Source organism: Genypterus blacodes, unplaced genomic scaffold (assembly GCF_046128005.1).
Source record: "Genypterus blacodes isolate CSIRO-AG114 ecotype Tasmania unplaced genomic scaffold, CSIRO-AGI_Gbla_v1 ptg000021l_1, whole genome shotgun sequence".
In the NCBI taxonomy this organism is placed as follows: domain Eukaryota; kingdom Metazoa; phylum Chordata; class Actinopteri; order Ophidiiformes; family Ophidiidae; genus Genypterus; species Genypterus blacodes.
In genome coordinates, this window is record NW_027466834.1 from 3,750,553 (window position 1) to 3,893,932 (window position 143,380).

The following is a 143,380-nucleotide window of genomic DNA, read 5'->3' on the forward strand; positions in this document are numbered from 1 at the left end:
AATAATGCAACAGAAGTGACTGCACAGTAAATCAGCTGCACTGGATGAAAGTAGGGATGATAAGTGGGATTAATTGATCTTGACAGAACCTCTCCTCTAAGAGTAAGCAACTACAAAGTGCAAGAGATCACAGAATTTCTTCTGTCACTAAATTCCCAGGTATGACGTCCACCCTACCTAAAGGGAGCCAGGGAGCATAAGGAAACAGATGCTGTGCAGAGAGCTCACCACACTTGCCAAACTTTGCATCATCCCTCTCTGTAAATGGGCTGTATGTACATTACAGCTCAACTCAGCCCCTAGTGGCTGCATAATATATTGCACTTCCTACTTTATATCTCAGTTTGAGATCCTAAAATATCCTGAGATCCACGCAGTCACAGGGCTTTGCTGTAAAATATGATTCTATCTAATTTTTCCTCAAAAATTTCCTCATTATCTGGCCATTTTGTGCTATTTACCTTTTTGATTTTGTTTTAACAATGGCAATATTTGACTCCCTTGTAGACAGTAAACAAACAGCGGCTCTTAGATGCTGGATTAGTCACTAAAGCCCTAGATTAAAGACATAAAGCAGCACAGAGGGGCTGTCCGTGTTAATGGTTTTGAAGGATTATGTTTCTTAGAAGTTAAGTGCACTGAAATGGGTTTGTCTCCTCTTCTCTGTCAGCCCTTTACCAACCCACTGAAAATATCGCAAACACCAATCCCAGGCTTGGGCTTTCACAACCTACAATGAAAGCCGCCCATAGCCTTAAATACTGTTTTGTGGACCAGTTTAAATTTGACACCATTATGACACAGGGAGGGTTCTGTGTAGGTGTTAATGTTCATGTGGGACGGACCCCAGAGATCTGCATAATTCCTGTTTTCCTCATCACTTTCTTGAAAAATGTGCTTTTCATTACTAACCCTTTTTTCCAGATGATAAAGAGTGACAAGAATTTTCTCCTTACGGTTTTCTTTTGCAGATTTGTTGCTATTTCTTTGCGATGTTATAAAATATTCACAGTTTCCTCACTGTTGTCGAACTTAAGCCGAGCAGTCAAGAAAGTACCAAGGCTGTCTTTCTCTGTGGACGCTTTTAAATAGTGACACGCTGTGGTGGTGCCTCTTTCTAATTTCCAGCAGGATCAAGGACTGACTGTCACTCTGTGAACTGGAGCCTGACCTGCTGCTTTTTTACCAGCGTAGAACCAACAGACAGCAAGCGGACTCTCAGATTCTTGGGAAATCACGGCTGTTTCACATCAAGAAATAACCTTTTCACCTCAAAGGACCCCCAAAAAAGTCCTTGAAAATCTATTGTTTGTCTTTGTCTGACATTGAGTGAATCCTAAATGAATCCTGAATATCTTCTGTCTTATTTTATTTTACAAGGCTTTTGTCTGTGCCACAGCCTGCTTTAGCTGACAGTTTTGGTAGAAATAGGTATGTGTGTGGTGGCACTGGGGGCAGGGTGCAGAGCTTGAGTGTACCCAGCCCCTCATAATTACAGACAGTAAACAGCTCGAGCTCTTAGGCCTATTTTCCCCCGTCTGATGGGCACAGTTCACTTTGGCTTCAGAGGAAATGGCAGGATGAGGAGGAATGGAAAGGCACGAGTCTGACTGAAGATGGACAAAAACTGTCATCTTTATTTTGGATGTTGACTGTGGAAGCAGTTTGTAAAGTGTGGGTGAGATTTACGGGCAGGTTTATAGACACACAAACTCAAAGACACTCTCCCCACCCCCCAAAACCCAGTGCACACACACACACACACACATGCAAACACATGCACACCGGCTCCTGTCTTGTCTTTGAGCCACTGTCTTTTGATGTGATCTTTATTATGGTTAGTCTTAATTAGAACCTCCAACAACCCCTGCTCAAATTATATTTCTTCTCTTTCACTTTTCTCTCTAAAACTGTCAAAGCGATCATCCTGCTTTCTCTGTATTTCACTTGTGAGAGTGTCTGTGTTTTTCTTTCTGTCTGCCTGCTAGTCTGCGTCTTTCCATCTGTCTCTCTCTTCCTCTCTCATGTGGATCTCTACCGCTCACTCTACTCATTTGGTCTTCCCCCTGCTTCTTCCTCCGTACTCATTTTGACACAGCGCCACCATTGCATTTTCTGGTGCTTTATTGGCATTACTATTAACTTGACTTGGATGACTTTGTATGCTCTTTGGAGAGCACTGGTCATTCATGAACTTCCTCCAGCTGGTTTGGTGTCGGGCGATCTTCTCCTCTTCCGTAACTAGTACACAGAAACAACAAGCAGTACACAAAACCATGTGCTATATGTCACTTCTGTCTCTTTTCTCTCTCCAGCTTCTTCCTCCTCTCTTTCTCTCTCTCTCTCTCCCTCTCTCTCTCCTTGTGTGCACTGCACACCGCTGGCAAGCAGTGGGATGAGATGGGAGGTTTTCTTTGGCAGTCTGCTCCCTCTCTCTTGGCTAGGACAGGCCCTGGAGCGTGCTACTGACTGGGAGGGAAGTGGGGAGGTAGGGAAGGAGGAGGGGAGGAAGAGAAGCACAGGGAGGGGGAGACTGAAGGGGTGGAGGCGTGGTCTGCAGCTGGTAATGAAGACTTCTCTTTTCATCCTCGGCAGAATCTGTGTGGACGGGGCCTGCGTGGCTCCACAGCTTTCTCTGCCTGTAAAGTGTGCCGAGCACGGCTCCGGTCTGCGCTGAGCTGCCTGTGAGTCTGAGCGCCCCTCTCCACTGCTGAGCGATACAAAGCAACCAGGACAGAGACAGCTAAAGTCATGAGGCTTTCTCTTATGTCAGCTCAACAGCATTACTCTTGAGGTAAGACTAAAGACTGTTGCTGTCTCCCCCTCATGGCTGTCTCCCTTTCACTGATCTCCTTTACTGCCTGCCTGCCTGCCTGCCTGTCTGTCTGTCTGTCTGTCTGTCTGTCTGTCTGTCTGTCTGTCTGTCTGTCTGTCTGTCTGTCTGTCTGTCTGTCTGTCTGCCTGTCTGTCTGTCTGTTTGTCGGGTGATTGTTGTGGTGGGGGGTGGGGGTGTTATGGGGGTGCTGTCTATTTGACTCCTCCCACTTTAAATGTGCGCGCACGTGTGTGTATGTATGTGTGATGATAGGTGAGTGGGTGGGTTTGTGTGTGTGCGCACATGTGTGCCTGTGTATTTGCACGTTTCTTCACTGTTTATGTATGAATGCTGACTGAGTCAGCGCTCAGTGAAAGGTTTATGCAAAGGCTGATGGATGTCTCCTACTGGTCAGAAGAGGAAGAGGGTCAGAGGGGGGTTGATATGGTGTGGAAAAAGGACGAAGTGGAAAACTTGAACTAGATTTGTAATGATTTTTTTGTTTTTTGTGTGAGATACCCAACATTGGTAATTTAATGTTACTCCTTCATGTAAACTTAATGACCACATTATTGCACGTGTGCAACACGTGCTTATATTTTATGCTATAAGTTATACGCTGTGTGCATGTGTGCATGTGTGTGTGTCTGTGTCTGTGTGTGTGTGTGTGTGTGTGTATGCCTTGTGTGTAGATGTTTATTTGCATTGCTGATTGCTGTTTAAGGCAGAATGATGGAGGGGGTTATTGGAGCTCATCACTGTAAATAAAAGGACAGGAGATGGTCTGTGCTCATCCGCAGTTCAGTGACAGAAGCTTTGATGTGATTCAGTGGATGTGTCCTCCTCCCTGCTGGGCAGTTTAGATCCGGCCTGTGACTCTTCTCTCTTTCATCCACACTTCCACTGAAATCTATCCCTTATTCTTTCACTCACCTCTTCCTGCTCCCATTCACTCTCCGGGCTCTGGCACCCTGACACCCCACAGTGAGGCGTTTACCTGCTATCAACAACTCTCCCACTCACACATGGACATTATACCAAGGCTTTATTCTCCATCTGCACTACTCCGACACACTTCGAGGGAATGGATCTTTCCGATACCTCTTCTGGAAAAAAATAAGCGACTTTCCATTAGTTTCTGCTGGGCCATGAGAATTATGGTTTCCCAAATGAATAGTGTACAGGAGCCCGGCTTAATTGAAAAAACACAAGCGTGGTCTGCCATGGAGGAGACGGTCCTTGTGTCACTGTGCGAATGTACTTTCCAGAGCCGGCGAGGGGGGGAGAGAGAGAGAGGGAGAGAGAAAGAAAGAAAGGAAAATACAAAAACAGTGTGCGATAGAAGACAGGAGAATAAATACATGAAACGAAAGCGTAGAAAATCAAAAGGACTGACTAAATACTTTGTGGTTACTATACAATGTAGGTTAGTCAGTCAATGGGAAAAAAATCAGCAGGAGACAAAAATAAAATGATGGAAATTCTTCTCAAGGAATCCGGTGAGGAAAAAAAAAGACAGTCCTCCCATTTCATTCTTCTAGTTTGTCATGGTGTGCCGCTGCAGCCGGGACAGTGTGCATAAAAGGGAGTTTTAATGGCATAGAATGGCAGAAGGGGGGACGCTGTGAGACCTGCGGCTGGTCATGAAGCCCCAAAGGGCGACAGTAAAACTTGCCTGATTGCAGCCCAACCTCTGCTGTCACTTTCTCCACCAGTTAGCGAGTGAAAGTATGTTAACAGATCAACATTACGCCCACGTTTCCCATGTGAACCACACTTGTTGCTTAATGGCTTCTTTCCTCCATATCTGTCACTATCGTTATCTTTTATTGTCTCTGCCATCTCTTCTCTTCTTTCTTCCTGGATGTTTGCCTCCCACCCTCTCCTCAGTCTCTCCTTTCTGTTGTGTTTGTGTGACATGTTTGTGCGGCAACCCCATATGGTGATGATTGAGGCCCTGTCACTGGTTCAGATGGCACATTTGTCACACACATGCTGCCGCCGTTGCTAAGTATTGTGGGTCTGTGTGAGGGAAAGCATCTCTTGTTGACTTCCCCCGCTGGGTGGCTCATTTGTTTGTCAGGGCACCACGACCCCTGACCCATGCTACCACCTCCCAGTGTCCTCCCTGCGCCAGTTAATGTAACACTAGACACCCCCTGCAGCCCCAACCCTCAACCTGCCACCTACACACAAAGCCAGAAATATGGAAAGATCAACATTTGCAACAATTAAAGGCCGTTTAAAGTAATTCTTCTGAGAAGCATCCACAGGGGATTCTGTGCTGTGAGTGTGTGAGGCAGGATGACATCACTGCAACCTTGGAGAGTGTGTAGATTTCAGCATCAGGAGAAAGTTAACCCCAGGGAGTGCGATTTAACACTCCAAAGAGAGGCACTTAGCTTCTCTCTATGATCACATGTGGGCTTTTCCATGTCACACACTAACCAAAGAGCATTACTGATAATGTCACAGGTCATCATGAACTAACTAGGGTCTAATTACTAAATCTCGGTGTGATAAAGACTGTGGCACTGGTTTATTTAGCAAAAGCAGCTTAGCGGGTACTGTCCAGTCCTGTTGGGTCTGGCCTAAGGTTACATAACATGGTGGAGGTATTTCACCCATTTAATTCTCACGTTGAGTGATAGGGTCGTGACCTCTGACCTCGCAGCCTTACTGGTGACAGGGTGGAGCTGATTTTCATTAGTAGAGAGAGCTGAAAGTGGCCCTAATCTGAAACAATGTGAATGGAATTGTTGACAAAACCCGGTTGACGGTTAGTTTACACCACAGGAGATGATTATTGTGAGTATTAGTTGGTGCACAATTTCTTTTATGGCCAGCACGGCTTTGTTTTCATTTATGTAGTTACTCAGGTATGTTTAAGAGGCTGCAACTTCAGCCTTTATTGAAATGAATAAAGGAATGATCAAATAGTTTATTTATATGATGAATAATATAGCAGTTATACTATAAGTGGCTCCTGGTGAACTTTTGTTAATATGTTAGTTTGATTATGTTGGTGTCCCACCTGGAATGTATTGCAGCCGGTATATAAGTAGACATTCTTCTGGGAACACACATTATTCTCTATCTGAAGTTACTGAGCACTGTGCCTCTGGGAATCAAAAACCACTCTGTCTTTTTGAATAGCAGAAGAAGAGATTTTTCGAACTTCCCTTTCTCTCTGTCTTTCTGGATTTGTCTTAAGTGTTGCTGCTGTTATTAAAGGTTGAGCGCTGCTGCCAAAGGATTTCTAAAGCAATGAAGCATATTTCAACATGTTATACCTAGAAGGCAGGGGTTCAGAGTGTAGAACTGATAGTAAGTAATAAATCTCACATCACCTTCTATCTATTGGTTAAACCAAATTTTTCAATAAATATATTTGCTATCAGTGAGATATATAGATCGGCTCTAGATTTACATGATCTACATTTCACGATCTGCAGTAGCTTGCCAACCTCTCCACAGTTTCACTTTAAGTGTCACATGTAAAAGACAAATGATGTGTTCACTCAGTCTGCTGTCGAGATGTAGAAAATAAAACATAATACTGGAAAAAATGTGCAATAGACATGATACCTCTCTCTTTTATGTAGCTGTATCTGTTTTACAGAATTTGTGTCTCACAGATTTGAACTGTGTTTGACCTGCACTCTTCGCCTCAGTAAACCTGTGATGTGTGTAAATATAGCGCTGGTGTCGTTATGAGTCTTACAGTGACAGCATTCAAACGTTGTGTTTTCTGTCCTTTCTGTCATTCCCACCAGTCGGCGAGGTGCTTAGATTGCCCATTCTCAGACTTAGACATTCTTAGAGTGCCGATGAGGTGATGCCTTTTTGTTTGCTAGTCAGGAAGTCCAATTGGTTTCTCACAGATTTCCTTTTCTCACAGACCTTTCTCCTTTCTGCTGGAAATAAGCTGTGTAACTGCTTTCAATACTTTCCACGTATAAATATCTCAAATATTCATGATCTCTGTGACTTTTCCTGCTAAAATCGACTGTGCAATAAATACAAACCAGAAATCCGACAAGGGAATCAATCGCTTGCTCTTTCCAGATTGCAGGACTGCAGAACTGGCACTCTGTGAGTCCTGTAAATAGAATTTGGATGCTGAGGCTTCAGAAGGTGAACAGGCTGAATGCAGTGCTGATTTAAAGCACATGACAGATGGGAAGAGAGTCCCTCAGGTTCCATCATTTCAGCTCTTTCCCCACCTCCCTCCTCTCCTCCTCTTCCTCCATATCTTTCTCCTTCTCTTCAAACGGGACACATTCGGCATATTTTCCATCCTACCGTATGTCTCTGTTTGTCAGGTCACACCTTCCATCTGAAGGGCCTCCCGAGCTCCCCCACAGATCCACTCTGTGCAGCCCGCCGTGCGCGTGTGTGTGTTAATGTGTGCGTGCTTTAGTATTTGTGCATTCATTTAATCCATACCTGGCGATTCATCCAAATGTGCACAGGGTGTACGTGTTTGCTGACAAATAACTGTTAGCACAGCAGTCATGCATTTACTCGACACTTTATCCAACAGACAGAACGTTGGCCTGAATTTTCGCCTTGCTTCTGCTGTGTAAATGTAGACCCAACAGATCTGATTGCTTCTGACAGTGACAACAAGAACAGGCTGCCTGAGAAGACCCTGTGAAAAGTCCTTTTTCTGTAACCGTAGAGAAAAGACAAAAGAATGAGCCAGACAAAACAAAAAGGGCGTCTCTCTCTGTAGCTATTTTGAATGTCTCTAAAACCGGCTTAAACTGCTTAAAATCTTTGCAGAAGTTTGCCACCACAGAAGTGTGCTGGTGCCTTTCTGCAGGGCTCTTTTGGATAAATAGTCTACACAACATACAAGAAAAGATTGCAGTCCTTTGCACCAGACAGAAAGTAGAGCTTCAAGTCTCTCTCCCGTCTCTCTGATGTTTGGATTAGTGACATCAGTTCTCTTGGGGAGGGCAACATGGGGAATCTCCAGTAATTTATAGCTCAGGCACATCCCCAGACACCTTGGCCGGGGTCCTGGAGCTAAACAGCTGGCAGCTTTCTCTTTTTCAACCCCTTTTCCGCCACATTCCTGCCCTTCCCCTCGCACTCGGCGTTCCGCTCCAGATGTGGCATTGTTTGGACACATTTGTTTTTCGGTTCTGGCCGCTAGACCTGCGTAGAGACTGATGTCATGCTCTATTTAAAGGGAAAGCCATGAGAACTGGGCGTAAAAGCGCGTGCTGTGGTCTCACTTCAAAGCTCGGATCGAGGACTACTGATGACTGTCAATTACGGCACGGCGTCATGGATAGATGGCCACATTCATTTAAAGTGCTGACAGACGTGTCATTTCGTAAAAGGTTCACAAAGAAGGTACGGCGTCTCGGCAGAGGCAGATATAGTTTTTGATTTTATCTCACATTCCGACTGACATGACTGAAATGATCTCAGTATGTCAGTTATTTGCAATAATTCACCACTGATATTTACAAATGAAACGTCATGACAACCTCAGCTGAAACGACACATATGAACACTTTTGTTGCGGCTCAATGAGCAGTCACGTGCCGCATGAACTTCCTTGCCTCTCTAATCGGCTCTCACAAACCTGACACCCCATGCCAGTGAAAAATGGGATGATTAATCTTTCCCTCACTGTGCAGGGTGTGTGTATATGTGTGTGTATGTGTGTTTGTGTGTGTATGGGGGTGTTCTTCACTGCTGCAAATATGAAAGAGTGGAGAAAGGTCCCTTTACTTTATAAAGGCAGAGGGAGGCGGGTTTTCCTCGATCACTGAGCTTATTGTGCCTTCTTCCTAAAGTGTCAGCCTGGTGGGGAGGTAGAAGCATCCGCATCAGGCACTACTGTCAGATTCCCCATGGGAGCTCTGCCTTCAGCACTGTTTGGCCTTCAAACACACATGTATTTGCCAGGTCCTCTGTAGCGTCCCTGGTTCAAACAGCTATGAGCCCTAACCTCCTGGCGAATATTTCCGGTTCAAACGGGCATGTTTGCTGGATCTTCATCTCTCACTCGTCCCTCTCCTTGCTCTGGAGTGTTTGCTCAAGGAGTTCACAGTGGCTTCTTTGGCCCTTTTGGGAGTTGAAAGCCGGGAATGACATGAACCACCAGGAGACTTTAGGTATATTTCCAAGCACTCACACTCACACCTGTATATGGTAGAGGAAGGACCAGGACGTTGGCGCCTTTCATAATGTCGTCACCAGCCGGTTTGCTTTCCCCCAACCTCCCCGTGACACTGCATCCTCGCCGTGCTTAACATGTGAAGCGTTTGTTTTTCAAAAGCTTTGTTGCTCTAAGATGCTCAGTCAAGAGTGTGTTAGAGGCGTGGATCCCTTGGGTTTTCAATGCAAACTGTCATCCTATGAAAACAGGCTCTCGACTGTTTTAAAAAGCCTTTGCTTGCCTCACCTGTGTGGAATGATGGCCTTCAGTCGCCAGGTAAGGTCTTCGCCTGCTTCTCTTGTGTTCACACTGGAGTTGTTGAGGTTATGTATAGTATTTTTCAACTAGCCTTCTCCAGACGAGCTGGGAAAAAATGTTTGTAGCACACATGCAGTATAATAATGTTTTTTTATTGTAGTCATACATGAAAGCAGATGTTTTTGATAGAAAACATGGACACGGGTGTCTGATCTGATCACTGCAGTCAACATCAAAGACTTGGACACTTTGATGTGAACAGACAAACACACAAACAGATTTTTGGATCATTTATAACTACATCAATACCAGAACGCTAAAACATAAACAATGGCAGTGAAATGAGGAAAACTCTCCAGCATTTGTGTCTTTCCTCACACACAAACATTCTGGCTGCAGTCCAGTGCAGCGCCCAGTCACTCCTCCCCTGGTATGGACCCAGCATTACGAGCAGTGCAAGCATAACAGTTCAGCCTGGGGGGGGTCACAAGGTCAAGCACATCTAGGTGATCAGCACTTCCGCTCCAGATTCTGTTTATGAGCATGTGTATACACACCGCGCAGCCTGTCACACAAATGTATACACCACACGCCCAGCCTCAAGCTCACACAGCTGGCACAGGCAAACATTCACAGAGTCACAGAGTCTGTTTTAGGGAAAGGGGAGGGAGAGTGTTTCTATCTGTGTGTGTTTGTGTGTGCGCGCGTGTAAATCTGAACCCAGGGGATCCCCACTTGCCACCCACATACAAAGCTAATGCACGCAATTGCACTTACTCCTAGCTCTGTTTTTCTTGGGCTGACGCTGCATTTTATCTTATTCTGGAAACAACAAATTCTTTGAATATCTGTCAATCTGTGTGTTGACATACTTTTGCATTATTTGACAGACGTAGGAGAAGTGCTGCAGCTTTGAGGGGAAATGGGGGAGGCCTAGATGTGGCGTGTTCACACACACTCTTCAAACCCAAGCTAAAGCTCAAGCTAAAACAGGTGGCTGGGCTGTAGGCTGAAGGGGTGGAGTAATGGTGAACTTCAGGATAAATTAAAGTTAAATATTGTAATTTGAGGGGAGTGTCAGACTGGTTGCAATGTGCCTTTAATTTGCCTCTTTCTTTATTTCGTTTAGTTTCGCCGTTATATTCTGACAGAAATGAAAAATGGAAATTCAAAAAATGTTAACTCGTGAAAGTTAACCTCTCCTTGTCACTGTATGTGTGCGTGTGTGTGTGTGGGTGTGTGTGGGTGTGGGTGTGTGTGTGACCCCATGTCTATACCTGGTTCGCTCCTGTCGCATTGTGCCTCTGCACAGTAGTGTATATCCCATTTCCGTGTTTGCATGGAGCCCTAAACTGCCAAGAAGAAGAAAGGGAGTTGTTATGTGAACCATGTGTGAGCGCTGACGCAGATGGGAGAGGTTAGAGCAGCAGGGAGCTCAAAGAGTATGGCAGCATCTCCGCTCTATATTTGATCTCAGACTGAGATTAACAGGCGAGGAGATCTTATCTGCTCCCACACAGTCAGTGAGGCCTGAAACAAGTGCTGATACTATAGATAAGTTTGTGTTTAATCTATACTTGCCCTGTACATCTAATGTATTTAGTTTGAAACAGATAGTAAGATCCAAACCAGCTGTCCTGCTTTCCAAACTACACCAATTACGTACATCATTTCATACTGCACAGTTCCACTTTTCTGATGCAAACGTGACTTTGAGTTCTGACTTTGAGAGGTTAGATCTTGTGAGTGGGCTTTTGCAGCTGGACTAAACTAACAGAGTGTCTCCCTGTGAGCCGTAGCAATATTAGAGGTAAATACAAAAGATACAGATAGTGTGCTGTGGAGGCGGATGTGTTCACAGATGATGGGAGTGCTCTGCTCACAGTGGGCTCATAGTGGCCTCATCAGAGTGAGCTGCAGTGGGCTGTTGCTGCTTTGGGCTGAGGTGTGTTTTTGTAGCCCTGGGAAATGTTGTAGCGCTACATGTTAACACAGTATGAAATCATCTCGTACAGTCAGCATTATCATAAGGATGTTGACTCTGGAATTCCGTGGCTCACATTCTTCCAGAAGAGTCGACGTGATGTAGCTGTGTGTGTCAAATATATTATGCATTTCAATAACAAGGCAGCTGAGACTGTTTAAAGGTTTATTCTGAGATCCTTTTAACGGTGATGTTAATGTCATGGACTCTGCCAGCCCTGCCTCCTACGTGCCACTGTCACACAAAGCCTGGTGAAAAATAATGCCACCTTTCCCAGAGAGCCCTGCCTGAATAAGAGCTCAGGAGGCGGCACAGTTCCAGGTATGCTAACAACATAAATACTCTGTAACCCCCGCAGCATAAAGGATTTCCTTGCAACCGCTCTGAAAAGAGAGACCCAGGGCTTTCAGATGTCCAACAATCGGAAGCCTCATAGACCTCCACTGTAAATGTTTCTCCATGTATGGCACTTTAGTTTGAGCAGCTTAAAAATGTCGAAGGAGTTCAGTTGTTATGTACACAAAAGTGTGCACCTACAGGATCCTGCTCACACACAGCACAGAGCACTGATACAATTGTTCTTTCCACCTCCTGCATTCTTTCTCCTCTCATCCCAGGACTTAAACACAGATGCCCAGTCTTTGATAAGCCCCCCCCCCCCCCCCCCTTTCAGACCCTCTTCTTGGCTCTGTGACATGCTAGACTAGACCATCACTACAGTCGGGGAATCTCCATCAGCTCCAATGACACACTCGGGCAGAGCAGAGGTATTAATATCAGGTTTCCCTCTAACGAGAGCAAAAGACTGCATGGGAGCCAAAGCTGCCATCGGGCTCCTCGTACTCACGGAGGCACTCGCTCACATTCTGGTTATGATGTGATTCGCTCAGCTATTCTATTACACAGAAGATATTCACCATTACTGCTGACATTTTGTTTCCACTATTTTTCCAGTGCGATGGGGTGCTGGGGTGCCATATGTTTTGGATAACATAACATATCCCGCATATATTTTTACATGTGCTTGACAATTAGTCCAAATGTGTTTCTTATTTTCCAATAGTCAAAGTCCCAAGTCAAAGCATCTATAAAATACGCTTGAAAAGAAGCAATTTGAAGCCGCCTGATGTGCCGTAACTCACAGTGCGCTCTGTGATTAGACTTCATTGGTTTGTCTTCATCACTTTCCCTCCCCATTTATCTCTCTTTTTTTTTTTTACAACGGCTAACACACTGCCTTCCCCACTCTGCTTTTGCTCATTTGTAGGGAATTGCAAAGGTTCACGGGCAAAAAGCACAATTCCGGCTTCAGATGCATGAAGTCATCGATCTAGCACACGCAGGCCTGCATTGAACTTTAAACACATCTCTCAATCGGAACCTAAAAATTTCACTGCCTCCTCTATCATTTATAGGCCGGGCGGTTTGTCAGGCAGTGATGGAGTCTACAGAACTGCTCCCTGTCACTTATAATTCAATATCTTAACAGGAAGCATCAAGCCTTGATGGCCCTTGAGTGAGATTTAATGAAAGATTTCCTGCTGATTTTCTGCCAGGCTCTTTCCCATGCAGTATCACACACTCTTCAAGAGTTTATTCCTTCAAATTAAGCCTGAGGAGAAGAGCTGCAATGCTAAAAACAGAACCGGGCCAAAGTCAGGGAATGTTTCAGGAGCTGCATTCAAACTTTAGACGCAGGCACAGTTCAGGAAAAGGTGGGCTCGCTGAAACCAGAGGGGCCGCAGCTTACTCTCTCACTTAACCAGCACAGGCCAGAGAGGAGGTGAGCCGGGGTAGTGGGGAAAGTGTGTGTGTGTGTGTGTGTGTGTGTGTGTGTGTGTGATAGTGTGTGTGTGTGTGTGTGTGTAATTGGGAGTGGGAGTGAGGTATTGCAGAGAAAGGAAGAAAAAGTCAGACCTTGGATTTCGGCCAAGACAGGAAAACCCTGAAGTAAGATCAGCCGTCAGTACTTTGACTCCTGCATAAAGCGGGGGCCTAATTACATGATTTATTCTTTTAATGCCCCTTTAGCAATGTGTGTGGGTATGGGTGGGTGTGTGTCTATCAATGCTGCTACATAGTGGTGTGATGTCGGGGCGGAGAGTGTGTCACTTAAGAAAAGGTCATGTGAGGAGAACTAAACTAAGGATTCAATTGTATCCCGCTTGTTTCTCGGCAACACATGTATTTTCTGATCGCTTGTCTCTTTACTCCCAAGTCTGATTTTCGTGTCAGTCTGGCTCGTCTTAGATGAGCCCCCACACAGGAAGGAGCTGAGTCTGTCCGATGATGTCAATGTTTGGAGAGGATGAGTGTGTTGGTGGCAGGGGGTTAGACGAGTCTGGCGGAATGGAAGAGATGGGTATGTGAGGGGGAGGTTTACGAGAGAACCCCCACAGAGATGCTGAACTTCATTACTGACTGAAAGAAAGGGAAAAGGGCTCTTTACAAGGATGAAGAAAAACGTTCCACTTTTAATCTGTGCACAATCTAAAAATAACCTCCCTACTGTCTACTGCCCACTGGGGCAGGCTTGTTAAAGAGTATGTCTTAAAAGAGAGAGGGAGCGAGTCAGAGAGTGTTTGAGAGGAGCAAACAAAAGGAGAGAGGAGACATAAATAGAGGGAGGGATTAGGATGGAAAATGGAGCACAAGTGGGAGGGCAGAGACAGTAAGGGCAAAAAAGGCAACGAAGGAAGAGTGCCTGGAAAGACGTGGGAGAGAAGATCCTTCAAGAGAGCGAGAGTGAGAGTCAGTTCATGAGGCTTAAAAGGCTGCTGGGTGGATGAGACTCCTGTGTTGTCAACTGTTCCCTTTCACCACGCCAGTCAGCCACTGGAGCTTACACACCTATTTGGCCCCGAGGCTCATGTGAGTCTTGGTGCAGCAATAAAAACACCTAGTGCTTGGAAATGTGGAATAACAGACGAGCTTTTACAGGGCCTGGTGGCAGGGCCCTTGTTGGAGAGGCTCGCCACACAAGCTGTGAATCAAACAAACTACATACTCACCCATTCTTCAAATGCTTCTCTGTTTCCCCCGTCCTCTCCAGTGTGACTCACAGCTTCTGCTACTGTACCAGCTTCTCTAACCACCGAGCCTCATGTGTCATCCCCCGTCTGATGTTGTTCTTTTCCCCTGACTTCCAGGAAACTGAATGGAACAGGACAGTGTTGGTTTGTCTTGAGTGGGGAATGGGATTTGGAGATTTGTGCCAGCGTCTTATGAAAAGGATTTAACAAAAGAAGGAACGGAATCTAAAAATAGTACACAGTGTCTCCGGGACGTTGAGATCCTCCCTTGGAAACTAAAACAATCTTTGGTCTTATTCGTTAACATGCCCAAGGGTAGGAGACTTCACAGCACCCTTGAATGAAAGGTCACGCCCATGGTTATGTATTTCTGAGCGATTTGGAGCAGACCTGGCCCGGCATCTATTAGGTCCATTCAGTGCGTTCGTCACACAGTGAGCCTACCTAGCCGATTCCTCCCGTCGACCTGCGGTTAATCTCTGTTTGCTTGCTTGATTTCGGCATTCCAGCTTAAACAGGGGCTAGTAAAGGCATCCCATCCTCCTCACCACAACCTCGGCTCCCCAGCTTCTACACACACACTCAGTTTGCCAGCAATTACATTTTGTTCAGACGTTTGCTCAGACATAAAAAGTAAAGGATCGGCTGCCAAAGACACAGTCAAAGTGGTGCAATTATCCAACAAAGCTGATGAATGAACTTGCCCTGAACTTTAAATTTAGAGCAAGATCTCACAAATATGCTGGCTGACCCCAGCTGGGTCGTAACAAATGTGGATTTTTTTTTACTACTTTGATGTCATTTTTCCCACTCAAAGCAGAGAGGGTTTTTTTTTAACTATGGAACATCAGCTGAGCGTCTGTGGAGAGATTTCATCACTGATCCGCTGAGGTTATGCAAGACTGACGCAATAGCAGCACCAGCAGCAGACCAATAGCACAGAACTCACCGAGCCCCTGACCAGCCAGACACCATTCATAAATTCCCCCCTAACTTGAGGCCAAGCATTTGTAAGGCTTGGCGATGCGTGTGGAGGGTTCCATTATACACACACACACACACTGCTGATACACACAGTGATGATACACACACACTCTTTCTTTAGGCAGTCTCAAACTCTTTGCTGGAGGAATGGTGATGCGTAGAGAGGAAGGTATTTCTGAAGTCAGATCACATCTTTGAGGTCAGACGCTCTGTTTCTGACCCACTGTTTCTGTTCAGATTTGGGTTTTCACTCTGAGGTTGGTTTCAAAATCCTCTCAAAACTTTATGACCTTATATTTCATTTTAAGAACCCTCCGCTCGTCTGACTGCCTGCATAATTAGTAAGAGATGCTCCCTCTCAAAAAATCTAACTCTCTAAAGGGAATATGTTTTCTATTCCATTTTCTGGAAATGCTGCATACACATCCTCCCTCACATACCTTTTACTGTACGAATTGTGAATGTATTTCTGTGAAACACAGAGATGTTTCATGTGTATAGATTGCTTCATATGAATATGAAGCCATATGAATCCACGTATGCCCATCTCAGGTTGTGCAGTGTCTGCATGCCCAGGCTGTTTCTGCAGCTTCTCAACAGGGAAATATGAACAATGGATTCTTTGACATTTTACATGTGAATTTGAATGTTTATACATGTTTTTTGAATTACGGCTCCTATTTCTGACTGCATCTGTGACCGTAATCTGGTAGTGTTTTGGTGACTGATGGCCCTCTCTCCCTGTGAAAGGCCCCTAAACACCCACTAGACCTAGATTAATGGCTTTCCTGCTGTTCGATGGATACAGGCATTGCCAACACAAATGGTTGGGCACGCGATGCTGGCATGACAAATTGAAGTCGGGGCAAGAGGGCAAAAGGCCGTTTTCTGTAGCGGTGCTGCATGAATGCAGCCTTAGGCTAACAATGCTGAGCAGAGAGAGGTCAAAGGCTCCCGGTTACAGACCTCAGCTTGTTGTCTCTGTGTCTCAGCCTTTTAATGGGCTGTGACAGGCCTTCCGATCCCAACAGCTTCACCAAATGGTTTATTCATCAGCTGCTCGTGGGTGCAACACCAGCACATTTCATGCATACAGAGGTTGACACATAAATTGCAGTTTGCTGTCCTAAACTTCCTTTTCAGCTTATGTAAATAGAAATGAATTATTCTGATTGATTTGGGCTCCTTTGAAGCAAAAAGTTGTCTAGCAGTGAGCATTACAGACATGTCTTACTTGAATTGAGGTTGGAAATGTCAGAAACATCATGGCAACATTATAATAATGTCAAATATATATAAATCCAAACCATCCTTCACTTTTACAGTAAACACACTATGTCTTCATCTTTGGTGACTCATGTGATGTCCCTGGCTTCAGTCGAGAATTTAGGCATTGTCAATATAATGGTTCAGTGTAAATTTAGATCTTTCTACTGTACGTGAGGATTGGTGTCTTATTCTCCTAGTTTCACCTCCCATGGCTGAAAGTCAATCGGCTAAATCGAAGTAGAAAAGCAGAGACTGTGAATCATTACTCTTTCAGATAAGACTTTTCTTCTGCGCGTGTGTCTTTCCGCACAAACACACATACACACATTTGCAGGCATGAATGCTTGAGGGTCAAGAGGGGATTGTTGGTGGTTGTTTATGCAGAGAGTGTGAGGAAGCAGTATGTCTGTGAGAAACTGAGTCCCAAACACTCCGGGTTCCATGTCTTTCTCAGTCACCGAGGAGGAAAGCGTTTGACCAGATCGAGTTATGGAGCAGCTGTAAAAATAGGAAGGAGAGGGAAAGAATGATTCATGTGATGGAGGACAGGATTGCTCCAACTTGCGTACATACAGTGTCTTGCTGTAGCATAAAAGGGGATCTGCGGTATGTGATGACCCGCCAGGACTTATCAGCCAGCCTCAACACAGACTCAGACAGTTGGATGGGTTTGTGGAGGGGTCGGCTGTGACAAAACAAGAACAACTGATAGCAAAAATTCAGAGGCTGCTGCAAGCTGGTTGGTCTGTGACCTCGTCAGACAGCTGGGATAAATCTGATTTTCATTCCGTATGCTCCCAAATTATTAACATCTCATAGCAGGATGGCAGTGTTATCTTAGTCAGTTTAGCTTAAGTACTTTATTAAGTGCTCTTCAACAGGTATATTTTACTTAAAGGAAGGGTTTGTAAACGTCTTCCAAGCACACAACATTTTCTCCGGGTCGCTCTTTGGCTTGGCCCAGCCGCCCACCTCACATGCAGGGAGGGGAGGCCAGAGAGGTTGGCCACTTTCTCTATCCGGGGTTGGTCTCTAGTGATCCCAACTATTTCTGAGGGGAACAACGTGAGCTCTGCCAGGGGGTTTGGTTGGTTCGACAGCTTCCAGTCAGCCAGTGACCTATCACAAGGCCTCCTGTTCAGCATAGGGAGAACTGCAATCAGGAGAGTTGGGAAAGGATTCACAGTAGTCCAGGTTGACTGAGTTTGTTGATCAGCCAGAAATTAGTCCAGAAAGCACAGATTTGGTTCCGTTTGGCTCATTGCAACGCCTTAATAGTCCCAACAGTCAACAGCAGGTTGTTTCTGTAGCCATACAGTCATGGAGCGAGCTGAGTGGTGTGTCTTCATGTGCCTCCTCATCAGTGCAGGTGCCGACTGAGCCCAGCAAGCAAAATCCTGCGATAGTCTGTCCTGGCTGAATCAGAGGCCCTGTTGTCTAAGCCGGAGAGACTCTGGTGATTCTACTGAATCAGTGGCCAAGTTGTCTCGGTGGTGCTGCGCTGTCCAACATGGATTAGATCAATACTGGTGTTGTGCAGTGTTGGAACAGCGGGGACTGGATCAGTACTGGTTCTGTTCTAGCCACCGTGGGCCAGTGCTGCACACTCTCTGTGGCTGAGCTGTGGCTGTATGAATGGCTTCTTGCTGTGGCCGTACAGAGCGTCATTCTTCTCACCCTCATCTGAGGCTGACATCCGAGGGGGAAGCCCTGGGAGCCAGCAGGCTAAATGTTTTTCTATCCCCCTGGTAGGAATGGACGTATCGGGTGCTGTTTTAATGCGTTTAAAGTAGAAAAACAAGACAGTGTCCAGTGACCGAAGGCAAAAACGACAAGGACAGTAGTGAAAACAGACTGTGGCACATTGCACGGGGGAAAACCAAAAACATCCAGGCCAACGACAGACTCATCATTAATTCGCTAGGTTTGTTTGTTTTAAGAGGTATTTGCCCACTTCACCATTTCCCCAAGAATCTTAAATACCCCCTCGGCCCTTACAGCGACTCTACCTAAATAGCCCAACTGAGTGGGAGCCTGCCATCGCCAACATCCTACTGTATCTTCCTCACTGTTCACGGGTCTAGATGAGACAAAGTGGGCATTCCAAGAATAGCAACATCATCATCATCACCCCCCAGGCAGTGTTCCCCTCTACTTCTCCCTCTGTGGTTGCATCCATGCAGAGCTTTCCACAGGAAACTACAAAACTCATTTACCCATGGAGTGTCTATAACTCTTCAACTCTCGCTCTGAGTTGTCCTTTTATCAGTGACCCTTGCTCCTCTCTTTAGCCTCTTATGTAACAACACAGATGCCAGGGGCGTAGCTGTCCTAAACAGACACACAGACAACGCAGAAACACTTGACACCGCCACGCTTCACGTCCCCACTCTGGTGGCAGCTCTGACACAGTATGTCTCCCTCAGCACCAATGGAAAGAGGGAATGAGCGGACAGTTGACTCTAGAGCCACGGCGATGGGAATATTTGTGATTTTTTAAATAAAGCCATGCGAAGGCTGGTGGGGGAGAAGAAGGGAGGAGCACTGGAGAGAGGATGAATAGGGTCCTGTGCTCAGCCGTTGGGTGGACTGAACCCCTCTGTTATTGCACTTTTTTCGTCCTTGGCACACTGGGCTGCCTGTGAGGAGTGGGTCGGAAGCAGGAAGTGGTCGTGTAAGGCGATCTGCAGATGCAGCACAGAGCCCCTTTCTAACAGCAGACCCCTTGGTCTCCTTTTTGCACAGCGACACATCAGGTAGTCCTCCTGATGCAGCCACAGCGAGACGCAGGCCACGCCCGCAGGGGACGGACAGGGAGAGATGAGAGGAAGACCCAGCGGGAGAGAGAAAGAGGGGGGACAATGACAGGGAAAGGAGGTTGAGAGGGGACAGAGTGCAAGGAAAGTCTAGTCACTTATCAGAGAGGGAAAGCTGTTTACCATGTGGCAAAGTCAATGCCAAGAATTTGACTTCAGGATCGGCAAAATGATCTTCTTGTGTTTAATGCAAAGTGAGGAGGATGAACACTATAGTGCTGAAATTGGAGACGGGCGAGATCGAGTTACAGGTGGACAGCAGGTTAATTTTATCCGTGGCACATTAGAAAAGTACCTGTTGAACTGTTTATCTATCTGTTGCGGAAAAGCTGCTGCTGCTTTATCCCATCCAGGATCTGAGGCACATTGGCAGTCAACACTCGCAGCCCCAGGAGCTGGAATCTGGCTTCTCTCTGCTTGACTTCCTTTCCTCTTCCTTCTATCTCCCCTCCCTCCCTCCCTCCTTCCCTCCATCCTGACTCGTGGATTTCCCAGGCGGCGCGGTTGTTGTAGGTAAATTGCTGAACTCTATCTGATTTCAGATCCTTTAACGGCCCAAGGTCATCACCGCTCCCTCCCCCTCCACCTCCCCTTCCCTCCCTTCTGCCGCTTGGTATTTATAGATAGTTTTTTCAGCTGCAAATAAAAAGGGCCCCTGCTCACAAAGGTGGCCCATTGACAAAGCACTTAGTTTAAGCACTGAAGAGGAATGTGGGGCACTCCAACCAGTCCATCACTTTCCCCTTCATTTTGCTTTAATTGTCTCTGCTATTTCCAAATCATTACCATAAAGTGGTTTTCAGAAGGATGCATGCCACCTCGCCTCCCACAACACTAAATAAACAAACACAATAAAGGGATATAGTTAGAATCCTTGTGAAAAGTCACTAGATGACAGTTCGCCTGAGCTTTACTTGTATGAATGAGGCTTTTGTTTGAAGGGGATTCAACGTTATTGTTTCCGAGCTCTACTCAAGGTTCAGCTCGCCTGCCGGGGTGCACCAAAAGTGTCAAGGCCCTTAAAATAGAAACAATTTGTTAATGGTGTTTGTTTGGGCAGGGCGGCCTTTCTGTTGTGTGCAAGAGTGTGTGTGTGTGTGTGTGTGTGTGTGTGTGTGTGTGTGTGTGTGTGTGTGTGTGTGTGTGTGTGTGTGTGTGTGTGCCCATCCCTGCGAGGGTGTGGGAACTTCAGCAGCAGCTTGAATGTCAGTCGGTAAGAGAGACACATTTGGATAAGTACGGCGGATTACTCTCACAGAGCTTGCGGTTTGTGTTATTGTGACCATAGATAAAAGCGCGATGAAGCGGTCGGGTCAAATCTGCGGATCTGGCGGAGCGATTAGCGTCAAGTGAGCCTTTGAAGGTCTGCCCAGGTCCAGCGTAGCCGGACTGAGACGCAACAGCGAGAGAGGGAGAGAAACCCAGAGACACAGACAGAATCCAGCTCTCGGCCCTCAGTAACACTAATGAAAACCAACAGAAGAAATTGCACCTCAGTGCCACCAAAGTATACGGCTGTTTTCGTGACTGTATTTCTGAAGTGCATGTCATGAGTTGACACGGCCTACTTTAAAAGTCTGAGTCGTAATTAGGCCGTTTGGGCATTTCCTCTGACTATTTAAAGACAGACAGGCAGGGTGCATTTGGAAAATACTGGTAGTAAATGACTCACACACACACAATGTGTCTGGAATTCCCTCTTTGCTGTTGGACAGAGGAAGACTGATTTTGGCATCGGCACAATTGGATTGAACAATAAAAAAATGGTGGGAATATTATTTTCTTGGCTACCTCCTTCACCGTTGCATCTCTTGCTACACACTGGAGGAACGGTGCTGCCATCGCTGCTTTTTAAACTCTAAATAACCTCGGCTCACCCTATTCTTTGGGTTAGCTTTGTTGCTTCTAGCATTAAGCCACGGCTGTTGATCATGCGATTGCGCCACTAACATTCACGGTAACTCTTTTACAAATGTTTTTGTTTCCTCCCAACGCCAAACCCCCATCTGCCTGTCCTATGACCTAATGTGAAACTGAAGAGATTTGATGAGGTTTGTGGGACAGGTGACGATGGAAAGAAGAAGAGAGAGAGAGAGAGAGAACAAAAGAAACATACTTTTCTTCTTTTATAACATATAACTCAGATCTTTTTCCTAAGTGAAACACTTCATAAACATTCTTCTTATACACACTCGTGAATAAACTGTATGATCACACTCACGTGGCTGCAGTGCGTACACAAGCTCTACATGAAAGCACTGCTTACTGCATACATACATGAATACTATACAGTCACAGATGCACCTGGTTGAGTGTGCAAATGTGCTCACACACAGTCTGAAACAACCTGAAACAGACATTCTCACATGAGGCATAATTGCATATATAAACTTGCATCAAACACTCATTCAGAAATATGCAAGTTTATATATCCGCCAGCCATGCAAAGTCTCACAGGGACACAGTATTTCATGAGAATTAGCTTGTTTCATTTGGCATTGATGTGTGGTACTTTTATGTAGTCTACTTTCCCTGGCTTTGAGGAAAACCCCTTTCACTGTCACATGTTGGAGCTTGACTTAGCTGTCCTCTTGCTGCAAAGATGTACACAAATAAGAAGGTCTCCGTCTATGCGTTACAAGCAAAGGTCTTACCTTGACCTTACGGGTGGTTGTTTGTGGCCTGCAGCTACTCTGGGGTTGAGACCCATAGTCATCATTTTTGTGAGACCTACAGGATAATTGCTTGTCGGTACAGGAGTGCACAAACCAAGCCAGAATGTCATGTGACTTTTTACAAGACTACAAGGGAGCAGCCAACTTTAGACTTGTAACTTGTTTATTTTACATTGATTCCAGATGCTTTGCTTTCAGTCCTTTTGTGGAAGGAATATAGAACTTGCTGATTTGGTGAAAGACGACACTACACTATAAGGCACCGACCAGACGTACGTCAGCTGTGAAAGTCATTACAGACTTGAGGTTTGCTTTCATACATGTGTAGGCAGACTGGACCAGTAGGAGTGTGTAATTTGCTGTGTTTTTATTCATTACATCATTGAGTGATGAGGAGCTACGGTCAATACTTGCTGTTAGTGACAGGAGGACACAGCCCTACCTGCCAGTGCATACTTGTCTTGGAGAGTTTGTTCACACTGAATAATGAGGGGGGGGCACAGGTCACTTAGAAATAACTCTGTGTGTCCCCCGAGGCCGCTGACACTCAGGCTAGGACTCTGTCTCAACAGCCCCTCGTCTCCGCTCTGCACGTCTCTTATGTGCTTGTGAGCCTGAATTCTTCTCAACACCTCCAGTGTCCCCGTGGTAGCAGAATATGTGAATGTCGATGAAGCAATATGTTGAGTTACTTCATAAATAAAAACTTTCCTGCTTTGATAAATGAGTGCAGATCAATGGGGAGAATGAGCTAATACTCTTAGGATCTGCTGAGTGGTTGAAATGATGGTGTGTTTTGACCAGACAATGCAAAATGTCTAGATTCTAATCTGTGGTTGCACCCGTCTGAGTCCTATGCACAACTGACAGATGAGGGAACAATTTACAATAACGTCTGTCATCTTCACAGAGAAACACACTCAGACCTGTCTGCCTGTGGAATAGCTGAGGAAGGTTTTTGTCTACTTTTTTGAGTTTTGACGTCCCTCTTTTGTAATCTTATTTAAGCACAATTCAGCCTGAACATTTATGATATCCTTGGCATGTGTGTCAGAAATGGTCTCCATGTTTATGTGTGTGTGCATCCGTCTACCTCATCCAAATTCAATATTGTTTCATTCAGCGAGGACCCTTAAGTGGCTCTCCCCTTCATTACCTTTCAACCAGTTTAATAACAGTTCAGGTGTGTGACTAAGTAATGAAAATGTTGATTGAGTGTCCTTTTCCTTTTTAATATGTAAATATTTGTCAGTCAGCAGTTAGCTTTTCAAGTGGTAAAGTTGTTAGTATTTACTGTATATACCGTGTATACATTCAGCCATTCAAATGCAAGATATTATTACTAGAAATAAGTGATAATTAAGGTTAAGTGTTCATTTGTGCCATTTCAGGTTTCTTTTAATTTAATGAATCTCTGTTGATTTTGAGCAGGAACCAAATACTTTGGCTCAGACAGAAGGGACAAGCAAATATTGATACACTGAGAGAAGGAATGCAGGAGGAACAAAACCCGAATGATTTAGTTAATTAAAGGTTATCAAGAATAGAAGTGGGACTTTACTAATATCCTGTTCTACTCAGTCATGTTTTACACTATAAATAATACTATTATCATTATATTGCTAAGTCATATTCCATAGCCATGTGGAAAGAAAGGCAATTTTGTAAAAAAAAAAGAGGAAAAAATAACCTTAAACACCCTAAAACAAAGATTCCATCATGTTTGTGGAATGCTGTGGTTTGCAATATGGAAACAGACGGAGTCCAGAATCCAGCGGTTAGAAAAAAAAATAAATAAAAAAAACTAGTCTGAGAAAGAGGAAAAACTTGGGAACGGGTAAGGGGAGCCTCTGGAATTACACACCATAACCCCCTCAGACATATACACACGCATGTGCACAGACACATACTGAGACACTGAGACACACACAAACACACATACAGTACACCACACAAACACACACACACGCACACACACTCCTTCCATCCTCCCCACTGTGTAGCTAACCACACTGGGTGAAGGGAGGGGTTGGGGCGGTGGAGATGGGGAGACAGGAGTGTAACAAGCCTCCTTCAGTACTTTGCTCACTGTTTCACTTGGAGCGCCCACGTGTTGGTTTCTCTGGCATCTTTCAAATATTCTGAAGGTTTCTGACAAAACGTCACCGGGCACCGAGGAAGACGGATGACTTAGAAGCTAAAGTGAATCACAAATTGAGAGAAATTTAATTATTAACCTATTCACCGACCACAAGCGTGCACACATTCGCATCCAGAAGGGCGTCACACTGATGAATGTGCTGGTATGTTACGGTTTGCGAATATATCATAAAACATTCATATTTAGTTACGCACAGGCTCTCCTCTCCTCACATCACATCACGTGACAGTCCTCTTTCCTCCTCAGTCTGCCTTTGAATGGACCTAAACGCAGCGATCTTAAAGGCAAATTGCCTGGATAATGGATGTTTCCAAAAATAAAGACGACCAGGCAGGCACGCTGACCGAGGTTTTGGCGGCGCGCCCTCGTATGGGACGTGAGCCAGCTGTTCTCGCTGCACATTCTCTTCCCCTGGACCAGTCATGCTGTGCGAGGTGTGAGGAGGCCTGTCAGACAGCCTCGAGTCTAACACCTGATCCTCCTACTGCATCGCCACCATTATTACACAGACTACTGAGGAGTGGGCTACACGCTGAACAAACCTTCTCTTCTCTCCTCGTAATGCTTCACGCAGCCGTCCCTACTATCCTGTCATGTTTCCTCCTCCCCTCCCCTCCTCCTCATTCACCATTGTTCTGATTTAATTACCCCTCATCTTCATCTATCTTTCCAGTCTCGGCGGTCTCTTGGACTACCGTGTGGCGATATTTCATTGCGCGTGCATCTGGAAAAACTGAATAAGTTGGGAAATTCCTCTTAATACCAGTTATTGATTTACATTATTATAAAAGGAGCTATTGTTTGTAGCAGTGGATTGCTTGGCCTGCTGCTGGCTTTCTCTTGGCTTTAATAACGTTTTGTGTCTCTAGAGGAGCTCTGTCTTCAAGATCTATGTGTGTGTGTGTGTGTGTGTGTGTGTGTGTGTGTGTGTGTGTGTGTGTACATGTGATGGCTTGAAAAGACTAAACTTTTGGGACACATATGACTTATTGCCCCATTCAGTGACAACAGTCAGAGTAGCTCAGCTGTTAGAGAATGCACGGTGACAGAAAGTACGGAGTAGCTTACTGAAACTTACTCAGTTTGAGAGATATGGAGCTTATTAGGGGCTTTGGCTGCTTGGAAAATTGAAATTGCAAAAGCAATTATGGGTTTAAGGTACCAATGTGATGAGTCGACAGAGAGTTCCACAGTGCTACCAGCATATTTTCACTCAAACCAACACCACATACATCCTGCACCAAAATGACAGGGGAAAGACTTTCAGGAAATTGAGTTTTCATTTAAGCACCTTTTACCCACTCAGTCATTTGTGTGAGACGGCAATACAGGCCCTCGTTGAATAATGAAAAAAAACCCGGCTTTCTTACTCTCCCACACATGCATATATACTCACACACACATGCATATACACCTACACCACAAGCACAGCAGTTCCTCAACACTCAGCATTCTCAGGCATCAGGGTGGTGTTGTGGTGTAGCCATATGGGGCGCCACTGCTGGTGAGGCTTGGTGATTTGACACTAGGCCTGGAGCACACACAAATACACACATGCACACATGCACACATTGCCTTAATTGACTTGTAAAATCCCACTAAAACACAGTTTTATAGAACAAATTTTAGACCAGTCACACAGGATCAACTTGTGCCCAAGTTACAATTCCGTCACCACCACACTCTCTTTATACATAATCCAAGAGCAATTTATACTTTTCAAGATAAAACAAAATACGTTGCACCAAAGACGCCACTAAATTGGTGGATTGATATGCGTAAGTCTGTGAGTACAGTAATTCTGGCTTGTGAGGAGAGGGCTGGAATAAAAGAGGAGTTGGTGAGCTGTGTAGGGCTTTAGGGGAAGTGAATCAACCATTTGTATGGATATAAATGACCCCATCCTCTTTGCACACTGACAGCTCAGGCTTTGGTGCTACTTCTATAAGGCTCCTGTGATCCTCGTATTGCTCTTTTTGTTGTTGGAGACATTCATCTTCATCCGCCAAACCTCAACGGCTGGCCTGGGAAAATACAATTGGGGCTAAGATGTATGATTCTGACTGTTGACTCTGCAGAGCCAGATCAAGCGCTGCCTGGTGGAGATGCTGGCAGGGAACGTTTACGCACACACCAGTTTCCCCCTCAGCCGGTGGCATGGAGATAGCAGCAGACACTTTGGCTTTCAGAGTCTGTGGAGCTGTTGAGGGGATGTGATTTTTCACAACCAGGCCTAAACCGAGCCAGGGTCTCGGCCTCAGTCCTCCGTCCCAACCTGCTAAATACCTCTGGGACGTTAACCAGAGGCTGATGAGACAGACTGAGACAAGGAAACACTGATCTATGCGACTGATACCGCTATTTAACTTATTAGGCGCGTTCTAGATAAAAACCTTTTATCTGATAGCTGCGTCTCCAGGCCTTGTCCTCTATTTAAAGGGTCATTCGTGAAAGGGTGTTGACATAAGCTTTTTGAATAAATGTACCCTCCGGGATCACAGGTTGACAGCATTTGGCCCCTTGAGCCTTTCCAATTCACTTCTTAGGCCCTGCATATCAACAAAGTAATCAACACACCATGCAGCTTGTACTCATATCAACACCACAAAGTTCTCGGCTGTATTTCATCTCGACTGTTGGTTTTCTTTAGCAGGTTGTGTTGTTTTGGCAGGATTCACAGAGGATTCCTGTGTGTGCTATAATTACAGCTTGTGTCAAACAATCTTATCATAACCGCAATGCACAGATGATTTGATAAGATCCTCTGGTAAGGAATCTAACAATGCTTCAGAAGTAATAAAACACCGCCCAAGCTGTCGGATTAATTGCGCCCATTGATTATTGCTATAAACTTCAAAGTGATATATTTGGAATCTTACCTGTATCATGGAGGGAGTTAATGGGTCAGACCTTGAGGATTTAGATACACACGAGTATATGTCTAGTATAAACTATCACTTTAAAGAGAAGCTTTGTTGCAGGTGCTTCCTCTCATATTCTCTACATCTACCTGCAAGTACACGTTTTGTTTGACTTTGTGCCTGCTCAAGTCCAACTGTTGGTACGGTGATAATCAAACTATAAGCTGCAGTCTGTCTGCTTGATGATCTGTGCAAATGAAGAAATGAATTTGCCTGCACAACAGGAAAAACTAAAAAAGTGAGCGCAGAGTCATTTACAGAAATACATTTAGTTTAGATCAGCTAACAAATCCTTTTGTTTTATGAAGAAACATTTTTGCTTTTTAATGTGCTCAGATCTGCATATGCATTGCATTCTGAAGGTCATAATAAGTGTAGATGTTTATTTTTGGGATTTGTCCCCACGCATCTGCACGGTTCTCTTATTGTGTAGATTTGACTTCCCTCTACCATGTTGTATCATCTTAGGAGGTGCAGCCACAGATCAAAACCACATAATCTGGTGGGGATTTAGTGTCTTGCTCAAGGGCATTTCAGCAAAGTGGAATAGCAGCCAGGGTGTGGGCTTGAACCCCTGTCCTCGCTCTACCCAGGAAGCCCACCCCCCCCTCCCCAATGCCGGCTTTGGCAACAGCCGGGGTGAAAGAAGGTGGGATGGGACTTTGGCTCAGCTGCGCAGAAATTACATTTCAATGCTAAGTCTAAGTTGCATCTGGTCCGACCTCAAAAGAAGCAGCAGCAGCGGAGGGGCCAAAGTAAACTGGGACCTGAGAAGCACTGTCTGGGATGCCTGAGGAAAGGCAACAAACGTCAGTGTGCCCGCAGTTCTCACTGTCTAATGCTTGACTGACTAATCCCTGATATTCCTCCATGATCTAAACCTGCAGAACTCCACAGCAATTGAACACTGTGGCATTGTGTCCCTGTTTTAAGGAGTCTGTGATTCATTTACTGGCAGCGCTTTTTGGATCCTTGCGCTGTGTGGCTTTTTCATACTGTAGCGCGCTTCATCGTTTCAAGACTAAACTGCTTTTCTTTCTGATTGTTTATATTGAGGATTTTATCTGTGATACTTGTGCAGCCATCCGTTCACTCTAAGACAAGGATTAAATCAACCCTGTGATGTAATTGTGTTTGTTTGTTGGTTTGCAACGTTGTGCTGGCAGGAATGCTGGATTTTAGCGTAGTTTGTCGTATCTCTGAGTACTGGGGAAAGTTCGTAGCATTGTTTTGAAGTTCACTATTGATGACACTGACTCTGTGCTGTGTGAGTGTCACTGTCACGTTGCAATAGTGCCCTCTACTGACAGGAACTGGGAAGACGTTTCTGAGCTCAGTCATATCATACTGTACTGCATGTGTGTATGTTGGAATTGTTTGTTTAAACTAATTGTGGGAGAGTACATTATATATTTATGAAGTATAAACCCTTCATGTGCCTCACCTACAAAATCATCCTATTTCCTGCACGGATACCTTCGGAAATGCATTTTCTATTCCCTCTTCTTTGCTTCTTTGTTCCAGTAGTACTGTCTCATCAAATTTTAAAAGCTGCATAATTTATTTTTAAACACTGTGGCCATAATTAATGGAAAAAAATCATGTTAACTACCTACGGCCGGACTAAATATGTGCCACGATAATCGTACTTTCCAGTACATTAATGAGCTCACCAGTGTAACACTGCTGACATGTTGTTTTAAGGAGTGTTCCAGGTAAAAGCCAATGAAACTCAATGTGTTAATGAGCTGCTACATATTTGAGTCATGTCTGCTGCCTCTAGTGTCAAAGCAGAATGGACAGCAAAGGAAAACTCAATTCTCTGCAGTATTCCTCTTAGAGAGGAAGTAGCCTGCAGAAAGCAGCAGAAACTCCCAGTGCACGAGCAGTGTGTGCGTTTGTCAGAAAGAGAGAGAAAAGCGGACCGAGTTGACATGTGAAGAAGAGGCATGGGAATGTGTACGAGATCAGATCGAGTAATCAATGGATTGGGCCTATAAATTATATTTGATCCAAATGCAGTTAAAAGCATCACTCAGAATCCATGCCACCATAATTTACCTTCAGACTGAAACAGGTCTTATTCATTGGTTGATGGTGTGCTTTGTAAACAGCTTTCCTGTTGTGCAAATGAGCAGATAGCATGGTAAAGTCACTTTCAAATGAAAACGGTTGTGTGATGGTAAATGACCTGGTCAAGATATTAACTCCTTTATCGACAAAAGCATTTAATATTATTCTCTCTCTGTTTCTTTCAGGTCTGCTTTGTGCTGGTGTCGGATCGGTGGTTCACAATGAAAGTCAAGAGATGAGCCTGCAGCAAGCAGCCTGTCCCTGCAGTTCCTGCCACTGGACGTTTACTGATTGATACTGCCCAAATGATGATGCCCCTGTCTCCCAGATAGCACTTCTGAGGACCAGGCCTTCACAACACGCAGTGTGCACCATGGCAGGAGAGACTCAGCGAAGGTACGCTGTCAAAGAGCTGGACACTGAGTCCAAACTGCAGAATGAGGGGACAGCACTGGAACAAAAGAGTGAGAAAACCACAAAGGAGTCTTCAGAGCACTTTTCAAGCACAGGCACTGAGGCCAGAGCCAGCAGCAGAGGGGCCAAGATTGAAAAACTAGAGAAGGAAAGGGACTGTACTCAACAGCGTGAGGCTGTAATACGGCCACAGCAGGCAGGAAAGATTGACTTCAGATCACTGCAGAACAGATCAAAATTTGCCACTGACAGGACTTGGCCCAGTGGCAAAGGCAGCCCCCAGTCCCCGAACGGAAAGGGCCGTAGCCGAGAGAAGGGTAAGCGGTCAGGCAAGACAGAGCGAGGCAACACACAGCAGCTGTACAGACTTAGTATCACAAATCCACGCTCCAACCCTAACATCGGCATTGCCTACCCACAGCAGAAGGTTTCGCAACCCAAGAAGCTTGAGACCAGTCGAGGCCCAGTCAACTACAGGTCCCACGTTCCCAGTATACCAGAGAGAGGAGCTGAGCTACAGCAAGAAGACCTCAGCTATAGCCGCTGCTTCCAGGAGCCCTCCTCTAACCTCACCTCTCTAAGCTATACCTCACAGGCACTGGGTTCCTCAAGTGGAAACTCCTCCCACCCACATCCACCCCTGTCTCAGCAGCAGCCTGCCTCAATGGAGCCCAGCAATGCACAGGCTGGCGGTCAGCTGGTCCTTGAAGACTTTCATCTGGGTGGCTCTACTACATGGCAGTCTCCTGAAAGGACTTTTAATGGTGCTAACTATGGAGTTTCATCACAAAAACCCACTGGCCTTGCAGATTCCAATAAGGCCAGTGCCTTTGTACCTGCTCCATTTCAATATGGATATCAGTTTCTGGAAGAAACAACCTCTGACTCTTTTCCCTGTGAACAGAACCCTCCGACCAAAGACTTTACAGACTCCTCTCTGGGTTCTGTTCATGTGACCCACAACTCTTTTTCCTTTACACCCGGAGAAGGACAAAACATTGCTCAAAATAGCTCTCAGTTCAGTAATGACCAGCAACTAGAGGAAAGAAACTCTTATCCCCACCCCCCACAATCGCAGTTCATCCAAGGGACAGCATCCTCCATCCACTGTTCTCGGAGTCTGAGCGAGGACTCAGCCAGTAATGACAGCTCTGGCTCTGGCTCACAACATTCAGACCAGGGAGGGAAGTCTGCCCTGTCAGAGAGCGCAGAGTCTTTTGGACAGACTGACAGTAGGGACCCAGCAGTCACCTCTGGGAAGAGGAATTGTCATCCCAAAGACACGGCTGGCAACCAAAGAACACTCATTCAAGGAAGTGTGCACCACGCAAGAAACATTTCACAAGGTTCCAACTCCCAAATGCACTTTCAGAGTAAAACATTCACTAGCGCTCCAGCTGGTAGCATTCACACAGGCTCGGGGCCTTTTGATAAAAACATGAACAATAAAGTTCTAAACAGGTTACCACACTCCTGGGAGGGGCAGAACAAGGCTTATACAACAGCTGATCAAAACACAATTCCATACACTGACATGAATGATAAGTTTCAGTTTCAGAACCAACCAGCACTCGACCAAAGGTCCAATTCATCTAAAAATAATAGAGTGCCCTGGCAGCAGATACGCCCAACCTCTGCCATGCCCAGCCAAAACAGGGTTGAATTATCGAGGAAAATAAGCAACCAGAAAATGGCATACATGGTCTCCCCCTCTGAGTGGCAGGATGATAGCAAATCACATAAACACAGTTCCCTGAAAAGCCCTGGACCTTTTCAAACCAGCAGAACCAGCGAAGGTTTTTCTAACCAAAGGCAAGAAAGTATCAAACATGGCAGCAACACAGTCTCATCTTTTAAAGTGGAGATCAGCCATGCCAAAAATAAGACGGCATACTTTGGACTGAACCAGTCTCTTCCTGTTGCAACATCTCGGAGCTATAACTATCCACCATTACAGGTCCCATCCATGGGACTTATGATGGTGGCGCCCTATGAATCCCCTTTGCCTTCGCCTGTCCACAACCCCACATCAAGCAGTACGTGCTCCTCCCTCTCTCCAGCATCCACCAGCCCAGTTAACCTCAGTTCAGATGACAGTCAGCTGTCAAAGGCAGCTCCCCCTCACCCATTTTATCACCCACACCAAACCAAAACTCAGTTACCCTCCGACCACTTAAACACTCAAGCTCATCAGTTTCACTCTGATGCTCCACGAAACCTTCCCTATGGGCCAGACAAAGACGACATGATGAGCTTCCTGCAAAATGGTGCACATCCAAAGACAAATATGGATGGAAACAAAGGTTATATGGAGAATTTTGGAGTGGATCATCACCAGCCGCCACCACCGTACTCTGCACATCAGCTGTTAGCCACAGCAACTCTCGATCAGTTGGATGTACTTCTGACATGCAAGCAGTGTGATCAGAATTTTAACAATTTAGCTTCATTTCTAGGCCATAAACAGTACTGTGCTCAGCACACATTTGCACAAAATGAACTCAAAGACATGCATACAAACATATCAAAGATGGAGGATAGAAAGTTCCATACAGAACCAGCAAAAGCAGTGTCATGTGGGTCAAGTGTTTCTATGTCAAGGTGCCCGTCTGAACTCCACTTGTCTCTGTTGGGGCTCAATAAAAATGGAGAACTAATATCTGACAACGAAACAAAGGGAGACAACAAAGACGATCCAATGAAACTCAGCTTATTCTCTGGACCTGGCAACCTTCCTGTCCCTCTTCCTGATTTGGAAATGGAGGATGCCAAATTAGACAGCCTGATTACAGAGGCATTGAATGGACTCGGATATCAGTCAGACAATGCAGAGATAGACAGCAGCTTTATAGACGCTTTTGCCGACGATGACCTCACGACCATCAAAGCCGCGTCAAACAAACAGTCTTTGAAAGCCAAAGAACCCTTAGTCTTCGATAGCAATAATAAACAAGAAATAGACGATGACCGGTCTTTGACACAGGGAAAGTACTTTTATGACTCTGATGTGGAGAGCCCCAAAGCAGATAAACAGTACACAGAATGCAAACTTGAGAAAATGTCTCTGAATTTAGAGCAAGACATGAAAATTAACAGTAAAAAGGAAGTCACGCATAAAAATTCAAGGATTGCCTCCAGGGAGAAGTCAGGGGAACGAGACAACAAAGTGAAAGAGGCGAGGAAGCTGTGCAAGAGGGAGGATGAGAACACAAACACGCCCAGGTTTCTCTTATCCAGCAAGTTCTCTGAGCGCTGTGGTGTAAAGAGCTTTCAGGACAGCTCTGCATTTAGAGGGTCGACTGTCTCGCAGGCGTCCACATCCCCGCCCTCAAGAACTGCAGTGAATGAGAGTAAAAGGAAAAGAAACGGAGGTGGCACCTGGAGCAAAGAACTGATTCATAAGATTGTTCAACAGAAAAATAAGCTCCATAAGCTCCATGTTAAAGGTACAAAGAACCTCCAGTTTTCCTTGGTGATGGAGAGACTGACTCCCACCATCCAGAATCCTGCGTTTGGAGAATACGACTATGTCTCCGACTCGGACGACGAGTGCGGACCTGTGAAGATTGCGAGCCAAGGCCTTCTGAACCAAAGCAGTCGATGTAAATACACGTACACCAAAGAGTGCAAATGGAGAGCGCGGAGCGAGAGGGACCAGGCAGCATGGAGACACGACTCAAAGGAATGTTTTGAGGTGAAAAAGAGCGAGGAAGTCTCTCTCTCCCCCGACAAACACACTTCTCACCAAAGACATAGGAGGAGGGGCAGCAGGTCGTCCACGAGCAGTGAACTCAGCACGTCTGTGAGCGTCTCCAGCGACAGCATCAACAGCCCCAAAAGCATGGACCGCACCGACTCAGACTGTGAGAAGAAGATGGATGTAAAGAAAAAAGAAACCCGGTCCTCTCCGCAGAAGCTGTGTAAAGAGTCAGGCGCATTATCGCTGACGTTCAGTAAATCAGTCAAGAAATCTAATGCTGATGAACTGAGTCTATCTGGCAACAAAGACAGCACAGAGACTTTAAAAGACTGTCACTCGAATTTTGGAGTTGCCGATCTGGTGGCTCCTTTGCAAGAAGCAAAGGACGCAGGGAAAAGCGGCGAAAAATGCCAAAGCTCACATGCTAAATCAAGGGAGAGGCTGATGTCATTTAGCAAAGAAAACGGCTTCACGGGCAGTTCTGATCGAAACACAGAGGAATCACCGCAACGTAGCAGCTCAAATGTCAACTCTCTGTTGTTTGATCCTCGCTGTCCCATCATCAATAAAGACGGCGATTGCAACAGTGACAGAAACACAAAGGGCACGGGAGGAGACGACACAGAGCCGCAAGAAACACAGCCGGAGCTGTCAAACGGCACAGCATTTGAGAAACAGGGCAACGGTGTCTGCATTGTGAAAGAGGCAATTACTTTAGTCGGTGACCTGGACCCCAAGTCTGCATCTCTTTGCGCCTCCTTGATGGATGAGGTGTGCTTATCTCCGGGTGAAAGCCAAGGTCCGCTGATACAGAAAGAGCCGCCCCACCTCATGCCCTACCCATTGGATCAGGAACCGGGCCTCATGAAATCCCCGCTCTCATTTGACACCTCCTCAATGTTCGGGGACCTCGCAGGATTTGACAGCGGCCTTTACGCAGATATGCCAATGCAGAAGGAGAGTTTCAGCTCAATCGAGAGTACAGTAGATAAAAAGGAGGAGTTTGTGTCGTCCTTCTCTCCCTTTCTGGAACAAAGAGACTGGGGCCTTATGGTGGATGTCAGCCCAGTGCTCCCAGATGAGATATCTCAATACAAAAGCAATTCGGTGAAAGCTAATGAAAAGAAAGCAGATTATAATCACGTCCCTTTGTCTCTGCCAGAGAAAATAATTGACTACAGTGCAAATCTCAACAGCTGTGCATCAGAGGACGAGCTGGAAATCAAAAGAATTGTGAATGAGCTTGAAAACCAGCTTCAAACGACAAAGCTGGAGAGCCCGCAGCTACTATCTCACGACATTCCTAAGCAGTTGCAGATGAGCAAGTTTTCACCTTTACGCCTGGGCGATGAGTCGGAGAGTGAAGGTGCCGCTCTGGGTATCTCGTGCCCGGTGCCAACCATGGACTTGCCAGTGAGCAATATGCCCACGGAACATTTCACTGAGCCAAGCCTCCCGTGGTCCAGTCCTTTTCAATTTGAGTTGATGAGCGGACACCACAGCTCCCACACCCCCAACGAACCCGGGGCCCTCGAACATTTTACCGAGAAAGAGAGCGACGCCCCAAACTTGATGAGCGCCGCCTCGCATATCGAATACTCACAGCTCCACAACGACCAAATATCTGAGGACAGAAATGCGGAAGAGGGAAATCACATCGAAACAAAGGAGGATATTTTAGAGCAGAAGAGATATGCTGAAAACCTGATGAAAAGCCTGGAGGTGATTTCAGATTCCATATTCAAAAAAGAAACAATAATGTCAGAGCACAGTGGGCAGGGTGTCGCATCTCTGGAGGGTCAACATCATCAAAAAATGGAATGTCCTGTAAGTGAGGCAGTGGAGAGAGGACATCTTGGTGAAAAGGAAGCAATTACCACAAAGGAGGATTTATTATCACCTCCAAATATCAATGAGCAGAAGGATGATATTAAATTCATATTAAATGAATCTCAGTTGTGTCTCTCTAACAGCACTGACCCCACAGCCAGAACAACCCGGCCAATTTTATTGCAGCCAAGTGAGCTTGTGAAAAGTAATGACAGCAAAGAGGAGACTAAAGTCCTATCAGCCAAAAAGGATATTACAGAGAATAGTCCTTTGATTGAATTTGTTCGCTGCTCAAATATGGTAATGCGTGACCCACATATGGTTGAGGAGACCTGTGAGGAGGGAAATGCAGGAGGCGATGTGAATCAATTGCTTAGAAGCAATACTCAAGGTCCGGAACATTTTATCACAAATGGCCACGGGGAAGTAGAGGCAGCAGAGGCAATCAATGATCGGCCTGGCAGCGACACTTCTTTGCCAACATTACCTGAAGCCAGTCTGGGCACTGGCGAGGAAATGGAGGAAGTGATGAAAACAGCGCTGGAGCAACAATCCACAGAAATCAGTTTGATTTCCGAGAGCCTTTCTTCATTACGGTGTGGAGAATTGAAACTGGAGCACTCTGACAGCGGGGAGGAGGAAGGTGAAACAGCAAAACAAGACAGTTTGATTGGACTTGGTCTTTCCCAGAATTGTAGTCCAAGTGCAGCAACTAATATGACATTGGAGATTGTCACTACCGATAAGCCTTGCAGTCCAATACTAGTGGAAAACAATACACAGCACTCCAGTCAGCTCATAGAGGAACAAAGCAATCTGTTGCTCCTTTCACACTCTAGTGTCGCTCCTGAGAGTGACACCTGCACAGCTATTCCACTTAATCACAACTTAAAAACTGGACCAAGTCTCACTTTTGACACTATTCAGAAAGAAGAGATTATGAATGTTAAGGACATCAAAGAACACCTTCCTATTCATTTCATGGCAAGTCACCATAATTCACCGTGTAGAGAAGAAGAGGAGGAGGAGGAGGAGGAGGAGGAGGAGGGAGAGAGTCACAGGCTTTTTCTAAACACATCTCCACCAGCGAGTCCCGTTTTTTCAGCTTCTTATCAAACACCCATAGAGAAGTTGGAAGTTCAAGAGGATCCATGTCAGTCACAAGGCAAATGCAAGAATGTGTCTGCTGACAAAGGATCAATTCAAAGTCAAATATCCCCTAGTACCCACACCGATAACTGTAACATCAAAGAGGCCTCCAGCGGCGATGAACACCTCAACACAGCCGCCGTGATGGAGTTTTCTCTGCTCAGCCCTCCTCACCTGGACCTCGGAATCACAAACTTCAATTGTAAACTTCCCGACACTGAGGCCACCATTCCCTCGCCACTTCCCTCGAGCAGCACAGCAGAATCGCTGGCAGTGTCACAGGGCCTCGACGAGAAAGAATCGCAGTACGATTTCAAACTCAGTCCTCTGACCTACAGCGCTGTCTCGGATGAACCTCCGCCGCTGAATCAGTATGACTACATCCCCATTTCTCCAGCCAGCAAATCTGAAGAGAAGTTGCACATCAAGAAGAGCCCCAGAGATCTCTTTGAGCCGTGTGACGACAATGTGGACCCCTCAAACATCTTTAAGGAAACTGAACCAGTTATTGACACATCATCACTGAATTCGGACCCCGCAGCTAAACTAAGTGTGGACAGTAACAGCATCCAGAACGGTATCAAATTCACCTGCTTTGCATTGGGTTTGCAAACTGAAATCAAAAGCACAGATTCCTCATCTGGCATTGAAGGGAAAGATTTGGAGATTTGCCGTAATTCAGCTGCATCTATTGATCATTTGCATATTCAGGCCGATTTACTGAAAAATCTTGAGTCAGAAAATTTTAATTCCCATCAGTCTCCCTGTGAGAATGACAAATCGCTTCTCAGAAAAGACTTTTCAGATGCTGCGCCCCCTCCTAAGCCACTCATCATCTGTGAAAAGGAACAAACACTGCTTCCGCCAGAACCGTCAGAAAAGCAACCACCAACAGAGAGTGGCCAGCGTCCAGCAATCCACCCAGTCCACAAAGAAATGTCACCAAAAAAGACAAACACCCAGAATAAACCTCAACAGGGGAAGGTACTCTGTGAAATCTGCTCCATGTGTTTCAGGACTGTGCCAGGGCTGAAGAGACACAAAGCCATGAAACATTTAGTCAAAGCAGAAAAACACATTGTCCCGGAAAATACAACATCGCGCCATCAAGGGAGGCTGATTATTTATGAGACATCACAAACTACAGACAAAGAGCATAAAGATGATTCACAGACTTCAAGCAGCATTCTCGTATCCAAAGCAGCAGAATGCGAGTCGGCCCCGGACGAATCAGAGACAAGTGCGGCGGTGGTGGACGGGATCAGCCATCACAATCCTGTGTTGCCACCAAAGGCAAAGAAGACCAACAAACACCGGAAGAGCAAAAGTAATGAGGCGAATGTGAACTCCGACCCTTTCTCTGATGAGCTTTTGAATATATTAAAGACAGACATACTGCAAGCTATCACTCCTGCATTTATTAACCACGGACATCAAGAGAGATGCAGATCTCCTGCTGACCAGGTGAAAGTCAACACACACCTTGAAAAAACTGTAGTAGAGGAAATTCCTCAGCCTGGCTTTGAAGATGCATCCCGACCTGCGGAAAAAGAGGCAAACCCCCTTAATGAAACTGTAGAATTCAATCAAATCACTGATACAGAGGAGATGAAATGTCCAAGCATCGCAGAGATGACAAATGGAGACGTATGTACAAATAATAACGCAGAATGTGTCACGGCTGAAAACAACATGATCAGAGAATGTAATGAGCCCAGAGACGATATGTTTGCTGAGACAGAGACATGTGGACGAAACGGACCGGAGGAGAATCTTACTGAAGAGATTCTTAGAAAAGTGTCAGATGAGATCAAATGTGAAAACGGCGTCCCTTCAGATGAGGTGCTTCCTCTCGCCTCTTCCCCCCTCAGTCCTCCCGGCATAAGTCCTGACCTGAAGGCCTTGCTGGACAATGACACCACGTTCTCACAGCTCTTCCCCAGAGACGAGGAGGCCAAAAGGAAGAAGTGTCCAAGAGTTTACAGCAAAAGAAATAAAAGACAGAAGCTGATTCAATCACCAGATGCAAGTTTGACTCAGGGTTTCCCTCCTGCAGAAACATTTGTGCACAATAAAGATCAGTACCTGGAAAACCATGCAGGGCAAACACTCATCAACAATCAACCAAACAACCAATGTGAATACGAAACGATTTCAATTGACGATGCTATCATGTTAAACATGTGCCATAACAGCGCTTTAAAGGCCGACGCCAAGCCGTTATCAGATATAAACCAAAGTGTTAACGATCATGAAGATGGTGCTGCAAAGACTTCAGAGCAAAGCAACAGCCTTTTGACCCCACCTGAGACTACCATTGATAAAAGCTCAATCGAATGGAGCGGCTCCAGTCAATTCAGTAGTTTCAACACAGACCCCATCATGACCTCTAACCCGAGCACCTGCAAAGCAGAAGTGCCAGCAGGTCCTTGCCCTCTGCCCTCTGCTCCCTACTCTGTGGAGCCTTGCGGCCCAGACAGAGTGTCAGACTTCCACAGCATTGACATTCAGAACATCAACACCACCTTTCAACTTCCTGAGATTCAGTTCTTTGACTCAAATAAAGATATTGCAGTGGCTCCTCCTGCAGCAGCTGTTGACATGGAAAAGAGAGATGAAGAAAAGTCCAAGAAAGTAGCAGAACGGCGCGGCAGGAAAAGGCAAGATGCTAGTATAAAGGTCAAGGATAAGCAGTACAAGTGCAAGGTGTGTTTCACTTGGTTCCTCACCCTCGGAGAGCTCAATTTTCACAAGTTGTCACACAATCCCTCTCCGCCCCCAACCTGCTATATGTGCGTCCAACGCAAGTTCAGCTCCAGGGAGCAACTTAGAGACCATCTGAGGGAGAAACACGCCAAAAACAAGACGGGCATCTGGACCTGTGGGATGTGTCTGAAGGAGATATCAGACGTGTGGATGTATAATGAACACTTACGAGAACACGCCACTCAGTTTGCACGAAAGGGCCAGACGCAAGGATCCATGCTGGGTATTCCTGGCTGCTTTATGCAAGAGACGGCTGTGAAGAACTTCATCACCTCAATCATGCAGCACCGCCCCAACAAAGCCAATAGAGATTCCAGCAAAGCCACTAAAGACCAAGTAAAAGCTGCTGCTACAGACGTGGTTATGGGGGAGGGGAAACCCTCAGAAGGGCCGGAGCCAAAAGTTCACAAAACTAAAAGCAGCAACGGAGCAACTGTGAAACAAAGCACCTTAACACCACTTGAGGTCCTCCACAAAACGGAGACACCGAAAAGTGTAGAGATGCATCCCAACTGCAAAGACCCCTCAAGAGACTGCCACCACTGTGGGAAACAGTTCCCCAAACCGTTCAAACTGCAGAGACATTTGGTAGTTCACAATTTGGAAAAGATCTTCCTGTGTCACAAGTGTCCAGTCTCTTATCAAGAGTCTCAGGAGCTAAAAGAGCACCTGAAGAGAGAACACGAAGAGCTGGACGAGCTGGATTCAAAGCACACCACCCTCTACACCTGTGAGCTCTGCGCTGATGTCATGCACGTGATTAAGAAATCCTTCATCTGCAGCACCTGTAACTACACATTCTCCAAGAAAGAACAGTTTGATCGCCACATGGAGAAACACCTGTCAGGGGGGAACAAGATTTTCAAATTCAGAGGAGTTCTGAGGCCCATCAGAGCATCTTTGTCCAGCGAAGATGATTGTGATTTGCCTGCAAGCAAGAGGAGGAAAATTCTCAGCGACAGTCAAGAGAATAGCTCAGACAGCGGTATCGCCAGCGTGAGCTCACTGCACCAAAATCAAACCTCTGAAACGCACTCTTCAAAGTCCTTTGTGTCCATGGCAGACGACTCCACGCAGACCACTGCTGACGAATATCACAGCGGTACGAACAACGCCAATGTGAAGACAGAGGACGTCGCTGAAGACTACTCTGTGCTCTTTGTGGAGCTGGAGCAGTGTGCATTCCACATGGGCACCTCTGACTCTGCTACGCCAAAGAAAGAGGACATTGACACGATGCCATCAGCCAATCCCGGAAAACAGGACAACAGGAAATCAGCTGCTGAACCATGTGACGTGAAGGAGGAGGATGAGTCTGTCAGCATCAGAGCAGAGACGATCCAGTGGTCGCCTTCCAAAGAGAGTGGCAAACTGGTGGTGGAGAGGGTTAAAGCTAAGGAAGGATCTGCTGACCGTAACTCAGTGGAGGCTGTGGAGAAATGCAGCGTACTTACTCACAGTGAGGATTCTTTTGTCGGTTTAATAGAAAATCAAACAATTTCAAAGTCACCTGAGTCAGCGAAGCAAGATTTAGCTACCAGCTCCACGGAGCAGCAGCAGAGGAACCATGAGCCGGGAGAAATCCCACCGAAAGCTTCCATTAATGACAGCAAACAGCAAACTCACTCTCACAGCGTCGAGCAGGAAGGTAGCAGTCAGGTGAAAGACAAAGCTGTGCCTACCAAAGCAACTGATCATGCTAAGAGTAGCGTGACATCTCACAGCTCAAGGACTCCAGAACTAACACCAGTCCTCCACTCCAAGGTGTCTCTCCACGCCTCTGTCTCAAACGACGGCAGAGAATCTCCGAGACCACAGAAGAAGAGGAAGGAAACGAAAACGCCATACAGCCTGCAAAGGGTTTCCCCTCCTGCCACGCAAGAGAACTTTGGCGTGGACGCGAGGGCTAAGAAAAAGTTTCGCCCCAGCAAGTGTACAAATCCCTCTCTGCAACGCAAGTCAGACGGACCCAATGACTATCCTGTGCTCTCCTCAGTGCGGGATGACGTCGTTAGCAACAAAATCATTTCCAAGTGCAAGACTGCAAACTTGGGTTTGCAAACGAAGAGAACTTTGCTTGACAACTGCACGCCAAAGAAAGCCGAGTTTGTGACCCATCTGAACGGGGATTACAAAGCCAAAAAAGGAGCCCCGGGGCGTCCGCTGCATTCCCCGGTTTCTAAAGTGTCAGCAGTTCCCATGAACAATCCCTTGAACAAAACAAGGCCAAAGATGGGGGTCAGATCGATGGAGAGCCATTCGTATCGGACAGCAGAGTCCCAGAACCACCTCCTAAGCCAGCTGTTTGGCCAAAAACTCACTAGCTTTAAGATTCCTCTAAGGAAGGACACGTCCGAATCGATTAACTGAGAGGTGTGTGAGGGTTCTGTGAACAAGAGACTGTAAATGTTTATAAATGATTAAGACAATTCATTATGGTGAATGAGATTGCACAGCTATTTTCCGTGAAATGCTATCTTAAATAATTGCGTAGTCACTTTATGTCTTCTTTATATATGTGTTTTATTACACAAATGTGAGGACGAATGGCAGATATGAATTTTTGGGTCAACAATGTATCTGCTCATTGGGGCAAATCATTGAGGATTTTTCTGTTTTTCCTTTTTGGATATTTTCAGAGATTATATTTCATTCACATAAAGAAAAGAAAAAAGAATACTTGAAATACAGTAAATATATTTTTTACCAAGAAATGCATGTTCATGTTACAAACATAACATGATCTTTATAGCAGTTCTCAAGTTTCTGCAATAGGACCAACGTATGTCGTACCTGACGTGGACTGTCATGCACCTTTCATACATGTCTGCAACATATTCATTCTGCATTAATTTTACTTTACTGTACTGCATTGACATTCATTATATTAGCCTTTTGTATAAACATTACCTGGTGCTACGTTGTGTTTTATACTAATGTGAATGCCAATGTCCTCAGAAAGGAACATGAGATCTGTAGCAGCAACAGTACATCCAATTCATTCAACTGTTTTTACTGGTTCTCTGTAGTTTCTTCAATGGTAACAATACTGTGTAAACCATCAAAGTGTTTGATATGTAGACTGATTGAACAACAATATAAGGAAAGTTTCCATTGTATAAACTCAGGTGCATATAAGGACATCACAGTCCCAAGACCTGTATTCGGATTTCCTCCCATGCACTGATTTTACCACACACAAATCACAAACTCATCATCTGTCTGAAACTCCAACTGTTTAATAATGAATAGTATTTACTGGGACAAAAAAGGTGCTTTATCTTGTTTATATTGTATGTATCTTATATTGTATAATATTGTAGGTAGAATATTGTCCGGTGTAATGCTTAATGTCAAAGTTTTATTTTAATAATGTGCAAAAGATTCAGAAGAAAGGGAAATGCAGTGTTTCTTGCAAGTTGTAAAGTGGTTCACTAAGTGCCTCCTTTATAGTTATTAAAGATCTATATTGGTCTCTACGTATTTGTTCTTGACATTTTCTTCCTTTGTTCATGACATCTTTTACAAATATTCCAACTTCCATCCCTGCACACTGCGCACTGCATCTGTCACCACACACATCAAATGGTGGAAGCTGCTTGTGCCCGCAGGCAGAAACAGGTGCACACAAAACGAAGTCTGACTCATTTTAGTCTCATATCAGCACTTCAGTGAGCTAACTCATCATCTGAAGGATGTGCATAAATGGATCTTTGCTACAGGAAATAAGACAGTTACATTTACCCAACCAGATGTTAGTCTTCAAAAACATTGTGGAGCTTGCAGTGAGGAAGTCCCTCTCCTGTGATTCTTCTGTCATGTTGCTCTCTCGACACTTGTAAAATGGCTTCTATTCCTACACGAACATTTTTCATCATCACATAGGAATAAAAAGCCATAGGACATAGTGGCGTGTGTATGGAAACACTACGTGGTGAGTATGAGTAGAAGCAGCGTTTGCACATCATCTACAGAAATCGCAAGTCCTGTGAAAGGGTCAAATAAAAAGGGGGTAGAAAGAAAGGGAAAGAAGAAGAGATATCATGTTTATCATTGACTCAAGCATATAATAAAGATGACTATTTATTTCAGACACACACTACTAACATTGTACAGAAAAGTCATTCTGAAAGACAAACGTTTCCTGATTAATAATCTAGTAAGCAGATCAGCCTGCAGTAGATCCTCGTCAGCTAGAGAGAAACACGTAACTGCATATAGAATTCTGTTTAATTTTGTTCTTTGAAGTCCATGTCTATAATGCATCACATATATAGGGCCTATATGAGACACACACATGCATAAAATGCATGAGCAGAGATATAAGCCCTCATTATGGCAGGACTGTACTTCTAAGGTGTTACATACTGCATGGCTGTAATACTTAACTTAACTTAACAATATCTAGTATCACGATTGCTCATCATCACTGTATCAACTTGCTATGAGCAGTTATGAGGTGAGAGTGTGAGCAGTTAGAGGATGAGAGGATGTGCTGATATGATGCAAATGCGCTGTAGGTCACAGGCAAGACAGAATCCAGCTAAAACATGACGAGAGCACTCCGATATCTCTAATTACTGAACGGGAAAACTGGCTTCACAATACCCTGGGAACTCACATTCGCAAAGACCTGATAAGTGTTAACATAGAAGTGAGAGTGTCGATTACAATTCAATTACAGACCCGAGATGCTGTTAATTCAGTCATCAAAGGTTCAACTGTATAAATGATTGTGCTTATTTTTGTAATCCCTCTTGATTGTTGTTGTAGAATGCCATATTGCATAATGAAGGCTTATAGTAACTCCTCCGGGTACTGATTTAGACTTTGTTGCCAAAATTGTTTGATTCCTCACTGTGACTTCACTGTAAGTAATTTTATATAAGTAAAAGTTACTCAAAGTTACCAAAAAGTCTAAAAATATGAGATATGAATGCAACAACCAACACACCGATAGAAGGCTTATGTATGAATAACAAATGTTTAAAATCTATACTTGCAAATGAGATGAAATTGCGTTTATTGGAAATGACCTAGAATCCCTGATACTGAAGACTTCAAAGTGAACACAACCTGCCATATATTTACATTTGCAGTTGATGTTACTTCATGATTTTAATGCCTAATTATCAGAATGTAGGCAAATTATCAACCTACGATTCTTACTTATACTTTTGAACTGCTAACGGTTATTATAATTAACATCTACATAGACTTCTCGAGATTTATTAAAAAGGCTTAAATATGCTTATTGGCTTGTTGCTGTCTTCCTGTTGTAAATGGTATAAATGGATCATTGACCGTTCGCCATTGATCCAACAGCCAAATTCACTATTCAAATTCTCTTTGACCTTATAATGATATAATAATAGCTTGTGGTGTCGTTGCTTCAGTGCAGTAATGATGAGAGTTTCTGCATTAACACTGCAAAATTAAAGATTTAATTACAAGAGGCTGCAGCTCATTCTCCAAGGTAAGATTAAATGTGTTACACAGCTGCAGTCCGGGATTCTGTGATGAATGTTGTACTGGCTGCAGGCTGCGTGATTGATGACTTCAGTGACGCCTGAGACATCACGTCATTTAATACGTTTCCTGTGATAAACATGATATGAAGTGAGTCTGGTGATCTCTGTTTCTCTCATTTAATTTCACCATTCAAATAGTTTTTCTACTGAGCTGATGATTCCACGTTATTCGGGCAATTCATTACAGCAGTCGTGACTATTTTATTGTTAAATTTACCTTGATTTTACCTGATTCGTGCATCACGCCAAACCATCCGTCTCGCGCAGGTCCTCAGGTCAGCAGCTGTGTGTTGATCAAGAAAAAAAATCAAGAGGACTGTCACAGTTTAGCTCAGTATCTGTCAAATAGAGTGAATAGGATCTCCGCACACGCTCCTGTCAGACTTCCTTTTATCATCTGATCTATGAGGAAATTCTCCAGAGGCGCAGTCACGCCGGAGCATGACAGCCACGCTTTGCACTTTGAAGTAGGGTGACATTATCAGTGAGTATGGTCTTGAAATAGCATCCCTCTCTCCTCTCTCACGCTCCCATTCTGACTCTCCCTCCCTTTTTTTATTTGATCTCCTCCTTTCTTACCTCTACTCTCCTCCACTGCCACCCTTCATGCTCATACTTTCTTTTGCGGTTCCATCAATTCCACTCTCGGATCACGGCCTCTTCCCGTTTTTTGCTTCCGTATTTCCTCATCTCTTTCTTTTACCCTTAATTTAACTCCTCAGTCTTTCACCTGGTTGTTGCTTTGTTCACCTCATCTCATTTCTCTTCTCTCCCTGCTTTTCTTGTTTCATCCCGCACCTTTCATGCCCTCCCTGTCCTTCCCTCCCACTCATCTCGCCGTTCCCCCTTTTCTATCTGCCTCCCCCTCTCTAACCTCGCCTCACCCTTCGCCCCCCGCCCCCTGTGTTGGCTGCCTCTGAGGGAGGTCGCCAGATCGGGGGCAGATAGAAATGCGCGACTGGTCAGCAGTAATGACATCGAGGCTGAGGGGCACTCGGGTCGCCTCTGTGGAGGATCTGGGGTTTCAGGCATCACAAAGAGTGATAAATGGACAGATGGATGGGGAGGGATTTGAAGCACCACCATGTCCTCTTTCTGTGCACTGAGGGAGGGAGGGGGGATTGTGATGAATTTCCACTGGAATTATATCTGAAATCATTTGTGTTCCACGGTGAGATTATGTATGAATAATTCATAATAAAGTACTTCCCGTGGAATGAACAAAGAGGACGAGAAATCTTTGAAATCAAGACATCAAAAAGTGGAGCTTGCCTGACAACCATCAAAACGCTCCTCCAACGGGAGCACTCACAGTGAGAGACTACACAGGAAACCTGCAATCCCTCCAGACCAGCACCTGAAATAGGAGTCAAAGGAAGTAGGGCAAAAGTGACTTCAAAATGAATTACTAAGCAAATGAACACGTGAAAAATAAGATCGGGTGAGAGGAAGGTATTTTCTTCGAATGCAAACATGAAAGTGAAGCCGTGCACACGTTGGATTCCCTAATTAATGGCCTCTCAGCAGGATGCAGTGGTTCCTTATAACCAATGGAGCCTTTATCTTCTCAACCATTTGTCATTCCAGTCAGCGACGGCGGGGGAACAGGCTGTGCACAATCGCTAAAAGTACCTGTTTGATGTTCCAGATTTACAGAAATAAATGGTTTTGCACTGCAGGGGCTATGCAAACAAATGAAAGCCAGTTGGTCTGCAGTGACTGGAACGCTGCACCTGTCAGCAGGTGCCGTCTGATCCGCCCGTGTTAACAGATTTAACACACATATGATTTTTAAAGGAGGTGCGTTAGTCCTTCAAACCGCACATCGCTTACGAATGCTTAATGCTTAACATGCACGTACAACTTCATTTACTTAATTTGCATTCATATAGATTCTGTCCAGCTGCTGGTGCGACACGAATGAAAAGCTTTTGTTCATTCCTCTGATAGACTGCAGAGCGCCTCAGCAGGTTACTGGTGAGGTAACCAGGTAGGTGAAAGTAAAAACTTGTATTGATTGATAGCATGTTGAGACTCCTGGCATGACATTTAGTTAAAGGGGGCAAAATGTGCATTCAAAGATTAGAAAACCATTTTGTACAAAGATCAATATGCAGAAGGGACTGAGGCTTTAAAAGCAAAGCCGGTGGTCAGACGGCTTCTCCCATCAGCAACCTTAGCACTCTTATCACTTCCTACTACTCCACTAACCCTGCATCCACCCTTCCCCCCTCCGTCCACACCTCCACCACGCTCCCCCAGACTCTCTGTGAGTCTGAGGGATCTGCCCTGACATTTGATGTGCCACAAAATTGGATTTCCAGCGTGATTCTCTCCTCCAGCCCCACATGGAGCGTAATCCATGCTGTGACTAATTGAGTGGCATGCCAACAGCCCCAGTCTGTAAATGGATGGCTGCTGGTGAAATGTGTGTGTGTGACCTGCTCTTTTGTCTGATGGCCTGTGAGTTCATTAGACAGAAAAAGAAAGGGACACACACACACACACACACACACACACACACACGTCCTGGTCTGTGCAGGATTGTCCAATACAAAGACTCATTTTATCCTTTGTCAATGTCGTCCCTCGGTGCCTATTGAATGTGACCCAGTACTGTCTGGCTGCCGGTGACACTGACATCACTAAGCCCACCAACACAAATGACTTTTACTTGTATGTGCTGGAAATGTTGTAAAGGAGGCACATTAATTACCGCTGTGCTTTAAGGTGTGAAGCAGTCAATGTCAGACGTGGCAGGATGACTCACCGCCGCCCTGTCACCTGTCTAACCACCAGGATTCCTAAAGGTATCGATTTTACCGAGCGCGTCTCTCACACACGCTGAGGGCTGAGCTCTGTGACAATGATGCAACACATGGGAAAGCACTTTTCCATGTCAATAAGCTACATCGCAAAATCCATCCAGCATCTCACGTCCCAGTCGTGCCCTCTGCTCCACGGCCCGCCGTCTGATTCTTATTTGAATAATTAAAGCTGTTTTCCTCCCAGAGGACGAGATACAGCAGTTTCCTCTTCATTAAATAACTTTCCACCAAGGCGTGTATGTGTGTGTGTATGTGTGCCCTCTCATTTACTTCCTTCTACACACACACACCCCCAAAAATATACACACAAATCCATCCAGACAGACAGACTGGAATTCATAGCACTCACATGTCTGAACACACACACACACACACTCCTGCTGTGACACAAGAATTTGAAATCAGCATAATTACTTTGTTATAATGAGCCCCAACATCTAAAGCGGCACAACAGTGAGCACATTACAAAAGGCTTGAATGAATGAACTCACAGATAAATGACAACATGGCATACATACCTGCAGGATTTCATTCACCAGATCCTCTCTCTCTCTCTCTTTCTCTCTCTCTCTCGCTCTCCCTCTCTCTCTCTCTCTCTCTTCATGGCTCAGAGACGTGCTGCCTTGCCGTGTGTTTCTGGAGGAGAGAGTCTTCACCCTATCGAGTCGGGGACCAGAGCTCAGCTGCAGAGACTGACATCATCTTTTTCAGAGAGGAGGTTTTCCCCTCCCGCTATCTGCACCCTCTCTCTCTCTCTCTCTCTCTCTCTCTCTCTCTCTCTCTCTCTCTCTCTCTCTCCCTCTCTCCCTCTCTCTCTCTCTCTCTCTCTCTCTTTCTCTCTCTCTCTGTCTAGCTCTCCCTATCTCTCTCACTAACTCAGCCACTCACTCACTCTGTACAGTAGTATACTCCCCCTTTCTCTCTGTCTCGCTCCCATCCCCTCTCTCTTTCTCTCTCTCTCTATATATATATATATTCTCAATTAAATTTGCTTTCACATATTGCTACTATTTTTCAAATGTGTCACATGTAAGAGACATTAGCACTGAAACTGTGAAATGTGCACAGTAACAAGTGCTAAGCTGAGGCATGTGGCTCATCATGTGTGTATGTTACTCCACCATGAACATCACAGGAACATATCCAGCAGGAGTTTCCCATCAGAGGTTTTACTAATAGATGCATCTGCCATCTCCCTTCCCTCTTCCTCCTTCTCTCTGCACCTCCTCTCTATCAGTGTTAAAGACCAAGGACTTCATGGAGGATGAAGCCCTAATAGGCAGCAAAGCTTTCGCCCATCCAATTCTTTTAGATCACAGGGAATGAAAGGGAAAAGCAGGGGAGAGAGAGAGAGAGAGGAAGCCTGTGTGTGTGTGTATTGAGATGGATGCCCGTTGTGGTGCCTGCGGTGATGGCGATCGGTGTTGCTGTCCGTGGTGCTGATTATAGCTGAAGGAGACGTCACTGAGGACAGCAGTGACCCTGCAGACCCTCAGAAAATTGCCTTGAACAGAGCAGGAAGGGGGAAAAAAACGGCTCAGGCTGCTGCACAAAGCCTAATAAAATACACTCATACACACACGCAGACACACGCACGTGCGCGGGGTTGTGAGTGTACACCCTGACAAACACAAACACGCGCACACACACACGTCTATATAGAGACCTAGATCTATCTCCAAGCATCCTCCTGTGTCTCCCGTGGGGCATTTCTCTGCGTCTCAACTCATTTAAGCTTACATTCATCACTGTAAGGTAACAGTGGCAGGTGGGATTAAAATGGATTAGCCCTATTAAAGAAATGTGTGGTGCATATTACACCCAGACACACACACACACACACACACACACACACACACACACACACACACACACACACACACACACAGTTGATCACAGGTTGGGTCATTCAGAGGCGCGTAAGCTAAAATAGCTGCATGTACACACACACAGCAGGTGACAGCACAAAGGTGAAGGGTCTGACGGCGACGTGACATGGAGGGAAAGTGTGTGTGTGTGTCGGTGTGTGTGTGTGTCAGTGTGCCGGTGTGCGGGTGTGTGTCGGTGTGTGTCAGTGTGTGTGTCCTCTCTCCTGCTGCCACTCATGCTTCGGACTCCTTTTTGTTGTCTTTAACTCTCTCCTCCAGAGGTAGCTTTTAGCATCTCTCCTCCTTGTTTCCATAGTGACACTTCTTTTCCTCCTTTGTGCAAAGAAGCAGTATGTGTGTATTTCAGAGACACGCAGAGTAGAAGGAAAACGGGTGCAGAGGGAGGCGGGGAGGGGGGGGGGGGGGGATGAGAGCAAAATAACTTAGTTCACTTACATTTTATTCACTAAAGAAAAGAAGGAGAGAGAGAAAATCTACACCACCAGTTCTCCACACATCAGGGAAAGCCGTCTCTCTCTCTCTCTCTCTCTCTCACTCTCTTTTCACTGCTCATTGGTTGGCAGCAATGACTTGTTTAACTCTTGAATAAAGGCTCTGCAGCAGGATGCTAAAAATAAAACTTATATCTTAAACTGCAGCAACAGAAACTGCACTTTCTCACTCCTTTGCCACTGCTGGTGTCACTCACTCACTTCATGATAATGTGTGGCTTAATGAATTGTATGCTTGTGAATGCTGTGTTGGGCTTTTTTCTGGAAATGTACCTAACAGGTTTTGCACAAATCCTCTTTTTTTTTCTTCTTGAAAAAAACAACCAAACAGACAAAAGCGCACGACTGAATTAAGCTGCTAATTTAAGTATGGATCTTACATCAAAGTGAGTGACTCTGTGGGGCTCGTGCATGCACTGCAGAGCATATGGCAACGTTCACTCACAACAAACTACAACAATAAAAACAAACAACTCTTAACACTGGGATTACTCCCTGCATGTTCCAATTTGTTCCACATTCCCCTTCTTCTTTTATATAGTTATTAAATTTGAAAATTGGAGCATGGACGTGGGCAAAATGTCCTTCAAGGTTGCATCTATCACCTAGATAAAATACCTCCTAATCCAAATCTGCGGTGGAGCTGTGTGTAATGAATTATTAATTATGGATATTAAATGGCTGAATTTATCACTTTCAAAATACCTGCGTGCATTTGGGAGATTGATGGCAGGAAAATAGAGCTAGTTAGTGTTGGCATAGAAACGCTGCTTGTGTGTGTGTGTGTGTGTGTGTGTGTGTGTGTGTGTGTGTGTGTGTGTGTGTGTGTGTGTGTGTCTGTGTCTGTGTCTGTGTCTGTCTGTTTGTGTGTGTGTGTGTGTGTGTGTGTGTGTGTGTGTGTGTGTGTGTGTGCGTGCGTGCCTGCCTGCCTGCCTGCATGTGAGTGTGAGTGAGTGTGTGGGTGAGCGGATTTGTGAGTGTATTTGTGTGTGTGTGTGTGTGTGTGTGTGTGTGTGTGTGTGTGTGTGTGGTTGTGTGTGTGTGTGTGTGTGTGTGTGTGTGTATTTGAGAGTTGAAATCTCCTCTTGCGGCCCCGATAGGAATCAGCTCAGAGAAAAGACTTAGCTGAGGAGCAAATCCCTTCTCCCCGATGCCCTCCAGCGTGTCAGCCAACTGCGTTCCACATCGGTGAATCAGCATCAGGAGCATCCGGAGCATCCGGAGCATCCGGAGCATCAGGAGAGAGGACGTGGAGGCTCCGTGAAGAGGTGGGGGGGTTTGACTATACGTAAGGGGCCTTGACTAAACTGCGATGTCTGCCATCTTGAGCTGTCACAACTGCCGTGCATAAACAAGGATGCACCTGACAGCCTTAAATAAAGTGACAGATGAAGGCAATGGAGCCTCTGAGCAAGGCAGAAATGTTGTTTGCCAGTCATTTATGATACGAATGACGAACGTGACAGAAAGGGGATCTGAGTGCCGTCTGGGGGTTGATAAAAATGGCACCATTCCCCCGTGAGTGGTTGAAGGTGAGATACGTTTGGTGATGCTTTCAGAGAGAGAGAGAGAGGGAGAGCGCGAGAGTGAGAGCGAGAGCAAAAGCGAGAGCGAGAGCGAGAGGGGGGGAGTCAAAAAAGCAGAAATATCAATGCAGAAAAGTGAGAAACGGGCCTATTCGTGTCAGTTGCGTTGGGCGATGCTCTAGGGAGTCGTTCCTCTGTTCCTCAGCTCTATATACATAGAGGGAACCTGAAGAAGATGTTCCCGGGCTCTGTACTTGCTTAATATGACACTGGCTGCTGTGGGAGCTTGTCAAAGGGGTTTTCCTTTCCCCCGGTGCCTCTGTATAATTCTGAATCCCCTGTGGAATGTAGCCTTTGACTCGAATGTGTGTCAGCATGGGAAACTGCAATAATTAGAACCAAATTATGCACAAACACAGATTTACAGATATGACTTGACTAGCACGCAAGTATAAAGGTCCAAGCACCCTGACGCAAACCACAAACCATGTCACCAACCATGTGTGAGAGAAGAACAGATAAACAGGAGAATCAGAGACGTGTTTTCCAAAATGGCAGGTTTGTCCAGCATAACATATTTGTCAGCCTAATTCTTGTTTATATTTGGTCTTTTTTAGATATATATCAAACACAACTGTAAATTAAACCTGTTTTGCACTGAGCTTATACTGTGCGTCATGTACTATGATTCTTGTTCTACCTATTGTGTTGCTGTGCCTCATCTGCTGTGACTCTGTCTGTCTCTTAGACCCCACCAACAACAGGGATAGGACCTTGGAAACATGGGACCCAGAGTCGCTCACCTGCTCCATCACAGGATCAGGTTACCTCCAAATACACCCTGAAACCTGCCAGACGCTTCTCCGCGCAAGCTCTTCTCTCCTTTCTGAGGATATGTAATGGCGGACATATTGGAAGTCGCTCGCCCGTGTGATTTCAAATCTGCGCGCGTGAGTGAACGCCTGTGACCAAAGACAGAGCGTGTGGTCTACTTCCATTCGCTCTTCTATTTATGTCTCAAATCAATCCCCCCGGAGTGTAACAATACCTATTTCTCTCTGTATAATTGGACTTGGATGACAGGCACATCTGAAGTTGGCGGATGAAAGCCCCCTTCTGACAATGGCGTGTCTGGCCTGTGACATGACTTGAATGAGGAAGAGATAACAGCTGCCATATACTGTCGCGAGCGTGCGTGTGCAAACTCGCACGCATAGAGGTGCCCAAAGACTGAGATAAGCAAAAAAGGCAGCAGAGCTGATGGGCGTAACACTACTCACACTCTCTCTCTCTCTCTCTCTCTCTCTCTCTCTCTCTCTCTCTCTCACATTGTTCAGAGTAGATAGTGGGCAGAGAGAAATGATGTAATTTGTATAATGATCTGAAGTCTGCACTTAAAACACTTGGTCTGCGCAATCAGAAATAAGCTTAAAATTGATTGTGCTGCAGCGAAGGCAAATATTTGTTATTCTGCTTGCTGTGCAGAACAGCAGCGTGACAGACTGTACGTTTGAATAGCTGCCAGTGGAACAAATTATTATTCAATTTCCCAGTATTCTGGTTCGCCTATTTATATCTGCGTGTGAGGGTGTGAATGTAATATCCTTTGTACCGATGCATCTAAACCCACACACGGTGATTAGATCACACATACACACGCGCACACATACACATATGCTAACAGACCGCGAATAAAGACCTGTGAACGCATCTCCAAATAGCACTGACAAGGATATATACAGTAGATATAGATGTGTATGTATGTATGTATGTATGTATGTTTGTATGTATGTATGTATGTGTATGTATGTGAAGCCAGATTGTCAAGTTGACCCAAAGACACAGAGTGTATTTGCAGTTCGCGTGGTCACCTGGGAAACCATAATTACCAAAACCAAGAGTCCCTTCCACTCTTCCTAAGCTCCTTTCTTCCTTCTCTCACCGCCGTCTCTCTCTCTCCCCCTTGTTCTCTGTTTTTATTCTCTTTCCTCTCCTGTCATCGCTCTCCGTTGTGCGGTCAGCCAAGTAAACATTTCGGAGAAACTGTCAGTGATTTCCATCCTCACCCCGGTGTCACACCAGCCTAAAAGTTTAATATTCTTTTAAAATACGTCAGAGCCAGTGGTGGAACACGACGTGGTGCCGAATCAATAATAGCACAAGGCCCAGACTGTCGTGTTTTTCTGACCAAAATATTGATTTATCTCCCTGCGTTAGCTTTATTCATACACCCTAATGACACCCTCTGTGTCACATCACATACGACAACAACGGCCTGTGTACGTAGAAGTGCAAAGAAGGCAGGGAAGTCGTATAATAGCGTCCATTTATCAATATGACACAATGTCTAAAAGTGATTGGTTTTCATTTTGTCCTTTAAATCCCCTTCACATGCTGAACGTGTTCTTGTGGAATATTTATTTCTCACTGTATAACGTGACAACCATCATTTAGAACAATGATTTATTCTACTGAAATAGTTCCCGCAGCCTGTGAGCAAAGATGCAGACCGTGAAAAAGCAGGTGAACAAATATATTAAGAGCAAAACATTAATCATGCCCCAATTTAATTTTGAGGACACGGAACAAATGAGATATTTCAGGAATAATTCCCTGCTTTCTTCAAAAAAAAAAGAGAAAAAAAAGAAAAATCCCATTTCAGGTACCCAGAGTTCTCACTCTGTTCACAAAGAGGTGGACAGAGATTCAACAACAATTCCGAACAACACTCACAACCATAAATAACACTTATTTGCAACTTATATTGTTGGATTTATGGCATCGCTGTCAGAGGGTTGATTCCTCCTTGTGAAGTTCAGAGGCTGTAGTTTGCGACGTTGCATTGGATTGCATCCGACTGTGACAGATCCATGTGACATTTGTGATGTTTTGCCTCATTTCCCCCGTTTGTCAATGCAGCCGCAACATACCATGAACACTTTGTCATATGATGTCATTCAATGCAACACCGCAACAGCGACTACAGCCTGAAGAACTACCATAAAGTTGAATCAGCACATACTAGTACAGGTGGTACTAGTACTAATAGTATTGGATTAATGGGATCATGCGGTTACTGGTGATATTGTCTCCATCTGTTTCACACATTAGAGAGAAGCACGTCATTTATTATGGATGGTATGGTCGAGTGTGTGTGAGGCTGTATGACGTGACGACCAGAGGAAATGATTTAATGTTTTCTTCCACAGCCGAGTGTATCCATCATATTGTGCTTCCCTGACACGTTGGTCAGCAGCAGTAGGTGGTATGATGAGGCTGAAGTGTAAGTGGCTTTTAGAATGCTGGATAGCCTGTCAGGGAGAGGCCCTTAGGGGAACGTCTTCACACCATGTCTGGTTGCAGAATGGCCTTTACACAGTCTCTCTCTTTCAATCTCAGTCTGGGCCCGCATGTGTGTGAGAGTGTGTGTGTGTGTGTATAGCGGCTCATCTCTCTTGTTTCCTATGTGTGTAAAAGTGCGCGCGCGAGAGAGAGAGAGAGAGAGAGAGTTAGTGGGTGGGTGGGTGTAAATCTCTGTCCGGCAGGATGCTGGGATGGGTGTTTGGGGACTGGTTGGAGATCTGGCTCACAGGAGCTCAGATTGATGAAGTGATGGTGATGGATGGAGGTAATAAAGGCCTGGATGTCCTGTCTGTTGCCAGTGATGAGGCCGCTATGAATCACCCGTCTGGGGCCGCTGAACATGACGCTGCTCAATCCTCAGGCTCTTCCGCGCTACCACCACCACCAACATCACCACCCCCCTTCCGCCCATCCTCCTTTCACCTCCTCCCCCGTGTGACTCGCCATCACCGAGAGGAGATTGCTGCCTGAATGGAACAAAGTGCAAACATTCAGCCAACAACGACAACAACAACATGCCATTACTGTATCAATCTGTGCTGATGCATCCTTTGAAAGACGTAATGCCGCTTGTTTATCCGCTCCCTTTAACACAGACGCACACAGTTCAAAGCGCTGCACACTGCTCATTAATTTCGTGTCTAAACAACACTTGTTGAGTGATTGCAAATGCAAATGCAAATGCGAATCATGCGGAGAAAAAAAATCCAATCAACTCAGTCAGACACTTCTCCTGAATAGGGTCATTTGAATAAAGAAGGGCATTTGAAATTGCAGTGTTTGTGTCAACATAATAAGATAATGATCTGAGATAATAATTGGTAGTTGGATGCTGGGGTGCTGTGTTGTGGCCCGTGAGGTTTGGTGGCAAGGACCTCCCGTGATAGAAGAAGCAGCATGAGGGCTTTGGAAGAGGCACCATGCTGTTGGCTGCACAATTCTTCACCGCGCCATGAATATTCATCCGGCTCTCTCTATTTCCTTCAGGGTTTGTGAAAACATGTCTGCATTAAGCCTCTTCTGTGCACTGCTGTTTGAAGACACCTGAACCTTCTGGCCTCTCATTACCAGACTGCAAGCTTGCTGCCCTGCACTCAGCTACCTGCCAGGGAGGAAAAGCCACACTTCATTAAAATAGAAAGGAGACGCTCTGGCTCTATGCACTAACAAGCCACGGGTCAGACAGTCAGATGATTGTGAATTTGCCCCTTCGCACGAGTCCGTAGAGGTCAAGCTTGGTGTTTGCAGATGGGGATTTGCTCTCTAACGTGGGCACGTGGCGAGGGGACACAGGTATTTGCCAGCCTAGGTCGGGTGTGTGTGGAACCGGTCTGGAGCCTGTTGTTAGCAATTTAAGAGCATTTGCTGTGTCTTTTCCTCCCCCGCTCTTCTCCTTGACAGGAGCCCAGAGTGCCATGGATTGCTTTCTGGGGAATCTTTTCAGTGCTTTATCAGACCTGCAGGCTTCTCTGTGCTGTCCCCAGATTACAGTTTAGGGAGGGGGAGCATTTGACTGACAGGCCTTGGCCTCAGCGGTCCCTGGGGGGAGGGGGGATGGGGGGGTTTGTGATGGCTGCACTGACTCGCACTTCTCTTACAATTTTCTCCAGGCTAGTTTCAGACTGTCAGGCTGACAGAGCTCTTTCTGCATAATTCATTAGATCTCCGCTCTTTTTCACTATTGGCTGCTATGTGGTAGGCACCATCGCGCCTTTGTTTAAGACGAAAGAGTAATGGAGCTTGTCACAATATGTTAACAGAGTTAATTGTTCACAGCAACAGTTTGGAAACAACTTCATTTCAAATTGGCCATTCCACAAGTCCATTGAAAGCATAGTTAATAAGGAAGCTTACAAAAACCAAACATGTAGTAACATTTGGCTTATAGCATTAATGGGTTTATTGGCGAGCGACATCAGAGCAATCCAATAAACAGCTTCGGCAATAAGACCGAGTATACAAACTAGATACTAACTGAAGCCAAACATGTTGCTACTAGACTGATGAATATTGTGGATCTGACTGCTCTGCATGTATGTGACACATACACAGCATTGCAATGTCTGTAAATTTATACATTGTAATTTCTGGCATATATTCAATAAAGAATACATAATTATCAGTAACCCTCTAAGGATGAATATAACTTGAACCTCGACTCTTCATGCCAATAGAATGCAATAATGATTGAAGGCGTGATTGCCAGATATTTCTACCTGTGTGCTAAGAATATTAGGTTATGTAAGCTAAAAGATTGCATTACATTCAATCATTTCTTTCTAAGACATAACCACTGGTTAGCACTTAGAGGTCCTTCACAGTGACCAGCTGATGTACAGCAGTTCGTTTCAGTTTGCCGTCAGTGATTGTTTGTGGTTTTGATCTACAATATGGTCAACTGATGGCAAAAGTGCCTTTGAGCAAACCAATTTGCAACTCGTGTATGTTTATGGGGGAGCAGACTTGCAGTTTTTGTTTGATGGTGTGTGTGCATCCTTGCATACAGCTCATGTGCATTTATGTTGTCAACTTTAAGTGCATTTCATATACAGGAAATACAATTTTAAGTGCAATTACTTGACTAATTCCGTTCGGTTGAAGAGGCTTCACTGTTCATCTAAAAGGCTTCTTCCTATCAGTTCAGTGTGGGAAACAATGCATTTATAATACATTTAAGACTCATTTCTGAATTTAATTAAAACTTGTTTGTACAACACTATCATAAGGGACTTTACCATGTGTATGAATGGTGCACTAGTTAGCACATCGTTTGAGTCTTTTAGCTACTTAAAGAACATATTTTGCTTGTTGTTGGAAAAGTCCTTGCAGACGCCAAACCCAGGTTTACTCTGAGGAATACGTGCAGGTGAAGAATAACACTTTCATAGAATGAGATCTGTAGGAAGCAGACATCCCTAAGTGAGAGAACAGTGCCCCCTGCTGGGTAGTATGTTCCCTTCAGCCAGATGACCAAAGGATGTGCAACATGCTTTCACAATCATACTATAAATCTATGCATGTCATGTATAGATGTAGTTTGTTTACATTACCATATTCCCCAGCACCATGTGTGGTTTGTGAGGGTGCAGCCTGCAAGGAAAACCCAGACAATTAAAAAGAGCAATCACTTTTAACAGATCAACCAAACAAAGTTCCGTTCCTCTTTAGTTTGTTCTTTATTACACATTAAATAGGAGTGGTGAGATTCATGGCAAAAAATAGACTCATTTGAGATCAGATCACCACTCAACACTGCCCACAACAGGTGTGTAAAGTGGTCATTCATTCACTTCCCGAGACCTGGACCCAGTCACACTCCCTAGTCACATACACAGAGTGGAGCCAAACTCCATTAAAGCAACATTCATTTAGACACACCAACGAAATGAAGCACAATTTACAAAATATGCACCTTTCAGTATCACAACTATACAAAGGTTGTTAAAATACGATCCAGGTATAAATGATACATTTCAGATATCAGCTGTTGGCACGCAATAAAGGAAGAGGAACATTTCAACCATTTCGGTACAACTACTTTTGAAACAGTATTGTTAAGAGGGTTCCATAATTAAAATTGCATTAACAGTTATCTTCTACTTCATGGAAAGAAAAAGAAAGGGGTAATAAACTGGGTCAAGATTCATTAATCCTGAAAGCAAAATGCATCATGTCTGGGTTCTCTGTGTCAATAACTTTGCTCCCACAGAACAGCATTTTGTGTATTTCTTGAGGAGGCCCAAGACAAAGGAAGTGTTGTCTCGGTTTTCTTACCTAAATGTAGCACCTAATGCAAACATGAGGCAAAACAGGGGGGAACAAATAAGCTGGTGTGGGTGAAATATGTGTTGATCTGGGAAGGAAACTAGGACTTTTTATATATTCAAACCATTTTCTCAACAACAAAAAAAAAAAACAATTTTATGGCAATAATTGCCTCATTTACAAGAATTGGTTCCAGTTACATTGCTTCAATACACCTGTTTTGGGAGAGAATTGTGTAGCTGGACAATCATTTCCATTGCATTTCCTTGTCAAATTCGTTGAGCCTCGGTGACGCCATCTATGGGAAACATCCCTGAAAGCTGTTGAGAGGATGCTTTGGGCTTATATAGCTCCATCATATGTGATCAAGCCAGCAGCTTAGGGAAACTTTCAAGGCCTGTTTAGTCCATCTGGGTCACTTATGGTCAGCTAATGGAGAATCAGGATTTAACCAAATACCAATGTGTAAAAATCCGCTGATAAGGGCCACATACTGTTCAAACAAAGTACTGGAGCTGGAGGATGGATACAGGTTCTGCTTTTCATTGCCTTGTAACAAATATCAATACAATGAGTGCTGTCAGTATGAATAAAAACAATCTTGCTGCAGTCGATCTTAAGGGTAAAGAAAGCAGGAAAGATGCGATCGGTGAAGTCAAACAAGCTGTAAGACACAAGCTTGTGATGAGGTGTGAACCTTTGCGACATAACATGACGACATACTGCAATACGGAGCTGCTAGTCCAACTTTAATGTCCCAAAATGTCCAATCTGAAGTAGAGTTTAGTAATCCGTTAGGCACATCCCGCCTTTCCTTTCTATTAATTTGTCACGCGTCAAATCAAAATTCCAATCGTTTCACTGCCAAAAAATACTGATCACTGTATAAACTGAGACTGTGATGTCCGATTGGGGTCAGAGTTCCTTATTGCTCTGTTAAATGTATCATACAGAGGCCGTTTGCAGTCCCCGTGTCATCTGGGACACAGCGCATGCAAAGAAACTAAAAGTCCCACGTAGGCAAGAAATCACTCCCCACACGATACAAAGCAAAGGAATCAATAGCTAATTAGGGTGTTAAAACATTTGGAGAAGAGTTTCACATGCATACTGTTATCAGTGACAAAACTAAGTCATAGCGAGAGCTCTGAAGCAGGAGGGAGGGCGGGGCGGGGCGGGGGAGGGGCATTACACAGTGGCAGGGACATTTGGATTTCGTACAGCTGAACGTTGGATCCTTTTCCTCCCGTCTACTTTGTCTCACTGAACTGGGAGGGGAACGTTTAACTCTTTGGCATCCTGTACTTGAAAGGACATCACAAGCCTTTTTACAGCTCGTGGAACTTTCAGAGTAAAGGAAACAAAAACAAAAATAGGTTTTTCACCAAATTGTTCCCAAAAAAATTGAGTAGTGAAACCGTTTGCGTCACACAACTCCTCAGTTATAAAATGATACCCAATTTAACAACCGACCTAGAAAATCAAAACCGTTTTAACACATGTGGGCAACTGGCACTTTAACAGTAAATAAAGCTTATTGGTGTCCAAGTAGCAAATAAAAAGGCAAAAACAAAAATCGGGTCATTTTAGTATTCAGGATGGTGGGTACTGAGAAAGAGGCTAATAATTTAGTGTAATGTACAAAATGTATTATTTTAACTGTTCAACATAGTTTGTTTAGTCTGTCTTGAAAAGGGCTGATTATTCACATAAGTGTGCACTTGGACTTGTTCTTCTTTTTCTTCTTTTTGCCCTCCTTGCTCATCTTCTCCTTATGCTTCCGGATTTCTCGCACTAATGTGTAAAAGGCATCATCGACGCCCTGGAAAGAAAGAATGAAAACAAGGCACGGTTACAACAGAATAAACAAGATGTGGAATGACTTAATACAGTGTGACGGCAATAAATGATTTAAGTGAATGTGTTCGTCCCGCCTTTATTCTGGAGTTGAGTTTCAATCGCTGCATAATTTAAATGGTTATCCCACTCAGATGAAGAATAATTTGGACGGACTGAACATTAGCCGACTTGTTAAACATTTAGACATCCCAAAGCAGATTCATTTGCCAGGGTTCCCCCCCTTAAATGTTTGAGACACGCAGCGAACAAACATGTCTGTAACTAAGTCGAGCAGTTAAAACTCTGTGCTCCCCGCTGACAACAGAGCGTCTGCTGATGTCACACTAAGGCAAGAGTCTGCTCGATGGAGCAATAAGTGTGATGTGGGATCAGTACAAAGAGCAAAGAGCCCGAGGTCACGTCAGGCTGGGACAAAGACGGCGAGAAAGGAAAGAATCAAAGAAAATCAGATTTGTGTTTGAAAACAACAATAACTTCAAAAACATCCGCATTCACAAATACAAACACAGACACACACAGAGCACTTTTGTTCGTAAACACATCTACCAACTCCTTATCACACATCATCCTTAGAAACATTGCAGCACATGATTCGGTCCCAGATTCACCACAAGTTTCAATTAATCAACGAGACGGCTGGCCAGCCCCCCAAAGCCCCTTTCTGCACCTTGATTTCAGCAGATTAGATCATGAATCAGCAATTGATAAACAAACAAAGAGAGGAAGTGATCAGCTGTTGCCAAGCTGCCCGTTAAGAGCCTCACCACGACCCCCAAGGAGAAACCATCAGGTTAGCTGGAAGAGTCCCATGAAGCAGCAGTTCTCGCTGTGCGCCAGTGTGACCCCCCCGCCCATTTCCAACAAACCCCACTAACGACAAAACACACACACACACACAGACACACACAGACACACAGAGCTAGTGGGGGCGCGGCTGCATACACTTACCCCTTTCACATCACAACACACTTTTTAAGCTTGACACAGCGCGGAGTCTTTTCTTCCTTGCTGAGCTTATTGAGCCGGTACAGCCTGATCTCCCGTACCAGAGTGTAAAAGGCATCTTCCACTCTCTGCAGTATGAGACAATTCTGCTCAATGTTGGAGGCATATACAGGAGGACACACACTGCATTGGGTTACTGTTACAGCCTGCCGATACACTGCGGAGGTGCGCCGCCGGGATGTTGGGGGGGGGCTTCCACTTCTACTTACATCCAAACTTCAAAGTGCGTTTATTTAAGTACATGTGCTGTTTGGGGTCGTCTCAATTTGGAAGAAAAATACAAAAAAAATCCCTGGGGAAGTTTGATGTGTGATTGCACTGAGATTTAAGAAAACACCAAGTGGCTTTGAGTGTTAGTGGCATCATGTGGAGAGTCAATTATTTGTACATTCAGCTGAAGAAAAAGGGAAGGAATGAATCATGGTGTGGACAGGACCCGCCCCCAACCCCTCCACCCCCTCACCAGGAGCTGTGATTGACCCCCCGATCACCAGGAAAGGATACACAGAGTTGCACTGATCTGGCGGCGCAGATATAAGCGACTATGCCACAGCTAAGATTCCAACACCAAGTCACGTTTACAGCAACCAGTAAGGAGAATCACACACCAACCCTCAGACTCATTACTGACCATTTTCCCTTTCATGCAGATTCCACGCCACGTATTTACTGATTATTTTTTTTACAATGTGGGATCCCTTACAGATTGAACTGACTTTGTGTGTCTGTTGCAGAGTAGCATGCAATCATTACATTATCACCCACAAATTCAAATTTCAATCAACCAAAGAGGATTTAGCGATTCAGAGCAACTGCCCAAAACATTTCCAAGCAAAATTATGTTTAAGAATAAAAAAAAAAAAGACCCTTAGAGCCACTGAATGTAACAAATCAACAGCACCACATGAGACTTTAGCAGCCTGATGGAAGGACACCTGCCACAGTTACTAAGAGCTTATCCCTCTTTAATAATTTAAACAGATTCTGCAGAGAAAATGACAGGACTGCTGTATCTATTAAACCATATTAACCCCAAAGACCGCATGCTACGTCTCACCAATTCAACTCTGCAGAACTGCGGTGGGAGCGCTTACGACAGTTTTGTGACTTAACACCAACAAAATGTTTCAGGTTAAAAAGTGTCTGTCGCCCGTCTCTTCTCCCTTTCTGGCTCGACTCTCACCTGTCTGGTTTTGGCTGAGGTCTCAATAAAGGGAATGCCATAGCTGCGTGCTAAGTCCTGAGCCTGCTTGGTGTCCACTGTCCGGGATGGGAGGTCACACTTGTTCCCCACCAAGACCATGGGAACGTCCTCGGAGTCCTTCACCCGCTTGATCTGTTCTCTGGATCGAAATGAAGGTGAAAAGGGGGGAGAAACGGGTGTCACAATTTGACAGCGTCTTTTTGAGAGACACTAACTTGAGCGACCCCAACTAAGACCAATATGTCACGTAAACAACAATACATTATCAGAGACGAGAGGACACTGTATATTTCTGCAGTCTTCTGGTTGAGTCCCTCATGGACTTGATGAGGTCTACTGACTGGGTCTTAGCTCACCTATAGTGGTGAATGTCCTCAAAGGATTTGGTGTTGTTGATGGCAAAGACACAAAGGAAGCCCTCCCCTGTCCTCATGTACTGGTCCCTCATGGCGCTGTACTCCTCCTGACCTGCAGTGTCCAGGATGTCAAGCAGACACGTCTCGCCGTCGATCACGACCTGCTTTCTGTACGAGTCCTGAAAAAAAGGAACGGGGCGGGGGGTTGGAGATTAAGTCCAATCCCACAAAAGCAATAAATGTGAGGATAATGATGATGTGTATAAAACATGCATTAAACGGTAACGATGACAGGATGCATCTATAACAATTCTCAGAGATTTAGATCTTAGCCGCACAAGTGCCATTAAATAATCAAGCTGGTGTTCATCTCAGTGACACTTGTGGCAGGATAATGTGTTTTGCAATTATTATTTTATTACCAATTTAAACGGACATTGTTGTCGTAATGTTAAGATGCAGAATGGCTCAGTAGGCGGCAGCATCATTTCACACCAAGGTCCCGGGTTTAAACTGTAAATGTGCCCTGCACCCTCACCCAGTGCATGCTGGGACTTTTGTCAATACTCCATCTCCCTCAATACAAATTTGATTATTTTCTGATGCGATTATTCACTTTTGTTCATCATTGTTTTGATAGATTCAATTTTCTAAGAGCCAAGCTGCATCTCCTTACAGTGACGGAAAAATAAGAAAAGATTAAAAATCGTTCAGATATTATTTGGGAGTGAATTGTTCTGTAGTGGAGCTCAAACTAACAATAGTACAGAAATAAGGATGGATAATTATAGTGTGAGTGCACACAGCAGCAGAGGAAAGTAGGCCAGCAGACACACACACACACACAGTCATCAAAAACCTGTTTGGCATCTTTCAAGACTTAACCCAGAAAAACGTGTTGTACCTGATTTCTTCATCTTTTGGTGGAGTTTCACACTGCTCATAACAACACACACACACACAACACACAGCATTGACGCGCACACGCATGCGCATTCACACGCATGCAAATGTTCTTTACCTCAATTGTGGGATCATATTCGTCGACAAAATGGTTCTGGATGAGTTGGATGGTAAGTGCACTCTTGCCCACGCCTCCAGCTCCCACCACAACAAGTTTATATTCTGTCATGATTCACCTGGAAAACAAACAACAACATCAAATCTGTTTCAATTCCACATTATTTTTAGACATTTTCACAGCTGCCTAATAATTTGGCACAGTCTTAACTTCAAATCAAGATTTTTGGATGGGGTGTGGCTTGTACTGTCCACTTAAGAATGACATCTTTGCTTACTTCCATTTGGTAAAATCTCCCCTTCTCTAAAAACATTAAATTCTTTGCTACTCTTCATTTCTGTCCAACAAGCTGTTGGCTTGCTGTTAAATCTCTGTTTTCCGTATCCATAGACTGAGCAAATGTTTGTGTACTGACATCACCCGTGAGTGTAACTCATACAGCCTTTGGTTTAAAAAAAAGTAGTACTATGCATTTAATAACACTCCTGGTTCATTGGGAATCAATTTCATACCCATCATGTTTGTTTTTTTTACTATTCATTCTACCTTTTTTTTTACATCCCAGGTGAAACTTCAATCACCACAAGCAGAATCTGGTGACATTGCACCTGCATTAGACTGAACTGAACTCTTTCAAACACTGTAAACCTGCTACGGGATTGAGAAAAATGAAATGGAAAACGAAAAGGAATTCTAACCAGTGACATAATGCCATCTGTGACATAAAAATAACGATCACATCGCTATCAGTCTTGTACTTCAACGAGTGTATGGACATGCATTCAACGGTCAAATGTCTCTGTTTAACAACACGTTTGAGTGGCACTTTCTGAATAACAGCAACACAACAAAAGCTAACCCCAGACAGAAATCCATAACAGTACATTAAGGCTCCAGAATTGACAAGCAACTGGCAGGCTCTCTGCTGTCAAACTGCTTTGTAGAGCAGAAGCCATCGATAATGGCAGTGGCAGTGCTTTTTCAGAAGTTACCATACAGCACACAGCTCTGCACAGCCTGCAGTCAGGGAGGGGTAACCAACTAAAATAGAAATTGTGCCACAATAGTAAGTGTTACAGAGACTTTAAATGTTCAATTATATGCACAAAATTCTACACCATAATACAGTGCAGTGATTGGGCAGTTGCTTTTACTGCAGGTTGTGCATTATACAAACCTGCAGTAAAAGATATTGTCATAAACACTCTTATCTTTAGTAGGTAATGCCAGCAAAGTCACAGACATTCCAAGGAACACTTTGACGTTGTCTTCCACATGCTTGTCCGAGTAAATACTGCCACCAAGTAATACATTGAATTAAAAATTACAACTTATTACTTGGTCGGAAAGTGTTACAGGTGGTCAGTCAGTAGTCAAACCCAGTCACAGCATACAGAGATGAAGTAAGGAAGGAGTCAGAAACTCATTTGCACCATAGCCAGGATATTAAATTGCTTGTAGATTTTCACTTGCTACCATTTTGTGCAATAATTACAGTTCTTTTCTTGTTAGAACAACAAAATGTGTGATGTAAACAAACATTTAACATTGTATATCCTAGTGTCCAACCAATGCGAGTTGTGTCCTGGTTAAATGTGTCTTTTAACGTGTTTGACTGCGTGTCATGGTTGCTGTGGCCTTACGCACACACCTTTTATTTACCACTCAGAACAGCTAAGTCAGATCCAACCAAATGCTGCGTTTATCAGATATTCATCAAGATTCAAGCGGTGATGACTAATTGTGCTATATGTTATTTTTCACGGATGACACTAAGGATACTTTGAAACAGTTACTCTACAATGTAACTATGTAGGGTGAAGCCTCAGCATGTACTGTTAAACTGGGCAACAGCAGTTAAATCGTGCTTTTAAGTCGAAAGGAATTTGGTTTAAATCCACCTTCGTAACCCCACGGGGTTGCCAGATTGGGTTGGTAGTCAGCGTCCTGAGACCTAAGAGGGCTGTGGACACTGTTTAAACTGGTTGGCTAACTTAGCATTGACTCGTCCACAGCCTCAAAACTAAGCTAACAAACGCCCTTTTAGCTATTATCGCGCGAGTTACTCAAGTTGTGCATCAAAATGCAACAAAACCGCATAGACAGTGACGGTTTATCGAACAAAATCCAGTACGAATCAGTGAGAGGGGTCGGGCAGCTTTTAAGCCGCCACAGAGAGGCTAGCTCAAAGGTCTGCATTGCAGGGCCAGACATTAGGTTAACAATTGGGCGTAGTTTGCAGTGACACCGATAAGTAATAATACCTAAATAAGACTGTCGTTCGGCGGTCCTAATGCTTATAATTTACCCATATTCTAAGTTGTGAGTAAAATGTTGCAACAGTCAAACACTAAACTGACATACACGTATAAATCTTACCCGTTTTACCTTTTAGCGTGTGGAGTTCCGCGTCCGAAGTAGCGACCAAAGAAGTCAAGCTGATAATCCTCCTTTGTCACTCGATCTCTGCATTTCCTATTTCACACCGAAACGCCTGCATTTAACTCGGTTTCCGTTGTTTCAGAAGCAAGCGGTACCATGTAAAAGTGAGCAAATTATTCGATTGAACTTTCCATTTGATCCAGCGTCCGGCCTAGCTGCTCAGGTTGGCCTCCTTTACGCGAATATGGGCGGATACCGGGGCGCACTTTACCCAGAAAGCATAGCTGGGGGTTTCAACCGGTTCTGGGCATATCGCTTGACTCTTCACGCACCAGTGTGAAATGTCTTATTGTCCCTCTTTGTTATTTAAATGATCACGCATGAGTTTGTCTTGTTGATTTTTGAGCGGGCTAACATGAGCCCCGGCTATCTTAAATTATAATGTTTAAATTAGCTACGTGTCTACTGTTTAGACCATGACAAAATCTACTTGAAAATCACGTTATAATTCATTTACAAGCAAAACTAAATGTGGTAATTATTTCAACTATTTAGGTCACATGGTGTCAATTTCAGGACATCTCCTTTCTGGAGTACGGCTCCCTGCTGCAGAGTCAACAAAGCCTAGGGGGCGACTCCACTATATATAGGCTCTAAATATAACTAGAATGAGCTGGACCGACGTCATTCCCAGGCAAGGAAATGATTTGGCAATCCCATGTCAGTTTCCCGAAAGCGTTTCCTCGGCTCCTGAGTGCGCAGTGTTTGTGCATAAAGACTTTCTGCGTGAACACACTGCTGAAACCTAATTCAATTTCAAAGAAGACAAGGGGAAGTTTTAAATTATCAACGCTTTACGATACATTTTGTAAATATTTTAAAGCGAAGCTGCGTTTGAGGGACTGTACACCACAATCAAAACCACAAAAAAATCCTAACGTTTACCAAATAAAAACTTTTTATATTTTTGTTTTAGCCTAAACATTTGGCAAAAACGATATTGAGATTTAATTTGGGAATTGGATAGAAATAGTAAAGGGACTAATATATATAGGTACAATAGATATTTTTAACGAGCGTAAAACATTTGCAAGACACAAATAACGCAGACACGCTAGGGGTCGCTATTCACGTTTTAGCTACAGCTCTGCACACCAAGGCTTTGTGGTTAAATAAGAAACACTTAAAGCAAAGTTTAAAATAGGATTATTTTCCTCATTTTTTAAAATCTGGATAATATTTTAGGTATCTTGCATTACATACGATACTAAGAACAATAATAATCATTATTATTAGCTGTAGTAGTAGTAGTGTTTGTAGTAGTAGTAGTAGTAGTAGTAGTAGTAGTTGTAGTTGTAGTTGTAGTTGTTTGAGACAAGAAATGCAGCCCAACATAATTTGCATTTAACAATTTAAAATACCTCAAAGGAGAAGCAGAACATTTCAACAAAACATTCACCTACACGTTAAAAAGAAAGAGGGTTAAATAAGTTAAATAAGTTTTTCAATTTATGTCATTATAAATGATAAATATATATAATAATATATAATAAATGATATATGGTTGAAAAACAATCTTAGAAATTACTAAACTAAACAGTAGACTCTACAACAGATTTAGCAGACTAAGGGCCCCATGAAATGATAACAGTTTGGACAGACCCGATTTAGTTTGATGGGTCACAGGCCTCTCACAGTCATCCAGACTTCAGAGTACATTATTATATTCCTGAATTAATGTATTCATCAATAATATGATTGATTCACAATGACCCTCCCAACACCACCACCTCACACATACACTCACAGGCTCACAAGACATAGAACGAACTACCTCCATACCTGCCACAAGGGGGCTGTAAACCTCTATTTATATGAGTACCGTTGCCAAAGCTGCAGTTCAAAAGCAGCTGTGTAATAATAACTTCTAATCTCGGCAATTTAACGTGCAAGTATACGTCATCATCTCTGATCTGTAACTGTGTCTAATGTGGTGAGGGTGGGGAAGGATATATTCAATAATTGAATGGTGGCACCACATATGATGAAAGAAAAATTAACGATTGCAACTATTTGTATGCTTTTTATCTTTAAATTAGACCCTTCAAACAAGTCTACAAGCTTAGAGGTCAGATTTGAGGGATTTTGGACTGATGACCCTAGCATTTCATGACAGTTATAATCAAAAATAAGTGTGTAAATATAATTTTTCCTAATAATGTGTCACAAAAAGCACCAACGCGTTGCTGCAATGTTCACTCCAGCAAATAATCATGTAAAGCTACAACCATCCAACATTAGACTAAATGGAACATAACTGCATAACGTAATCGTATAATTGGTCGATCCATGATCTCGTCTATTTAAACATCCATCCATTGTTCAAATTCTGGAAGTGAGAAAGTTTGGGATGCAGAGCTCTGCACCTCCTCCACCTCCTACTCTTGCTCCTCTGCCTCCCGTCAGAGTGTATTGCAGCTTTAAACAGTCCACAATGCCTTGCGGTGTCCCAGTTCCAATGTATTTACCAGCAGGAGTAAAGAAACGGGGAGAGGGGCTTTTTCCGCAGCTCACTGGTGAGACTGCAAAGACTAGCGCACACTGAGCACACACAAACTTTTCGACTGCGGATCCAAAGGCAAATGTTCTTCTTTCAAACGCGATCGTTGCCTTCTGCGCTCTTTTGTGTGCAACATCCAGAGGTTACTTTGTCGCAATTCCACTGGAAGTGATTTACTGGGCGACGGTGAAGACATCAGGGTAGGTTTTGCGGAATTGACGCCTTTACCTGCTTTTCCCTTTAAACTTCACTTCGGATAGCGAAGCACCGAGTATCCCGCCTCGTAACATAAAGGTAAGAAATGTTACCTTCTAAACATACACGCCTGATTCTGTCAGGATTTGCTGCGGCTCAGCCCGTTATAGTTGGGAAGCTGGAATAACGGAAACATTTCCAGTGGAAGAGTAGTTAGGCGACTCCGAAGCACCACCTCAGCCTGTTATCGCCATTTCTCCAGCCTCGTCCCCCCCTGAAAACAACAATAAAAGGCTGGATGTCAAAGGTATTTTAAAGCCAAAAGATATGTTCTGTTTCTCGGGTCAGCTCTGCTTTCACGCCGAACACGCAGTTTTTGTTTAGTTTGTGAAATAACCTTTTCTAAACATTCAAGTTGGTCTCAGTTGATTCAGAGCTCAATGGAAAACATTTTGTTGCAGTTACTCACCAGATTCAAAGTCGATAACAACACTGTTTAGCACACAATATACATATAAAATCACTTACAGTTCATTTCATTTGAGAGGTCTTCTTAGAAATACTCGCAAAAGCAACCTGTGGAGACACGCAGGAGGCAGGTCAACAGTCATGTGTTACACTTTACATCGCTGCTTTTAATTCAGAAATACAATTGTGGGATTTACAGGCCTTTGTCAATCTTTATTTGTGTCTTTATTGGCATTTGCAAATTAAAATGTTAAAAGTTTGGGCAATTTTTCTCTCTTGAGTGATTGCCACCTGCCATAATAAAACACGTTCAGCTCTGTAAATCTCTGTAAATGTCCTGTGTGGTCCTTTCTGGATAGTTGATACTGTGGAGACTCTGGTGTCAGGCCTGCGTGGTGCTCTTACTCTGTCCTGGTGCAGGATCTTGCTGCTGGCCCCCGCTGGCTTCTTCCAAGCCAGCCCCTGAGCAGTCAGTGAATATGGCAAAGGAACAAAGGCGGCATTATGGCTGGCTGAGCGTGCTGTCCAGATGTTCCAGATCCTGCCAGTGCTGACCTCCCTAAATGGTGGAAGCTGCTCCAGTGTCTAATAGTTCAATATCAGCCAGGCAGAGAGAAAGAGAGAGGGAGAGAGAGAGACTTGCTCCGGGGCAGGGGCCACTAGAAAGCTTACAGCATCAGAGTGTGTTGTCTGCAGCAGGACTGGTTTAATCCCAAAACAGCTCAGATTCCTGGCTGCAAGAAATCTGTTGGATAAAACTTCCTTGTTCTTATGTTGTTTTCTAGTGAATTATTGCGTTGTTGTTGTTTTGTTAGCAGATTTGGTCTCTTGTAGTGTCTCTTGTAATGGGCAATATGTGATCTACACTGGAGGCAGTATGTGTCATTATGTGGAAACTAACTAAACAAAGTCAGTAATTACTAAGAGGAAGGCACTGTGAATGCCAGACCTTATTGTTTTTTAGAAATGTGTGGAATGTGGAGAGTGTGTTTGCTAATCTAAAAGAAATCTCAGCTGTAAACAGACTTTATGGCGGATGCTGTGTCATGAAGTGTCTTTGCATAGCTGTGGTGGAACGATCCTGATAATACTGTGAGCAGGAATGATTGTGTGAGTCAAGATCACAGGGAAGCGGAACCCATGGCGTCCTTATCTCTCCGTCATAGCCTTTCTGCTTTCTCACTGGCTGGGAATGCATTCTGTGGATGTTATCAGTTTCCAGGCTACAGGATCAAGGCCCATCTCTGGCTATTGTCTTTGCCACGGTGTGTAATGTTTACACCTGTCAGGAGGTGTTACATGCAGGCAAGGCTGGCATATTGATGAAGTGTACCGTGTTCACCGTGTGTCTGATTCCCACTGGAAATGCTTTAACTTGTAACCAGGGGCTACAGGACTGTCTTATATTATGCTTCAATGTTCTAGCCCTAAGTGTGTGTGTGTGTGTGTGTGTGTGTGTGTGTGTGTGTGTGTGTGTGTGTGTGTGTGTGTGTGTGTGTGTGTGTGTGTGTGTGTGTGTGTGTGTGTGTGTGTGTGTGTGTGTGTGTGTGTGTGTGTGTGTGTGTGTGAGAGAAACAGCTTTGCTCCAACAGCGTCGCCGCTAGTGCCACCACAATAAAAAACGACATCTGTGTTTGACTGCTCACAGAGATCTCTTTCACGAGAGATCTGTAACCAATTACAGCCGAGTATAAATTGTTAGTAATTACATGTTGTGCTACAGGGAGAGCAGCTTAAATGAAAGTTTGGTTAGAAAATAAACAAGGAGTTTTAAGCTCTGGAACAGGACTGTCTGTAAGCCGCATTTCCTTCAATTTAGAGCAGCTTGGGATGGTTGTGTATGTCAGCAGAATCTGTATTGAATTAGCTACTCGTTTTAATGAGCTACGTGCTACGTGCTACGTGTTATAAACACCAGAAATACAACAAATGTTCATTGTTAAATGGCTGTTTTGTTCTGCACCTTAGTGAACAATAGCCTGCAAATCTAAAGAGGAGTGTGTAATGGCGTCTGCTCGTGATTGCAGCTAGTGCTTGTAGGACATTAGTGTTTTCCTGTGAGATCACGTTTCTTGACTTGCTTCAGTAAGTCACTTCCCTCTGGGGGAGTTTCCTGAGCTCGGTTTTGCCTTTGTTTTAATGTAATGAATGCCCAGTTTGTTTCCTTTAAATACCTCCTTTGTATTAGACTGCAAAACTGCACTGAAGTTAGTTTCTTTACAATGATAAACTGTAAATTCAGAGAAGAAGCAGTGCATCATCCTACAGTACTTAGCAGTGGAGATGTATGTTACAGGAGCGTGTGGTGTGTGTAGGAGTACCCACAGGAACATATGGTGTGTTGTTTACACCAGCAGCCAGTTGAGGTTTTTCCAGCCAACTCAGTGGGCTCCTGTAGGCCGAGGAAACAGGCTGTCATCAGCAGTGGGACAGACCGGCCGCTCAGGGCTGGTCACACACACACACACACACACACTTCAAGGCAAGGAATGCATCCTGAAACACGAAGCAGTAAATACTCCTCAACCGACATCAGATGAAATGAACACTGCTCGGGCTTTGATCTCATCTGGGTTTGAGGTTTTTTCTGCGTTTGACCGTCGCTGAAATGAAACACTCAGGAATTCTGCGTGTCACTAAAGGCTTCTTTGGCCCGAGACAGGCTGCATCAGATCAGGGAGCAAGCATCTCCCCAGGCTCACGCTGACAGGCCAGAGGAATGGACTTTGCAGCGCTCAGGTTGGCACGGCGCCAGACATCACTGTGCCTGTAGCAGGAGATGGAGAGGGCTCATCTTGTATTGTTGTATTGCTGTATTAATGTTAATAATTAGGAATGTTATTTTATAGATTTTGCTGTAGTAAATTGCAATAACAAGTAGTAAACACTAGCAATAGCTTACATTTGGCGATTGAGGTTGTCCGAAAGTTCCATTCCAATCTCAATAGTACAGGCGAAACAGTGCAATCTTGTGTAAGTCATAAAGTCTATATTCTGCAAGCTGTGAAATGGACAAACCGGAAAGCTTTCTTCAATATTCGCGACAAACCCTGGCAGGTAGTGTCTTTCAGGTGCTCTCCTCTTCCTCGTGCGACTCTCTGTCCGTCCCCCTCCGTCCCTCAGTCCTTAATGCCATTTAAGGACAACCTGAATGAAGGACAAAACCGCATTCCAGCAGTCTGCAAATATGCCAAGAATAGAGCAATCAGCAGCCAGGCAAGAAACAAAGGTGACACTTTACTCGTGCAGAGACTGAACACACACACACACACACACACATTGCGTTTATACACACACTTGAACCCTTTGAATAGTTACTGTAACTACCGTGTGTTGTTGTGTTGCAACACTGTTTCCTATTTATAACCTATTTGAGAAGGGACAAGCCTGTGCACATGAATGAGTTGAGTTTGTGAACAGAGGACGCACGTTGGTGCATTTGGAGGACAAAAGCACCTTTTGGCTCAGCAGTGTTGGTGCAGTGAAGGTTAAATGTGTACAGATCTGATTAGATGCCACTCAGACTCCACACATATCAGCCTTGAACTAAACAGAAGGATCCCTGGGTGAGCGTTCTTTGTATGTCAGTAGTCACGTATGTAAATCTGATAATGTGAATAACAAGATCACTTATGTGTGTTTCTTTAAAAGCTTTTGTAAGTCTTTGAACTCTAACTGCATGCTTAATTTAGTCTGTGGCCAATATGTCTTCAGTTGTTCGTGCCAGCAAAAGCAAGCGTGGGGATGATGCTCTGTAATGTCTTTTATTTAGTTGTGTTTGTGTTCACGTTCTCGCTTTGACTGCGTTCTCATAGTGCAATACGTCAGCCATAAATGTGTCACATGTATTACAAAACGGAGCGAGTAATTGCCGCATCAAAAGCACGGCCCGCTCTCTCTCTCTCTCTCTGCTGTCGTTATGATCCCATCTGGTTCTCCTTGTTCTTTTTGGTTTTGTTGCACTCGCTGACTCGGTTTTCCGTCAGTCTGCTTTGCTGTTTCCTCGTAATTCCGGCGTATACAAAAGCAGGAACTGGGATCGGGGATGTTCGCTGGCAGACTCTTCCTTTGACCCCTGACAGACATCTTACCTGTTCATGCAGAGGAACAACACAGCAGTGTGAAGGCCGAGTGGGACCAATTTTGGGGAGTGTCACTTTTTCGGGTTAGTTTTGAAAGACAATAAATAATAAATAGAAAAAAGTAATCTTAACGCGAACGAATGACAAGATACAATTACAAGAAATCCTTTATCAATTAACATGAACATTAACATCACTAAGACAGCAAGTTTAACCTATTTAGATATACTTTTCAATCACAAGGCAAGGCATGTGATTGATTGATTCGAAAGCAAACCTGGGCTCAACCAATTTTGGGATCTGGGAGGGGGGGGAGTTGCTCTTATCCCCCTATTATCAGCTGTGTTTTGGTTTGGGCTGCAGCTGCTTTTGGGTGCTTGTGCCAATGAGGTGCAGATAGAGAGAGAGAGAGGGCCGGTGAGAAATCATGCGGCCCACTGCTGCAGCAGCCCACCGGGATTCCTCCCGCCTCTCCTGATTAGCCGCTCCGGCTCCGGTTGAGGCCAGCTGGTCCTGGCATAACTGGGACATCCTTTTACCTAAAGCAGCTGCTGAAATATTCTGTCTGTACTTTACATAAGTTCCTGCTTAACTAGTTGCTGGTGTAAGTAAGTAGAACTGTTCCAAATCTTTTTGTATAAAAAAGAAAAAAAAGACCTTATCCACACATCATCCTTGAAGGTAACAGGATCCTATGAGCCTTATGTCCTGCACATCCTGATCGCTTCCTGTTTTCCCCCACAGTTTTCCTCCTCAGGGAAGTAGCCGGAGGGTCGGGAGGGCAGCTGGAGCCTTCAAGAATGACGGGGCCGACACACCACAACTGGCCCCCTTGCTTTTGACCTAACATGGAGCTCAAGGTCTGGGTGGATGGAGTCCAGCGGGTCGTCTGCGGGGTCACCGAGGCAACCACCTGCCAGGAAGTGGTGATCGCCCTTGCCCAGGCCATAGGTAGATCATTTCCTTACAACCACGACAGATCTAGCTTGTGTTTATAAGACTCACAGAATCTGTGCCCGCTACACACAATAACCACCAACTTGATCTTTGTTTAGTCTTAAGCAGCCTTGACTGTGTCTCACATTTCAATCAGCAGAGTGTTTAAAACAGGAAATGAGTTGAAGTCCCATGTTTCTTGTTGTTGGGAAACGCCATGGTAACAATAAGAGCCTGATGATAGCACGCTTTACTGCTTAATTTACACCACCACTAATGGCAAAATTAGTCTCTCCACATAATGAGCCATCAGGGCGCTCGTATTTTGTTAAACATTGTGTCTAATTTGATCTTTTATATGGAATAATTAAGGAGTGACGCATCAGTTCAGTTCTTGCCTGGTGGATGTTTGGACAGATTCCAGTCCCATGAATCTGGAAATGGATGAACATGAACAAAAAAACACAGCTATGGTTTATGTATTTTGAACTTGGAGCCCTTTGAATAGCTGCATATATTCTTCTTGTATTCTCCATAGTCTGTCATGTTGGCACTAGTTTATTATATTGGAAACCAGAGTTGTATTCTTAGACTATGGTGCTGTGTTGCTGTTGGTTGTCAGTGTGCCATAATGTGTGTGGGCGAATAGTGAGCTTACAAAAAGAGCAGCATTCATCTGCCTGTAATGTCCTGGAAATTCCTTGTGTTCACTCGTGTACCTTCTTGATAATTAATTAACCTGATCTGAAGGTGATGCACAGACTCACACTTCTTATGTCTTTCTTTGTTATTTATGAAATACCTACTCCGTTTTCCAATCTTTCAGTGCATTTCTAATTATTGACAGTTCAGGTAAATGAAATACAGTAAAACCGTGCATCAAGTCATTTTTAAAAGGATATTAACCTCATGCTCTTTTATTATAACTATATGGACGTGTTGCGTTTTGAACTGTTGTAATCAGATGGTGAAAACAGTCGGCAGAGTGTGAAACAGTAGATTTGAGCCGTTTCATAAAGCATGTTGTTATGTCATCATCAACCCACAACTCTAATCTCAGATTAGGTTTCTCTAAAATGCCAGACTGGTAGGTGGTAACTCAAAATAAGTCCTCTGAGATTCTCCTGCCTACATGTAAGCTGTTGAAATCAATGTCAGACGCAGCATTATGCTTTCTTGGGATCTACATCCCGCCTGTTCCCATATGTCTTCTTCAGGAAAGGGCTCAGTTGAGCAGAATGTATTGACATCACTTCCCACAAAGCGTGAGGAGGGAAAGTGTGACTCATCGTTCAGTCTCCAGCCAAGCTTAGAAAGCAGCGCCTCAGAGCCCCTTCCTCCTCTGGCTTCTTTCTAATACACACAGTGTAAAGCAAAACACCCTTCAGCACAAAGCAGAACAGCACCACTAACTTATTCATCTATCAGAATAAATCATTTTGTTGTTTGTTGGCAGGTCGCACAGGGAGATACACTCTGGTGGAAAAGTGGCGGGACACAGAGCGTCATCTGGCCCCTCACGAAAGCCCTGTGGCTTCTCTTAACACCTGGGGCCAGTATGCCGGCGACGTCCAGCTGATCCTGCACCGCACAGGCCCCTCTTTGACTGAACGACCCCCCTCTGAAGGACCACCTCTTCGGGGGCCGGAACGTGGCTTTCATCGGCAGAGCCTTCCACCCCTGGCAAAGCTTCGGAATGCCAACGATCGCTCCCTCCGCCGCCGCGAACCACGACGCAAGTCTCTCACGTTCACTGGTGCACCCCGAGGCCTCAGGGAGATACTGATTGGAGGGCGGACTGGGGACGCTGACCCCAAACAGAGGCTCTTCCTAGGGAACAGTGAGAATCGACACCATGGAGCAGCAGCTGTTGGGCCTGCATCTCCCAGCATGTGGGCCTGTCGCATGGAAGATCTTGTCAGACTGGTCAGTCTGCAGAGGGAGACTCTCTGTATGCTGGAGAAGAAGATTGAGACGTATGAGACAGAACTACATACCTGGGCGGAGGGGCGAGGGGGGCGAGGCGGAAGGGGTGTCGGGGATCCAGATGCGGGGGCCAGCCTGATGGAGGAGATCCTGAGGCTGGAGAAACGTCTAAGGAAGAACGAGGTGGAGATGGAGGAAGAGGAGTTCTGGGCCACTGAACTACAAATTGAGCTGGAGAGTGAAAGACAGTTGGAGGAGAGACTGCTGGAGCTACGAGGACGTCTTCAGGGCTGCGAGCTGGAGATTGATGAGAAGATTGCAATGGTTGAGGTGTGATATCTGCTGGAGGCTTTTAGGGACATGACATAAGAACAATCAGACAAAATAGTTATTTGGTTGTGGATTTTAGTTGGTCTAGCAGTTACAAGGCTGTAATCACCTTCTATCTCTTTTTGTCTGTTTGTCCTTTCAGGGCGTAGAGGCGGGCCTGGAAGAGGAGAGGTTGCAGAGGGAGCGGCAGGAGACCCAGTGGGTGAGTGAGGCCGAGGCCCGGGCTCAGGTCCTCAGGGTCAGAGTGGAGCTGAAATCACAGGAGAGACAGGCGGTCCAGCTGGAGAGCAGCTGCCGAGCCGTGGACAGATCGCTGGGACAAAGCGGCAAGAAACTGCAGGTGAGACACACGTGTTCAATTTCTTCTTTGAAGTCTGAAAACATCAAAAAGATCCTGTTTTTTTTTCTTACGTTGGACAGAGAAACATAACAACTTAATGCCACAGAGTGATATTGTGATAAGGGAGCGTACACGTGAAGCTGCTGAATCGTCCCCGACCCACATGGGAAATCCTCAAAATCTGGCATAGTGCTGTGAGGCTTTGACCTTATTGAGAAGGAGGCTGTTGAATAAATAAATGTGTACTCTTTGGCATCCATAGAAAATAACAAAATGAGAAAATGACTAAACTAGCCAATAAAATGTTGTGAATTCTGTTTTCATTGAAGGTTTTTTTTGGACATAAAGCTTTGTAATTGGTTCAAATGTGTTAACTTTGTGAAAAATAGGGTGGAAAGTCCAGTACTACCATTTAATATTTCATTATATTTGTCAGTCACTCTCAAGTACCTGAATCTTCTGCACACTTAGTATGACTTGGAGAAATGAGAACAAATGAGTGTTTTAGAACTGATTGAGAGTGAGTCATTATGTGTTTTGACAAGTATTTTTAATATTGCAAGTGCTTTAATACAACACACATACTGCACACGTGCACTGTGTCCTGAAGGGCTGTTTGTTGTCTCCATGCAGGACATGCAGCATGAGCTGGAGCAGCTGACTAAAGAACTGAGGCAAGTTAACCTGCAGCAGTTCATCAAGCAGACTGGAACCAAGGTCACAGTGCTGCCGGCTGAGCCCACCGACGACGAAGGGACCCACAGCAGTCACGGCATAGGTAAAGTCCATCTAATAGTGATATTCACCTGCTGTGGACATTAATGACAAGCAGCGACCTTGCAGACACAGTATATTGTTTATAATGTAAGAGTCAGTGAGGTTGAAGTGACAGACTAAAGGTGTGAGCCCTGCACATCAGTGTATTGTCCAGATGTACATTTTGCCTTTGGTTGCCATTCACAAAGGCTTTGACTTGTCTTTTTTCCACTGAAGTGCAGTTATCTGCAAGTCTGCATGTGCATTTGTAAAGACATTCTGTTCCACCAAGGCTTTTATTGTTATTTTTGTACTTCATGTCTTGACAGCCTGCTGAGAGAAAATGACTCAGCTCAGTGTGTCTGTGTGAGTGAGTGAGTGAGTGTGTGTGTGTGTGTGTGTGTGTGTGTGTGTGTGCCAGAGAGTGATTATGACAGAGAGGGGGAGGGGCTGGGGAAAGCGAGGGAAAAGAGAGCAAAGTATTGTATTAGTTTTTACCCCTTCAAGTGGCACTTACGTCGCTATGCCAACCGCTGCCTGGATACCAGCAGGCCCAGCGTCATTAAGTCACGCATCTGTGTCCATCACACCGGGCAGTGATGAGCCCAGTAGACCAAAGCTCTGTCATTTCCAGAGGAGACTGGCACACATATCAAGTATTAAACCATGTGGGTGAAATCAGAATGTCAGAAGAGGCTCCACATCTGGCTGCTCCACATGTGGATTTAAAATCTTCAAAGTTTTTAAGGCTAAAACGCTAAACAAACTCAATGCATCTAATTAAGTTGCAGCCTAAATGGCATGATGCATATTGATTCAGGAACATAACCATGGACTTAATAGCACAGTGATCAAGAGTGAGGGTGAGGCTTTCATGAAAGGTATCATGAAAAGTGGGAAAAGACATAAAAATGGCGATGACATAATGTCAGTGAACTCTGAGACGTCCTCCAGTAACAAACACATTCCTGAAATCTCTTAAACCAACACTTTTGTAAACACATTACACTTCTCTAAAGCACAGATATGTTTGTGACTCTATGGGCTCCCGTCTCTGCATCATTTAGAACTTAACAGTAATGATTTTCCATCATGAAACGTAATTGATTTAGCGTTGATGTCCTTCTAATAACCTTCCTGTACTTGTATGAGGAATCAGCCAGAGCTTGGAATTTCTGTGCTTGCTAGTTCCCTGAACAGCTCAGCGTTGCCTCCTGGTGGCATCAAGTCGCATAGCAGGGCTCTATTGGGCCAATTTCAGTGTGTATGTTTCTCAATCGTTTTACCCAATTTTCCATCCTGTCAACCAAATTATTGCTTTCACTAAGCTTCCCAGGTATAAATCAGTTCCTAATTGTATAATAGAAATGAAAACAAACACTGTAACTGTATCTGTGGTACAATGATTGAGACACGCTGACATACAAATCATCAAGAAATGTTAATCCAGGGTCCAGGGCTTAAATAAGTAACAAATACTCAACAAAAGGTCGCCTAAAACAAAAGTAAAACCTGATTCTGGCATTCTTTATTACTCAAAATGTGAAATCAAGACAATGTAATTATTATTTGAACTTTTATTTTAAATGCCCCATATCTAATGTTAGTGTCTCAGTCCAGTCTCTTAAATTTCATGCTCTTAAAAATAAATCACATTTTTGCTTATCTCCTTTGTGTTTTTATGGTCTTTATTTCTCTCCACAGAATTGATTCCGATGACCGGCTCACTGAAGCGTCCCGTGTCCTCCCACCCGGCGTCCAGTCATCTCCGTGTCCTCCACAGCGCCCTGAGCTCCGGCCTGAACCCAGAGGGCATCTATGTTTGAGGGTCGGCCACCAAAAAAGCTGCACCATCGGGGGGAGCACAGCCTGTCTTACTTCAATGTCAGTTCCTTAATTCAACACCAGAACCTGTGTGGAGGTAGACTTCACAGTACGGGATACCTCAGTAGCACACACACACACACACTCCTATGCACTGTTTTCACACTCGAGTGGATCTGCCGCAGAGATTCAATTGGTGGCCCTCATGGAGGTGAACCTAAGTGTTAAGTTTGCAAAGATGGAAGGAACACTGAAGGCCACTTGGGACATGATTGAGCACTTGGGGGAGAAATGAAGGATAGTAAGAGGTGATGGCATGAAGATAAACAAGCCAGCAGTGTGTCATGGCGTATATGGACTTGCTACAAAGCATGCTGGGTAATGTGGACAACCTTTTTAAACATATCCACATTATGGACTTTTACTCTCACTCCAATACCTGCTGAATGATTTGTATTGTCTTATCACTAGCATCATGAATCAAACGTTTGCCTTTTTAAAACAGTATTCTCGAGAATGTCGGTATGTGAATCTATGAACTTCGTCTCTGACTGCATATAAGTATAGACCTGCAGTGAATAGACCTACTTTTTATCCAGTGTAACAGCTGGTACATACAGTATATCCCTAATGAAGGATCCACGTGTCTATGATAAATATATTTCTAGAGTTTTGCATATCAGAAGCTGTAGTTCTGACTTTCTGTACGCGTTAAGACTATGCACAAATGGTTAATAGTTTTGTTACTGAAGAATGTTACTGTCTGTGCACGCCCGAACGGTGGCATATTGTAAATATATTTTCTTACTTTTCAATTTTATTTAGTGAATTATATTTTATTACAAAGCAGTGCATTCAAAGCTACAAACATGTAACGTCCTCACTCCTGCAGTATTACCTGCATAATCAATGTGTTATTTTCCTTTTCTTCTTTTCTTCTTTTCAGGCCTACATAGTATATTTTTTTTGCCGTGCTTGTTGTTCTGTAAGGATCGGTGGCCAAAGATTTGCGGGGCTTATTGCATGTTTGTGTTAATATAGCCATATCTGGATATGCAAGAGCATCCATAGTACAGTCAATCTGACATCTGTTAGATCTGGAGAGGGCCGCATGTAATCATATCTTCGATAGCAACAGATGCAGAGCGCGCGTGTGTGTGTGTGTGTGTGTGTGTGTGTGTGTGTGTGTGTGTGTGTGTGTGTGTGTGTGTGTGTGTGTGTGTGTGTGTGTGTGTGTGTGTGTGTGTGTGTGTGTGTGTGTGTGTGTGTGTGTGTGTGTGTGTGTGTGTGTGTGTGTGTGTGTGTGTGTGTGTGTGTGTGTGTGTGTGTGTGTGTGTGTGTGTGTGTGTGTGTGTGTGTGTGAACTTCACGTGAGCTTTCCGGTTACGAGTGACTGATTTAAAGGGAGTCCGGATAGACTAGTGCGAAGTGAAAGTATGAAATCGCTCCGTTGTTGTAGTTCTGCTGCTAATCACATCAAAGTGCCTTACAGTCATTCAGCAGCTTGCGTAGCTCCTAAATAACAAGCAGTGAAGCTTTAGTAGAGTCATGAAGGAATGAATGATCATCACCATGCACAAATGTCAATAGCACAGCATCAATTATGTGTCTAAATGATAGCACTCTCCACTCTGTGGCTGTGTTATTGCGAACACGACATGTGCTGTAAAACGTTCTCCAGCATTTACTCTGATTAATGTCACACAGCACATCGACTATAGTTGCCAGTTTAGGTCACTTCTGTTGATGGGGGTCGGAACAGAAGGGAAAATCCAGCCCGGTAGCCGCATTTACACAGTTTAGCAGTTGTATTTCAGGGGGAACAGAACATCACTGATCCACTCGAATGGCACAATGTCTTCCTAGACTAAACAGCACATCAAGTTGCCCTCAAGTTCAACTGCAAGATACCAGTGATCAGATGGATGATTGAGAGCATTTACTCTGACATTAATTTTGAACAATAACAGCAGCATTTACTAAACACACACATCTATTATCACTGTTGTCTGCTGTTGAGTTTGAGACCGGTTGGAAGGTCACAAATTCAATATAAGGGTGGATTTTCCCTTTTTAAGAAACCACTTGTGTGTGTTATTACCATGCTGGGATGATGCATAGCTGTGGTCAGTGTTTACAACTGTATACATTTTAGAGAATTGTAAGATGTCGACTGTACATACCTGTTTTCCTGCCTTAACATACTGCGAAGTGTTGACTGATGTATGGCTGTAAGTGGCTGCAGATATGACGTGGATTGCATGATTAAATAAACCAAGTGACAAAGCTGGATGTGTCATAGATTGATGATGCATGTGGTGACTTGAGGTTGTCTGATCACGTAAAGGGGCATGTCGCGCTTTTACCACTAGATGGAGACATTTGTCCACTAACCTAAAAGGCTGCAACTCTGTGGCTGCAACATGGAAGGTTTACAAAAAAGTTAGAATATGTCAGCTAAACTATATCAGCTCAGACTTTATCAATCTACTCTCACCTGGTGCCTCATTCCACCGCCTAACTAAGGATTTACAATAAACGGCACCTTTAAAGTCACAAGTTTGCTCTAATTGGACCTGAGATCCTTGGAAAGCTCACAATCTCACACTGAGCTGTACTAACATGGCAGTAATACCTGTCAATGGCAACAACAAAGACCTGTTTGATCCTGCTTAAAGCCTTTGACAGGTTGAGAGGAGGGCCCCTTGTTTTTCATCAGCATGTACAGTGTGGGTAATCTCACTCCACCATCTTTTTATCACATGACGTTTGTGTAAAGCCTTGACTTACTGTACATTCCTCTGCTGTGACCTGTCAGCTGATTGGAGCATTGTAACAATGTATTTCATCAAGGGATCCTTTGGTTTTGCTCATTCAGGAAAGCTCTTCAAAATGTATTCTTTAAGTCTCTTGATGCATATAGGTTCTCATATGTAGGTGATTTGAAACCGAACCCCACGCACGCTGTAGTGTGATTGATTGTGAACACGTATAGGATGTGGGTGGAATAAAAAGTCTGAATAATTTTGTTTTCATGTTTATTTTACAACTCATCAGCAATAATTTAGAACAGCATATGTGTAAAGCATTAAAGAAATGTGCAACAGTTGCTCAGTTAAATCTTTAAAAAGATCCATAGATTTCTACAACATTGACATAGACATGTATACTTTATGGTATATTCACAAAAACTATTTACAGACACACATGCCACTTTACAGAACAATTGAGAACATGTCAGATTTGAGGCAAAAAACTGCTGAAGAAAAGCTACAAAAGCGATGTCATGTCTGCAAAATACAATAAAAATGATGTGTGTACTCAGACGCACATGGAACTTTAAAAAGCTAAACAACACTACACTTGCATGGAACTTGGAATTAATCTCTTAGAAAACAGGTTCTGACTTCATCAAATGGCAAGTGGTCACAACTGTCAGTCACTTGCCCACAGTTTCTTCCCCACCTTTGTAATTGCAAATTACCTTAAAGATGACTCATCTATAGAAAGGAACAGTGTTTACTGCTTGAAATCACCACAAAGCATCTCTGCTCTCTATTTTGAAATGATGTCATGTTTTTTTTTCTCTTTCTTTTTTTTTCCATCCTCCCCCCCTACAACTCAGCAACACAATAAAAGGGTTCAAAGGGAACTATACAGTGATTGACTTTCAAAACTGTAAAGTGACTGTTGGGGCAGAGAAAAGTGCACTTCACTTCCCAAAGAGTAAAGGTCATTCTACATACAAACTTTAACAGCTGGGAAAATACAGGTACATTCAATATCAAAGATCTATAAGGTGCTATCCTACAATGTTTCCAGGAGGTATAAATCGCTGCCTCTCTATGCAGAAATGATTCATTGAGGGGACCTACAATATGCTGGTCAAGCATATGAATGAAGGGCTTCTTTTCTTTCACCATTAAAACCGTTCAGCACGTTTGCAGTTGTTTGTCTTTACTTCTTTGTCAGAGGAACAAAGACGCATGAATGAACCTCAGATCTGTACAAATAACTCAGCAAGAAGAGGCAGAACAAAAACATCTGCTCCTAAATGTCATTTAAACAATGTCTTCACTGTTTTTGTTGTTTGTGGTGATCATTCCTGCCCAGGAGAGACACTAATGTGCCTCCCAACTCGACTTCCCCAAAGCTAAATGAGGGGACGAGGTGCTTTAGGCGTTATACTTCCTTAGAGCACTTATTTTATAGGCCCGTTTAGTGCACATTTACATGTTAATTAATGAATCAGACTGTCTTCCGGGCCATTATATTTACAGTCATAGTCAGCCAAGCTGTTAATATCCTTGGCAGAGGTCAGTTGCAACTTCATATATCCTAAGAGACCCGCTGGTTGGGATATTGCGCACTGCTGTGGTACTCAAAGTTTTGGCACCAACACTGCCATTTGAAAACATGTTATCAAAGAGGATACAAAACTATCTCCAGCACAACACAGACGTGTATTATTGTCAATCATTGTCGTCGATCATTCAAATTGATTAATCTAGCATAAGTGCAAAAGGCACAGCCGTCCCGTTTCGCCATGATATATAATATATGAGAAATGAATCTGTGAAACCTCGCTTAAAAAACCAAACCGAACCAAAGCAGAGAGTATAAAACTCCTCAACACAATGCACGGAAAAGTGACACAAACAAAAAACGAGCTTTGTCGATATGGAGCCAGCTGAGCCTCCTGATTATGTTGTCTTGCTTTCCTGGAACGTATCAATTACGTCATCGTCATCGTCGTCGCTCCCCGGATTTTCTTCCCCGTCCTCAGGTGAGCCGGCCTCAGCCCGAGGTGACCCGTCGCTGTCTGGCGTGTGGGAGTCATTTGACAGACAAGAGGCTCCGACGTGAGCGGACAGACCGGGGAAAGCCGCGGCTGCTGCCGCGGCTGCGGCAGCCGACGCGTGTGCGGGGTAGAGCCACGGGAAAGGGGAAGCCAGAGCGGCGGCGGCGGCTGCTGGGTACATGTATTTTTCAATGTTACTTTTATCGAAAAAAGGCATATATGACGCAGCCGCCGACGGGTTAATGAAGTAAAAAGGCATGCAAATAGGCGTCTGCTGTCCCACGGTGGTTATTCCCATCAGAGAGTTCATAAATGCCAGATCGGGTCTGGTCGGGTCTGCGCCGGCGAACCCGCTTCCACCCCAGTTCATCTTTGGTTTTTTGGCCGCACGATCATCTCCGAACTCTTGTTTTATCTTCACCGCCTTGGGCCCCTGCAGCGCCTTATTGCGCTCACATTCTTTCTCTTTGCCGTCATTCTTCTCCGCCTCGCCCCCGTATCCACTGTCCGTGTCTGTGTCGTTCTCGTTAAGCTCCCCGGGTTGGGTCCTCTGGATGACAGGGACGCAGTTGGCTTGGCTGTCAGCTTTGTGTCCTTCCTGTGCGTCCTGATGTGCGGCTGCTGCGGCGGCGGCGGTGGCGGCGGTAGGTAGCTGGTGCTGGAGCGGCGGCGCGCCAGGCTGGAACTGCGCTAACACCTTGTGGAGGTGGTTGATGAGCTGCACACACCTCTGCTCTCGGGTCGTCCAGTTCTCAAACTGGTTCAGGTACTGCAGGACCTCTTTGGCACAGGCCTGGAACCCGGTGTGGAACGCATCCAAATCCGCATGAATAGAAGATTTCATCGACCGGTCCCCTGTGGAGCAGATTGACAAATATAACGTTACTTTGCAGCTTTGGAACACATCATGAACCACACAATCCCCATATTCAGGGTAAAGCAAACTAGCCTAATCTTATTGAATATTAATGTGGAAACATGAGTTCTTGCAGGCTGCTTGTCACTTGGGCATCTTACCATTCTGCAAAGCGATAATCTTCTGGTGCTGCTGCTCGGTGACAGCGGTCAGTGCGTTCAAATGTTTCAATGTTAACTCCAGGACCACCGCTTTCTCCAAATGCCCGAGCGTCTACAGAGAAGAGGAGGAGGGGGAGGGAGACAATAGATCAGTTGTTTATATGAGAGCCCACGATCACGTAAAAACAAATTCGGCCAAGCATCTAAAAACTTTTTTTTAATAATGTCCTGTCCTCACCGACAGCTTGAGATGTTCGGGTAACAAGTCCTTCAGCTGCCCGATGCATTCGTTAATCCTATCCCTCCTCTTCTTCTCTATCAACCGGTGTGGCAACTTGTATGCGTCCTGTATAAACGAGAATATAAGTGGTTATCAGAGAGGGAGATATTCAAGAAAAAAGTTATATTAAGTGTGTACATCAAACACACTTGACGGACGAGATCATGCTTACCTTCCCGCCATCCTCCCGTTTTATTCCTCTTTTGGATTTGCACATGTAGAGTGAGGGGTAATCCACCCTAAAGTAGAGAGAGAGAGAGATGACCGGTTTAATCCCCTCAACTGTCACGGCACTTTATTAAATACACTTTACACACTTCCCCAAAAAAGCGACACTCACCCTAAGAAATCGGCGTGCTCCATAAATTGCCTGTCCTGTAAATGCGGTATCCTCTCATCCATAACTTCTCCCTCCGCGACTGCTTCTGCTTCTGCTTCTCCTTCGAGCTTCTCTTTGTGGAACGTTTCTTTAAATTCACCTGCGTTATCCACGCAACCGAGGGAGTCCGAAAGAGGTAGAGAGAGAGAGAGTGAGACGGTGCGGTACGTGTGTGTGTGCGTCCTATCTGCTGGAGCTGGAGCCTCAGACTGGCGCCTCTGACTTCCCTGAGCTTTGGACTGAGCTGAGCTGAGCTGAGCTGCCACTTTGCAAAAGCGCGTCGGTGCCGCGGTCAGAGCGCAGGCGCGTCTCCGAGAGCGGAACAGCTTCCGCCTCACGTGTAGCTGCACCAGCGCAAAGTCCGGTCATTACACCTCCTACGTGTTGGGCTGTTATGTTGCCTTGTTGCTGTAGCGATGGAGTCAAAACGGTTTCGACCCGATTGCCCGAAACGTGATTGTTGCTTAAAACGCGAGAGAGTGAGGGGCACGATGTGTCTGTGTTTGTGTATTTATGCGTGTGTCTGCCAGCGATCCTGCAAACGTCATTAAAGCAGCCAAACTTCCCAGCTGCATTGTGTGTCACAGTGCGACTGATGGGATAAACAGAAGTTGCTAAAGTATTTCGCGGTCACGTTCTGTCTGTTCGACGTGTCGCTGCTGTAACATGACGAGGCTGAATCCGGATCTGGAGCTAAGACCTAAAATCCTGTACGTGTTCATCCAAAGTGGCCACACGGAAGTAAATGCGAAGTAATAAAAAAAAAGGGGCGATCGCGTTGAAATAGCTCAAGTGTTTTGCTTATGTGGAGGGAAGGATAGGGCAAACGCACGCGCGCACGCACACACACACGCACACACGTCTCTGCGCCCAAAGCTGCGTTGTCTGTAACCATGGCACTGGCCCAGCAGTGTGCTCAGACACGTGCGTAAAGGCGCCTTATTAATCTCAGCGTGGTGCTCCGCTCTCCCGCCTTCACCCCACTGGCTTTGTGCAGTAATGAAGAGGAGAGATGTCAGGACGGGACGGGTCAAGCTGGCTCACACTAACAAATACATCTGTGACTTGTGTGATCTCATCTCGTCTGGCAGCCGTAATATGAGTCAGCGTGACTATATGAATCTATGGATAAATGCTTCAAACACAAACACGTGCTATGATCCAGATGTTTAAGTCATGTGTAAATGCACCTTTAATGATCTTTGTTGTCGTTTTATTATTAATATTATGATTACATCTATCTCATATTATTAGTTACTGCTTATTACAGTCAAAAACATTCTCAGCTTATCTATTTTGGAAGTTTTTGGAAAAGCATAATACTTCAATTTGTAATGTTTAATGTTTCATTTTACTTGCAGTGTTCATTTCAACAAGTACTGAGATTTATCACACGTTTTTTATTTTCATTCCTTTTCCTAGCGGATCTGCACTGCACTCAAATGCCCTGTGATCACATTACTTCCTCCTGTCAATCATGTGACTGTAGTGTTTTTGTGTAACTGTGCTGACAAAAGCCGGATCCAGTCCCTCCCACTCTCAGATGAAGTATGACCTCGTCCATGTCCAGGTTTCTCATTAACTCATACCTGCTGATCAGCCTCTGACTTTCCATTTTCCTGCGTGACAACAACCCGGCTTCATTTTGCAGTCAACACAGAGTTGTACGTTGGAATCCCCCTTCGTCGTTTCCTGACCCCCCCCCCCCCTTTCCTCCTCTTCCTTTCCTCCACAGTATGCCGCCGCTCTATATGTGGCACTGGAGCCGCTCAAGGAATCCAGTCCAAATGTTTTCCATATTAGTTCAGAGCCTTCTCTGTTTTCAAATAGCAGCCCAGCCTGGCTTATGGTGAGGAGGAGGAGGCCCGGACAGGGAGGGGAAGGGAAGGCTACAGAGGCAGGCAGACAGGCAGGCAGGCAGGCAGGCAGGCAGGCAGGCAGGCAGGCTCGTCCACCCCAAAACAGCACAACACTAAAAGTCAAGAGGACAGAGAGGGTAAGAGAGAAGGGAACTAGCCACCTTGCAAGGCCAAAGAGATCTTTAGAGTGAGAAGAAATGGGACAGGGGCAGAAAGGTTCCTCAGACCAGGAGAAGAAGGCCATGAAGAAGAGGAGCGGCGAAGGCCCGGCGCCGGAGGACGGCCAAAAGTGCAGGGTCTGTCGCTTCCCTCTGCTCGTCGCCCTGCTCCAGCTGCTGCTGGGGGTGGCCGTGGCAGCCGTGGCCTTCCTCATGTTGGCCATCAGCCCCTCGCTCCTGGCCAGGGAGACGCCACACTGGGCTGGGATCATTGTAAGCTCCGTCCTCATGCTCCAACACATTCCGATTGCATATTTGCATGGAACCCAAGTCGTTTCCCTCCAGTTTCTGATACATCTGCTGCATGCGTGACCATCCCTTGGCTTAGCGTCCAACATGTACCCTTCCTCACCCTCACCACACTGCATGTTGTGCATTCGCCCGTACACAGCTCTCTCTACATGGAGCCTGGAGCTATACAGTCACTGCGGCTATGGATAATCACTGGTATTGTCATGTTCTAATAAATCTCCATCTGTTATCTTCACCTGACTGAGCACATCTGAGTCTCCGAGCCATCTCAGCCGCTCCTCCGTCGTGCCTGCACCGGCTGTTGTTTTTGTTGCATGTCCAACACATCATGAACATCTGGGTGGATGAGACGAAGCAGCCACAGGTTTACTCCCAGGCCTCTCATTCTCTCTCTCTCTCTCTCTCCCTCTCTCTCCTTTCAATCTCAGCACAACAGCTTGACCTTTACACACCTAAATAACATCAAAATACCGCATTCATTAGAAACAAAGGGTGCGCTCGCCATCTGTCTTAACAACCCCAGTAAACTCACTCATTTCATTTATTCAGTCAAATTAAACTAGCTGTTAAACAGAAGCTGGAGATGATGAAGATGAAGATAAAGATGATAATTAAGGTTGGAACAAGTAAAACACCTCAGATTTGTGGTTGTATAACTTCAGATTAAATCAGTTTAAGCTTTAGTGTCATATTTTGGTTCAGGAAAAATATTATTTGTACGCTCCGTGGAATATTTTTGCCTGCCCGAAAAACATTCCTAGACACTAACATCCCGAGTTACCTCCTCACGAGATTCAGCCGAGTGAAAAACACTGAGGTCATCAAGAACTTTCCAGAGAGACCTGACTCCCTAAGAACCTGGGATAAACATTTAAATAAGATGCTGCACGTTAGTCACAAGACTCCAGTTGGACTGAGGAGTGTGAGTGTGTCTCTGTGTGTGTGTGTGTGTGTGTGAGAGAGAGAGAGAGCGAGGGAGAGAGACTAATGTAATCAGATGACAACTTACTGCTGAATCATTCAAGATTATGAGACACTAGTGCAAGGCCAGGAACAAAAGATTCTTTAGAACCAGATTTGTTGAAACGGTAAACATGTCCAGGATGTTACAATAACATGACGGCTACTTAAATCAAAATGACATCAACATATATTTGGGTATATTTGAGTTTTGTGTACAAGAGGGTGTTGATTCTTTCTAATAGTGAAAAGGGAGTAAAGTGGCTGCTCTGTAGTTCCATTTAAGCTTCTGATATCAGTGGATCTAACTCAACTTTTCTGCTGTGTTACTGTAGCTGTGTTTAGTCTCCATCCTGGGCTTCATCCTGTACTGTATCACTTCCGTTCCTGATGAAAGGAATTCCGTGCAGTTCGTTGTCAAGGTGAGTCTACGGGCACAAACCAGCGGGCTTGGATCTTTATTGGACATTAGGATCCAATCGAAGAAAGTGATTTATTAAGCGGATATAGCTTTAATGTTGCGGAATGCACATGTATGACAGAGTGATACGACTGAAACGTCCCATCATCATGCATGCCGGGGATGTTTCAGTGAGTTTTACCAGAGAGGAAAGGAGAGAGGTTCTGTATTGGCAGGTGGGACCACAGGGGGCTGCTTGGTTCCTCTGAGGATGAGAAAGCACATCTGGCAACAGTACGAAGGGAGAAGCAGAAAAAACTGCAATCCTCCTTTAAGACATTTCTGCAGGATTCCCACAAGCGGAGATGTGTGTGTGTGTGTCTGCGTGTGTTAATGTGGCTCGATCGTTGCGGCTTAATTAGCCATACAATGTGCAGTAAGCAGTCGGAATGTCAGGGTAATTAAAATCTCTCCGCCATTATTTGCTAAATGAGAAGCAAAGTCCTTGAGAGGTGAATCCGGTGTGTTTCCCATCAAGACAGACACGCCAGATTAACAGCTTGAAGAGAGAAACACCACAATATACATTTACGAGAGTTCGGAATAAGATAATTGTTTAATGTGAGATGATGTTTCGCATCTATTTTCATGTTTATATCCCACTGATCAGAATTCTATTTGCAATTACTATTTTATGTCTCTGTTTGTTTGGCCCTTAAGATAAATGTGTTTGAAGTCATTAAAGTCATTAATTCCCCCACACCAGTGAACTTGCGGCTTTACAATATAAAGTTTGTCAGTTCATTTATTTGTCTGAGTTTAGCCTTTTGGGTGAGTCATACTGTAAATCATACTGGTAACTTGCAATATTTTAAAAGAGATTTGACTTTTTTTTGTCCTTAAATCATCCTTTACGGGCTTTGAATAATGTATTAAAAGTGTTCCAGCACACTGATGTGAGCGGGAGGGTTTGGGATCATTTCATCTTAGTGATGCTTGTAATGCTTGAGACATACAGTACTTACAGATGCAGTACGACTCCACATTAGTTCATATTTCACAGCTGCTCCAATGAACATAAACTTCTGTAATCAGCATGTAACTGAGAGTCAGAGTCAGTGAATTAGGGATCCTGTGGACTATGATGAAGTGTCATTTTATTGTTATTAAGATTGTGTAAATGCATAAACAAAATTTATGTTTATATGCATTATTCAGCATTTACTCGCATGCTGTAGCTGTAGGTGCAGGAGAGTTTTAAACACAGCGTCTCTGCCATGTGCTTGGCTCCGTTTCACAGGGTCAGGCTGTACCCCGTGGCATTGTGGGTAACTTCTTTGAGTGTAGTTTGACACAGGCACTGAGCCAGGACGTCTTTTTACAAGCTCAAAATGTGGCACGCTGCATTCATCATGAGATAACATGATAAGCCAGCAGCCTAGCATAGCTTCTCAGAGTGAAGCAGACGAGGACACGAGACTTCATAATGGAACCTGGTTTGTCTCCTTGTCTCTCTCCAATGTTACAGCTCCTGTACTTTGTCCTGTGCTCCATCGGCCTGGTCATCTCTGTGCTGGCTATGGCGTTCGCTGGACACCACTACACGCAGACGGGTAACCTGAGTTGTAAGTCGGCGGGCGAGGACTGTGTGTGCAAACTTGACCCCAGCGACCCCGTAGCTCGCATTTTCACCTACCGCCTGGTCAGTGACTGCGAGGAGATCACCGGGACCCTCACCATGTACTTCCTAATCCAGATCATACTCAACCTGGCTCAAGCCCTCGTCTGCGTCGTGGGTGCCTTCATCATGTGGAAGCACCGTTACCAGGTCTTCTTCGCCGGCCTGCAGATCTGCTCTCCATCCTCCCGGCAGTGGGAGAAGGTTTAACACACAGATCGGTCAACTCTCATTGACCTATGGAAGTGTGTGTTTTCTTTGATCTCAATTCATATTTACTCCCTTTTGATAGTTGTACTATAATGGCATTTTGCACAAGTTTTGTATACCATGTACGTACTGTAGCTTTGTACCTCCAGTTGCCGCTGTTATGAAAATATCTTTGAATTTTAGGAAGAATAATGATGGATAGTCCATTTTTGGAAAGTAGACGATTTGTATTTAAAGGTCATGTTTACACACAGTGCGGGCGATGTATTTGAACCTATTTACAAGTGAAAGACTACAGCCTTCCTTTGGTTTAACAACTGCTCAGATTTAATGACGGTGATGTGTAGTTGATTGTAGTTAAAGTAGCTCTGCCACAAGCTTTGGGAGGATGATATTTGGTAAAAATGGCCCTATTTAGTTCATCAAATGACTTATCCATTTGAGAATTTACAGGCAGAAGAAGAAAATCCCACTTAGTTTTCATGCCTGAAACAAACAAACCCTTTAATAGTTTGACACTCACTTCGAACAGCAGTAACCAAACCTGGGTAGGCGATGGTTTACGAGGCCAGACCCAGACTGGGGCCCAGGAGATGGGCTGGGCCGGGCTGTGGCATGTGAGGGTGGATCCCAGGCCCCCAGCCAGCAGTGGGCTGCGACTCAAAATCGTCTGTAGGAGTCAAACTACTGCAGCCACAAAGGGAGACAGGAGGGACGGGGCCAGGAAAGGGGGACTCAGACAGGCAGCTGGACTGTTGGATCTAAATCAACGCAAGGATGTTTACAACATTTCGATTGTCTCTCCGTTTAAGAAACTGACACATTCATTTAGGTTTGAGTGTAAGAATATGCTTGGTGTGCTTCACCTTATGCAGAAAATTTGCTTTATTCAATTTCTTCTCTTTCATCTCATCCTGATAGCTTTTACCCCCCCCGCCACACACACACACACACACACACACACACACACACACACACACACACACACACACACACACAGAAACAGGAAATGGTAAATGAGGAGTCTGAGCTCTGTGGCAAATTAGATGGAACATGTGGCCAGAGGGAAGAGTGTAATTAGTGTGCAACGTTACATCTATTTGGTCAATGATTGAAACGGTGCTTGATTATATATCTATTTCTAACAGAGGCCTTAAGTCGGATGGTGCAGAAAGCTGTGTGTCATCTTGCCAGAAATGTGTGCATCTCCTCTTTTGAAACTGTTTGAAACTGTCATGCTTGTGGTTGCAAATACAAGTGTTTTATCACGATTACCATTCTCCACTCCATACCTACATATGAACAAAAGTCATGGGGTAACACAGTACATATATATATAAGTTAAATTTCTAATGCATATTTACAGCATTACCATTCTCAAGTCACGCCAGAATGCAAACACATGACAAGACTATGACATAACCAAAAGACAGTCTCATCTTTGTTTCCAGCCCAGTTGTGATCATACAGTGATCATAAATATTACTGCATAATTTACATTAACATGCGATACCTGCACGTGGCAATTCACTGCACATGGCAACGACTTTCTGAACATTCAAACTCTATGATTTCAACTTCTAAACATCTGAACAATCACGATAACTCATTCAGTGATAATAGAAAACTGTTAGAGAACAATTAGATAATAGCTTCGACGTCAACAAATGTCACAAGTGGTGTACGTGCCAACATCTCAGCCTCCAACGCTTCTATAGTCTTTCTCAATTTGTAGCTCGATGTGACCCTGAGTGTCACCAGCATATTAACGGAGCATTGTGTAATATTACGGGATTGTTTCATGATGCTATTCACGCGTGAGCTCACCCCCCCCACACACACACACACACACACACACTGCAGCTATGTGTGACGGAGGGTGTACTTGCTTTCCGTGAGCTTGTTGAAGATATTGATGTTGAGGCGTCTTGTGATAATGCAATCTCCCAGCAAGACACAGGAAGTCACATGTCAGTCATCACGAGGCCGTGCCTGTTTATTTATTAAAAAAAATGACAGTTTAAGAGAGGCCTTCCTCCCTCAGGACGACTCTGACTGCTCAGACTGACACAGCACGCAATAATATTTAGAAGATTTATATTTAATACTACTACTACTTACTGATATCTAACAGGAATCTTGCAAATGAGTGATACAGCCTGGCAGAGGTGTACTGTGTGTGCCTTTATTATCCGTTTCTGACCAGTTTCCGACTGTTACAACCGAATAGATACAATCATGTGACTTTTGGATGTAGATTGCAATGAGATTTTTTTTAAATATTGCTGTGAACCAAACTGTGTTCAATAATACACCGCTCACCAGCCATCTAAAAAATGTTCAGCACCATCTTCTTTATCTTCTGAGTGAAGACAGCTGATTTGTTCTCTGCCAGATCTTTGTGTGGTTCAAGAAATAAGTTTGGTTTGTAGTCGTAAAACGCAGATCATAGTGCCTGAATTACAAATGGTAGTGACCAAAACAGTGGATTTGTTTGGTGGTGTCGCCCTGTGGCACTAAGACTTTGGCAGACAGTAACAATGGCCCCTACATTATCTTCTCCCCTCCCTTTCCTCTCTGATACATTCCAGTAATGCTGCACTTTAGCCTTCTTGTCTACGCTGTGACAGCTGCTCACCATTATGGCACTGTGTGAGCTAATTTTAATGGCTGTCACAGGCAGCAGGAGCGAACGCAGGCCTGCCAGCGTAAACAACGAGCCGCAGCCAAGAGGGACGGGTGTCTCAGTGGAGGGTAAATGACGGGACTGTATGAGGGACCCGTTGAGGCCCTTCAGTGACTCATTTATCAGCTCAAATATGTTAAACGAGTGAAAATGTACAATCTAACAACCACAGCTTTGATTTCTCTACATCCACAAACAACACAATAAGCAACCATGTATGTGAATGATAGGCTGCAATACACAGGATTTGATATTTTATACAGGAATTTTGTCATGTTGTGTAAAAGAGGCATGCGCACGGTGATAATATTTAACAACATGTGTGATTATACACATGTTGTTAAATATTATCACCGTGCGCATGCCTCTTTAAAGGTGAGGCACAATGACATTAATGAGCTTTGTGTGTGTGTGTGTGTGTGTGTGTGTGTGTGTGTGTGTGTGTGTGTGTGTGTGTGTGTGTGTGTGTGTGTGTGTGTAGTCTGTAGGGTGAGCCATAGGTGAGCAGGTGCGTGTCTAAGACAAACACTATGCGGGTTCTTTGCATGTTGATCACCTCCAATATTTTCGGCCCTTAACTTTAAAATAGTAAAGATCAGTATTCTTAGATCAGGTGGTGCTGAATGTTGGTGTTGATTATGAAGTGGATGAGATAGAGAGAAAGGTGTGTGTGTGTGTGTGTAACAATGACATGTGTGCTTACTGCTCAGACGTTCCATTATTGAACTGCTCGTAAAAAAATAACAAAACGAAACTATCAGACTATATTTAAGTCCAATAGGCTTGATTTTCCTCTCAGCAGAGACATTTGTTTGACCAATTATGACCTGTGACAGACAAATAATGGATGCCTGTCTGCAACATATTCACACCCACAATAAGAGGAACACACACACACAATAGGAGAAACACACACACACACACACACACACACACACACACACACACACACACACACACACACACACACACACACACACACACACACACACACACACACACACACACACACACACACACACACACACACACACACCAGCAGCAGCAGCAGCAGCAGCCTTACTAAGATAGCACAAATGTGCACACAAACCACCGTCGTGATACTTTGAAAATACAAAATAAAAACTTCCAAATCTCATGCACGGGGGAAAAACGTGAGCAAAGTCTAGAGAGTGTCGCAATCACCTGCGTCTGTGTATCATATAGGCTATTAAGAGTCATGGAACCAGATAAGCGTAACAATAGCGATGTCGTTTGTATACTTTGCTTGCAATATTGGAGAACACGTGACTGCTGAGATATGAAAGGCGACTTTTTGCCCTGGAAGTATAAACAGTGTGTGTAAAAGGTTAGAGGGTGACTCCAGGTTGCTAAGGTGGCATGTGTGGCACGTGCAAGTAAGAAGCTGAGTCAAATCATGACCGTGAGCCTTATCTGGTTATAAATTTATTACAACATCTGACCACATAAAATACGCTATACACTTTGTTTTAATAGAGTGTCAAAGGACAATTTCCCCATGAAGTGAATGCATTCAAAGTCTACCATTCAAGTTGTGCAAGTTTAAAAATGAATTTTCAGGCCGTCGATCACCGTCCAAGAGGAAGCAACCTAGAATGATTTACACTAAAACAAATGACATGGAGCAGTAGAGGGTGAAGATGATATGAGCAGGTGCAGCAGAATGCACAGTACTTGCTGATATTGTGACAAAGAACTGCAAAATTAACCATAACATCTCCACTCAGTACTACTTTATTTACCAATTAAGATTTAGACATAAAAAGGCCTTTCAAGTAAGTTCTGCGTAGGTCACTGGATCGTTATTTATTTACATTTCTGTTCTTTTCTGTATGTGTTCTAATCTATTAAGAAGAGGAAACTGAATGCAACAATAAAGTCCCACACTAACAAATATCTCCAGTTACAAGCTTATTGGCCCGCCCTTTTTAAAAGTGCACCGTCAGCAATTGCAACATATGGTAAGTGGAATTTAATGAATAAGGCAGCGTGATTAATCTTACACCATGAAAAAATAATACTCCAGTTATGATCTCTCTCTGTTATACATAAATACTAAAACTAAAAGGCAGGGGGAGCGTTCTTTATTTGATTTGAAGGCTGAAGAGGTGAAGTGGAGAAACAGCGGCTGACCTCTGTGGGGTCTGCAGCCCGTGACACCGTGCAGAGCTCCAACACTCGGCCATCCACAGAAGCCATTAACCTCTACTTCACACCTCCCTCCACCTCTGTCTGGCACACTTTAACACTACACTGGCAAATGTGTACCATGTCTTGCTAATCATTGACTGAGATGAGTACCTCTATTTTTATATAATATTTATATATATATAAGTATGAAAGTATGTACACAATGCTCCTAAAGCCTGGCTGAGACCTGTTAAAAAACATACAGTAAGGCACAATTTGCATCTAAAAAAGCTGTCGTTTGTGTCATAAAAAAGGCAGTGTCCAAAATTCCGTGGCACTTTCTGGCCTTTTTCAATCTGACATTAGTAACAGTTTTATGTGTGTGTGTGTGTGTGTGTACGGGCATTGCTCTTGAGGTTGGCATATGTGTATGTTTGTCACCACGAGCCTGCGGGACGTGAGGCGAGTGGCTGTGTCCCGTCTGTGCCTCTGGAGCTCCTCAGTGTGACGGGATGTGATGGTTGGATTGAGAAGGTCCCAGGAATCCAAGCCTCTGTTTGTTTTTCCTCTGCTCTGTCATCTGTGGAGCAGAGGGAGGATTTAAAGTCAGTGTTTCATAAAGCATAAACAGGATGTATATGAAATGCAAATTGCCCCCCCTTATTCACTGCTCTGGTGAGCACTTAATGAAGCAGAACTCAATGTTCCTAATATATTACACGATAGTCTACATTTTAAAATAAAAGTGTCAAAATTCTATTCATTTAAATGATGCGGCATGGAAGTAATGTTAATTTGTGACATGAATCTGGATTGTTGGTTGTGACAAAAGAATGACTATTCTATTTGAAATGATTTCACTTAAAATGTATTAACACTATGCAGACAGGCGTCATCAGCACCACTGATATGACTGGAAGCCAAAATGCAACTTGAAAAGCTCCACTTTTGACACGTTCGGCTGTGGGTGGTTCATTGTTCCAAAGTGTGGCCTGCTCATTTAGTGTTGTGTGTATGTGGGGAAGTTTCATGAATCACTGAAGCGTGGCTCCACACAACCAGCTCATGTGCAGCTGTTTTCTGTGCCGATGTTACAACTGGAGGTCACTGGCCCTGTAAACCAGCAACTGTACATGCAGATTTAGGGGGGAAATCTTGCATACTCTGCAGAACCTGAAACCTAAAGCACTATTTCCCCTTTAATGCATGTACACACACTCTACGCTGTGTTACTGTAGATCAGATACAATGCTGTGAGGCAAGAACTGCAATCAAACTGAAGTGAAACAGGTTGGGGTCAGACCTGGTGTGAGACTGTGGGCAGTTCTGCATGAAATACGCCATTACTTCGGTTTAGAGTAAAAGCAAAGCCACGTCCTGGGTAACTCCCTCATTAGTCAGTGTGAACTATTGCAAACTGTCTTGCTCATGGATACTTCAACAACAGTGGTTGTTACGGGGGCGGGGAGATGTCAGGGATTGAGAGAGGTTTGTTGTTTTGTTTGTCTGATGCTGCTGCGGTAGGAGTTGTTTTCACCGATCGGGGCAGAAGAGGAACAAGGACATGCCTGTGACTGGAATCACATGCAGGCGAGGCAGGTGATGAGAGTGATCGGTCACACAGCAGCCGCACGCCGAGTCATCCAAAAAGCCGGGAGGCTCACCCTGTTGTGTAAATAAGCCACGCCATAGTAACCTGTCGTGTTGCATTCAGGAGCAATAAAGGCCCGGTTGATGCTTTGTTGACCCAGACTAATGACCTCTGTAGAGAGTGTTTGTTGAATTCCAACGCCTCTGAAACAAAATCTTGTGTAATTGAAAGAAGCTGCTAATGTTTGTTCCTCCATGTGACTTCGAGTCCCGAGTGTGTTTTTAGGTGAAAGGAGTCGTGTGGTCAGGCAGAACAACTGTTACTATGTGGCCTGCACAGCTGAGGGTTTTCCTGCATTTAAGTTCAGGCTGCAGCATAAAGCTTAGGGTTACACAGCTCAGGTCACCGAAGCTGCCTATCACTTTATTAAAAGGGAGGGCTGAAGTGGCACCATACCTGCTCCTTAAGCTCACCCAGCTGGCCACAGAGCTGAGTCACCAGAGTCACAGTGCTGTCCAGCTTCTCCTGCAGGGAGCGCATCTCATTCTGCTCGCCGTCTGCCTCGCTGCTCACTAAAGACATGGCCCTCATGCGGGGGAACCACTCCAAGTTCTTCTCCTGCAAGCAGAGGAGCGACAGGGTCCAAAGGTAAAGGTGGAGAAAGGCGGAGAGGACATGAATGAAGCTGAATTAGACAAACTGACAAACTGTTTACATAGGCACTGATTTGATTTGCATAGACAGACAGACAGACAGACAGACAGACAGACAGACAGACAGACAGACAGACAGACAGACAGTGTTACTATTACAGGCCACAGGAAAACATTCAACAGGTCACCGACGACAGGTATCCAGGTTTAATATGAATCATTCCTTCAAAAGGAAGCTGGTTTATATTATGGGCTTGGCCGTGTAAAATGTTTAACCAGGGCTGCCGTCTCCTGGATAGCAATCACACACTAATATGAACAGCAACTGCAATTTCAATTCTCACCCACTCCATAAACACATTGTTGATGTAGGGATGAGTCACGGTTGTCTGTTGGGAACACAATCGCGAGAGCTGTGTGTGTGTGTGTGTGTGTGTGTGTGTGTGTGTGTGTGTGTGTGTGTGTGTGTGTGCACTAGCGTCTGCCTGATTACATACAAAAATGACACATTTATTCTGTTATCATTTAACACTGCGTTGGCCGGAGGAAGACATCTGCAGTAATCGCCTGAGAGAACACAAGTGAACCTATAGCATTATGTAACGGACTTGAGTGCATCTGTGTCTGCACATGTGTGGGTGTGTGTATTGTTGTCCATCTGCCTGGACATATAGAGCAAAATGTGAATGTGTGTGTGTGTGTGTGTGTTTGAGACAGACATGGGCTGATCTTATGTAATATTCTTTTGCAAGTCCTGCTGATAAAATCATTTTAAAGTTGTGGGATGTGACTGGCAGCAGGTTACATGCGGCGACTGAGGTATTCTCCCACCTGTTCTTACGTAAGACTGGAAGAGAGTGGATGAGCGAGCGAGACACCCAGGACGGGGAGGAGGACCGCGAGACTGGGGAGAGATGTGCTGTGTGTGGCTCATTTGTTTTGTCTCTTTAATTAACAAGCTTTTCACACTCGAGTGGAGCTGGGTGGAGACGTTTATGTCCATGACATCATGAGAGTCCCCTCTTCAAATTCACACCATCTGTAAAATCTCAGCCCACAGCAACTATGTTCAACAGTAAACGCTTTCTAAATGTGTCCTTCTTATAAAACAAACTAGTACATTAATCATTATATTTTATGATTTATATGATGTGTACAAAGGGAGCAATAACATAAAACATTTCCATTTTGAATATGAATATCAAAATATGTTCAGAAAAGGAAATGAAGCAACACAGACTGAAGTGTTTATGTATTTGAACGTTTTGAACTAAACTGATCAATTTTACTGAACCAATGTGGATTTTTGTTGAAGTGCCATGGGCAGACACACCCACAGCTATTACGCCTAGTGTCCACCCACACCCACACACACACAGACACACACACACACACACACACACACACACACACACACACACACACACACACAAGGTATTTGGAACACAATATTACTTGAGTAATAATTTAACACAAGATTCCAATATTAAGGTTGGCTAAAAATACTTTGAGCAGGATGTTCCAGCAGGGATATAAGGGAAATAACAAGACTGATTAAGTGTGATACTGAGCTACACTGTATGAATCAAGTCTTTCTGCAAGAGCTCGCCTGAAATTCATGGGCTAATTTGAGCCTCTGGCACCAAATTGAAAAAAAAAATCTTAAACAGAATAGCTTCCTTTCTCAGAGCATCACACACACAGTGCGGCTCTGTGAGTGCCAAGACAAAGGTGTGACTGAGGACCATTTGATGTCTGGTTTATCAAATCGTCCATAACTGATGGCTTAAATAACCTCAACTTTTCATTAAAGAGGCATTATTAAGATAGAATATATGATCCTGTTTGAACACGCAGTCACTCGTGCATAGTGAAGTGAATCAGGCCCAGATGATTGTGACCATAGAGAATCAGACTGTACAGCGCTGTGTTTAATGAACATTTTGAACGGAGTTTCACTGCTCCTTCTGAACACCGCAGGAAGCATGACTTACATCCACGTGCCTCACACTCTGCTGCCTGGGTCACACTGTTCCACACTGGGCCTTCCATCACATACAAACCTCAACTCAAAACTGATGCAGTCAAAAGGAAAAGTGAACAAACTCAGAGGTCACTGGTGTCTGACACTGCAGGCGGATGGCACTGAGGCAAACTTTCAGCCTTCTTTGTTTTAAGTAGAATATTTTTCTTATTTTTTAAGTGCTACAGTAACTCTGAGTGCACCAAAGTATCCACCAAACAAAAACCTGATACGAGCTGGAATCTAACTAAGAAGTTTGCAAGTTTATTTTCAACCATAAAAATCTAACACTTTATCTAAAGTTTCTACTAAAGATTAAACCTTACCTTTTTTAAGGAAACAGTTTATTTGTATCATTGTCATACTTTCTAAATGTTCAACATGCAGCACCTTGAATAGAATCTTATGAAATGTTTTTGTAGATCTGAAAGAAAATCCACTGATCAATTTGATTTACAGTTCTACTCTAAGAAATAAAAACTACAAACGTCTCAGGCTGTAAAAAGCTTTCAATCAACAACCAGAAAGATAAACGGAGAATTCACACAATCACACACAACGCACAGTGTACTAGGCAATAATGCAGATAGAGTTGCCATGCACACACACACACACACACAGAAACTCTCTCTCTCTCACACAAACGCACACACACAGACACACCTGGCAAGCATTCACGGAGCGGCTCTGACCTCTGCCCTCTCTTTACATGACAATTCCCGTGGCTTCTTCCCTAATCAGCCATTTCTGCTACTGATTTTGTTACCAACGTGTCACATCTGTGTTGCTAAGGAAATGGAGGGCTCATGATGCGATGGTAACTGTCTGTGTGTGTGTGTGTGTGTATGTGTGTGTGTGTGTGAGAGGGAAAACGAGAGATGGGGGGGGGGGGGGCAGGAGTGCACGTGCCAGGCAGGGCTGAGCTATTAGCAGGCCACTTGAGATGGGTTATGTAACAGCGTTGTGGCTGCTGCAGTACCTGCTCGGCCTGTAGTCACTGTCATAATATTCCACACACACACACACACACACACACACACACACACACACACACACACACACACACACACACACACACAAGCACAGCGCACAAACAGACACAGTGTAACGCGATCCCACTGTTTAGCTCAGTATCACATCATTCTATCCTACCTAACCAGATGCAGTGATTGTATTTGTGTGTGTGTGTGTGTGTGTGTGTGTGTGTGTGTGTGTGTGTGTGTGTGTGGTGTGTGTGTCTGAGGTCATCAGGTTGCAGGTGCAGACAGGGACAGGGTAAGAAAGAGTCTTAATTATTCCTGCAGCTTCATGTTGAGTTGTTGCCTCGAAACTGTGACTCAGGAAATTTATAAATGAAGAAAGACACAGTTTTACAAGTTAGACCCTGACATACACACACACACACACACACACAGACATCTGCAGACCAATGTTTTTTTTCGAGTGTGCAGGGAGGGATTTGATCAGGGTACATTGCTGCACCGTTTACGAGAGCTGTATATCATAAAACAATACGGACCTTATAAAGCACCTGGATCCAAAACGTGCTCTTCTTCCCCCGCGAGTTTCCCTGCTTCACCGCACATTAGAAGGTGTCAACACAAACTCCTGACTCATCATTACCTCATCACACACAGATACCTTGGACCGGAGTCAGAGCAGGCGACCTGTTGGCGGACGCGCTGATGCATATTATTTCCATGTCTGTCACCCGTTTGTTATGCAAATTGTTAATTATAATGCGAGCGTTCTCATGCCCATCACGGCTGAATGTTAATCACAAAATGTGCCATTGTGCTCCCAGGCTTCATTTGAAACCATTAACCTAATGGCAACACCTTTCGCCGGCCTTACATCCCTTCAACTTCTCGCCTGTGTGTCTGTTGCAGCGAGTTGCCGCGCTGACGATAATGGAGCCGGACGGTGGTTTAATTACTATTTAACCACGCTGTGTCCCAGCAGGTTTAGAGTTTGGCATTAGCGGAGACTACCTGAGCGCAGAGAGCCGTCTCTACCCAGCAGTGAGGTGGGGTGGGAGGGGAGGGGGGGGGGGGGGAGGGGAGGGTTAAATTGGGATGCTCGGCACAGGCCTGGAGGCTCGGTCTCGTTTTATCGCTCGTCTGCTGGCGAGGCTCAGGGTTTTCTACGACAGCGAGGACACAGATGAAGGCGGCGCAAGTTTAAGTCTCTGCGACAACTATACGCTTATATGCTAATTGGTACAACCCCCCCCATATACTTTAATTAGCATTCTTCTTCTATGTGTGCCTGGAATAATAAGCAAATTCTTAGATGTATTTGAATATCTGCATTATATTATTGTATGTAGAGTATATATGTATGTAGTCTGCTGACCTTGATCTTCAGGGCCACGTAGCTCTCAGGGCCGGTGTACTCGGTCGGATCCTTCACCATCATCAGAACCCGGAAGTAAAGGTAGTGCCACATGTTGTGTTCAGACTTGATGTGCTCCTCGAAGGACACCGTCTTGTTGTCAAATTTGTCTCTTTCCAACCCTATAAGACAGTCAAGTCGTTAAGTTGTAATCCTACCATCATATCACTCGCCATCATTGGTGATAGGCGAAGCCCTTTAACGCACCACAGATGAAGCAGGTGGTTTTCAGGATCTCGTCCTTCTTCTGCTTCTCACTCCTCAGGTCTGCGAAAGTGTCGATGATGACACCGAAGATGAGATTGAGAACGATGATGATGACGATGAAGAAGAACAGGAGGTCGTAAACTACGCGGGCCGCGAACAAAGGCTCCTGGGCGCCGCCGTGACAGATGACACACAGTATTACACATTAGTAGTGCACATTATTCTGAATTGATGCGTAAATTGAGGTGTTACAAACATTGAGCGAGTAAAGAGCAGCAGATAGATGTGTTCATGTGTGCTGACCTCTTTGGAGCGTCTCCTCAGAATGTCTCCAACCCCTCCGCCGTTACGCAGGCCCTGGTTCAACACCGTGATGATGCACATGAGCAGAGTGTCGCAAACCCTCTCCACCCTGTCGTCCTTGTCTACAATCAAGACGTACAGAACAATGTGTGAGACAGAATGAGACTCGCAGAAGTTAAGCTGAGCATCATTTTGGAGGAAAAGATTAAATGTCCAGAGTTGGCGGCCAAATGTGACAATAGGGACGATTTAAGATCCAGTAAAACAGAAAATTGACCTGACACGCATAAAATTCTATCTACTGCCACATCTGGATACATGTTTTATTCAATTACCTTCTAATGATGTCATCACTATTATGCTTTGGGATATCGAGCACACGGCACTGCAACAAATTCACCTCAAAATATGAATGAGACTTTTTTTGTGTCATTCATCTGTGTGTACTTGTGTGTCAGATCCCCTCACAAATGAGCACCAGCACATTTGTTATTGGAAATGCGTAATAACCTTATTGTGGCGCGTATCGCCCAACTGCCTTTCATTACTGAGAACAGCTGATAATAGCATCATTAAAGATCAAGTGGACTTCACCCTGTGACAAAAACTGACCAAAAAAATGAAAAGACGACTCCCAGACTACTAAATACGGGGGGGGGAAGTGAATAGCAGCACCGGCGGAGCCAAAGAGGTGCTGAAGGAGACTGATGAGGTCACGTGTATGCCCCCATGGTGCAGGTGATCCGTGGAGACGCACGGAGCAGGAGAACAAACAGGAGTGTGAGTCACCCCCTCTGCCTCATCATGCTTCTTTGTGTGTGAGCTGGTGTGTGCATGTGCGTACGTACGTGTGAGTAACCTTTCAGGAACTGACTACTGCTGGAAAGGTCACACACCCACCCACACCCCAGTGCAACCATACAATCACAACGCTCGTCTACCCATGGTTAAGCTGGATTCAACTAAGAAACTATCTGGCTGACAAACTAAATAAAGCAACAGAAAAGTGTGACTTCAGGGGATTTTATACCGAAGTAAAACTTACCAGGAAGCGGTTTGGGTGAGAAATCAGTGCAGCTCTCCTTCATACATGAGTCAGCAACTCCACTGCTACTGAAAAACTCCAATTTTGCTGTAAAATGAAACCATCACATGTGACAATTAACAATATTAGAAGAGAGAACGTAAAAGTGATAAAGTGCTCACTGAGGATCAAACTGTTATCAGGCATTAAACCCTGATCCACTAATTTAATCATCCCCGATAAAATCAGTAAGAAAGACATATACAGAGATTATGTAAACGCAGGCAGCAGCTGCTGGGTGGGCGGTTAAGTGTTGTAGAAAAAAAACCTGAACAAATCATTAGCAAATCAACAAAGCTGGTAACAGCAGAGGAGCTGTACTCCAGCCTGAGCCGCTCCAGCAGACAGGCAGGAGGTGAGCGTGCACCTGAGCTACGACGTTACCAAAGGGCCTTCCTGCCCCCACAGACAAGAGGCGGCAGGAGTCTGTGCCGAGGGGACAGGAGGGGTCGAAGCCTTGAGGCTTTGATGGAGCTCCATGTGCCCACAGGCAGCTCAGCCTACAGCTGACGGGCAGAGCCTGAGCCCCGGCTGGTTACATAACCCGCCGCTGGTGCCTGCTGTGCTAAAAACACAGAGTGCTGCGACCACCATGTTATGCAACAGGTGTACATGTGGAAGCAGGTTGTGTCACCACCACGAGAGCTCATTAACACACACACACATGTGCACAAGCATGAGAACAATGTCTCCATCAAACAAAACAAGCTTATAAAGCTGGCCACATTAGGCAGTGAGGGGGGCCTGACCTGGCACAGGGAGGGGGTCCACCTCCATGCGGAAATCATCCTTCAGGAAGAGGAAGCCAATGATGGAGAAGAAGTAGACGAGAAAGATCGCTAACACGGCTGTGAGAATGATGGAGCGGCCGTTCCGCGTCACGCTCTTGATCACGTTGAGCAGCGTCTCCTCGCGGATCACCAGGTCAAAGAGCTGAGGTGGGGGGCGGGCAGAGTACAGTTACAGTAGAGCAACACCATTAACATCTGAAACAGTGGCAAGAGGCAGCAAAAGTAAGAGCTCTTACCAAAAAGCTGTAGAAGAACTCGTGCACGAAGAGGCCCAGGACGCAGATGATGGCATAACCCAAATGGTAGATGAACAGCATGTCCATCACCACTGCTTTGTAGCCACGGATGAACGTTCCCTGGTTGCCCACAAAGCTCACCAGAAAGACCAACTTGTTAAACAGCTGCAAAAGAAGGAGATGATTGGCTAACGTGTGACAGAATTAACTCATCATCCAACAACAGGGTGGTCAAATCCTCCTTTACTTACATTGAAGGTGCCCAGTAACAACAGAGCAGGAGCTAAGCCCATGGTGTAGATGGCTCGCAGTATGAGGGAGACCAGGAAGAGCAGGATGACCCACGGCGTAGGCAAGAGGGGAAGTAAGATGGTGAACACCGCCAGTGCCACCCACAGGAGAATATTCCAGAAAGGAGGCAAAGTGCCTGATCAGGAGGACACGGCAAAGGTCAGTGGAGGTGCAGCACTTTGCCACATTTCTCTGCTGAATTATGCAACTGAGCTTTAAAAAAGGGAGTCAGCAGGTCACAAAATGAGGTTTCAATGTAGCGACTGCACAAAATTGGTAAAATTGTGTCAGCATTAAACACGTTAGCGGTCTTTGCTCATTGGACCCCTCAAAAAGGAAACCAATGGCTCCTACTGTTTGTATTCTGTTTGTAAGTCAGATAAAACTCATGAGAACGGCAATAAGGAGGAGAACAAGGAAGTGAACTCTAGCCACTGAAAATACATCATTACACATTCTGGCCTGGAGTTGATTAATACTTCAATGTACTTTTGAATTATTTATAACCGTAAACTGTTCACCTGACAAGTAAACACATGTGGGTGTGAGACAGCAACTTTAGAGTTAGCAGAAGAGAGACAAGCTTTAAACTCGCCAAGTGGTCCGACTGAGCTTGCAGACGAGTTTCAAAGTCGACTCATAACTCACAGTAATCTCAATTTGTTGTCGGTGTTGGTAGTCATTAAAAAATTCTCACCCTCGTCTCCGTCATCACCGAAAGGGTAGAACACGGCCACGGCGATGTTGAGCATGCAGGCCAGGTAGAAGGAGATGCTCCCCCACCGGGAGATCTGACCCGAGAACCAGAACAGAGCCTTGTTTCCTGTGCAAACACAAACACAAGCGCAAACACACAAACAGTAAATCAGCTCCGGCCCTTCGGTGCTTCCTGGGTATCACTCTGGTATAACACTCTGGATCATAATCATCCTTTTCCGCCCCGAAGTGTCGCTCCTGCGGCCACCATCATTATATCCCCCCTCCAAAACTTCCAGATCCAGAATGTAAGGACTCACTGACGATCTTCTTCTGCCACTTCATCTCATTGTAGAGGTTGTCGAACTGCTGGAAGAAGTCGTTAACCTTGCTCCCCTGGTCGTCCCGCTCTGTGGTAGTAAACACGCGGTGCTTGGACTCCTCCGTGAGGTACTTGCAGATATCGGGGACGGGAAACACGATCTTCTCCATTGTGCGATCGTGACGTACAATCTGGCAAATGATATACAGATATAAATCCTCCTAACAACCCACCGAAACAACTTGAATTGAAATTTGAAGGTGATTAGATGATGAGATCGACCTCTATCTGAGCTGTGTGGTTTGCGTAGTAATGATGGGCGTCGTCCATAGTCTGCTTTAGGTCAAGTCCCGACCCCGGTCCCAGCCCGCCGCCCGGCTTCAAGCTCTGTTGCAGGGTCTTATTGTGTCTGGCCAGCTGGGATCCAGAGAGATGACACGTTATCAAAGCACCATAATTATGTTTTCATCCCATAATCAATGTATGATTGCAACACAATGGTTCACACTTCAGTCAGCCACCATCATGAGAGTTAAAGGCAAAATAAATAAACAAAAGCTTCTTCTTCTCTGCCTTCTTTAATGAACTGCAGCCATTGTTGATCATCGGCGTAGGCGTTAACGTTGGTGTTACTTTCAGGGGTCAGAGACAGTGGAACAACTTCCTATGTTTGTCATCATGAAAGCTGTTGTCGGACGAAAATACCCCATCTGACATTTGTCTCTACACAGGCAGAAGTGAAACCCCACGAGACTCACTTGGCTGGCACACTCAGACAGATATTAACTGCAGAGAAAGTGAGAGACAGAAACCAGAAGCTGGCGCGGACACACACACACACAGACACAGACACACACACACACACACACACACACACACACAAACAGACAGACAGACAGCAACCACTTTTTCGCCACTCTTGTTTAATCTCTTTTTTGATGATACTTTGGAGGAGGTAAACTGCATTCGTTTAACATAACGACTACAACCGGCTGGAGTGATTGGGATGATTTGTGAACGCCTACAGCTATGAGTCAGCCTACCTGTCTGCAGGAGAAGTGACAGGACGTGAGCTAATTTTACAAAACTACCACACACTTGCCATCCTTCAATATTTAGCACATCATTCATCATCATCACACCAGACAAATGAGGACAAAAGACACATTAAAGCAAGCTGTAGGATGCATTGTGGTCTGCCGTAAGATCTTAGTCACAACTCGGTAAAAACATAACCAAGTCAGATACAACAAGTTGTAAAAATCCTGCAGCTATGTTTGCTTACGCTAATAAAGTATTTTTGGATCGGAGGTTACCAGTTGCTCTACGTGTGCATTTGAACCACAGACACTGATGTGCCCACGCAAGAAAAGCGGTGGACGTTTACCCCTGGAACAAGGACGAAACATATACTGCTATCTCACACACACCGACACACACACACACACACACACACACACACACACACACCAAGATGCTAAACTCAGCAGAATGAGTGTAATGAGAGAATGACTGCAGTAATCCCTCTGTCCCAGCAGCAGTAACAGCTTGAGTTTAATTACCTGGTGGGCCAGGATGTAAATGTTATGTCCAACATCTCTGGACTTGATCTGCTCTACCACGCCGTCATCGTCGTCCTCACTCTCCAAACCTTGCGTATAGGCCTCCTTCATCACGTCCACCTGCCATGTAAAAGTTTGTATCATTCTCGTTGACTTGAAAACAAATTCTAATGGGAGCCATCTGTTTGTGTCTGTGTGTGTGTGTGTGTGAACAGGTGTTACCAGTTCATTGGGTCTCATCTTGGAGAGTATCTTCTCAGCATTTTCGCTGTCATGGCGGCTCTCCATGATGGCCAATAGGAGCTTGGAGGCATTGTTCTGCAGTCATAATGGAATCATCAATAACAATATTTTTTTTCTTTAATAGTTAAGACTTCAAGTAAAATTCAAGTCTGAAGTTCAGTCCCGGAATTTCTGCAGTGATGAGTCACATCACCTTCAGCTGCAGCACCAGGTCCATCCGATGCTTCCCCAGGGGGTTGATGGAGTTGACAATCAGCGCGATGATAATGTCAATGCCGTTCGACTCATGCTTTGCTATACAGGTCTGCAATACGAACATGCTTCATGTGTCATCAAAGCAAGAGCAAATACAGACAAACACACACACGGAGCACAAGACTCCTGCTCAAACCCAATTGAGTATACTTGAGTAATCATGTTGGCATGGCGATATGTCTACCTGGTTCTCATGGCATGGTCCCTGGCAGTACTCTGTGATGGTTTCCAGGGTTTGGCAAACCAAGTCCACGTTGCTCTCGTTGATGTAAAGGCCCAGCAGCCCGAGGCCTCCAGTGGTGCTCCCACAAATACAGTCCAGGAACTGAAGAGTCTCACACACTAGGTTGTAGTTATTCTTATTGTTCTGGTTCCGTAGAAAGTTCTGGAATTAGAAGAGAAAGAAAAAAGAAGCCAAACAGTAATTAACTGATACACATGGACGTAAGGGAAGCAATACTTTTATTCTAAGTAAGCAAAGGTCTGGGAGTTGTACTTAGATTGGCAATGCCAGTGTTTGAATTGCACACATATCAGAGCCGACAAATACTCTTTATTCTCTTGAAGAATAAATTAAGGTGATCTCTCTGAGTTGGTGTCGTTCCATGGGTAATAGATCAAATCCCACCATTGTCCATTACCTGCAGGTCTAAGTTGTGGTTCTCACAGAGGAGCTGTAGGTAACGTAGGATGGGCGTCATGATGGTAATGGCCGGGCTCATCGGCGTTTCCTCCAAAGCTTCCTCGCTCCCGCCCACCTCGTTGTGGCCCAGGCCGTCCAGGTCTGGGTCCAGCTCCTTTCTGAAGGCACAGAAGGCCTTGGAGGTCACAGAGGACGCCTCCTTCAGCTGCCCTCTCATCTCCTCCCTCATAAGAAGCCCCACGTCTCTCCCTACAGCAGGACACACAGGGAGCATTAAGAGGGGCAGATCAAACCGGTAACATCACATTTCTCTGTTTTAAATACGTTTCGCAGTATTGGAGAATCTACCCCAACTCCCCACCTCCCACCCATCAACATTGCGCAACTATTGCGTGGGTTTCAGCAGCATGGAAAACAACCGATCTTGATACAAAGGCCTTTTGATAAGCTTGTGATGTGGGCCGTCACGTGGCCACTGACATGTGACAGCAGGCAGCAGGAACAACACTCTGCACAGAGGTCAGCGGAGCGACAAAGATCACACACACACGCCGCGCCGGCAAGAACCTCGGCGGTAAATGGGGTAATAATAATCTGTTATGGATTAAGGCCGTGGTGTCTGCTGTAACTCACACGTGTGAGGCCATTCTGTCTTAACTCAGGGCCAAACTCAAACTCTAGACCGCAAAGACTGTGAAATCAGAATCCAAAACTCCAACAACTCCCTGTCTGTTTCTAAGGAAATGCTCCCAATGTTCCCCGCTGACTCAGAGCTTCACTTTTAGACGTTCCACTGTTACTCAGCACGGTTAGGCTGCAGTACTATGTTGCTCAAAAGTTATATGGCTAAACTAAAAATGCATCCTGAATCTGCGGCACCTTTCTTGAACCTGATGCCAGACAAGTCGCTGTCGTCGTCCCTTTTCCTGCAACTGAGCTCAAACATGTTGACCGACACAGTGGCTCGGATCTCCTTCTGGGCAGAAAGCATCCGGTCGTGGAAAACCTTGAAGAACTTCTCCGACTTCTTCTGCTTGTTCAGTTGGATGTAGAACGATTTCTGAAAGGGGAAGCAGAGAATCAGCACCAAAGCACAGAGATAAAGTATTCGGTGCGCGTGAATATCTGTATTGTCTACCTGTATCGTGAAGTTTCCTCCCTTGAGAAGTGCACAGCCCAGAAGGATGCTCTCTTTAAACAACTGGTCGCTCTTAGTGTTGACGATGAGGTCGATCACCAGCTCTGATGCCCCGACGCTGTTCAGCAGACACTGAATGTCCCCTACGCTGCTATCCGGCTTGTCCGAGTCGAGCATAGGGGAACCTCCTGCAGACGTATCATATTTATATTCATTTAAGTGATGAAAGCGAGAGAGCAAAGGTTATCTCAGTCTTTCTTTTATGAATGAGGATTAGATGGCAGAAGGTCTCTCCTCCCTCATCTGGGCTTGCTTTGCTCGCCCAACGCTGCCACCCACACGCAAATCAGCAGCGTAAAAAATAGATGCGTGGAAAATGGGAGCATTTGTCTTCACTGTGATTAAAAGTAAAATGCTATGAAGCCGTACGTGTAAATAGAACAAGTTTGAGTAATCGCAGCGTGAGGTGAGTCTGCCCATTGAGGGAAAACAACCATGGTGCAATTAAGGCGTTTACATGGCATAAATCCATTTATAATAACATAATCTTGATCTGTTACTCAGAATATGCCTTAATTGCAGTAAAACCAAGACTAAAATTGCTCAAAAACCTACTGACAGTGTGACATTCATACGATTATTGACAAAATGTGCATAACCCATAACCAGTTATCTGTTTATTAGATGCATACATGCAATCTAATGCAACAGCCCTGCAATAAATCCAACTTTTTGAAGTTTTAGGATCACTGCATTGGATTGTAGATTGCACAAGTGTACCTAATACCCTAGTAAGTTAAAGTATATGGGGCTTGGGAAGTGTTTTGCCTTGATTCAGAGACTAGCAGACTTCTCTGTGCAGTGATGTTAGCTGCTGTTTCCTCAGCAGCGAGCACTTATTGCAGTTGTTAGCGGGTTTATTTGGGTTTTTTCTTCAGTACCTCCAGATGACGTTTTGACAAAGCCTCCAGATGAGATGTTTCCACTCCCGAGCTCTGACTTGGAGAGGAGCTTTTGATTTCCAAAGTAGCGTGTGAGGAGAATCTTTCTTAACTCGTTTCCCTGTGGAGACAAAAAAATGGTAATGTTAAATCCACATCACAGCCTGAGCGAGCGTCTTCTCTCTGTCAGCCTCCGACGGGGAAAATCACATTTTAACACCGCTGGCTTTGTTACAGTAACTTCCCATTTCTTCATATTCCCCGCATCACCAGTACGGCAGCACTTGTATAGCGGTGTATAACTAATGCAGACGTACAGCTCTACCAAATATAACATTACAGTTCTGCTGCTTCTACAATGCAGTGGTGTCGTGAGGAACATTTCCTGACATAAAGTCTTACTCAGCCTTCCTCAGGAGAGTTGAGCAGATTGCATTTTGCCCCTAATGGGAGCGATCACAGTTATCCCATGATGCATTTCCGTCTTCATATCCAGGGAGACGATGCCCTTATCAAAGAAGAAACTGAACGAGCCTGATTGTAGTGTTTCTAACTGAACAATTATGATAGAATCTGAAATGGCAGTTGAGACCTTTTTATAAAAATGCGATCAAAAATGCAGCTGTATCTGATAATTTCACAAAATACTGTCAGTGTCATCGTTATAATGACAAAATAATTACAATGATGGGTTTTATTTCATTCAAAGTACACACCCGTTAACCAAAACATGCCCGTTTCTTGTTGATTACAATACATAGCTGTCAATTCATGCCGAGCAACTTCCCTGGCACGGATTTCCAACTGTGAAGATTCCACTCTGTGTGATGACAAGAGTGAGACGGAAGTGGAGGTGAAGCGCCAAAAAAGTGAGACGGAGGAAGGCTGTGCAGTGCAGTATGTGGTAATTTGTGTACTGTATGCAGGAAACAATGTATTACGCAACACCGAGTCGCTCCTCGCCTTGGAGTTCGCTCTTCAAATTGATTTGAGGAACACATTTCCTCTCTCGCCCCAAGTTCTCCCCGAGACATTTGACACAGATGAGCTGAAAATGGTGGCGGTGTTACGGGACAAGTAGGTGTGACTGGCAGGGGCGTCCAAGGTAGCATTAGTTCTTTTTATTCATCTTTATTTCAATCTTATATTACTCAAATTCCCTCCCATTTTCTGTTTCGTTTCACTTGAGGTTTATGGGTTCTTTACCATTTTTATGTTTTGTTACATTTTTGGTGACTATCCATTCTCTGAAACTTTCTTAATTTTCCACTTTACATGCAATCTTGCTGAGCTGATGCGTGTGCAAAACAAGAGAGCAGCTATACGCCCCTTTTCCTTTATATTGTCACATAATAAGTCACGTAAACATGATGGTTGCCAGATCTCTTGATAAGACTCATGAGAGCTCTACCAATCTGAGTAAAGAGGTAAAATGTCCCCGATGAAGAACCAACACAATAAACGATGTATTGTCAGGTAATTTTCTTTACATCACTCTGAACTATGGCCTCAAAAATGAGTGTTGTCATTTAGACTGAACACTATCAGCCTCACTTACAGCATTTACTTCTGTTCTGCAGTTGTATTGCCTTGTACGATCTCTTGTACGATCTTGTCAGTGGGACCTCAGACAAGTGAGGAAACTCTATTCTTCCTCTCTATTCTTCTTTGTTTCCTTGTCTCACCATGGCCGCCGGACAAACAGAGTCACAGTCCTGCTCAAAAGCCTCTGAATAAGTGTGCTGAGGAGCGGAGATGTGGAGGGGCACGTGTAGCTGATGCTCCTTGTGTCAGTAAACACTCCATCTCATCTGCAGTCAGCAGAGACACTTGTCTGCCTGCACTGTCTGGCTCAGCTGTCTAACACACACACATGCATAGACACAGACTCTCTCTCTCTCTCTCACACACACACAAACTTCCTGAACTGAAGGTGAGAATCCATTGAGCTACTCCACACAGCAATGTGGAGACTATAAACTCTCTAACAAAGTGCATCCCGTGCACGACTGATTACCAATTGAATCGTGTCTGACTTAACGTTATCCCTTTTCTGGTAGACGACTCGATGGTTTTGCAACAAAGAGCCGCGCTCTGGTGGCGGAGGATGAGAGGAGGTGAGAGGTTTTTCAGGGTGATGCAGTCTGCTGGCTAGCTCTGCAGAGAGAGAGGGAGGGAGAGGAAAAAAGAGAGAGAGAGAGAGAAGCAGCAGAGGAAAGGAGAGGGGAGAGCGTGATGGCGGGAGAGGAAAGTCAGCCCAGCCTGACTCATCTGCTTGCTGCTGCATTGACGAGAAAAACTCCAGTCAGGTGATGTAAGAGCCATAAGAAAGAGAGATAGAAATAGAGGTGGAAGGACTGGCAGAAGTAATGAGAGGAAGGCGGCGAGGGAGAGGAAGGAGAGGAACAAACACAAACTCAGGGCAGAGAGCTGTGGTGGTGTTTTAAAATGTGCACCGGCACGCCACACTGCGGTTCTGGTGTCCAAGCGGGGGGGATGAGCTGCCGATCCCCACACCTCTCCTGCCCCCCCCTTCTCCCCGCCACCGCTCTGTTGTTTGCAGATTTCTCAAGACTCCATAGAAACACACAGAGGGGGAAAAAAAAACACAAAGGCACACGCGTCTCTGTCCGTGCTCATTAGGGCTGATGGCAGCGGAGGGGGGGGGCGGGGGGGGGGGGGGGGGGGGTAGTGTGTGCAAGCCGCGACAGACACGGCAAAGAACAGGTAGGGGAGGGTCGAGCCGCTCAGGTCAGGTAAGGTCGTGTAAAGGAGAGTCGGGCAACAAAAGAGCGAGAGAGAATCCAAACAAGTTTCACATCGGGGAGGGCGACAAAGTTTTCTTCTCTGTGTAACTTTCTGTGGAGTCTCACTGAAACAGAGACCTTAGAGCTGCTGGGGGGGAGAGGTGCGTGTGTGTGTGTGGGTGGGGTCCAGGTGTCTTCAGTAAACAATTGAGAGCACCGATCATCTACAATGGGACACAACAATAGCAACAACCAAACAAGAGGCTGTGTGAGGGCTGAGAACCAGCGTTCAGGTCCTGGTAGAAGCTGCTACGAGACGGCCATGTTTACCACTGAAATTCTACTTTCTGCCTATGATTCATCCTCAACGACAACAACAGCCGAAGAATAAACTCGTGATCGTGTACAGAATAGAAGCACGTGTTCTCCGTTATCTAATTAAGACTGGAATTGCCTCTAAAGGGTCAAAAGTGTATATTAGGAAGCTTATAAAGACAAATAAAGTCCCATTCTGGTTCCATTTAGTTCCAAACTAAGGGAACGTTGTGGCTGGAGAGGGAGGGATCAGAAACTGGGAACGGAAGTTTAAATCTTGACAAATGAATCTGATAAGAGCAATGACGCCGTTTCCACAAAAGTTCAAATGAGTGACGAAGAGCCTGAAGAGTTACGAACCTGCCGGGCAACATGCAGATTTGGTTCCATCTCGAGTCGAGTTCGAGTCACAACGGTGCAAGTGAGGCACGTGTACGAGATAAAAATACCTGCCTACACATTCAAACTGCCTAGTCTTCTTTCCCGCTGTGGTTGATAGCTATTTTGAACAGGGAATGCGAGTTGCAAGTCCTGAAACACAGATCACCTTTGGATTCAAGATGTAAATTGCACCAAGTGCTGCAGTTCCACAGCACTTGGTGCTTTTTATCTAACAAACAACCACATCAGCAAAACAAATTAGATCCACATGTGAGAGCAATTGGTGAGACTGGTGATGTTCTAGGAAACAGAGCAGGATCAGCGCGCACACACACACACACACAAACACAAGTAAACAAGCTTTAAGCAAAAGGACCAACTGTTAGTAGGAAGGATCACTATGGAAATGTTACATGTGATTCACTAACACGGTTAAGCACTGAGTGTGTTTGTCTTGATGTCCATCTTAGGACGGTTGGCAAAGACAAGCCAGACTTGTTTGTGTCTTCTTCCTCGTCGGCGCAAAAGCCAGCAAAACACAGCAGAGGACGCCTGCCATAAACAAAGGTCAGATGGAGGTCAGGTCAGCGTTTGGTTTTAACTACAGGTGGTTTAATCAAGACTTTTACCAACTTGTACTTTAGTAATATCACAGCTAGTGTCATGCTGGTGCTGTTGATGTTTTTGTCAATAAATGGGATGAATTCAACCTACGGGTGAATCCAAATGGACGCCCATGGACCAGGTTGTCTGTGTGTGTTGTGCGGAAGTGGTGTTCACAGTTAAAGAGTTGCGATTCGGTGGTTCGCGATTGCTTGCCGAGTGACGTCAGTAAGATGGAACCACAACTCAACGGTCGTATACCGGACCGAGGTCTGGTGACTGTGGAGCCTCTGGAGCACACTGAGATCATTGTCGTCTTCATACAGCAAGGTTGAGATGACGTGCGCTTTGTGATACGGTGTGTTATCTGCCTGGAGGTATCCATTAGATGATGGTGGACTGTGGCCGCAAAGCAACACGTATGTAGTTAAGTACCAAGTGAACACAATTCAGTTGGTATTGAGGGTCTTAAAGGTTGACTAGAACATATTCTTCACACCATTAAAGCACATGTGAGCATAACCATTGACACAAGAACAGGATGACTTCAGGGATTCGTGTTCATTTGACTGAATTCTGACTTTTACATTTCAATATTGCAGCGGAAAAAAAAAAAAAAAGATTTGAGCAGAGAACATTTTTCCAAATCTTGAACCGTCTCTTCCAAAAGGTATGTTTGTTAACTATTCTCTGTAACCTTGCAAGACTGATGTGCATGGAAATACTGAAACTATCCCATCTGGCACCAATAATAATTCTACAGTCACAGTCATACAGAGCATATTTCTTCTCTCTCATGCTTTTATTCATTCTGTTGCTGAAGTGGCTGATTGGATATTTGCATTCAGGACCACATGCATTTATACCCAACGAGTGGAAAAACTGCATTAAAAAGGAACTTCGGTTACTAACAGAACCTCAACATCACTGACTGAAAGATACATGGAAGCAACAGCATATTCAAGTTTGATTGATCGACACAGATTAGTATTTACTACAGGGTTTCTGTCATTTTGTCCACCAACTATGTGCATCCACGCAGTACAAGAAGAATGAAATAAGCCCAAACAACAAAATAACGATTTAAAACATTCATCTCGCTGCTCGTCATGTGTGTCATGGACTCGGAAACCCATAACGCACAATGGAACTGTATCCAGACACTGTTCAGAATGACAACTCTCATTCACAATGGCCCACAGATTGTTCTGGCCCTGAACTCAAGGCCGTTCACATTCAGGCAGTATGAGCTTCTTTTTCCTTCGCTGCTCGGCAGTTAGCCGGGCAGCGGGCTCCAGATCTAAAGGCATCACTCAACGGGGCGCGCAGACGTCCGGTTACACATCACGGCCAAACCAGACAGACAAACAACACGTGCTGATCCCTCATCGCCATGGAAACTAGAAACTAATACCCCCCTTGTAGACACCCGACTACGCAACTGGGGAGGATGAGGGAGAAGGAGAAGCTGTGACCCAAATGAATGTCACACACTAATCTAAACAGTGAAGTGAGCAATATTGTGCAAACATATGAGCTTGATCTGTTATAGAGTTGTGTGTTTGACATTGCAAACTGATGAAAAAAAACAACAATTACCTGCAAACTACAAAGGAAGCGATCGAACAAGTGTGCTAGTACAAGTTATTAATACTTTATTAGCTTTTTATTATTAACTTTAAACTTTCCACTCTAACTTGCATTGTGTAACAGTCATGTCTCTCATGGTTATAGTCAAAAACAGACGTGTAGGATGCTTGAGGGCACTATATACTATTTAGTAAAGGCGTTAGGATTACTATTTAGTATGCGCAGCATTGATCAAGTGTCCAGCTTGTTGTTGTAAGTTAAACTTTTAAAAAGAATGCTGTGTCATGTTCCCAATCCCACTATTAGCACATTAGCGTGTATGTCTCTCTGCCTGCCTAACCTGCTGCATGTGAATGAGCCATGTTCCTCTGCTCCCCTCAGCAGACAAACAGGGAAACCCTGCAGGATGAGCTCACACACAGCCTGTCTGCGTGGCACGGCATGCCTGGGAGTGTGTGTGTGTGTTTGTGTGTGTGTGGGTGTGTGCGCGCCTGAGACCTGAGCGAGACTTTCCAGCTACATGCATGCGAGTGATGTGCTTAACATGGAGAGGGTGGTAATCTGTAAATCTGCTTTGCTTTGAGCAGGTGGTGCGAAACTTGGCAAGGGAGAAAGGGAGAGAGGAGGATGGCTAGATGGACAGAGAGAGAGAGAGAGAGAGAGAGAGAGAGAGAGAGAGACAGACAGACAGACAGAAAGACAGTGTGAATGACAGGAATGAGTGTGAAAGAGGGAGAGAAAGGAGAAAAGGAGTGTAAGCGTGACTGATATTACATAACTGGCTTTTTCAGTCCTTTGCAAAGTAAAGTATGTAAACATGTTCAGACATGTTACATACATATGACTGGATATAAGACGCATCACATAACAGTAATAGTAGTAAAAAAAATGTAATTTAACCAGATTTTGCTGTCAGATATAACTGACAATTCATGCCGAGCAATGTGTATTAAAGTGCCTGATGTGATCATACTTTCTTCCTAAAAGCCTCTTTCAGCCCAGACATCTTGCGGGCAGGTGGGGACACAACAAAGCGCTTTTAAAGGCGCCTTTATCTCACAACAAAAACAAGTGAAGTGTGGGGCAAAGGGCCAAAACATCCACACGTCCCCACACTCCCGCTGCAGATCTTCCTCACTGCACACCCGGCGCTCCTGACATGACCCAAGCACAGAGAGAGAGAGAGAGAGAGAGAGAGAGAGAGAGAGAGAGAAAAGAGAGAGAGAGAGAGAGAAAAGAGAGAGAGAGAGAGAGAGAGAGAGAGAGAGAGAGAGAGAGAGAGAAATTAGTGAGGCAGGCAGACAGTATGCGATAGACTGGGACATAGCATAGCAGGAGGAGGCGAGTAGAGGGAGAGAGAGGGAGAGAGCGCTAGTGAGCAGAGAGAGAGAGAGAAAACGAGAGAGAGAGAGAGAGAGAGAGAGAGAGAGAGAGAGAGAGACAGAGAGAACGAGAGAGAGAGAGAGAGAACGTGATGGTCCACGTGACGCTGGCTCAGCCACTGCAGGCTGTTACGTAAGCGCACCCCCTGCCCTGTCTCCTCATGGACTGAGCAGACTCCACTTCCCTCCAATCCCTCACCCTGCAGCCGCTGCCTGCGTTTTTTTCTCTCTCCGCTCACATGGCTCCTCACATGGCTTCCTCCCTCCCTCCCTCCCTCCATCTTTCTCTTTCTCTCACTCTCCTCCACCTACTCATTGCACCCCAGGGGAGCCACCAACCTTTGCTGCTTGTGCTGTCACTCTGTCTCTCTCTTTCTCTCTCTCTCCTTGTCTCCCCCTTCCTCTCTCTCTCTATCTCTCTCTCTCTTTATTTCTATCTATCTATCGCTCTCTCTCTCTCTCTTTCTCTCCCTCCCTCCCGTGCAGTGAGGCTGCAGCTCCACGCTCAGGGCTACAGGGATATGACAAAGAGGCCACAAATACATGCTTGAGCACACTCTGGCACACCTACACAAACTGACATTTCACATATCACTACTGCACTGTCTGGCTCATCTCAAATGTGCCGAGCGGCTTTTAAATGTCTGTTTTTTTCCCCGATTTTTTTCTCATCCTGTTCCACACAACTGTTGAAACTTGTGCTCTCAGGAAAAGAGAAAAGTTATTCGAACAACACAGGATGGCAACAGAGGTGGAGTAAACTCAAATCTGACACCTGTAAATGGCAATAATTAGGTTGAGAATCGTCTTAGCGATATTAGAAAAGAGTAACAGAAGGCGCACAGATTTCAAAGATTTCATTTTACGTAAGTGATGTGCAGCCTTTGGAGGGGCGGAAGTGTCAAAAATAATCTGCATATCTCTATGGAATGTCCACTCTGGACTCAAGCTAAACACACACACACACACACACACACACACACACACACACACACACACACACACACACACACACACACACACACACACACACACACACACACACACACACACACACACACACACACACACACACACACACACACACACACACACACACACACACACACACACACCTCCTCTGGCCTCCTCTCCAAAACTCCTGTCACTCACTTTTCAGGCCTGTGGCTGGGAGGGCGTAGGGTGGGGTGGGGGGGGTGCAGCAGGAGAGACAGCGGGCTCCTTCACCCACCCCTCCCCCACACGCTGCAGTATTGATTTGTTTGTTCAGTGCTTGCCCCCCCCCCCCCCCCTTCTTCCTTTACTTCCTCCCCTCCGATTCTCCATCTCAGTATGAGTGTGTCCTCAAGTGCCTCCCTGCCTTATGTAACATAGAAAGACCCACAGCATACTGATGAAGGAGAGTCTGGGCTCTGGGCCCACGGACCTGAGAGGACGACTACAGCAGCACCCATACGAGAACAGCAGCATCAAGAACTTACTTGAGCTCATTTCACTTTATTAAGTCTGTTTTTTGGTTGGGGGTCCAAGCTGTTGTGCTACCAGTCTTCATAAATACATTTTGGTTGTAAACATTCCTGAGAATTTACACCTTGCTTCAGCTCAAAGTACTCACAGGCTCCGGAAAACTCTCCTTCTTGTCCAGCATCTCTCGGAGCGTCTGCAGGATCTTTATGCACAGCTTCTCCTCTTTGTCCATCAGCTTGTTGGTGTGTTTGATCAGCCTGACACAGTGACAAGAGAAGAGCCGTCTCAATACAATGTTTCTGCACACGTATTTGTGTTAAAAAATGTTGTGCACCACTTGTCACAAGTCAATCACTGTGCGTACATTCACATCCATTATGTCCTGATGCAGACACTGACTCGCGAGGAAAAACAAAGCGATGTGTTATTGATCCCTATTGGCACATAGTCTGAGCAGTTTAGTCGAAAGCAGCAGGGTAACAGCTCCACCGCTGGTTGGCAGATGTATCAAACTAATCTGAACTGTTGAGCAAATAGGGTACAGCACAGATCCATAAAGGTGGTCTGCAACACCTGAATCAATTAGAAGCATCACATCGTCATATCAAGTAGTCTGCGTGATCAATAATTTACTGTTCCGTCCTTCACTCAACTTTGTATGTGCCTATCCGGTAGACTATCCGGCACCAAACTTTCAGACTAGCCAGGAAGTTTGAGGTGAGTCGGAAGCATCTGCCGTTGCTGAATCAGTTACTTCATATCCTACATACAATGACTCTTTTTGAACAGATGTAAACAAACTTGACAAGGTGGCGAGTTACGTCATCGGCCAGACGTTTGCTAATTGGTCAAGTCTGCCAAATGTAGATTGGCAAGACGAAGCTTCTCCCCTCATTACAGTGCAAATCTGTGCCAAGCCTCCACAGTCCTTCAATCATGAAATCATTTAAAAGGTTGTTGCTTCACTTTTAACCCCTGAATGAATCGGCATCATCTTGGCTACAAAATGATTCCAAACTAAAAAGTTCCAGCCAAAAAATGAAAATATCTTCACCCAAAAACCCAACTTGTAAAGCCCCGAAGAACTCGGCTGGTCGTCTTTCATTGCATCAGTTCAAACTATGACCTCTAGCCTTTCAAAATAAAAGCCAATGTCTTTGTTTTTCGTAGACGGGTTGTGGACAGCTACTTACTTGGACATGAAAGCTCCGCTCTCACAGCGCAGCCGGGCAGCCTCTGGAAACAGCAGCTCAGGGCTGTGCAGGACGTCCACCAGCACAGAAAACTCAGCCTGAACTTTAGGACTGAACTGCTCCTCCAGGCAGGCCACAACACCCTGTAACAAACAGACACATACACACAAACAATGAGGAAACAAAAACGGTAGAGTAGCTGACGCGACAAAAAAATCTCACAAAACGCAGTGAGCACCTGCAGCTTCTCGATGATGTTCTTGTAGTCAGGCACACCCAAAGGCTCTTTGCGGGGCCTTGCACGAGCAGTGCTCCTCCAGTCTTTGGCTGCACGCTGTACCAGGTTAGTGTGGACCTTTAGAGACAAAGCGTTGACTTGACTGTCCAGGTCCACTGGGATGGCAATGGCCCGTGCCTTGGCTGAGAGGAAAGCATGAAGGGTAAACTGTCTTTGTAAACGTATTCACTCCCCTGAGGGGACAGCAGTCAGGCACGTAAAAGCTCAGGTTAAAAGCTCCTCAGTGGTCAGCAGAATTCTAAGCTCATCTTTGTGTTCCTGCATCATAAAGCATTTTTTAGACATGGCACACATAGAGTTGGTAAAACGTCTTTCTCCGGTGAAAAGGAGTTTTCTAGCAGTTATACACCTGCTTTTGATAGTATTTTGGTGTCATCCAGATATAGATGAATGCGTCCCTCTCTCTCTCTCTCTCTCTCTCTCTGTCTTTCTGTCATTGCTCAGTGCTAGATAGACAGCGTAAGTAAGCCGCTCACCTACATCCGCCAGGGTTTTGATACAACCTTCGATATTTGCCTTCTGAGCCGAGTTAACCCAGGTGCAGTTGCAGATCCTGAAAGCCGACTGAAGCAGCTGGATGAAGGTAGGCTGGTTTGTCTGGGGAAGTTGGAGAAATGAGAGTTTTATCTTTCATGGGGATAATCCTAATGGGGACACATCAATGCCGTCTTTGATTGGAGACATTAGTACAAACTACTGTAGTACTAAACAATACCTGCAGGTTGGAGTTGTTGACAGGGAAAGCGGAGCTGAAGAAGCCCTTGACGACGGCCATCACTGTCTCCGTCACATACTTCTCAAGGGCCTGGTCGGCGTGGTTACGGTCTGTGGTGCTGTTGCAGACCTTAATATGTGAAAGGGAACGAGACAAATCTACTCATCACATATCAATCCTTCCCTCTACGCACAATTTCATCTCTAACTAAGCCTTTAATCCATCTTTACACATGGATACATGTGTGATAATTAAATCCAACAGAGCCTTACGCTGGACATGTCCACCAGGAAGTTGTCAAAGAGCTTCCAGATATGGTTGGAGGTGTAGATCTCCTTCATTTCCACCTCTGTGTCCACATAGCAGTGATTCACAAAGTTCACGTAAGCGGTTTTTACCTGAGCGAAAACAAATTACAGATGCAATTTGCAACAAAATAAATACTTGCATTTTGTAATTCTATTCAAATCTCCGAGCAGTTGAGCTCTCACCTCTGGTATACAGTTCACGTCGGTGACCACTTTGACGATGTCGTCCAGCGGGAGCAGCGAGTTGCATTTCAGCTCAGTGTAAACGTTCTTGCCCTCCGTGCATGCGGCCAGCAGCTCCACCAGGTTGTTGTGGTAGGCCAGAGCGCTGTCCTCCTCCGTCCGCTCACGCTCTGACGCCATCATCTGCACCAGGACCGGGAAGGAGGAGCGGTCGTTGTAGAACACCAGCACGTCCTCGCCACCTTTCACCAGCTGGACACAAACATTTGGTTGCCCTGGAATCTGTACTTTATATGGTTTCATTTTTCCGATTATCAGCATCTATTATATGTTATAGTTCCTTACTTTTTATACTGTAGCTGCAGGTGAAAAGAAAACCATTTTAACAAACCCATCCTCACCTCTGTCATGACTTTGTCTTGACATTTCTTTACATATTTGCCGTCAGCTTTCACGATGGTTAGCAGGAACCTGAGGTATTGAACATGGCGCCCGTGCGTCTCTATGCAGTGGACGAAATGGTGGACAACGCGGTCGCTTATTTCGTTGCACAGCTGGAAATTATTCATGAATATGTGACGCATGGTCTCAGCTTCCGGCAACTGGATAAGAAGAAAGGAAAGAGTCAAGATTCGTACAGAAAGCAAAGATACGTTGTCTATGTTCTACTGACACTAGCAAAGGATCAGGCTGGCCTAGCAGGTTAAGTAAAATGTCAAAGGTTTACACACCCCTGGAGTTAGGAAGAGGTTGAAGTGTTTGTGTAGTAGTATTTGGTTCTGAGCATTTCCGCGGCAGAAGTTCTGCAGAAACGTATGAGCCAGGCTCATGATCTCATTCATCTTCTCATCGGCCTGCGGAAAGACAGAAGTGGACAAATAAAATGAGAGAAAATGCACACGATAAACACCAGAGGGCAACATGACGCATAAGTTTCTCTGTTGTTTTGTTATCTCCACCTTCTCATAGGGGATCTTCAGCAGGTCCAGCACCACAGTGTGAGCCCCCATGTTCTTCAGCAGTCTCTGCTGCTGGACACGACTCTTCTTGCCGGGGTAACACATCTTGCTGAGGCGAAGGAGGATCTAAAGGTCAAGACAAGACAAAAAAAACACTCACACTCTAACACACATCATTTTTCGCTTCTCTACAGACAGGAAAGACACGACGAGAACAACCTGGCAATCAGAGAAGCTAGTTTACCTCTTTGACAATGGTGTAGTTGTTTCCTTTGTTGCTGTCAATCTGTGGTTTAAGATCGTCATCCTGTACTGGACTCAAAACAACCTCCTGTCCAAACAAACACACACCTTTAATAACTACATTTAATCATTATATGTTAATTTAATATGACAGATACTAGCTGTAGGCTTATCTCAAAGGTACAATCTCTTTAAGATGTCAATAAAGGCCTTTATTTGGTCCCCTTCATTACTTAATAAAAGTAAAAATCTAATTAACAATAACAATGTTACGTCACATTCCTGGCTCCATCCTGTTCTTGCAGCCTTTACTATTCATTATTCCCGTCAGTCAGGTTTTGCTAAGGTGTGATTGTTAGTTGAACAAAGACAATAGAACGCCTCCACAGCTGAATGACAAATGCAGCATCTTTCTTGTTTGCAGAGAAGAAGTTTGCTCTCACACGCTGGGCACCATTAAATGCTGCTACCATACCTCAATGTTCTGCTCTTTGGCCCCCAGGTTTTCACTGCTGTAGACTCCATTTTTCTCTACCCACAGCTCCGACTTCTCGACGGTCAGACGCAGCTGGTCAAGGTCAGTTTTGATCTGATTGTAGTTCTCTACATCCTGTTCCGACACCAGCAGCTGGACCTGGAAAACGCACGCAGAGAGAGAGACACAAACAACCAGAAATAAACCAGACGCTCAGTTAGGGGAGGAGAGAACAATGTGTGCGAGAGCTGATCTCTGCCAAGAAGCTTCACTTGACCACTTTGAAAATCACCGCACTGGTAATGGGTGCGAGTGCAGCACTGTATTCCAGCCGAGGAAGCTCTTACTGAGGCGGTTTACAACAGCTGCTGCTTAGCCCTTTGCTAATCCAAACTGATTCCATCAACCATGACAAAAATCACTTAAGGAAGAAGCAAAAGCTGCACTGTGTCAGCTCACAAAGTATGAAATGTTAGAGTGTATCTGCCGTGCTGATACCTGTTTGAAGGCCTGCAGCAGCTCAGCTCTCTGGCTGAAGTGTTTGAAGATGAGCTGGAGCGAGCCAGACACCAGCGGGGGGTAATCCTGCATGATGAGGTGGATCAGGACCCTCAAAAAGGTCTGGCCACCCTCATCGTCCAGCTCCACCGCACCTACCTCTGAACTGAAATCACACGAGTGCATTCTCACCAATTCACATGTGTTTTTCATCGATCATTGAGAACTTAAAAGCAAACAAAACCACAACTTCCACCTACCTGCCTGCAAACATGGTCTCTGCTTTGGTTGTGATCTCTTCTATGTCTGGTTCAGGGACTGGAGACAAAATAGAATAGGCAGAGTAAAACAGAGTAAATACATTCAAGAATCTATGACATTAGAGCAAAGTTTCTGTATTTGCACTGTGCTGATATAGACGACATCATCCGCATGAACGTCACCTGACATGATGAATGGTGAGGGTAAGTCTGACACTGAGACTGTACTATCAGTGATGTCCTTGTTGCCAAACTCTTTCTTGTAGGCTGACAACAAGTAGGTGATCCTGTAATCCAACCTCACGCTAAGGATGAACTGACAGGAAAACAAACATGACATAGAATTCAATTTAAAAAATACGATCAGGACGAGGTCAGGAAGATCGCATTCGGAAGGTGCCGCTTACTTGTAGGATCTCGATGATCCTCAGCTTGGTGTCCATCACAATGACATCCTCGTTGTCTGGCAATAAATGTCCTTTCCCATAGCGCAGGGAGGGAGGCGTGTCAGGGAGGCTGTGCGGCACCCCGCGGCTCATCACCATCTGAGTCATCATCTCCCCAACACCGTGGATGGTACGCAGCACATTGTTGCCTGAAGGGAACATTAAACAGATTATCAGATTACAATCACAACCTGAAGGAGATGGCTCTGAACTCTAAACTCTGAACTGAGGGGGAAACCAAAGCTGGGGCAGCAAAACGAATAACTCTTGTCTGACCTGAAGAATCTGTCCCCTCATGTCTACTGGGCGTCTCACTCACATTTGGCACCAGAATCACTCCACCAGTGTCCAAAATGCTGCGGGAATGATTAAACTACTATTACCCCAACTCTTGCCTCCCTCTACTGGCTCCCACATGTACATACTAAAGATGTAGTTCTGCCCTTATTCTTAAAAACATCATCCTGCTAGAGACCCAATGTCCCCTGTGAGTGGACCTTTGTTCATCCTTTAAATAAGAAAAGATAAAAAATATATGGTGACAGAGCTTTTCTCAGAATCTACCCAGATTATGGAACACCCCCCATTATATACTCAAAATAATCCACACCAAACACAAACTTTTTCTCATTTGCTTTAAAATGTAACTGTTCTTAAGTTGTGATTGTGAACTGAGCACGTTCTGGACTTGGTCACTCTCCTATAAAGTGTTTGCTGCCAGATGTGCCGTGTTTGAAGCTCTGAATACTGAATATAAACCTGGCTTGACTATAAATCCCTTCCTCTGTATATTTGCGCAGTTCCCGTTGGCACTGACCAGCCTCTGGACTCTTGTTGAGCTTATTCATGAAGGTGAGCGGCTGCTGGACAATATCCAGAATGGCCAGCAGAGTGCGTGTGAGGCGCAGCAGTTCACTAAAGCTGTAGAAGCCAAAGTAGACCAGGTGACGAGCCAGATTCACCACCTGGAAGAAATGTGGAAGAAAACAACTCATTAAAAAACTAAATTGTTAGACAATAGTGCACTATGTGAGAGTACTTTTTTTTTTTTTTTTTTTATTACCTCTAGCGTGAGCTCATTCTTGTCTTTGTCTCCAAATGGAAATGATTGGCTGACTACATCTTTCAGGTATTCCTCCACAAACTCCATAGTGGGAGCAAACTTCCTCTTCATCTCCTCTCTTGAAGTGTCGGCAGATTCATACTCAAACCTGTGGGAGCGCAAATCTGCACTTGGGAACTTGCATGATACATAGACAACCCAACACACATACACGTTGGATGCTCACTCATGGATGGATATCTTGGAGGGGATCTCAGTCCAGAGGCGGGCGTAGCGCACAGGAACTACCGCCTCCTGCGGGTCTCGGTCCACATGCATGTGTAGCATGAGGCGGCAGAAGGAGGCCCTCAGGTTGTACGGCAGGCAGTCGTCAAACATACAGCGCAGGATCAGGTCCACCGGCAGCTGACTGGAGATCTGGTTGATGGCGAGGTATTGGCGGTCCAGGCACATTTTAGCAAACAGGTTCAACTGGTACCTACAGAGGAGGACAGGGACATGGGGAGAGACAATCGCAAGGAAAGATTGATAATGGAGAAAATCTATAGAGGGAATACTGGGAAAAAGATGTAAGACTGAGACTAGTATTCATTTGAGGGTGTGTTTTTAAATCACAAAATAGTGTAATATAATGGTGCAATTGTTACACTAAGACTATAACACTAAGAATTGTGTTATTGAACTCTAAGTGTAAGACAAAAATGGACAAAAAGTTGGGACCAGAGGAAAGCTGATACTGTTAGGCTTTATCCTCTGGCGAGCATGAAGCGTGAAGGAGTTTGAATCCGTCCTGCTGCATGTACATTTCTTGAAGATCAACCTAGGGGGAACTAGAGGAATCCTTACAAAAAAGAATAATGGGTTCATCCTCTGGGGATCATGATTAGCCGGTGCAAATTCAATAGAAATCGGACTATTATAATTCATAATATCATGATAAATTAAAGTGGTGAACATATGATGGGACTTGTGGAAGATTAAAATATTTCTGCAATGATCGGACAATAACATCTGTACTAAACTACATGACAAAGTATGCAGCAGTTGGAGGTACTGGTGGTAGTTATTACTGCACTGCACAGAATGAAAGACACTGAGGCACTGCAATAACCCAGAGTGCTGCCGCTGGTGTTGCCAAAAACGACACCCTCACCTGTAGTAGGTGATGATGTCTACATCCATCTTGTGGTTGCCCTTGGCATCCTGGGCCAGGTGGCGGATGGATTTGCCATGAGGTTCCTTGTGGCCATCAACCCAATAGAGCCAAACTTCCTCCTCCTCCACGTCCTCCTGCAGCAAAGACAACTCCAGGGCGGGCTCTGCGCTGGGGATTAGTCTGGGGGAGGAAAGTTTGTGCGACATAAAGCTTTTACTACACAAAATGCACATATTACACTTTGATGTAGGCCTGCTGTTGAAAATATTTATGTCACAACATCAACCTGGAGAGAAGAGCGCTCGGTTTAAAAATGAATGACAAAAATCTGACAGCGTCGACTCCAGTGTTTTAAATATAGAGAGCACAATGTGACTCACTTGGTCTGGATGAGGATATCTGCGTTGCTGCGGTTCAGCATGAATTTGCAGATAAGCTCCTGTGTGACGGGGATGGCAGTCTTATTGGACACACAGAGATCAGAGAGATAATCCAAGAATCTGGAGGGGTAGAGCACACATATATATGGACATATGACTGATTTTATATGACACAGAGGGACTCAATAACAGGAAAACTGTACAGCATAACACAGTAATCTAATACAATATCCATCAAAATGACCATAAAGGTGAAATGTGACTTTGTTATAGTTGCCATAAAAATGCAACAGTATGAGTTTTGCAAAGGTGGAGCAATTTTTTACATATTGCAGTGCTTTTGTATTGGATTTCCTTATTATCTTCTCCAAAGAAGCTGTTGCCGTTTGTCAACAGGAAAAATTAGCAGACAAACACTGAATTACAAATGGGATTTTGTAGATAAGTGGAAATCGGGTCAAGGTGTTGATTAGATTCACAGCCAGATCCAGATCTGCCCATGTTTTACTAGGAAGTTGTTATTCTTCCCTGTGTTCTGTAAATACAGTAGTTTGGGAAGTTTGTTGACAAATAAAAATCTCACAAACTGAGCTTTTTCTGCACATTTCCAGCTCCTCAAACTGTCATTTTGGAGAATGAGATGACTTTTTTGAGCAATGATGGTATGCAAATGAGCCTTGGCTCTGATTGGTTGTCTCTAAATAACTGTTGTCCTCAAATGGACCATCTGCAAAATTACTCTCACAGTAATGTGGCATCCAGCAGCCATTCATTCAACTGACACTGGAATAATTTTCCCCATTGCTGGTTGTGCTAAACAGGAGGTGAATTTCATTTTTCCAGATAAGAAAAATCCAGAAGGTTTTATCTTTTCCCTTTTTCGGGGTTGTAACAGAGCAGGATGAGCGATTAAAGAAGGGCAAGGGGCAACAGTTTGGTGTAATATGGCTCCTTTAACCTTCTTACTTGCTGTCAGCTAGCTGTTCATTTTCACAATAACATAAGATTCTTCCAGTATTTATCTTGACCTTGCTCCTGTTGGGTCTCTTATATACGAGCAACATATGTCTCACCTGGGCTCCCTGTTGCACCTGAGCAGGCTGACGAAGGTTTCGATCTCTCTGGCTGTGATGTGTTGCTCCAGCAGCTTGCGGTTGTTGTGCAGCAGGGCTGTGATTGTGTCCTCGGCGAGTATCTCATAGCCAATCTGAGACTGCATGATTGAGAACTTTTTGGCTATATATTCCTAGAAGGCACACAGAACCCATGGTTAGCAACACTTAGTGATGTTTGTGCTGGAGTGATTTGTGAAATTGTTAGGAAATGCCTGAATAATACAGGAGCATAAAATGTGCTGAGATGCGGAATCAGTGTTTTTTTAACCGTTATTTATTCAGGCTGAACTTGCTGAGTAAACCGTTTCTAAAAACCTCCCTGATCCACATTCAGGAAGTCTCCCACAATCTCACCTGAGGGCTGCCAGTGACAACCAGAGCCTGTTTGCCACTGAGCAGCTCACGGAGCAGCTCAATGACAGCTACAGCGTTTGGGCCAACATTTAAGGCTGCAAGTCATGCTTATTTTAATCAGATATTTTTAGATGGTGCTCACTACAAGTTCATCAGAGCCCAAATTAAACTGCTTATAAGTTTATAAATGAGCATGATATGAAGTAAAGAATCATCACATTTTACCCACCCAGTGTCATTTATTAAACCTGTCAATGCATTAATTGGTGAATTAAGTATCAATTAGCCGAAGCATTACAGTTGCTGTTTGGTGTGAGGAGACCGCAACTTTCCTTGCAATGATTTCCTAGACAGGCGGGGGATCTGCACAGATAAAATAGCAGCCCAAAGTCACCTCAGTCTACCCTCCATCCCATGATAAGCATCTGAATGAGGCTAATGGCCAGGGAAACTATCAGACGTTATACAGGGAAAGCTGTAACATGCCTGGTTCCTACGATAGTCCTGTTGGGAGTGACGTAGCACCCTATAGCAGAGTCTCAGCATGTACTTGAAGTGAGCGTAACGCTTATCTCCCAAATCCTCCAATTTCAGCATTGGACCATCACCCTGGCCAGTGAATGGAGCCTTCAGGATGCCAAAGATCTGGAGGAGCAGAAACACCAGACTGATTGCATTACATTGTCTCTACTGGTAACACCACAGTCAGTCTCTATTCATATATAGATGCAAATAGCATTAGGATATGGGCATCACTGACTGACCTGGGCAAGTATATCCTGTTCACGCATGAGCTTCTGTCTCTCTTGACAGGGTTTGGATGTGACCACAGATAAAACATCCTGGCCGTTGTTGTGTACTGCACACACAAAGAACACCAGGTCCTCCAGGAGTTTAGTCACAAACCTGAAATATGCACAAAGGCAAATATAACATCTGAAACCATAACATATGCTCACTGTCCGTGTCCCCTCAGTATCATGACGGTCTGCGTACCTGCGCTCATTCTGAGCGATGTTGCCATGTTGAAGCTTTCTCACTGTATGTTCCAGGACTTTGCTGGCATCCATGGCAAAGTCCAAGTCCCTGACCACGGACAGTGGAACAGGGATAATGGCAAAAGCCTCTTTGTCCTCCTTGGTTGGACAGGTGCCAATCTATGAAAGACAAATTTCTAAATAATGCATCTGTGTGTGTGTGTGTGTGTGTGTGTGTGTGTGTGTGTGTGTGTGTGTGTGCAGACCTTGAGCATGACTGGACGCTCCTCCTCTGCATCAATGGGAACATTAGTGCTGGTCACCCAGGTGTTGGTGCACAGGTGCCTGAGCCTCACATAGGAGTTTCTGAGGACAGACATGACAAATCACTTGTAGCAGATCAAATTTTAGTTGATAATACTTAATTGGGAAAAATTAAGTTAGTCATTCAGTATTGGGATGTTATTTTTACTAAAACATTTTCTGCCAATTGGATGAAGCAGCTCCATTTTGCCTCTAATTTTGTTATTCAGAAACAGCAGCCAGGACCATGAGGTAAAAAACAATGGTATGATTGCTCCTCTACTAACGACAAAGTTACACCTACTGTACTTGGAGGAAATTCTCCAAACCAGATGGTTGATATTGAAGATAACTACCAGAGATACAGCGCAATAGCAGATTTGGTGACAAGAACTGCTTGTTCCTCTAATGAAAAATATCTGCTGCAAGTAGAGCTGGACAACATGACAATCAACAATCTACATCACATCTGTGACATTCAGAATAATACTGTTAAATATAATGACAAATATTTGGCACTTCTGTGGTGGATTGTGGGTTGACGGGTTGATTAAAGAAATAAAATGAAGTGTTTGTTTCTGGTATTCCCAACGTAGCTTAATCAGATTCATACTTAGTTAGTTGTTTTTGTAAGTGGTATACTGTATGAATACTACACTTCAATCATGTAGTATGTGCTACTGTGAGATGAACTTGTTCAGTGTTGCCCCCATGACTGACCTGACTGACTGACTGACTGCCCTGGGCACCAGACGGTCGGCCCTCTGCAGAGTGGTGGCATCCAGCTCAAACAGAGAAGCAATATCATTCCCATGGGGAACAGAAACCAGGGTGAAAGCAATCTTCTCTGCTGCCTGATGCTTCCTCTTGGTGAAAACAGTGTCTGTCTCATTCTACAGCAGCCAAACACAAACACAGGCACACACAGAAACAAGCAGGCACACGCACACAGAGAAAACAGAAACAAATGTCAGCAGTCAGTTTCATATCGAGGATCACCAAACTTTTAAAGTTACAGAAAAGAAATATGACAAACATCAAACATTTTATTCAAGGGATGTTGCAAAAAATGTTCAGTTCTGTAGGACAGGCTGTGTACAGACAGTTTCATTTAACTATATTTCAACTATATTATATATATTCTTTTCTTTATAAAATGTATATTTGCATACGCATTGTTAGGTCATCTATTACTGTCGACGACATAAAATACTATGTAATATAACTGTCCTGACTAACTTGCATGACAAATAGTTTCAGCAGTCAGCAGAATAGGTACCACTCCTTCCTCCACCACTTGATGGCACTCTAACAGGCTAACCTCACACCTTGCCTACGCCATAAGGCCTTTTTAATATTTTCAGTCACGCAATTGTACAAATTCCGTCTCATTTCATGAACTACTTCGAAAAGATTTTTGATGCAACCCAAATGTATGTATAAGCTCTGCTAGTTGTTGGGATCTGTAATTAACACCAGCACCAACATTTTTTTTTACATACCAGGTGTGAATGTGGGCAGAGGCGTGACTCTCCTCTGTGGTGCTAAACACACTGCAGTATGTGGGCCGCTATGGTCTGTGCCGTGCAGATGCAGCAGATAATGGCGAGGGTTAATTTCTCCCACTGTTCTCTGCATGTCAATGGGAAGCTCCCCAGAGCGTCTCAGCTTCTCCATCCTCCCACTCTCCCCCCCCTCCCCTCTCCTCTCCTCTCCTGTGGTGACTCACCCCAACAGCTTAGCACAGGCGAGCGGAGCGGAGCAGACAGCACGTCTGCCCCCCCACCACCCGCCGCATCCCCTCTCGCAGGGCACCCCCACACCCAGACGTTATGTAAGGAGCCCCCTGTGTGTCTGAAATTCAGCATGTGAGAGTGTGCGAGGCTGAGAGTTTGTGTGCGTGTTCCTCGCAATGGCAGAATACAAATGTGCAAGGAGGCAAAGAGCTGAAAGAAACGTCTCGATATAGATACAGAGCAAAGAGTTTTCCTGAGTTTGTGCGTCTGTGTGTCTGTGTCTGTGCAAGTAGTTTATGAGTGTGAGAAGGCTGGTGGTATTGCATAAGGAACCAACGGATAAGGAAACAGAAAAGGCCTGAAGCTGGACAGACAATGTACAATCATTCCTTCTACTACACACTCATAAAAGCTTTTTCAGCGATGTCCATTCTGTTCTCTAACTCATTCTCTCGTTCAATCTAACGGCATCTGACTCATTTGTGGGGTATTTTCATTGTTAGTATCGTCGGCAATTTATTGAATCGTAAAAACATCTACCTGCAATAACAGCAAATAAGCTGTTGAAGCTGGTATGAGGTCATTTTTGAGTGATTGTACTTATTTGACTCACTCACCTCTCCCTTGGACTCCGTGCTGTCATCTTTGAAATCGGGGTTCAACTGCAGGGAAAAGGAGGGGGGGCTTAGCTTTAGAAACTTGTCATGATCATCCTCATCTGACAAACACAAACTGTTCAGCAGTCAAGGACGGCTGATAAATGTGGATACCAGAGGGAACACTGCCACCTACAGCTCAACATATACATTACTGACAGGATTTCATTATTAGAGTAAGCAGCTGTAGATGTACACATGACACACACTTCTACAAAATGAAACAGCTTGTCGACTTTGTTATGATTATAATCATTCATCATCATCAAGATATCAGAGGTTGGTTTCACATCTGGTGTGTAGATATTGTACAAGATTCCCATCAGCTGTTTGGTTCATTTAACATCAAAAGCAGAACTGTACCTCTAAAATGTTTAATAATGTTATATGTCATAGATAATCATCATTCGAGCAAAACTACAGCAGATGTAGGTCAAAGCCCACCTCAGCGGCAAGGTAGTTGCCAGTAGCCAGATGCTTGAAGCGAAATAGACTGTTCCACTGTCCAGCTCCGCCCCTGCACGGGTCATAGTGCACAACCTGCCATGGAGACACAAAAGCACACAGACATAACACACCTGGAGCATTGATACAGCAAGCCTTCAGTCTGACCACTGTTTATCGCGCTTGACAGCCTGTGTTCGCCTCCCACTGGTTTGTGATGACGCAAAGCTTTGGGTTACTGGATTCGTTCACTTACTGTTAAATGTCAAGGTTTTCTTTCAGAGATAAACCTGCACAGAGCAGCACTGTAGAACATTTGGATAAAAAATAGTAAATATGTTTAACTGCTGGCATTTTAATGTCTTTCTGACCCATATTCTTAAGTAAAAGTTAAATGAAAGTAGATTTTCTTTACACTTTACTGTCAAACATCAATTGCAGCCTCAGGAGTTGGTGTGTCTGCTGTTAATGCCATATCAGAGTCACCCAGTATACCAAGGCTGACAGGAATTTGTGTTGGCAACACCTTATATGGTAACATAAGTACATTCTGGCACAAAGAGCTGCGACAACAGGAACTCTAAATCAGTTCAAGCTGACTGAGAGGAACACAGAGTACCAGTCCATTATGCAAAGTCTTAAAGATTAACCTACAACTGCGTCCGCTGAGAGTTACAGATACTGCAAACCTGTAAATATAAGTGTTTAGAAATGCCCTTTGTCACCTCTAATGGCGACAACACACTTCCTTTTTGACTTATGATGAGGTGTCACATCCTCATATTAAGTACCCCCGTGCTTTAGGCCGCATGGGTGCTTTACCTCAATCTCCCACAGTGCCTTGGAGCTGGTGGCCGAGGTGGCCGACTGTCGCAGTGTGGTTCTGAGAAAGACGTGTTGCTTTTCCTTGTACTCGCCACTGGTCAGGTACTTCTCCTGCTCTGCGTGGAAGAGCCTCACCACGTCTCCCTGACAAGAGGACGGACACAAGAGACTGTTTGCACTGAAACACGCAAAGTACACACAACCTCAAGTACATAACCCAGGGCAATTATTAAAGTAATACACAAAAATACTTTAAAAGCACATGCAACAAAAAAACCTCCATCAAGGCAAAGTTTTCCTCCAATAATGACAGGAGAAGTCCTTCCAAGTTTGGTTACAGTCGACCAATTTCTTCACATTTTCAAATTTGGCAGCCAATTACAGCAAATTGTCAACAAACAAAGATTTCTCAAACGTCGGCAGAAAACATGAATAATTATTACAGTCATCTCGTCCAACCTGCCCACCAAGTTTAATGGAAATCAATGAATAAATTGTTGACATATAAACAACAGGCAACCGTTGGAGGAAGAACAAACACAGCGATGTCACAGTACATACCCCCTTCAGAACGTCTTCCCTGTCGTCACTAAACTTCATGAACAAGGTGACTTTCCAGCTGGTGTTACAGTTGACAGCATTAACCTACAGCGCCAAGCACAGACAGAAAGGCACAGACAGCATGATACCGAGCCTCTTTACTTACATTTTGGACATTCGTCCTTTAGTGCTTACAGAATGACACTAGTGAGCGAATCCCCCACCTCTTTGCAGCCGGGGGAGTCTAGCAGCTCAATGTTACTGGCGTGGAGAGGCTGCCCTGCCCCCACTGGCATCAGCACCACTTTGTCTCCAACCACCACCTTGAACCCAAAATAGGGACACGGTCAAGACTCAGTAGGAGGTGCTGGCACATGGTGAAGGTTCTGAATAGAGTTCAAACAGCTGAAACAGAAAGTCTAAGCATACTCATGCAAGGTATTTCATCGAGTTCTGCAAACGTTTTCTATGCTATGTGCAAAAAGCTGAAGCTCACACTAGGAGAAGTGCTCCAGTTGTTCACCGCAAACAGGTTTATATGTACAAAGTGTGAGGATTTAGATGCAAGATACAGGAACGTGATGGCTGAAGAATACATTACCTGTTACTGCTGTTATTGCTTGTGAAGTGCATGCTCTACATCCACGTTAAGCAGCCACACACAAGCACACTGTGGCTTTAAAAATGCCCGCTTATTCAATACTTGACACCATTTCAATTTCAGTGTCACAGACAGGAAATTGCTGACATGATGCTTTTTTATTTTTTATACTCAACTGAAATTCTGCATGCAACTGCAAGACTGGTGAAACCATGCGTTTACAAAATGTTCAGTGTCTGACGTAATAATGCACAAACACCATGCACAATCAAGAGCAATACCTTTAACCATATGATGCTAAAGCCAAAAGGGGGGAGGATAAAATAGGAAATGTTATTGGAAACACATTGAACTGGATGAAACAGTCAGCTCATACACCAAACGACATGTACGGTACTTATAGCAGATATAAATACGAGTGTTAAGTTATGATAGAGCACTCGGGTCACTGGTCACTAGTAATGCAAAGGGACACCTACATTATCTCCTTCGCTTCGGAGCTTCCAGAAGGGCTGAATGCAGAACCAGGAGTCTTCGTTCCCGGCTGGGTCCAGGGAAACCCGCACAGCGTTCTTCTCCAGCAAGGCGGGGAGGCGCTTATTCACCGTCAGGTACTTATTGCTCTTTATGTGCAGGAACTGAAGCACAAGGATGGAATGCTTAAACACAATGAATACAAAGCAGTTTGAGCAGTCATTTGTAACATAGGGGGGTGTTAGAGGAACCTCAAAGGTCCAATTCGGGCTCTCAGCTACGACGTTTCGCAGCTTATCGATTAGATCATGATCACAATTCCTCCCCGTATTGAAAAAAACGTCTCTATTCTTAACTATAGAAAAGCAATAATCATATGCGTGACAGTGACGCTGTATTTTGTATGTGAATACTCTCAATAAAAATGGGATATAAGGCCTGAATTGATTAAGTTTTGACCTAACAAAGTGATTGTTGAGAAGGTGTATATACTGAAGCTATTACATATACAGTTTTATTGTTCATTTTGCCTTCTAGAACAGTGTTTACTATTGTGTCTGTGAAACTTTTGCGCAATCATCGTAAATGGAGGACAACCTTGGCGAGCAAACAAAACCAAATTAAAGTGACAGCAGCGTGTTGACAGAGGATTGGTCTTGTACCTGGATGACATTACTGTATTTGACGTTTTCACCCAGGAACTTCTTGTTCTCAGACTCATTCTGCTTCTGCTCCAGTTCTGCTGCATGCTACATAATGACAAAGAGATTATGAGTCTTGAAAAACACACACCTGGATGAGGCCCATGTGTGGTAAAAACTCATTACCTGTAACTTCTTGAACAGGTCTCCCTGTGTGTTGTTATTTCCTTGTTTTCCCTGTTTGGCCTTCCAGAACTGCTTCTGGGCTGAGTATCTGTTCCTGGGACACACCTTGAATAGACAGTCTGGAGAGGGAGAAGCACAACACACATTCAGTCCCTTTGTGTGAGTCGGTAAAGTGCTAATCAAAGCTCTGATGTGGTACAACTGCATTTTTTTTAGGTTATTTACCCATGAGTGGGTTGTAAGAGTCACAAATAATATAATTTAAAACCACACAGCAAGAATAAAACAACACAGAGGACAAATAATGTGGTCTGTGTGTGTGTGTGTGCGTGTGCGTGTGTGTGTGTGTGTGTAAAAACCAGTGTGACCAGTATAAGTCCACACACCTCTGAACTTCTTGGGTGGGTTGGTCAGGTTTCCAGCATCAGGCTTGACCACACACCGGTCATCAACAAGCCTGGAGAGAGGAGCACAAATGATTCACATGTTACTTAGTGTTGTGTGTTTTTTTTAGACGATTTGTCATCGCTTAAGTTGTCCCTTTCTGACAAATACGCAGCGGATTCAGTGATATTCTTCTTAGTTGGAGCAAGAGGGATTCAAACCTAGGTCTCCCAGATGTTATCTGTGCAATCTCCCAGTGTGCTACATCTTCCACATGAAACTCAGCTATATCACAAGATATGGCAGAAATAGGAGGAAAACATTTTCTGACTTAGTTACTTTCACATAGTGAGTGAGAGTGAAAATGGGTGTGTGGAAGCCAGACTATGTCACAAAGGGAACAGAGCTTGGGTTGTGAAAAATCAACCAATCAATGATCCTTGAAAATCATGCCGATTATTGAGCAATGATCCTCTCACAACATTCTACTGTTGTGACTAAGACCATGTGCTGCTGCTGCTGCTGCTGCTAGACAGGAAACTATATGGTTTGTGGGGGTGGTTGATTAGACGGCAATCGGATGGCTGTCATGTGGTAAATAACTGTCACATCCCCTTGACAGGTCCATGGATACACAGCAGGTCAGGAACTCGGCACATTTGACTGACATTAAATAAATGAAATGAAATAAGGCTGAGGGCTGAAAAGGTGCATTTACTCCTTGAGATTGTTTTGGGTGGGGATGGTTGTGTTTACATAGTCGGTGTCCAATTATAAGCCGTTAAAAACACAGCATAAGCTCTTTCCCCTCTTTCTATATCCAAAATTCCCTTCACCTGTATGCACAATGTCATGTACAATATCTGCTTCAATAAAAACAAATTGCAAAAAAAAGAAAACACAGCATATGGAGCATTTATGGGTCATATCATATCATAAACCAGCAATTGTTTTATGAAATGCTGCATTATCCAATTACATGAAGTCTGTCTTTGAGGTGAAAGGTCACCATGTCTAATGAATGTTCTTTTAAAGACTTGCAGTGTGTGTAGTTTGTTACAACCTCACACAAAGATTGAATCATCGGAAAAATAGTGAAAGTCCACACCCTTACCTATAACCGAACAATATAAACAGCTTATCACTTCTTGTTCTAACTCGCTGTAGTTCACTATGGCTCGTTTAGCAGGTGTATTAAAATGTGATCTCAGTATCTGCAAACTCTATCCAGATATAAAGGTTGAATGTTAAAGCAGGTTTGAAATGTGGCCTTCATGGTCTTTTGCTTCTTTTATTTCATTACGTTGAAAATTGAACTTTCCACAACTGCAAACCACCACAATATCTTAGATAGCAACACATATTAGATACAACAAAAAGATGTCCCATTCCCTTTATTTCATTCACACCAAAGGCTGAGGTGCACAAGCATATCCATTCATCCAATCCACTAGATAGAAACATGTTGCACTGCACAATTGCTCCAATTCATACAGAGCTGGCAGCCTTGCTAAAGCGAGCTGAGCCATTTCCTATTTATGCCAAAGGCACTTGATCAGTCCATCCACTCACTGATTATTATTTCCTCAAACTCTGCATCAAAGTCTCGTCCAAATGAGAAACAATGGACCCTGTGGGAAGTGTTATCAAGTGCTAAATGGCTAAACAGGAAGGATCTCTAGATGTGTTCCTTCAGCTCATAAATAAGTAACCTTGGGTCCGCTGACAGCCGTGTTTCTGACTCACAGCTTGTCAGAGAGTTTGCTCTGTAACCAAGTTAAACATGAACTAATGACACATGTGCCTGGCTAATTATAGCTAAATGGCTCCTGTTGATCGGACTGTGACAACAACGCAGAAAAATACTCAGTGTAATGTGTGAGATAACAGCACTCTGACAGCATGATACATCTCTTCTGATAAGGCCTTTCCATTGCAACAGAGGAATGATTAGAGAATAATGTAAGTCATATACTTCACCATTAAAGTTGATCAATCATCTGGCTTTGTACAGAAGGTAGATCAATGGGGAAATAATAGTACGGAACACATGTTGAAACAGATGCGTACTTGCAAAACACAAAGAATCAAGCATCACCTCACTGTCTCTCTCTGTTCAGGTTTATTGTCTAAACGCTGAAAATGCAAAAGAAGCAAAGGGTTGATCTGGATCATCGAAATGACCTTAAAATGAATTTTAATGTCTTTCACTATTTGCAATGCAATGTTTGTCAGTAACTCAGAGATTTCATATTATCCTAAGCAAACACAAGCCTTAGCCGTGTTGCCAGATAGGATTTGTTGTGCGTGCCGGGGCTGTGACTCAAGGAGAGGGAGGCCGTGCTTAGATACCGCGGCTCTCCAGGCCCTTGATAAAACTACACAACGGCCCTATCAAACTACATCCGTAAGTGAATCACTGATAAGAAGTTCAAGCCTTTGCATCATAACAATAGCAGCTATGAGCTAGATAGATACCAATCATTAATATAAGGTTCTATCTGGCATTTTGCTCCAAAAAGAGTTAGACACATATGTTTGCCAGTAAAGGATGGGTTTAATATTTCAAAAGGTCAGTCTATGTAAGAGGTCAAATATCCAGAGTGGCAAAACTTTAAAGCTCTGAATCTCAGAATGGGACTGGAAGCAAATTGAACCTTATAATACAAAAGAAAATGTCACCACAATGTACATTGCATTTTAAAAATTTGAGCTCCACTCAGCTGAACACATTTGCATTGGCACAGGTCTTATTCTGCTTTCGGAACCTTTGGCATGTGTTGATTCCTGGACATAGTAGTGAGTCTGAACAAAGGTGCAAACATTTCACTACTTCCAATTAGTCTGCTTGTCCACAGCAAAAAGGCATTAAAGTGGGAAGAATTCAAGTAAAAGGGTTTCAAAGGGCAACAAAAGGCAGAAAAGGAATGAGTGAGGAAGAGAGGGAAGGGAAGAGGTGGGTGGGGCACATTCATTCCACAGGGCCAAACCATCTATCCAAGTTTGTCCTGCAGGCTTGGAGGCCAGAGTGCACTGGGAGCCTGTCATTCCACCTTAAATGTTCATTCAGGAGGAACTGTGACTCAACAAACTAGTAGCGGTATTTGGCACCGCTATGTGGAAAATTAGGCAACAACAAGCTTTTACCATCACACCTACATACAACTGTCAAACGGTTAGACTTAATGTGCTAGAAATGCAGTTTCAAAACATGTTCCTTACATCTTACAGAGTTTGAATGATGGGATCACTGTGTATGTAAACACACTATAGGTAACTGTTGGCTATGACCCCATGACCTGCGTGTAAGGAGGAGTGATCACAGCAGGAAGTCTTACATTTCACTTTAAATGAATGGAAACGGTGACGTGATACCCTTTGACCTTCTGACACATGGCAAAGAGCCTTGAAAACTCCAAGGACCCTACTTTGGGGCACATCTGCACCAGACCCTATAGCCGCAGAGTTTACCTGCCTGGTTAACCCGCTGCTTTGCATTCCTGTTACATTTGCCTAAACGTGAATTACTTCCGAACAATCAGTTTGCGCGCTGCCAGGCCTGAACCGCGAGTGGCACATTAACTTCTTGGTGCGTGTGTTAAATCTTAGAAAGTTAAAGTATGAAAACTAATGTTGAAATGGGCTGATGCATATGGACCCTAAGTGTGTAAGACACGGTCAGGAGGGACGAACATACATACCCCAAAGTACTGATGAAGCCATGGACCGAGCCCTCCGCGTAAAGAGACACAACGTCTCCGATGTGAAGAAAACTGGATCTTTGTTCCGACATTTTAGTCCGAAATCAATCAGGGTTTCTTCTGCGTTTCCATTTAAACCGACGCTACTCTTCTTCTCGGCTGAGCTGTAGCAATCCACACGTTACAGCGTCTTCACGTCCACCTTCATTCTTCCTCATCAGCGGAACAAAACGGAGCAAATGCGCACAACTTTTTACATTCCAACAGGGTAGTTCCAGATAAATCCAAGCTGTTGAAGTGTTGGTGTGTGTGTTTTTACACGTTTTACAGTTATTCAACTTCTTCCTGTATGTCAGGTCGGACTGTTCCTCTTCACATCCACTTGGTGGGAGGAGACTGCTGCTGTCAGGGCTTTGGGCTAACTCCCGTCACTGACATGTTTTGGTTTATATTCAGAGAAAACTGGAACTTTCATCGAACTTACTGTTGTTCGATGGATGGTTTCAACTGTCTTTGAGTGCTGCATTCAATTGCGCAATTGTATTGGGCTGCATTTTACTGGAATATGCTTGAATTTAGTTTCGGCTAAGACCATGGTTCTCAAACTGTGTACCTCCTGTTGTACCTCAAGCTCCCCCTAGCGCCGCTAGATTGCTTTGTACTTTTGTGTTATTGCAGCAAATTGTTCACAAAACTCTCTTTCAATTTGTTTATTTGTTTGTGTCAAAAGTAACCCAACTTACATGGGTGTTTGTAACTTTGCTCATATTGTGAAATATTGTATACACTGAACAATGTACACGATGTACACGAACTTAACCATAATAATGATAAAAATACAGCCAGAATGATAAAATGGAATCAATCAAATTGACACATTTTTATTTAGATATTATTTCAATAATTGCTAATCTAATCTAATTAGTTACCACGTATTCTAAACGTTGACTAACAGCAGCAGTGATTAGCAGGTAGTGATGTAGTAATTATATTTATACACTAGGGGGCGGTAAATGATAGTCTCACGGGTGCAGGCTGTAATATTTGTACACCAGAGGGCGCTTACATAGCATTATCAAGTTATCAGTTGGCTCTATTCCGCCATCTAGTGCTCACTTTATTAAATAAAAGGGTTCCATGCGTGTGAACTACAAACGAATCGATCGTACAAAACAGACTAAAACAGATCATTTGCCATTGGAGACTGGATCATTAGGCCACGTACACAGCATGGAGGTGAGGGATACACGTTGTAACAGCTTTTGTGGTAAACCTCTGGAAAAAACACACAGAGTACCAGGAAGACGTGCCGTTTATATTGTATGGAGAGAGAGAGAGAGAGAGAGAGAGAGAGAGAGAGAGAGAGAGAGAGAGAGAGAGAGAGAGAGAGAGAGAGAGAGAGAGAGAGAGAGGAGAGAGAGAGAGAGAGAGAGAGAGAGAGAGAGAGAGAGAGAGAGAGAGAGAGAGAGAGAGAGAGAGAGAGAGAGAGAGAGAGGAGAGAGAGAGAGAGAGAGAGAGAGAGAGGAGAGAGAGGCAGGCAGGTCTGTGTGTTTTGTTAGACGACTTTGTCATTCTAAATCTGTGAGGTTTGTTCGGATTGTCTATGAACACCAGCAGGACTCTACGATCGCCGCAAACGCCTGTGAGTAAAGCAACACTTAATAATTATAAACACCTGCGTCGTTGTTTTGCACATTAATGTTATATAAATGTGAGCGGCTCAGATGACTACAGAGCTAAAGCACGGGTGTGTTTTGTGTCATACATTTGTCACCTCGTGGATGTGCCGAGCTAAACAATGAAGATGAAATCAAGTCAATATTACAGGCAGGATCACATCTTTAGTAAGTC

At 44.5% G+C, this 143,380-nt stretch overlaps 7 protein-coding genes across 13 annotated transcripts in view; 4 read left to right on the forward strand and 3 right to left on the reverse strand.

Annotated features, from left to right (window-relative positions):
* The first annotated feature begins 29,542 nt into the window (after positions 1–29,542).
* Positions 29,543–42,507, forward strand: znf469 (zinc finger protein 469). Its single transcript, XM_076142006.1, has one exon. It carries the CDS (start codon positions 29,543–29,545, stop codon positions 41,396–41,398), a length of 11,856 nt encoding a protein of 3,951 aa, XP_075998121.1. The 3' UTR covers positions 41,399–42,507.
* A 15,306-nt stretch (positions 42,508–57,813) lies between these two features.
* On the reverse strand, positions 57,814–66,841 carry kras (v-Ki-ras2 Kirsten rat sarcoma viral oncogene homolog). Of its 3 annotated transcripts, none has more exons than XM_076141962.1 (6): positions 66,247–66,841; positions 63,868–63,985; positions 62,847–63,025; positions 62,470–62,629; positions 61,230–61,354; positions 57,814–60,243 (listed from the first exon to the last, which is right to left on the reverse strand). In XM_076141962.1, exons 2-5 carry the CDS (start codon positions 63,976–63,978, stop codon positions 61,235–61,237), a joined length of 570 nt encoding a protein of 189 aa, XP_075998077.1. In that variant the 5' UTR covers positions 63,979–63,985; positions 66,247–66,841; the 3' UTR covers positions 57,814–60,243; positions 61,230–61,234. The 3 variants fall into 3 exon arrangements, with proteins under 3 accessions (XP_075998077.1, XP_075998076.1, XP_075998078.1); XM_076141961.1 differs by having other exon boundaries at positions 66,256–66,840; XM_076141963.1 differs by lacking the exon at positions 61,230–61,354 and having other exon boundaries at positions 66,256–66,835.
* A 1,913-nt stretch (positions 66,842–68,754) lies between these two features.
* On the forward strand, positions 68,755–81,953 carry rassf8a (Ras association domain family member 8a). Of its 3 annotated transcripts, none has more exons than XM_076141945.1 (6): positions 68,755–69,103; positions 74,299–74,505; positions 75,947–76,746; positions 76,889–77,086; positions 77,720–77,864; positions 79,547–81,953. In XM_076141945.1, exons 2-6 carry the CDS (start codon positions 74,403–74,405, stop codon positions 79,666–79,668), a joined length of 1,368 nt encoding a protein of 455 aa, XP_075998060.1. In that variant the 5' UTR covers positions 68,755–69,103; positions 74,299–74,402; the 3' UTR covers positions 79,669–81,953. The 3 variants fall into 3 exon arrangements, with proteins under 3 accessions (XP_075998060.1, XP_075998059.1, XP_075998061.1); XM_076141944.1 differs by having other exon boundaries at positions 68,755–69,009; XM_076141946.1 differs by lacking the exon at positions 68,755–69,103 and having other exon boundaries at positions 70,907–74,505.
* Positions 81,954–83,213: 1,260 nt separating this feature from the next.
* bhlhe41 (basic helix-loop-helix family, member e41) lies at positions 83,214–86,838 on the reverse strand. Its single transcript, XM_076141947.1, has 5 exons — positions 86,105–86,838; positions 85,937–86,003; positions 85,723–85,830; positions 85,485–85,596; positions 83,214–85,322 (listed from the first exon to the last, which is right to left on the reverse strand). The coding sequence occupies exons 1-5, from the start codon at positions 86,164–86,166 to the stop codon at positions 84,370–84,372; spliced, it is 1,302 nt and encodes a 433-aa protein (XP_075998062.1). The 5' UTR covers positions 86,167–86,838; the 3' UTR covers positions 83,214–84,369.
* A 616-nt stretch (positions 86,839–87,454) lies between these two features.
* sspn (sarcospan (Kras oncogene-associated gene)) lies at positions 87,455–92,994 on the forward strand. The gene is made up of 3 exons (XM_076142296.1): positions 87,455–88,433; positions 89,768–89,854; positions 91,361–92,994. The coding sequence occupies exons 1-3, from the start codon at positions 88,200–88,202 to the stop codon at positions 91,718–91,720; spliced, it is 681 nt and encodes a 226-aa protein (XP_075998411.1). The 5' UTR covers positions 87,455–88,199; the 3' UTR covers positions 91,721–92,994.
* A 2,830-nt stretch (positions 92,995–95,824) lies between these two features.
* On the reverse strand, positions 95,825–141,928 carry itpr2 (inositol 1,4,5-trisphosphate receptor, type 2). The gene is made up of 57 exons (XM_076141828.1): positions 141,530–141,928; positions 137,831–137,901; positions 137,445–137,563; positions 137,280–137,366; positions 136,623–136,781; positions 135,767–135,865; positions 135,564–135,647; positions 135,000–135,146; positions 134,178–134,273; positions 133,695–133,739; positions 132,062–132,234; positions 131,305–131,404; positions 131,058–131,218; positions 130,826–130,967; positions 130,548–130,706; positions 129,666–129,838; positions 128,593–128,712; positions 128,210–128,392; positions 127,283–127,534; positions 127,057–127,204; positions 126,811–126,958; positions 125,955–126,142; positions 125,731–125,863; positions 125,548–125,605; positions 125,288–125,453; positions 124,790–124,948; positions 124,316–124,402; positions 124,072–124,197; positions 123,844–123,966; positions 123,514–123,714; positions 123,113–123,364; positions 122,894–123,019; positions 122,622–122,750; positions 122,383–122,503; positions 121,847–122,028; positions 121,609–121,751; positions 120,564–120,672; positions 111,931–112,051; positions 110,990–111,177; positions 110,731–110,911; positions 109,850–110,100; positions 109,393–109,593; positions 109,147–109,257; positions 108,933–109,028; positions 108,711–108,830; positions 107,431–107,565; positions 107,147–107,339; positions 106,828–106,953; positions 106,091–106,266; positions 105,840–106,004; positions 105,562–105,745; positions 104,774–104,860; positions 103,729–103,850; positions 103,426–103,591; positions 103,180–103,340; positions 98,605–98,766; positions 95,825–97,137 (listed from the first exon to the last, which is right to left on the reverse strand). The coding sequence occupies exons 1-57, from the start codon at positions 141,619–141,621 to the stop codon at positions 97,057–97,059; spliced, it is 8,088 nt and encodes a 2,695-aa protein (XP_075997943.1). The 5' UTR covers positions 141,622–141,928; the 3' UTR covers positions 95,825–97,056.
* A 720-nt stretch (positions 141,929–142,648) lies between these two features.
* Positions 142,649–143,380, forward strand: part of plekhg7 (pleckstrin homology domain containing, family G (with RhoGef domain) member 7) — an 11,500-nt gene continuing 10,768 nt past the window's right edge. Inside the window, exon 1 of one of the 3 annotated variants that reach the window (XM_076142217.1) lies at positions 142,649–142,765. In XM_076142217.1, the coding sequence (XP_075998332.1) occupies positions 142,667–142,765 (99 nt within the window). In that variant the 5' untranslated portion in view covers positions 142,649–142,666. Of the gene's footprint in view, positions 142,766–143,053; positions 143,172–143,380 lie in introns of those variants that run through there. The other 2 variants (XM_076142219.1, XM_076142218.1) reach the window with 2 other exon arrangements.

Bases quoted from the DNA above. Each gene is read 5' to 3' on its own strand.
- itpr2 (XM_076141828.1), bottom strand. From the start codon at position 141,621: ATGTCGGAACAAAGATCCAGTTTTCTTCACATCGGAGACGTTGTGTCT. The intron at 124,198-124,315 runs GTAAACTAGCTT...CTTGACCTTTAG, and splicing joins ACTACACCATTGTCAAAGAG to ATCCTCCTTCGCCTCAGCAA. The intron at 109,258-109,392 runs GTAGACATATCG...TTCGTATTGCAG, and splicing joins GACCATGCCATGAGAACCAG to ACCTGTATAGCAAAGCATGA.
- sspn (XM_076142296.1), top strand. From the start codon at position 88,200: ATGGGACAGGGGCAGAAAGGTTCCTCAGACCAGGAGAAGAAGGCCATG. The intron at 88,434-89,767 runs GTAAGCTCCGTC...GTGTTACTGTAG, and splicing joins CACACTGGGCTGGGATCATT to CTGTGTTTAGTCTCCATCCT. The intron at 89,855-91,360 runs GTGAGTCTACGG...CCAATGTTACAG, and splicing joins CCGTGCAGTTCGTTGTCAAG to CTCCTGTACTTTGTCCTGTG.
- rassf8a (XM_076141945.1), top strand. From the start codon at position 74,403: ATGGAGCTCAAGGTCTGGGTGGATGGAGTCCAGCGGGTCGTCTGCGGG. The intron at 76,747-76,888 runs GTGTGATATCTG...TTGTCCTTTCAG, and splicing joins AGAAGATTGCAATGGTTGAG to GGCGTAGAGGCGGGCCTGGA. The intron at 77,865-79,546 runs GTAAAGTCCATC...TTCTCTCCACAG, and splicing joins CCACAGCAGTCACGGCATAG to AATTGATTCCGATGACCGGC.
- kras (XM_076141962.1), bottom strand. From the start codon at position 63,978: ATGACAGAATATAAACTTGTTGTGGTGGGAGCTGGAGGCGTGGGCAAG. The intron at 63,026-63,867 runs GTAAAGAACATT...CCTTTTTTTCAG, and splicing joins AATATGATCCCACAATTGAG to GACTCGTACAGAAAGCAGGT. The intron at 61,355-62,469 runs GTGAGAGTCGAG...CTCATACTGCAG, and splicing joins CCTCAGCCAAAACCAGACAG to AGAGTGGAAGATGCCTTTTA.
- bhlhe41 (XM_076141947.1), bottom strand. From the start codon at position 86,166: ATGGATGAGAGGATACCGCATTTACAGGACAGGCAATTTATGGAGCAC. The intron at 85,831-85,936 runs GTAAGCATGATC...TCGTTTATACAG, and splicing joins AACGGGAGGATGGCGGGAAG to GACGCATACAAGTTGCCACA. The intron at 85,597-85,722 runs GTGAGGACAGGA...TCTTCTCTGTAG, and splicing joins CCGAACATCTCAAGCTGTCG to ACGCTCGGGCATTTGGAGAA.
- znf469 (XM_076142006.1), top strand. From the start codon at position 29,543: ATGGCAGGAGAGACTCAGCGAAGGTACGCTGTCAAAGAGCTGGACACT.